We start from the raw sequence: 105,872 nt of genomic DNA on the forward strand, positions 1-105,872 counted from the left end.
TATATGTAATTTTTCGATGTTAAATTTAAAACCTTCCTTTTTAATTAGACAGAAAAGGGCGGATAATTTGGGATGCATTTCTTTATGCCGTGAATATGTTTTATTATCATTGGTTAATAAAGAAGCTGATTTGGCCAATAGCTAGGCACAATAGAACCAGGTGGGAAATCCAAGCAAAGATAAAGGGAAAAGGAAGGTGGAGTCTGGGAGATGCCAGCAGCCTCCAGGGAAGCAAAATGTGGGTTAATGCCACAGCCACGTGGCAACACATAGATTAATAGAATGGGTTAATTTAAGATGTAAGAGTTAATTAATAATCAGCCTGAGATAATAGGCCAAACAGTTTGTAATTAACATTAAGTCTCAGAGTGGTTATTAGTGAACCAGCAGGCAGGAGAGAAACCTTCAGTTACAAAGCACAGCTAGGAGAATTTCAGGGACAGTTGGGTCATCTTGAACCTAATTGGTTAAGCAAGCAGCAGTTAACTTAGTATACTTTTAATTTGCTAGGGTTTTATCCTTGGACATCCTTGGGTAAGTTTCAAGAGGTTGCAGGAAGTGTCCTTGAGACAGTGTAAGGCTGACTCAGGCTTTGTTTGTATACTCTCTCTTGTCCCTGAATGTAAGGTGATCATTGATGAATGGCCCTTTGTTGGGAGAGACACCTGTCTGCTTCTCTCAGAGAACTGAAACCGAAATTCAGTTGTAAAAGTAGGAAAGTTTAAACCTTTCAGTTCATGGCCATTCTCTGAGAATCCCAGGTATGGACCTGTCTAGTGTCCACTGTTCTATCCAGTGTCCATTTTCTTGGCTAGTACTGAATAAAACCTGCTTCAAAATTGGCTCAAAAACTGTGGTAGTGGGCCGGGCGGTGGTGGCGCACGCCTTTAATCCCAGCACTCGGGAGGCAGAGGCAGGCGGATCTCTGTGAGTTCGAGACCAGCCTGGTCTACAAGAGCTAGTTCCAGGACAGGCTCCTAAATCACAGAGAAACCCTGTCTCGAAAAACTAAAAAAAAAAAAAACCAAAACTGTGGTAGTGGTCTTACTCTCACTGGTGGGATTAACACTGCCTCTACCCACCAAGTGCTAGGATAAGGATCAATTAATGCCTTATGATATATGATTTGCAAAAATCTTTCCCATCCCATAGGTTGACATTTCTTTATTAACAGAACCATTTGATACACACAAGTTTTTAATTTTGATGAAATACAACTTATCTTTTTTTCCTTTTATTGCTTGTGCTTTTCTTATTAGATTGCTAAATCCAATGTTAAGTTTTTCTTCTGTGGTCTCTTCTCACAGTTCTGTAATGCCAACTCATTTTTTTTTTCAAGACAGGGTTTAACTTCTTAGTTTTGAACTTGTAATAGTCCTCCGATCTCAGCCTCTGGACTCCTGAGAAGATGAAATAGAGGCACGTGCTCAGGTCCTGGAGTTTCTGTGTTGATGTTTAAGGTGCGGTGTCTGGATGGTGTCCTGATGATTGGTTGTTGAAGTCACCTTCAATTCCTGTACCTGAATTGACTTTCCCCCTTTATGTATAGCAATATTCATTATAGGAGGTTAGAATTTGGTGTGAATTTATTTATGTTGCTTTATATTTTCTCTTAAATTGTTGGTAGTAGCATTGTTGCTTGTGACAGGCCTCATGCCACTAGCCTGGAACTCAGGATGCTACTGATGACCATCTTGAATTCTCAGTCCTCCTGTCTTTGTTTACCAAGTACTGGGATTTCATGCAAGTGCCACCATTCCCAGCACAGATATTATTGTTGTTGTTGTTGTTAATTTGTTTATTTACTTATTTATTTGTTTTGTCAAAATAGGGTTTCCCTATGTAGCTAGCCCTGGCTGTCCTGGAATTCACTTTGTAGATCAGGTTGGTCTTGAACTCACAGAAATCTGCCTGCCTCTGCCTCCCGAGTGCTGAAATTAAAAGTGTTCCCCATCTTTTTGTTTGTTTGTTTGTCTTCAAGACAGAGTTTCTTTGTAGCTTTGGAACCTGTCCTGGAACTCATTTGGTAGACCAGGCCGAACTCACAGAGGTCTGCCTGCCTCTGCCTCCCAAGTGCTGGGATTAAAGAAAGGAGTCACCATGCTTTGCTAGAAAAAAGAGTTGGGTCCTCCATACCTAGAGTTATAGATAGTAGTGAGCCACCCAATGTGGGTGCTAAGATCCAAACTCTGGTCCTCTAGAGAAACAGCAAGAGCTCTTAACCACTGAGCCACCTCTACAGCCTTCCTCTTTTAGTTTTAAAGGATATCTCTTTGCTGCATATAGTAATTTGGATGACAGTTGATTTGTTTGGGGGCTTGAAATACATCAGTTCATGCTTTCCTTGCATGTAGTGCTTTGTAAGTAACTTCAGACTTCTCTTATGTCTCAACATTCTTTCGTTGTCCTGTGCCCTTGGCATATTAGCTATAATATGATGCTTAGAGGTTCTTCTCTTGTCATACAGCCAAGAATGACTTTGTGCTCGTTATCCTACTTCTTCCATCTTTCATGTGCTGGGATTACAACATTCACTGCCATGTCCAGCTTTCCCCTTGGAGAGAGTGTCCTCCCAGATTTGAATGTACATTTCTTCCTCTAGATTTGAAATCTTTGGGGTTATAGAGATGACTCCGTAGTTAAGAGCATATGCTGTTCTTGCTGAGGACTGAGTTTGAATCCTAGCACCCATGTCAGATGACTCACAGCCACCTGCAAATCCAACACCTTCCTCTAGTTTCTACATACACTGTAACACACAAGGTATATAATATCCCAGACATAAACCTGCAAATAATTTTTTTTTGTTTTTTCGAGACAGGATTTCTCTGTAGCTTTGGAGCCTATTCTGGAACTAGCTCTTTTTTTTTTAATTTTATTTATATTTTTTTATTTTTTTTAATTGAGAAAAGGAGAAAAAAAAACAAGTTTCCACCTCCTCCCAGCCTCCCATTTCCCTCCCCCTCCTCCCACCCTTCTCCCCGTCCTCCCACCCTTCTCCCCCTCCCCCCACTCCTTTCCCCCTCCCTCTCCAGTCCAAAGAGCAGTCAGGGTTTTCTGCCCTGTGGTAAGTCCTAGGTCCTCCCCCCTCCGTCCATATCAAGGAAGGTGAACATCCAAACTGGCTAGGCTCCCACCAAGCCAGCACATTAAGCAGGATCAAAACCCCGTGCCATTGTCCTTTGCGTCTCATCAGCCCTCATTGTTCGCCATTGGAACTAGCTCTTTTAGAACATGCTGGCCTCGAACTTACAAAGATCTGCCTGCCTCTGCCTCCAAAGAGTTGCTGGGATTAAAGGCGTGCACCACCACCGCCCGGCTATAAGCCTGCAAATAAAAATATTTTTTAACAAAAGAAAATTTGTGTATATTAAACAACAAAATGTTGTTAGAAACTACTTAAAACCTTATCACCATTTTTTTTTAATCAAAGCTACAAGATAATTTGCACACCAATAGACTGGTTGCAAACTCTGGGAATTTTCATTAAGGAAAGATGGGTTTACTGTAATTTGATCTTTTTTGGAGGAGGGGTTTTGAAACAAGGTTTCTCTGTGTAGCTTTAGAGTCTGACCTGGAACTCTCTTTGTAGACCAGGCTGGCCTCAAAGTCAGAAAGATCTGCCTGCCTCTGCCTCCCAAGAGTGCTGGGATTAAAGGCATGTGCCACCATCACCTACAGCCTAATGACCTGAGTTTGAACCCTAGCACCCACATGGCAAAAAAGAGAAAACCCACTCCCACAAGTTCACAGTCCTTTGGACCCCACTGTGTACATCTCCAATAAATAACTTTAAAGTCATTGACAACATTATTTGGTTTGAAGAGTTACCCCACCCCTCCCCTGGGAGTTGCCTTGGTCTGGACTCCACCTCCGGGAAAGCCCATCAAGCAGTAATTCCTCCCCAGGGAGGGTCAGGACCACTCCCACAGGCTATTTCCAGAAAAGGAACATGTGTTTCCGGGTTTTGCATAGTCTCCCCTTCTCTCTCCCCTTTGCTGCATTAAACGTGGGCATCTTTTATTTGGTCTAATTTGGTCTAATTGGAATTATTTGCATCTGCGGAGAGGCTCATCTTAAGAAATATACCTAACAAACACAATTTCTCTTTTATTATGTATTACTATTATATGAATATGTGTGATGTGGAGGGCATGCATATATATGTGGTAGTCAGATGCCGTGGATTGGAGTCTGCTCTGTCCACTTTTTTGTGTGTTCTGGGGATGAACTAGGTCATCAGGCTTGAGGATCTGCGGCGTATCTAAATTCCCAAAGATAGTTTGGGAAAGCACACTTGAATTTTGATAACCCAATATGTTCTGAAAATAGCCATATCTGATATGTAGAGTTGTGAAAGTCCAGAAGGGAGAATTTTTATACTATTAATTTCATGAGGAAAACAAAATAAAACTAAAAAAAATTACTCCCATTTACCCAATATCTTCGTCTCTCACCCATATTCACTTCCTGAGGGGAGAAGAAAGAGACAAGGGAATGTAGTGAGAAAGACAACAATACAACTCTTAGGAAAGTGGTGGGGTACAACCTGACAATCTCCAAATCCAGGGAGAAAATCCAGTAATTTTAACCTGTGATGGAGTCAGTGGTTTAAAACAACAACAACAACAACAACAACAAGCCCCCATCCGCAGCCAGTCCCCTAACCCCCGACTCTGCTACTCTTCTAGATAATTCTGTAGACAGCTTTGGCCAACAGAAAATCTGAGATGAGGAGGTAAGTAGGGCTGAAGGGCGTAAGAACAAGTATTACATGGCTTGCATCAATTTAAGGGAGAATAACTTCTTTTGGAGGCGACAATCGTGGTAGCATTGACTCTCGACAGTAACGAGCTTATCGCCAATGTAGTCTTAGATCCGCCTCATCTCATCCCCGGTAAGTTTTGACATTATCCCAAAATTGAGGAAAGTAGGCGCTCAGGCTCAATTGTACTGATTAATGATTTTGGTGGCTAATGAATGTAAATCCATTCAGTTGAACCTAGCACTTCTAGGCAGGTTCTGGCCTGGGATTTTTCTGTAACTAACTTATTCCCGAACAGGTCCTCTGTAGCAAACGCACCTTATTCAGGCACCTCCTTGTTCAGGCAAGAAGGGCTGTTTAGTATCCCTTCGCCGCAGGGAAAGAACAGGACTCACAGCGGAACTTTGCTGCGGGTGGCTCGTGTTCCCGTCCGGTGTCTGGGTGAGAGGGACGGGAGGGGAAGCTTTCTGGTGCGGACCGCGAGCGGAGACTGAGAGCGCCGCCGCCGGAGAAGACCGACCCTCGGCCAGAGCCAGCCCGTGGCGCCCGGGCCTGGCTGGCTGCTTCCCGCCTCAGCCGCAGCTCCGGCTCCCGCCGCCGCAGACACCGTCCAGGCGAGCGCGGCGGAACGCGAGGTCCTTCGGCCCAGCCCGGTCCGGTGCGGCCCGGATCCGTGGCACGGGAGGTGAGAGTCCCTACGGTCCGCTTACTCCCTGCCGGGGCCGCTGGGGACCCGCAACAATGGGGACGCGGCTAGGGTCCCCGGCATGCAGAAGCCTGGGGCAGGCAGCTACTCCTGGCGGCTTGGGCCTTGGGGGAGCTGAGTCCAACCTGGGAAACTCCAGTGATTGGAGGCTTGGCGGGGGTCTTGGCATCCACCCGGGGCTTCAGTGGCTTGATATTTGGGGATTTCGTAGTCAGTGAAGGGAGTCGTATTTACCGGGACTTAACTACAGTTGCTGTGCGCTTTTGATGCTTGATACCGGCTTCCTAGAAGCTGACCATATCGTGGCGTGGTTTGAGGAGAGTGGTTGCTATTCGAATTTTAGGGGCCTCTGTGGCTTGATCCCTAAAGCACATAGGGGCGCGTCTCCTCCATACCCCCTCGGGAGGTGTGGGAATTTATTAGACTGGGCTTGGAGAGTTTAGCTTCTCTGAGGTAATTGGTGACTAGTTCCTGGAAAGGCTGGAGCTTAGTTGGGCACAAAAGAGTTGAGCAAAGAGCTGGATGGGGTCCTTTGCGACTCAGATGTACCCAAGTTAAAAGTGGTTCTCTGATAGGAAACTTGTCATAGGAGTAGTGTTGGCTGCCTTGGGTTAGGATGAGGCCGATATGAGTTGTGTTGTGAGCTGGGGAGGGAAGAATACGGCCGGCAACTGCTGGGGTGGAGGACTTGGCTTTATGTGGGTCATGGTGGCGATCTGGGTGTAGAACAAGAGCACTTTGCAGAGTGGGCTTTCTGATAGAGAGGATGACCTCTTACTGCGGGGGAGTGGGTGACTCAGATCTGTTAGAATCCTGCTCTCGCAGGCGGATGTGGCTGACTGTATTGGTGCCTGGACTTTGAGGCTAGAGTGGGTGTTTGGGGGGGGGGGTTAATGAATTTGTTCCAGAGGAGAGGACAGTGTGGACCTTTCCTTCTTACTCCAAAGTCAAAGTGGTGGCTGTCGCTGGCAGTCATTTTAAGTAAGGAATTTCTTAGTGGTATTTGAGTCCAAAGCTTTCTCTGTTCATTTTTCCCCCATTCCCCTCTTTTTTGAATTGTGACTCATATTTTGTTTTTAGCACTGTGGCTATTGTTTGTAATGACAGAGAAACTTAAACCCAATAATAATATTGTAAGTCTTAGAGCTTTCGGTACCATTCTTATAAATCCAAGCTAATTGAAAAGACTTCACTGATTTATTTTCCATTATTTAGTATATGTAACTATAGAGAAGGATGTGAAAAAGTCTTATCGTTTCTGCTGTTCAAAGCTCTTTAGAAATTTCATTATCTTTTACTGCCATGAAGTGATTACATTCAATCTGTTAAAATTTTTTTCAATCTGTTAAATCTTTGTCATCACCATTTCAGCATCCTTGCTAACTCTCACAGGACATTATCTTCACTAAAATGCTATCTGTCTTCAGTGCTTTGGATCTGTGCATTCTGTTTCCATGTTACAGTCTATGTCAGTGTGTAAACCCCAGCTGAGTCTTCCAGCTGTGCACTAGAACTTTGTATGTACTCCTCAGGTAAAAGTTGGAGTGTTGTCTATGTATTTTAAAGGGAAAGCAATATGAACAAAGCCATATCAGAATCAACATGCCATCTCAATTTATCTAGAGTGTACAGGCTAGTATTGTCAAGTGATGAGTGAAGTAGTTGTGTACCTATACTGATAGTTCTAATTCTAGGGACTTTTTTTCTTTAAGAATTTTTTTTTTTTTCCTGGCAGTGGTGGTGCAAGCCTTTAATCACAGCACTCCAGAGGCAGAGACAGGCTGATCTTGTGAGTTCAAGGCCAGCCTGATTTACAAGAACTAGTTACAGGACCGGCACCAAAGCTACACACAGAAACCCTGTCTTGAACCTCTCCGCCAAAAACAAAAAACAAACAAACAAAAAACCACTTAAGTAATTTCTTTTTTTTTTTTTTTTCGAGACAGGGTTTCTCTGTGGCTTTGGAGCCTGTCCTGGAACTAGCTCTGTAGACCAGACTGGTCTCGAACTCACAGAGATCCACCTGCCTCTCTCTGCCTCCCAAGTGATAGGATTAAAGGCGTGCACCACCATCGCCCGGCTTTAAGTAATTTCTTAGTTTTTTTCCTAATAACTTTTGTTGAATAATTTCTGTTGCTTCATTGTGGTAGCACACTATTATATGAATATGTGTGATGTGGAGGGCATGCATGTACATGTGGTAGTCAGATGCTGTGGATTGGAGTCCGCTCTGTCTACTTTTTTGTGTGTTCTGGGAATGAACTAGGTCATCAGGCTTGCACGGCAAGCACTTTAACCATGAAGCCATCTTGCTTGCCTCTTCTTTTACTTTCTAAAGTCTACTTCTAAAAATTTAATTGATACTTCTATTCTTTTGACTCAGGTTCAACCATGGTCACCTTAGGGAATAACCTTGCTTTTTTTTTTTTTTTTTTTTTTTTGGCTTTTCGAGACAGGGTTTCTCTGTGGCTTTGGAGCCTGTCCTGGAACTAGCTCTGTAGACCAGGCTGGTCGCTGGTCTCGAACTCACAGAGATCCACCTGCCTCTGCCTCCCAAGTGATGGGATTAAAGGCGTGCGCCACCATCGCCCGGCTTTAAGTAATTTCTTAGTTTTTTCCTAATAACTTTTGTTGAATAATTTCTGTTGCTTCATTGTGGTAGCACATGCCTTTAATCCCAGAACTTGGAAGGCAGAGGCAGGCAGATCTCTGAGTTTGAGGGCAGCTTGATTACAGAATGAGTTCCAGGACAGCCAGGCTACACAGAGAAATCCTGTCTTGGAAAGAAAAAAGAAGAATTTCTGTTAAAAAGCTTTTTCTCTCTGCTCCCCTCCTTGTCTCTCCCCTCCCCCCCTTTAATTCTCCCTCAAGGTCCCCATGCTCCCAATTCACTCAGGAGTAAAGCTCAATAAATATCAATAAAAAAAAGTTTTTTTCTTTCTCTCTCTCTCTCTCTCTCTCTCTCTCTCTCTCTCTCTCCCTCTCTCTGTCTCCGTCTCTCTCTCTTTCATGAGCCTGGGTTTTGCTGTGTAGCCCTGGCTGTTCTGGAACTTGCTCTGTAGACCAGGCTGGCCTTGAACTCAGAGATTCTGAAAGTTTTTTTCTGTTTTTCTTGCCTCTGCCTCTCAAGTGCTGGGATTAAAGTCACGTGCCACCACTGTCTGGCAAGTTTTTTTTTTTAAATATTTGTTACTATTATTATATTTTATGTATATGTGGGTATGCACATGTATGTATGTCAAGGTGTCTGTGGAGGTTAAGAGGTGTTAGTCAGTCTTCCAGGAGCTAGAGTTATAGGCAGGTGTGAATTGTGATGTGGATGCTAGGAATCAAATTTAGGTCCTCTGCAAGCGCAATACTCTTAATTCCTGAGCTATCTTTCTAACCTGGAATTCTTTTGTTGTTGTTGTTGTTGTTTTTGTTTTGTTTTGGACAAGGTTTCTCTGTGTAGCCCGGGCTATCCTGTAACACTCTGTAGACCAGGCTGGCCTTTGCCTCCCAGGTGCTGGGATTAAAGGTGTGTGCCACCACTGCCTGGCCCAGAATTCCTTTTAAAATTCCTTTTTGAGACAGTGTCTCACTATGTAACTCTGACTGGCTTGGAATTCATTATATATATCAAGGTAATCTCAAATTCATAAAAGTCCACCTGCCTCTGCCTCTATGTGCTGGGATTAAAGGCATGTGCTGTGCCACCATGCCCAGCCATGGGTTGTTTTTGAGACAGAATCTCAAACTCTAGCTCAGCCTAGAACTCACTAGGTAGCCCAGACTTCAGCCCAACCTTGAACTCAGGCAGTCCTCAGCCTCCCAGTGTTGTGTTGGTGTTGATAGGTTCACACTCTGCAAGTTTAATGTATAAACTATGATTTGCTTCCCTATGCCAGTTAATTGTGTTAGGCAGCTCTTAAAGTGGTATCTTTTGACATTCTAATAGTGCTAGTTTATAGTTACGAAGTAGCTGTACATGTATGAAGAAGTGACTCAGGTATAGCAAGGTTTTATTAAGTAGAACAGTTAAGTCTTCCTCGTCCCCCCAGATAGAGTATCTCTATGTAGACTTGGCCACCCTGAAACTTGCTCTGTAGACCAGGCTGGCCTTGAACTCAGAGATCTGCCTGCCTCTGCCTCCCAAGTGCTATGATTAAAGTTGTGTACCACTACGGTCTGACTTAAGTTTTTTTAGTACATTGATTTTGAGTAATAATAATTGCTTGTCTTCATGCAAAAAGATTAGCATATGTTCATACTGGTATGGGATTGTGCTATTTTATTTAAATATACCTGTTAAGAGGAAAAACACAGGGTAAAATATTTTGTTTCTGTGTGCTTGAGCGAGCAATGATTTACAAATAATATGTATGTCTAGGTTTTTGAAGAAATCATCACACTCTCCTTTATACTGTGGTTTTGGGAGAATTAAGGCTTTGCTTAAGGTTTTGGGAGGCAGGCATATATCTGTGAGGTCGAGGCCAGTCTGGTCTCCTAGAACTAGTTCCAGGACAGGGTTCAACGCTACAGAGAAACCTTGTCTTGAAAAACCAATAATAAAAAAGAAAAGAAAAGAAAAATAAATTTAAAATCAAGATACTTAGATTATAAATTATTTTAGATAGCACTGAGATTTTCTTTTTGTCTGGGCTTACTTGGTCAAAGAAAGTGAAACTGGTTCATACATTGCTTTGAAGGCAAAGTGAATACTTGAAGTATTTTTGACTACTTGAGTGACTCAACTTCACTTAAGTTTAGAGATATTTCTTTCTTTTTTGTTGCGTTTGAGACAGGGTCCAGTGTAACCCAGGACTGCCTGTAACTCTGGATGCTTCTGTCTCCACAAGTGCTGGAATATGAGGCATGTGCCACATGTAGACTTTTCAATTTCTTTAGATTGCCTATTACAAGTGGAAAGAACATAGTCTTTAGAGTCATTCTCCTTTGTTGTTTTTGTTGTTTTGAGATAGGCTATCTTATAGCCCAGGTTGGCCAGGGTCTCATGTAACCCAGACTAACCTCAAACTCTTATGTAGTTAATATGATCTTATACTTCTGATCTTCCTATCTTCACCTACTGAGTGCTAAGATTTTAAGTGTGCACAATACCTGGTTTATGATGTACTGGGGATCAAACCCAGAGCATTGTATATGGCAAGCAGTACACTACAAAACCAGGTTGCATTCCTTGTAAAATCATTTCTTTACTGTTTATTAACAAACAAAAATCCGTGGACAAATATTAAAGAATAGGAAACCTGAACTGAGCCACAAGCTACTGCTCATACATCCCCCAACCCTTACTCCCCAGCCCCCCCCCCCACCTCCCCTTGCTGCTCAATCCTCACTCAAAAAGGGCTGCCATGTCTTAGGTTCGTCCATCACCAATGAAAACCCTGAATCTTAGACCAAAATGGTCCTCTCAATTGGTTAGCAGACTGGTGACAGAATTCCTGTAACATTTTTCCTTTTTTGTCTTTCTTATTATTAAGTTTTGTCCAAGTAGAAAGGAAAGGTAATAACAAAAATGAAACCACAACAAGAACAATTATCAAGTAAGAAATACATTCTCAATGTCCAATCCATAAGTAATTGGCAAATTCATAGAGATACTCCATTAGTTGTCCCCTCCTGAAGAGGTCAGAGTTTTGTACCTAATATGGTTTTTGCCAAGATTCGGGAGAAATGTAATTGTAACTGTCTCATCTTCAACCCCATCAAAGACCTGAGAAGGAAGGAAATAATATTACTTGAGTATGTATAAGTGCAAGCAAGTGACTTCCAAAAAATGTGAGAAATGACAGAAACAACTGACTGCCTGGACAGTCACCCAGGGTTCCTCTGAAGCATCGGGGCATCCATACTTGGCCCACAAGCCCAGAATATCTGATAGATTTTTATTTTTTTTTCAGAAGCAGGATTTTGAAGGACTGTCCTACCTTGCCTTGGGAAAGTTCAACAGTTGCCTTTCTTTGTGTCCTGCTTGTCCAGTTTGGGCAACATGCTGTCAGCCGTTGAGGCAAGAGCAGTTTCTTTCCCTAATGGCTAGCTTATGCCACAAAGAAAGAAAACTTTATATGGAGTTTCTTTGATGCCCATCATCCTCTTTAGAAGTAGATTAGTGCTGTCAAGAGCAGACACATCTTATGTTGAGAAAAGTCTAAGTTATTAAAACATTTTAAATTCCATATTTTGTAGATCTTTAAGTGTTTGAAGATTATCTATCTGAAATATATCTCTGTATACCTAGAAAATCTAATTAACATGACTATATGACTATAAGTTTGATAGATACAGGTGACTATTTCTTTCTTTCTTTTCTTTTCTTTTTTTTTTTTTTTTGGTTTTTCGAGACAGGGTTTCTCTGTAGCTTTGGAGCCTGTCCTGGAACTCCCTTTGTAGACCAGGCTGGCCTCGAACTCACAGAGATCCGCCTGCCTCTGCCTCCCGCTTGCTGGGATTAAAGGCGTGCACCACTACCACCCGGCTTAACCGGTATTTCTTTATTATCCAGCATAGCTTTTAAGGACTAAAACTTCACATTGCATAAGTAGACAAGCTATATAGGTATGAGATGTATAGCTAATACCTAAGTAAAACCAGAAACAAATGTGCAGTATAAGGACAATAACCTTAAATTTGTATAAATATACAAGATATCTTAAACAAAAGTAGAAACATACAGTTTAACAAAATAACCTTAGATTTGTATCAATATACAAAAATCCATACCAACATAAAATATTTAAGACTATAGTTGCTTAGTTTGAAAGTAGATTCAATAATCTACGTTTTTATCCTATGAATTTTCAGCCTTTCTTTTGCTTCTTGCTTGCTTTTTTGTTTATTTGTTCTTGAGCTAACCTTGAATTTGCCATTCTCCTGCTTCAGCCTTCTAAGTGCTGGGATTATATGTGTGCACCACCAGACTATTTCTTGCCTTTGACCCTGGGCAAGTTGTGTGTATACATCTATATATGTATGCATGTTCATGTGTGTATGTGTGGGTGTGGAGGTCAGAGGTCCACCTTGTTTTTGGAGAAGGTTTTGACCTTCCTTAAGTAGGATAAATTGGTGGCTAGAAAGTCTTGGTGATCCACTTTTTTCTGCCTCCCCAGTTTTGGGATCATAATCACACGATACCATACCTAGGCTTTATATGTGGGTTCTGGTGATAAAAATCATGTCTTCATGTTTGCACATATATCACTTTACTCTTGACCTTTAGAGGTTGTAGTGAGAAGTGGAGATGTTGCATAAGTGCTTTATAGATGATCAGTGCTGGCTATTAATAAAAGTTAGTGTGTATTACTATATAGGTGCTGCTTCCATCTCACCCCTCCTTCCTCTTCCTCCTCTTCTTTTTGAGGCAGGTTCACACTATAGCCTAGACTGCCTTTGAACTTGTAACAGTTCACTTGTTTCAGCTTCTTGAATGTTGAGTTGCAAGTGTGAGCCCCCACACCTGGACTCAGGAACTGCTATTCAAAGTAATAGTAGGAAAGCGTAGCTAGTTGCTGTGTAGAAGTGAGGGATTCACTTGCCTGGTCTGGTGTGGAAGGCAAGATCTGTCCAGTGTGCATCTGCTGGTGCTCAGGTGAGAGGAACTGTTGAGATTGTCTTTTTCTAGTACTGGTAAGTAAGAATGCATATAGAAAGTCCAAGGTCATTATCAATATCCATAGGTTTTTCTCTCTCGCAATTTCTGTGGCATGTCTTTCTTTGGGAACAGTGAACATTCCCATTGACAGAACACTTTCTTTTGTTGGCCTCAGGGAACCCGGTTTCTGTCTTTCTGTGTGGAAGCCTCCACATGCTGGAGAGATTTGTCATCTAATTGGGGCGCCTTTGAAAGAATCTAGCACTCTGTTCAGACATTTTATTTTGTTTAATTTTAGTCATTACTATTTGTGTGTGTGTGTGTGTGTAGAAGGACAGAGGGGTATCAGGTCATCTGGGGCTGGAGTTACAGGCAGTTGTGAGCTACCTGATGTGAGTGCTCAGCATATGCTCTTAACCACCTAGCTTCTTCCCAGCCCTCGGACATTTTTTTAGCTTTAGCTGTCCTGGAACTCTGTAGATTAGGCTGGTTTTGAACTCATTGCCTGCCTCTGCCTCCCAAGTGCTGGGATTAAAGGTGTGTGCCACCACCACCCAGTCTCAGACCTACAACAAAGGTTGCAGGCTTGCTAGAGAATTATTCAGTTTATTTATTTAATTTTGGTTTTACAAGACAGGGTTTCTTTGTGTAGTTGGCTGTTCCGGAACTCACTCTGTATACCTGACTGGCCTTGAACTCAAAGATCTGCATACCTCTACCTCCCTAGTGAAAAACAAAATTCCACTAATATTCAAGGGAAAATTAGGCATGACCAGAGTGATTTGAAATAAGCAACCCTTAAATCCTTTGCAGTCTTACATTAGTGAAATCGTCCCTTCATTTTAGAGAAGTCTTCAGTTCCAATTAAGAGGAAATAATGTCTTAGTGGCCTGTAAGCATCTCACATGTCTCAGATGCAACCTTTTTTATTTTTTAATTTTTTCTTTTTCTTTTTTTTAATAGTTTTTTTAATATTTATTTATTTATTTATTTATTATGTATACAATATTCTGTCTGTGTGTATGTCTGCAGGCCAGAAGAGGGCACCAGACCTCATTCCAGATGGTTGTGAGCCACCATGTGGTTGCTGGGAATTGAACTCAGGACCTTTGGAAGAGCAGGCAATGCTCTTAACCACTGAGCCATCTCTCCAGCCCCCCCTTTTTTTTTATTTTTCGAGACAGGGTTTCTCTGTAGCTTTTGGTTCCTGTCCTGGAACTAGCTCTTGTAAACCAGGCTGGCCTCGAACTCACAGAGATCCGCCTGCCTCTGCCTCCCGAGTGCTGGGATTAAAGGCGTGCGCCACCACCGCCCGGCTCAGATGCAACCTTTTAAAAGATTTTGACCTACCCCCTTACCTTTTTATTTCTTTTCTTCTGTAATTACTTTGATACATGAGGCCAAGTTATAAGGTTATAAATGGTTTTGGGTCTGACAGACTTTTTAGAGGCCTGACTGAATTCATTCTCACCATAGTCAGGAAATAAGATTATTTGACCAAACTTTATTGGGAACTTGAATTCAGTAATTATGAAGCTATTCATACCAGTTCTCTGCTTGACCTAATATTATACAAATGCTGAAATATTTTAAGTTATAGGTAACTCTGTGAATACTCCAACGTGCTTCATTTTAGTGTGTGGCCTCTCTCCATATACCCACAACTTCTGAGGAGTTGAACTCAGGTTCTCTGCCTGTCAGGACAAATACTCTACCCCTGGATTTCATTCCCAGCCCTGTTTTCATTTTCATTTGTTATTTATTTTCCTATCATCTGCACCTAATGAAAGCTCCCAATAGATGGCTGTCCCTCCTTTGGATATGTTGCTGTTTGGGGTGCTTGACTAGTAGCCATACTGATTTGTTCAGTTTTGGTGTTTATGACTGTCTTCCATGACTAGATTTCAAACTACTCAAGGATAGGACTTATAAAAGAGATTTAATATGTTTTTAAAATTTATGTACATGCGTGTATATTTGTATATATGTGTGTATACCACATGTATGGCTGTTGCCCTCAGAGGCTGGACGGTGGCATCAGATCCCCTGTAACTGGGATTAACAGGTGGTTGTGAGCCATCTGATGTAAGTGTTGGGAACCAAAACTGGGTCCTCTTCGGGAGTAGCAGGTGTTATTAATCACTGAGCCATCTCTTTAGCCCCAGGACAAGATTTTTTTTTTTTTTTTTGGTTTTTCGAGACAGGGTTTCTCTGTGGCTTTGGAGCCTGTCCTGGCACTAGCTCTTGTAGACCAGGCTGGTCTCGAACTCACAGAGATCCGCCTGCCTCTGCCTCCCGAGTGCTGGGATTAAAGGCGTGCGCCACCACCGCCCGGCTTCCAGGACAAGATTTTTAACTTTTATTTCCTTTTTCTCTTTTTAAAAATATGTTTATTATTTTCTCTCTGTGTGTGTATGCACACATGTAGGTCAATTGACATGTGGAAGTCAGTGGACAACTTGTAGGGAACTTGTGATTTTCCTACCTTAGTCTCCCTAGTGCTGGGATTGCAGATGAGTGTCACAACACCTAGTTTTGTTTACCTTTATTTCCCAGTACCTAACCATTCCTGGCAAAGAGTAGCTACTTAGCAAATGTTTGTTGAGTGAGGAGTTAAAAGACCTCTGCTTATGACTGATCTGACATTATTTTATGTAGCGGTATGATGAAGGTCCTGACTTTGAGGATGCACCTGATCTTCATGGACTGCAGCAATGCTTTGCTTTTGTATTCTAGGTTACTAAAGGTATCGCTTCGCTGGGAAAATAGTGTTTATTCCATACCTTCTTCTTTAAGACAGAGTCTTGCTGTGCAGCCCAGGCTATGTTTGAATTTTTTTTTTTTTTTTTGGCAGTCCCCGCTGCTCCAGCCTTACAGGTGCTGGAAATAATGGCATGTGCTATATCAAACCTGACAGCGTTCGTGGGTTTGGCAGCTGGGGACTGTTACTTGCTCTTTTTGGATCTTAGATTTCATTGGTAGCAAATGCAGCAGTTCTTCATTGGTATTGTTTAGCTCTTCCACTGGCTCTTTATTGCTCTAGGCATTTTGCCCTCATGTGTAAAAAGTGAGTCTTGGTGGCGCACGCCTTTAATCCCAGCACTCGGGAGGCAGAGGCAGGCGGATCTCTGTGAGTTCGAGACCAGCCTGGTCTACAAGAGCTAGTTCCAGGACAGGCTCCAAAACCACAGAGAAACCCTGTCTTGAAAAAACAAAACAAAAAAAAAGTGAGTCTTTAGTTTGTACACCAGCTCCAGGCACCTGCTATGAAGCTGAAGTTGCCACCTACTTGGGAGTGGGAAATGAATTCAACAGCAGGATGTTGTGACTTCTGCTAGCTGGTGGGCTTTCTGGAGGCCTCGATAGGCTCTTCGACTCTACACTCAGGAAAGAGGATTATTTTACTAAGCTTTATTTGGGGTTTTGGATTCAGTGACTTTGGAACTATTTGTACCAGTTCTTTGCTCAGATCAGTACTGAAAGTGATATGTTCTGTTTAAGATGTCTTAGTACCTACAAGATACAAAAGTATATTGTGCCTCTACTCTCTTGATTATTAAAAAAGTTATCTATCTCTGTTTCCCTATCATCTGTCTGTCTGTCCGTCCGTCCGTCCATCCATCCATCCATCCATCCATCCATCCATCCATCAATCCATCTATCTACTTATCTGTCTGTCTGTCATGTTCAAGCACACATGTGTGGAGATGAGGAAAACTCAAGGGAGTTAATTTCTTCTTCCACTGTGTTCCAGCATGTGTTTTCTGGGAATCAAACTCAAGTTGTCAGGCTTACCAGTAGAAACTTTACCAGCTGACCCATAGCCCTAGCCTCACTAGTTTGTTTGTTTGTTGGTTTGTTTGTTTGTTTTTGGAGACAGGCTCTCATTATATGTAGCCTTGGGCTGGCCAGGAATCTTTCTCTAGGTAAACTAGGCTAGCCCTTAAACTCACAGAAATCTGCCTACCTCCACCTTCCAAAATACTTTCTGAATGTTGAGATTAAAAGCATGTCTTACTATAAGATACTCTTAGTTCTCAGTAGTGAAATACACAATAGCACTTAAATTACTGTGATTTGCTGGGTGTGGTGGCATGTCTTTAATCCCAGCAGAGGCAGACAGATTTCTGAGTTCAGGGCCAGCCTGATCTATATAGAGAGTTCTAGGACAGCCAGGGCTACACAGAGAAGCCTTGTCTCAAAGAACCCCTCCCCCAAAGAAATGACTGTGATGTAATTTTTTTGAGTGATCATATCATATAGAAATCCTTCAGAAAGGTGTTACTAAGCGTATTGAAGCTTCAGTAATGCAGCTACTGTTTTCATGCAGGTAATAAGCATACCAGATTGAAGAAAAAGAAAACATGAAAAAAAAAATAACTGCAGTTAGGATTAGCCCAGAAATGGATATGATATACAGAGGGAAAGTGAGGCAGAGGAGAAGGTACTCGACAGCAGCTGTTAAACTGAAGGTGTTTTTTTGAGCTACGTTGCAGTTTTGAGAAGCTGTTTTAGTCTAAGTTGGAAGCAATAAAAACATAGAAGAGTTCAGCTCTCACAAACATACTGACAGTGCTGACACTCACTCACGGTTTCATGGAAGCCCTGATAAGTAATTACAGAAAATCCTTGCTTTCCTATGTTAAGTATGGCTCATATATGTGTCCTTTTCGTTTGTTATGTGTTGTCTCATTCTATAGCCAAGGCTATCCTGGAAATCCTCTAGCCTCAACCTTTGTGGTAGTTTGAATGTAATTGGCCTCATAATCCCAAAGGGAATGGCATTATTAGGAAGTGTGGCCTTGTTGAAGAAGTTGTGGCCTTGTTGGAGGAAGTGTGTTACTGTGGGGGCAGGCTGTGAGGTCTCTTTTGCTCAAGCTTTGCTCAGTGTGACAGATAGTTCGCTTCCTGCTGCCTTCTGATCAATATGTGGTCAGTGCCATGTCTGCCTGCATGCTGCAGTGCTCCCTACCATGATAATAATGGATTAAACCTCTGAAACTGTAAACCATCCCCAATTGAATGTTTTCCTTATAGGAGTTACTATGGTCATGGTGTCCCTTCACAGCAATAGAAACCCTAACAAGATACCTCCTAAGAACTGAGATTATAGGCATGAATTACCACATCCAACTATGTTATACTTTAGGGGCCAGTGAGCTGGCTTGCCTGGTAAGGGTTGTTTGCCACTGAGTCTAATGACTTGAATTTGATCCCTGAAACCTACAGGATCTGACCATATATGCATGCCCCAACAAATACATAAGCAAATAAATAATGAATGAATGAATAAGTGTGTGCTGAAATAAATAAATAAATACGGAAAAATTGTATAGCAAGGGATTGTGGCATTCAGAGTTAGAACCAAAACAAAAAATACGTAAAAAACTGCTGTGTGAACTGGGCATGCAAGACCTGCAGAGAGATGACTGCTGAACTTGCCTAAAGGTGAGACCATCCTTCAGGGTTCTTGTTTCATGAAAGAGTCTGCCAGACATTCTGCAGGACACAGAAAAAAGTGACTGACAACTGCCAATGTAGGCAAACTGTCTTTGACATTTCCTGCTTCATGGAAAAGTCTATTGGATACTATGAGCCTGTAGGCTGAAGATAGATGCCCCACGATATAGAAGAACTTTGGGTGACTGTCCAGGCAGCAAGATGTCTCTGTTAATTCTAGAGTTTTGGAAGTTGCTTACAATGTACTTCCTGTTTACTTAGGTAATATTATATCCTTCTGGAGTCTTTGATGGAGTTGAAGGATAGATAGAAAATAGATGTAGTTTTTGTGAATTATGATAAAAGATAAAATAGATATAAATATTGTAACTATAATTCTTGCTTGATACCTGTCTTGTTATATGTAATAGTGGGAGGTGATATAGGATTCCCCTCTGTATGCTGTGAATATCACTGTTTAATAAGGAAACTGTCTTGGGCCTGCACAGAGCAGAATAGAGGTAGGCAGGGAAAACCAAACTGAATGCTGGGAGAAAGGAGGTAGAGTCAGAGAGAAGCCATGGAGCCATCAGAGACAGACATGGTGAAACCTTGCCGGTAGGCCATGAGTCTCATGGTAAAATATAAAATAATGGAGATGGGTTAATTCAAGATGTAAGAGTTAGCAAATAAGAAGCTAGAGCTAGTGGGCCAAGCAGTGATTTAAATGATATGGTTTCTGTGTGATTATTTTGGCAATCTGGACAGCCGGGAAAAGAACAAGCGAACAAGCAGTCTTCTTACTACAAAAAACAATTTTTGTTCATTTATTTTATGTTTTTACTCTATCTTCTCCCAATAACCCAGAGGCAGACATTCCCACTTTACAGATGAAGCAAGAGAAAGATGAAGTAGATTTTTTTACTTCCTTAAATTATTTTATTTTTTAAAGTTTATTTTGTCTCTTTTTGTGGTTTTTCAAGACACGACTTCTCTTTTGTAACAGAGCTGGCTGTCCTGGAACTTGTTCTATAAACCAGGCTGGCCTTGAACTCACAGAAATCCACCAGCCTCTGCCTTCCAAGTGCTGGGATTAAAATCACGTGATACCTCTCTTAGCTCAGAGACCCTTTCTCAATAAGTCGTCTTTATTTCTGTTTCTATCCATATGTTCCTGATCCAGTCCTTTTCTCTGGGACGCATAGTAAGTTCCAACACTGTTGTATTAGTCCGGGTTCTCTGAAAGAAGAGAACTGATAAGAATGAGCGTGTGTGTTTACATATGTATGTGTATGTATAAATTAAAAGAGCATTTGTATGAGTGTCTTATAGGCTGTGGTCCCAGTAGTCCAACAGTGATGGAAGGAAAAGCCAAGGATTCCATAGTTGTCCAGTCTATAAGACTGGATGGTTTAGCAAGTCTGGTGCTGGAATCCCAGGGAAGTCCTAGAGAACTGCTGGTTCTAATCCCAGGGAAGGAATGCCTCCAGAAAAGGGTAGATGTACTTGCCAGCAAGAGCAAACAAAATCCTTCTTCCCTGGCCTTTTATGTAGATTGCTACTGGAAGGCATGACCCAGATTAGGGCCATGATTTCAAATGATCCAGTCAATAAAATCCTTTCTTCCTGTGCCCAGCTGCTTGGGTTTAGCTGATTACAGTTGTTGTCAAGTTGACAACCAAGGTTAGCCATCACAGCTACATAGTGGGACCTTATCTCAAAAAATAAACACAAAACCCCCAAACAAACAAACACCAAAAACATACAGTCAACTTAATCATACACCAATTTTTAAATTTCATCCTCTATAAATCTTTTTTTTTTATTATTTGTATGGGTGTTTTGCTTGCATGTATGTCTGTGCGCCATGTGTATGCCTGGTGCCCCAGGAATACAGAAGGGGCAGTCAGATCCCCAAAGATAATTGCAGCCTTCCACATGGGTTCTGGGAATCAAACCTGGGTCCTCTACAAAAGCAACAAGTGCTCTTCTGAGCCATCTCCCTAGCCCTCTTCATACCCCCCACCCCCAGTCTCTCAGTCTCTCTCTCTCTCTCTCTCTCTCTCTCTCTCTTTCTTTTTGGTTTATCAAGACAGCCTTAGCTGTCCTGGAACTAGCTCTTGTAGACCAGGCTGGCCTTGAACTCACAAAAATTCACCTACCTCTGCCTCCCAAGTGCTGGGATTAATGGTGTGCACCACCACCATCCAGCTCACAATCCTTTTTGTGACATACTTTAGCTTGTATCTAATTTTCTTTTGGAACAATTCTTTAAATTAAAACAATATATTATTACAACATATCCTTCCTAAGAAATCATTAATTGGGGGCTGGAGAGATGATTCAGTGGTTAAGAGCACTGGCTGTTCTTTAGAGGAGCAGAGTTCAATTCCCAGCACCCACCTAACAGCTCACAAGTGTCTGAAACAACAGTTCAAGGGGATCTGACACCCTCACCAATGCACATAAAACAAAATTGAATGAATTATATCTCACCCAAAGCATCTCCTTTCTCCGAGACAGGGTTTCTCTGTAGCTTTGGTGTCTGTCCCGGAACTAGCTCTTGTAGACCAGGCTGGCCTCGAACTCCCAGAGATCCGCCTGCCTCTGCCTCCCGAATGCTGGGATTAAAGGCGTGCGCCACCACCGCCCGGCCTTTTTCAACTTCTTAATCATTTTTTTTTTCCTTTTGGTTTTTTGAGATAGGGTTTCTCAGTGTAACAACTCTGGCTGTCCTGGAACTCGATTTGTAGACCAGGTTGGCCTTGAGATTCCGCCTATTTCTGCCTCTCCAAGTGCTGGGATTAAAGGCAAGTGCCACCACTGCCTGGCCCTAGTACTGGTTTTAGAGGTTTACACTACCACTGCCTGGTTATTTTTTTTAATTTTATGTACATTGATGTTTTGCTTGCATATATGTCTGTATGATGGTACTAGGTCCCCTGGAACTGGGCTTAAAGACAGCTGTGAGCTGCTATGTGGGTGCTGGGAATTGAACCCTGTTCCTCTGGAAGAACATCCAGTGCTCTTAATATCTCTCTAGCCCCTTGTCTTTTATTTTTGTAAAATAATCTACAACTCATGCTGTAGACCAGACTTGCTTTAAACTCAGAGATTTGTCTCCCTCTGCCTCTTGAGTGCTGGGATTAGAGGCGTGCTCCACCCCTCTCCAGCTCTTACAACTGGAAATTTCTAAGCAAATGTCAGCTGTGCTTTGGAAACTTCTTAAGATAATATTTTTTTATAAGTTATATATCAGATAGTGCCCTTCAGTGATGAGGGCAAAGAATACTTTCTGTGTTTACTCAACCTCAGGAAGACTCTTGCATTTTCTTTTAAGATTTATTTATTATGTATACAGTGTTCTGCCCACATGTATTGCTGAATGCCAGAAGAGGGCACCAGGTCTCATTACAGACGGCTGTGGGCCACTGTGTGGTTGCTGGGAATTAAACTCAGAGCCTCTGGGAGAACCCAGTCAGTGCTTTTAATCTTTGAGTCATCTTTTCAGCCCTGACTGACTCCTTTGCATTTTCTGAAGCTTTCCTTTCTGTTTTATTAGTCCAGAGCCACTGCAAGTAACTTAGTGTGAGAGCCTTTAATGGCTGGCAACGAGGACTCTAGTCATATGACACAAAGTGTCTTCAGCAGGAGTGTCTAATAGGAGCTTTTATCAGACAGATGCCCACACAGTGGCATCATTCTGTTCTCTTATATCAGAAAGGGAGTACAAGTACAAAAGAGGAAGCAATAGAAAAGTTCTTAGGTAAGAGAAAGCATGGAATATAAGATTGGATAAGAAGCTTGGGACTTGAAGGCAGGAGAATCAGGAATTCAGGTTTATCTTCCATTGCCTATGAAGTTTTGGGCATCCTAGGCCACATGAAAACTCAGACAGGGCATGTAGATAAACATAACAATACCTAACAGGAACATATATAATACTATGCCCAAATATTGTGGACAGGAGGTTTCTGTGGGATCCTCATGGGGAGGCAAAGAAAAGGGGCTTATTAGAAAGGCTTAGTGTGGTCCAGCTAGTCCAATGATGACTGTAAACTAACAGCAGGTCCAAGAATCCAGTAGTTGTTCAGTCCATGAGGCTGATGTCTCAGCTGGTCTTTAGTATATAACACTGGAATCCCAAAGAAGTAGCTGTAATGTCAGTGAAGGAATGGACTTGCCAGCAAGATTGAGAACAAGCAGGCAGAGAGAGGGCACATTTCCTTCTTCTGGTACCTTTATATAGGCTGGCAGCAGAACGTGTGGCCTGGATTAAAAGTGGATTTTCCCACCTCAGAAGATGAGGATTAAAGTGGGTCTTTGAATGTCAAGTGATTTAATTAAAAAAAAAAATCTCTCACAGGTGTGTCTGGCTGCTTGGGCTTTAGTTCATTCCAGATGTAGTCAAGTTGACAACCGAATGGCCACTACATGTGGTGAGCATCTTCAAACTGAAAGAAGTCCTCACAGTAACTAATAGAAGATGGCCATGATAGCAGTCCTCCCCACCCCCATCCTTCTTCCTTTCCTTTAAAAAATTATTTTGGTCTTTTGAGATAAGGTTTTGCTTTACAAATCTAGGCTTGCCAGACTATCTTCCTTTCTCAGCCTCCTAGATGTTAGGACTATAGGCATGTGTCACCATCCCTGGCTTATTTCTGTGTCAGAGATGAGGAAATAAGCACAAAACAGTTTTTAGTTACTTGGGAGATGTCAGTATCTTAGTTCTGGCTGGTCAAACAAAATGCCATCAGTTAAACACATTTATTCTCAAACTCTGGAGGGTGCTTTTCCAGAGTGGGAATGCTGGGTCCCTGGTAACTGCTCTCACTCTGATGTTCAGGTGCTCCCTTCTTACTGTACCCTTGAGCAGTAGAAGAGAGATCATCCCTCCATGTTTCTTTTAAAGTACCACTTCGTTTCATGAAGGCTTGTACCTTTGTGATCCAGTTACCTCCCAAATGTTCCATCTCCATACACATTTAGATATTAAAGGTTCAATGTAAAAGTGTGGGAGTTGGGCCAGGTGGTGGTGGCGTACGCCTTTAATTCCAGCACTTGGGAGGCAGAGGCACCTCGGCGGATCTCTGTGAGTTCGAGGCCAGCCTGGTCTACAGAGTGAGTTCCAGGATAGGCTCCAAAGCTACAGAGAAACCCTGTCTCGAAAAACAAAACAAAAATACTTGCTACTCTTGCAGAGGACCTGGGTTTATTGTCCAGCACCTTTATCAGGTGGTCCACAATCTCCTGTAACTCCCAATTCCATGAGTATCTGATGCCCTCTGGTTTCTTTGGATGCCTGCATAGAGGGAGTACACTTAAATTCCTGTAGGCACCTATACTTATACATATAAAAATTTTTGAGGGTTGAAGGATACAAAAATAATAGATATAACATTCATTATTAGTAGTAATGGGATCTACGTTTTCAGTGAACCCCAGCCCTGCGTGCTGCCACTTCCAGCGACTCTCCCATCTGACGTGCTCATTTCTGTGGAGTTTGACCCTTTTGTGCGTGCTCAGCTTGCTGACGCCTTCCTTGTAAACACACTCTGGCCCCATTCTCTGCTTTGCTCTGTGACTTTCTGTGCAGACTCCATTTCTTCACTCTTCTTGGGTTAGCTCACTCCTGACTCTTCTTTTCACCATATACCACCCCTTATACAGTGAGAACACCCAAATCTCTGACCCTGGTCTATTTTTAGTTGCTTTTTTGTCATTTCAGTGTCAGCAATATTGTTACCAGATTGTTCAAGTTGGAAGCCAGGGTCACAGAAAAAGCTTAGGTTTTGGAGTTGGGAGTCTATCAGAATTACATTCTACTCTGCCCTATCTGTCTATGTTTGGGGCAAGTCACTTAACCTCTTTAAACCATAGATTCTTTTTCTGTGGAATGACAATAGTACTTCCATGCTGGCATTGTGAACAGTCAGTGGAAGAATGTATGATAAGGCTCTTGACATTTTGATGAGTACTTATGGAACTCTTGCTATGTTCCAGGAATGTAGATGCTGGAATTTAGTGATGAGCAAGACTCGTAAGGCCCCTTACCATTTAGATCTTCTGGTTTCATTTCCTATTAAGTGATAATGCTTTTTGCTCTTCTTGTTGCCATTATTGTAGTTCAAGGTCTCATCACTTAGTGCCCAGATGGCCACACAGCTTTCTGCCTAATTTCCCTGCTTTTGCACAGCCACCAGTTTTGTTTTTAATTGAAAATTCACGTGAAGCCACTTGCCTGTTTGAGATCCTTCTGTGATTTCAGAAGGAGAAAATCATAGGGAGGATTTTGTGTATACAGTTATGGGAGGATACTCTGAGCTTCAGAGCTCAGTGCATAGTGGTTGAACCTGCCAGAGACAGACAGGTGGAACTAAGTGCTGCACATTTGCCAGTCCTTGTTCAAGACAAAGCTCAGACTCCTTAGCAACTGCACAGGATATGTACAGTCGGAATCTTCTGCTGAGTGCTGGGATTACAGGATAAGCCTCCATGATGCCTGGCACTTTATTCTTTTTATCCCTGAAGAATGCAATATTTTCTGTAGATAATCTGCATTTTATTCCTCTATCCCATCAGTTGACAGAAGAACTGTAGTATTTTCTGTTACTGCTGTACTTACATAGCTTATGCTTTCATATCTGTATCAGCTGACTGGGCCATTCTTGGAAGGGCTCCAGTCACTCTGTGGCCAGGATCCACTCATCGGTATATTTTCTGTGTTAACCATTACTAGTTAATAATAGATGTATAATATTTATGTTCTTGAGTAATTTTATCTGCCATTCCAGAAAACTTTGTATTTCCAGCAATTTTCATATCTAAGTGATGGTTTCTATATGGAGTTTTCTCTTTTTCCTGTCACTGTGTAATTTAATTTTTCCCTGCTTTAAAGGTTGTCTCCAAGTCTGTCTCTTCCAGGAATGCTAACCAGTATCAAAACCTCAGATTCTGATGCTTCTTTCACTGAACTCTAGTGCAGATGGGATCTCTATCATTCATTTAAGCACTTAATAAATACAGCCTTGAATTGTTCCCTGAACCAGATTATCATTAAACCCATGGATACCAAGACTTCCTTTTTGTACCCCATAGTACAGAAGTGCCGGTAACTTTTTGGGTGGGGGAAGTAGGGATAGCTTTTCTATGTAGTTCTGGCTGGCTTGGACCTCCCATTGTAGACTAGGCTGGCTTTAGACTCTAAATGATCCACTTGTCTCTGCTTTTGAGAATAGAGGTTGTAGGCTTGAGCCACTATGTGCTCTGATTATATCACATTACATCTCACATTTCAGTTTACTTAGGTTTAGCATGTATTTGACCAAAGAAAAGAGAAGAGGAATGGACAGACAGAAATAATTTAAATATTGAGATTGTAGTCTTTGGTGGCCTTGCTACGTAGGCTGTGCTGGCCTTGAATTTACAGACATCTTCCTGCCTCTGCTTCTCAAGTGCTGAGATTAAAGGTATTGGCCACAATCCTGGCTATTTTTTTGAGACAGGGTCTAGTGTAGCTGAGGCTGGATGCCAATTCAATATATTCATAGCTTTGTCTGGCCTTAAGCTCTTGAATCTCTTGTCTGTACCTCCCAAGTGCTAAGATTATAGGTAAATATAATAAATTCTTGAGTACTGACTGGAAATTGTTTATGTGGCTAGTTCATGGTGTGATTGGTTATTATTCTATAGGAAAAAAATAAAAGAATAATTGAGGGCTATAGAGAATTACTGACTCACAGAGAAATATTGACCTACTAGAAATGATGAAGGGGAGAATCAGTAGGAACAGTTTACAGATTGGAGTGTTCATAAAATTACTGTATTGATCCAAGCAGCAAACAATACCAGTTTAATTTTTGAATACTAAATTCTTCTGGAATTACTTTCTCTTTATATATCTAGAGGAATGTTTATATAAAACTATAATTGTCTTAGGGTTTCTCTTGCTGTGAAGAGACATCATGACCACAGCAAACTCTTAGAGAGGAAAACATTTCATTGTGGTGATTCTCTTACAGTTCAGAGATTTAGTCCCTTATCATCATGGTGGGAAGCAAGGCAGCCTGCGGGCAGACACGATGCGATGCTAGAGAAGGAGCTGAGAGTTCTTACATCATGACTCCCAGGCAACAGGAAGTGGTCAGAGACATTGGGCGTGGCTTGATCATATATGAGACCTCAAAGCTCACCTCCACAGTGACACATTTCCTCCAACAAGGCCACCACTGCCCAACTGGATTTTTTTTAATATTAAAAAATTTATGTGTGTATGTGTGTTCCTGGTGCCCTTGGAGGCCAGAAGAGGCCTCTCTGGGACTGGAGTCACAGGTGTTGTGTGCTGTCATGTGGGAGCTGCGAGCCAAACCTGAGGCTCCTCAGTCAGTGCTCCTAACCATTGCACCATTTCTGCAACCCCTCTAAAATTTTTGTTTCTTGATTGTTGGCTTTTTTAGTAAAAGGAAAAAGAAGGTAATTTATTCTCTGTGGACACGGTGGAAAGAGAGACAAAGAGATCTAACCACCCCTGAAGTTGTTTTTGGAGATAGTGTCTCTCTCCTTAGCCCTGGGGTAGGGGCTCTGAACTCTTTATTTCTGCTAATGGTCATCCTGTCTCTCTCTATGCCCCTAGTGCTGGGATTGAAGACATCTAACAAAAGAATAAAGAAGATATTAACTTTTTTTTAGGTAAAACTACCAACCAGAGATAAAAATGATTTATTTTTGGATGCATTTCCTTCATATCTTTACTCCCTGTTCATATGTATTTTTTTATTTAAGTTGGATTTTAAGTATTAATTCTTATTTTCTGCTGATCCTCATATATGTTATATGTTAAAAATAGTCTTGAAAACCTTAAAGTTTGTACTATTGTATTTTGTATAGTCAGATATACTTTTCCTAAATAAGTCAAATGCCTTTTTGGTAGAGTGATCTGTTTTAGATATTGGTAGTTTTCTTTGTGTGCCTCACAAGGTTTGTCTTGCTTGCTCAGGTTAAAGTGAAGTACGAGTCACTGAATAACCATACCAAATTCTTTTTATTATTTAATTTTTTAAAAGCACGTGTGTGTGCACATGCATATGTGTATATGGACATAATACACATGACACAGATTCTTGGCTTCAGGGGATCAAACTCAGGGTGCCAGGTGGGTGAGTACCTTTACTGGCTGAGCCATTGTGATAGTTACTTTTAAATGTCAATTTGACAGAATCTTTATCAGATCACCTGGGAGAAGGATCTCTGGATGTGCTTATAGAAAATTAGCTTGGTTCTGTTAACTGAGGTGGCAAGGTATGCCAACTGTGGATGATGCCATGCTCAAGACAGAGGATCCAGACCGTGTAAGAGGGGAAAACAGGAAAAATGCATTCATGCATTCATTATTTTCTGCTTCCTGCCAGGGAAAGCAGTGTAGCCAGGAGCTTGGAGCCTGCTGCTAGGATTTCCAGCAATGATGGGCTGTACCCTAGAACTGGGAGCTAAAATCAGCCCATCCTCGCTTCAGTTGCTTTTGTCAGAGGAGTTTCCACAACATTGTGGAAAATAGCCAAGACAGCCGTTGCTGGCCCTGTTTTCTCACTTTAGGGCAGTTTCATGTAGCCCAGTTTTGGTTCTGTTACTATTCCTTAAATGATCTGCAATGAATGCTTTGTGAAGTATACACAGACGCTGTGTTCTTGAGAAACCAGCCTGAAAAGTAGCCAGCATCAACAGAATAATCTATTCAGTTGGAAAGTATTACTCTTTCACATAGATTAGCTTTCTAAATTTTGTCTCAACTGATGCTTTTCCCTAGGTCATATCTCTTCACTTTGCTCATCTATAATGAGGAATCTTGAGTCTTTTTTTTTTTTTTTTTGGTTTTTTGAGACAGGGTTTCTCTCAGTAAGAGCCCTGGAATCTTGGAATCTTGAGTCTTAATGCAAACAAAGCATTTATTCTTGCTGCTTATGTTAGCTTCCCTTGGCTTGACATAAAAACTATTTATGTTTTAGAAGTCTTAAATTTAATAACCTTGGTTACTTGCACTTGATTACTCTTTGCTTCCCATGGATTCAGAGCCAGTTGATATATTCCAGAACCCCACTTGATTTTCTTCTTGACTATGACAAGCCATACAATGTGATTATTGTATGATGTCTCTAATTTTTTTCATCCTACAGTGTTTTATTCAGTCTTTGTAGAATTGGCTTATCTAGTTTTATCTGAGAAGAATTCCTGTTTTCTGTTTTTGAGCCAATTTTTAAATGTAACTTTTGGGTAAAACTGTATTCTAGCTATTGTTCTAGATGAGCACCCTGAAACAAATTTTATTTGTTTAGTAATTAGACAGCACAGATCTTGGAATATGTTATACATATAATTGGAAATGGAATCAGGCTCTTCTTGACTTGAACATTGGCTATCATAAGATAGCCAACATACTGGTGTGTACTACAGGACTTCCAAATGAGCTGGTACTCAGCTTATAATGTTTTTGTTTTGATTTGTTTTTCAAGTCAGGGTTTTTCCTGGAACCTGCTCTGTAGACCAGGCTGTCCTTTAACTTGGAGATTTGCCTGCTTCAGCCTCCTGAGGGCTGGGACTAAAGGTGTGAACCCCCACTGATTATTGGGATTTAGGTGCAAGGCGTGGATTGCAGGAGATTGTGTCTTGCTTGTCCTTTTCCTGTTTGTACTTTTGCTGTTTTCAGGCTGTCATGGACAGTTGTGGTTCACCATGTCCTTCCACCGTGACGTTCTCAGCAGAGAGACCAGTTGACCTTGAACACCTGATTCTCTTGTCTCTACTCTGCCCTCAGACTCGGAGATTACAGTTCCATGCTATCAGACTGTCTATAATAATAACATGCCTATTTTTATGATGCCTATGTTTTATTTACTACAAAAATGGTAAAGTTCAGAAGCTAGGGAGGTAGTTCATGTGGCGAAGTGTTTACTCTGCAAGTATGAGGTTGTGAATTGAGTCCCTTGCACCCTTGTTGAAGAGTTGGGCCTGGTGGTATTTCTCTTGTAGTTGAAGTGATGGGGAGATGCAGCTAGGTGTGTCCTTTGGGCTCTCTGGTTAGCCAGCCTGACCTTTTCCTACCAAGCCATTTTGCTGGTCACTATCCCTGGGTTTCTGCTGTTAGCTGTCACTGTTGACTTAGCTGGACCTTTTGTTCAGCCTCGCTGTTATGTAACTGCGAGTTAGAGTAACTCCTCATTCTTGCATGCTGCGGAGAGCAGGAGTCACCCTGCCCTTCCCCAGCCCTCAGTCCCCTTCTAAGTTTTGGATAAACATTTTCAATTTGACTGCAGTGCTGGGACAACGTATACTTGAGAAGAGGTCACAAGAATGTTTGATGACTGTTTGCTGGCTGAGGACCAGAGATGGTACCTCATTAGCTTCTTGTTCTAAAGCAGGCCTGGAGTCTGTCTTTAGGATTTGGAAGTTGTATCTAGTGTTTCATTTATACTCTTGACTTAAAAAAATTACATTGTGTGTGTGGTTGTTTGTGGGTGCATGTGTGCCTAAGACCAGTTAGGAGTTGGCTCTTTCCTACTGTTTGGGTCTTGGGGGTCAAACTCAGGTCTTCAAACATGGTGGCAGGTGCCTTCACTCACTGAGCCATTTCTTTGGCCTTACTCTTGATTCTTAAACTTCATTGTCTTTTTTTTTTAAAGCATCTTTTTTTTTTTAAAAAAAAATAATTTTTTAACTTTATTTCATGTGCACTGGTATGGAGGTTTCTACCTGAAACTAGAGTTACAGATGGTAGTTAGCTGCCACATAGGTACTGGGAATTGAACCCAGGTCCTCTAGAAGAGCACCCAGTGCTCTTAAACATTGAGACACCTCTCCAGCTCCCTGAACATCTTTCTAAATCATCTCTCTCTCTCTCTCTCTCTCTCTCTGTGTGTGTGTGTGTGTGTGTGTGTGTATGTGTGTGTATGATCTTAAAGAGCTATAGTTACTGCTTTTGGGAAGGGAAGTTTTACTTTTTTTTCTTTTTTTTTTAATATTTATTTATTTATTATGTATACAATATTCTGTCTGTGTGTATGTCTGCAGGCCAGAAGAGGGCACCAGACCCCATTACAGATGGCTGTGAGCCACCATGTGGTTGCTGGGAATTGAACTCAGGACCTTTGGAAGAGCAGGCAGTGCTCTAACCACTGAGCCATCTCTCCAGCCCCTACTTTTTTCTTTTTTAATGTGCATTGATCTTTTGCCATAGGTGTCAGGTCTCCTGGAATTGGAGTTACAGATAGTTGTGAGCTGCCACGTGGATCATGGGAGCTGAAACCCAGTCCTCTGGAAGAGCAGTCAGTGTTCTTAACTACCCAGCCATCTCTCCAGCCCTTGGAGTGTTGTCATATATATGTTGCTAATTGTCGTAGGCTGGTATAGTGAACACTGATAAGTTTGGGATATAATTACAAGGTTTTAATTCAATTCACCCTGAAGCTTCAGGGTACTCTTTCTGTGTTGTTGCTGCTGTTTTACTTGACATAGTCTTTTTGTGTATCTTAGGCTGTCCATCCTCCTGTTTCAGTCATCCCCATGCTAGAATTGTAGGCATGTGCCTTTACTCTCAACCAGATGTTACTGTGGTAGTCTAGGAGTTGAATCTAGGGCTTCAAAGGGCACACACTGTATCGAGGAACTACAACTTTTTTTTTTTTTTTAAAGATAGGGTCTTGCTATGTAGTCTAGGCTAAACTTAAATTTGATTCTACTGCCTTAGCCTCCTAAGTGCTCAGATTGCAGCTTTGTGCCACCATGCCCTGCTAGATGGCCTTTTAAACCGTATGAGGATGGATGTGTATCCTTGGGTACCAGGCACCAGATGAGAGTGTAAGCATATTTGGGCAGGTGTTTAGTCTAAGAGAGAAGAGAGTCAATTGTAAGTCCCCTAGTGAAGCAATAGTATTGTCTTTCATTTTTCTGTTAAGGATATGATTTTATATTATGTGATATTTTATATTAGATGTGATATTTATTATAATGTTGTTGGCTGCTTTACTGGCCCCAATGACATTTTTGTTGATTCCTTCTGCTTTGGAGACGCAGATTCTTTGCTTCTTGTTCTACAAGCAAGTAACTGTACCTATCTCCTAGTGCCCGACACAATCTTTAAACAAAAAGAACTTAGGCTTGAACTGAATAAATTGCTAGCCTTTTTTTCTTTCCTTTTCATCATTCTTTTTCCAAAATAACTGTCAGCCACTTGGCCTTCGTCCTTCCTTTTTCTTTTGGTGTGTATGTGTTGCATGGGTTCATGTGTGTTAATGTATGTGGGGTCGTCAGTGCATGTGATGGAGATAGACATTGGGTGTCTCACTCAATCAGCTTCTTTTTCATCTTAGATATTGACATAGTTTCTCAATGAAACTGGAGCCTGACCATTTGGCTAGATTGGCTGCCAAGCAATCTTTAGAGATTGTCTTGTCTCCACTTCCCCAGTACTGGGATTACAGGTGCGTACTGCTGCACCTGGCTTTTTATGAGGGTGCTAGGGGTCAGACTGCAGTCTCTGGCGCTTGTGTGACAGACAAGTACAGTACTGACTGATCCCATGCTATCCCCCTTTTTAATACAACGTATTTTGATCATATTCATGCCCCATGCCCTCTCTTCTCCCTTCCCTATTCCAGCTGCCCCTCTCCCCTGCTCGTATTTCATGATTTTTTGTTTTCTTTGGATTTTGTGATTTGGTGGGTTTAGGATTGCTTACATGAGCATTGGTTGAGGTTATTTGCTGGAGCATGGGCACCTCACCAGTGGTTAGACCACTGAAGAAAATGATCCCTCCTTCCCAAAAACCATTAACTGCCTGCCAGTAGCTTCCCAGGGAGGGTGGGGCCTCCTGATCTCCTTTCTTATTTGTGATGGAGTGTTGACAGGCTCTCATCTTGTGCAGGTGGCCACAGTTGCTGTGGGTTCCTGAGTGCGATGGTCAGGGCATTTCCAGAAGCCAGCATTGCACAGCTCTCCTCTCCAGCTCACCTATTTCTGTTTCTTCTTCTGTGTCCCCTGAGCCTTGGAGAGGGTGACAGATAATGTTTTTAGAGCTGAGCATTCAAGATTCACCTTTTCAGTGTTGGCCAGGTGTTGGCCTCTGCATTGCCTGATGCCTACTGCAAAGCCTGAGAGCAGCACTTTTTTATGGCTATAAATATAAATATTTAGAAGCAGTTTGGCAACTTGTCTGTTTAGCAAAACAACAGTAGTAGATTATCACCCGTACAGCTTCCCTAGCCATGTTCTTTTTGTTTTGTTTTTTTTCAGGGAAGTGACTCAATCATTAAATTTTTTTTTGTCAAGTTTACTACAGTTAGTACCAAGATTTTTAGTTTTTAATTTTTTGAGGCAGGCTTTCATGTAGCATAGGCTGGCCTTGAATTCTCTGTTGCTGAAGATGACCTGCAGGTGTGTGCTACTGTCCCCCGTTTTATGTGGTGCTAAGATTAAACCCTTGTGTGTGCTAAGCCAGCATTTTGCCAACTTAGCTACATTTCTAGCCCCAGCTACCAGATACCCTTTTCTTCAAAATATTTTCTAAGCCAGGCAGTGGTCCCAGCTCTTGGGAGGCAGAGGCACGGAAATTTCTGTGAGTTCAAGGTCAGCCTGGTCTACAGAGCTAGTTCTAGGGCAGCTAGGGCTATTACCCAGAGAAACTCTGTCTTGAAAAACCAATATGTGTATGAAATATTTTATTTCAGCTTTTGTTCTTTGTTCGTACAACTGTCTTTTGTGAACTGTTTTGAACTTTATTCTTCTCATTTGACCCAGTTACATTTGACTTTCTCTATGTTCTCTACCCAAAGAGAGATGGAATTCACATGACTTGCTTTGTGATTACATACAAAAGATGATTTTTTGATAAATTTCCCTGTAAATTTCTGTCCCGCCCAGTCCTGCAGCTGTTCAGTCTCAAATAAACACACAGAGGCTTATATTAATTATAAACTGGTTGGCCTATTGCTCAGGCTTGTTACTAACTAGCTCTTACAACTTAAATTAACCCATAATTCTTATCTGTGTTTAGCCACATGTCTTGGTACCTTTTCTCAGTAAGGCATTCTCATTTTGCTTCCTGTGCCTCTGGCTAGTGACTGTGTCTCTGCCTTTCCTCCTCTCAGATTTCTCCTTTACCCTGCCTATATTTCCTGCCTGGCTACTGACCAGTTGGCGTTTTATTAAGCCAATACGAGTGACAAATCTTTACAGTGTACAAGAGCATTATCCCACAGCATTCCCCGCACTGCATCTCTCTCTGAGACAGGGTCTTCTTGTGTAGCTCTTACTATCCTGGAGCTATTTAGACCAGGCTGGCCTCGAGCCACAAAGATCTACCTGCCTCTGCCTCCTGAGTGCTGAGATTAAAGGTGTTTGTCCCAACACCTGGCAATGAATGACTCTTTAAAAGAAACGTATTTTTTTTTAAAGGATCACATTATTTATTTATTTAGTATGTGCATACCCAAGTGTGTGTGCCTGTTAGTGAAGGTTGGAAGACAACTTGTGGGAGTTAGTTATCTCTTTTGGCAATGTGAATCCCAAGCATCAAAGTCAGGCTGTTGGGCTTAGTCTTTTATTCACTGAGCTATCTCACTAGACCTGTGGCCTGTCTCCAAACTGAGTCTGCAGCTCCTTTTACTTCTGAAATTTACAGAGTATGTTTTGTTCATCCTGCAGTACTTTCCCGCAGCCTTCTTCCTTCTTTGTTATGTTAACATTAGGCAAAGTCATTTTCTTTCAAACATTTTATAGATAGTCTCTCACTGCTTTCTTCAGTATTTGTGTCTATTATTAGAACAGAGATAGGCTTACAGGACAGGTGTATGTAATTTTGGTTGTATGTTGCTGGGGTAGGCATTAAGAAGGGAGAAGAGAGAGAACAGGTTAATGGATGTAGGAGAGCATGGATTAGAATAAACTTTGGCCATAAAATAATAGTGGAATTTTGTAATCTAGGTAAATTATGTAAGTCTCCTTAGAAGACTACTTAGATCTGGGTCACATCTATACAGAGAAGAGAGGAAGCTGATAAATCCAATTTCTGTCTGCTTGTGGGAAGCCATTTGTTTATGTTGATGATCCTGCCTAGAGCCTTTCGGAGACAGCCCAAGTGAGACTTTTGTCTAATTCCTGCTGGGCTCAGGGGAAGAGAAATAGACCCATCTCTTAGCCAGAGGATAGCCTGTTTATGTTTGGGGACACTGGGAGACTTAACCTTTTTAACCCCCAAGTCATGAAAGTCTGACTCTTTATTTATAGGTTGTAGGGATGGAACTCAGGTGTTAAGACTTGTAAAACAATTGCTTTTACTTACTGAGCCATCTCAAAAGCCTCCATATTGATATTTTATAACTATTTCTTCTAGGTCCAGTATCTAACCCTAGATTCCATACTGTACTTGTTTCCTCTAATTTGAAATAGTTCTTGAGGGAGTCTTTGCCAACATGGTGATGTGTTTGCAGTTAGTCCCTGGACTCTTGTCTTTCAATAATGCATTCCGATCTTGACTTTGTCTTGACATACAAGTCCCTTTCCTTTGGGAGGAAAGGGTTTATGTCTGAATAGAATTTACTCCTTTAATCCCAGCACTTAGGAGTCTGGAGGCTGAAGCAAGAGGATTGCTGTGAATTTAAGGATAGAATGGGGTACATAGTGAATTGTAGGCTATGCTGGACTACAGAGTGATACCCTGCCTTAAAACAAATTTGAAGAAAAAAATGTGGTAGATAACTAAGAAGACAAAAGTTAAGCAGTATAAAACAGTTTAGCTGGAATCGTGACACGTGTCTGTATTCCCAGCTTTTAGGAAGTAGGGGCAAGAGAATCAGTAATTTAAGGCCATCCTCAGCTATATAGTAATCCCGAGATTAGCCTGGAGTACTTGAAACTGTATCACAATATAAAAAATATTAACAGAAACAACTTGTATACTATGTAGATGTAGTGATTATTAAAAATAATTATTCTGGGCAGGGAGGTGGGGATTGTATGGTGACACCTGTCTTTAATCCCAGCACTTGGAAGGCAGACCAAGTGATCTGAATTCAAAGCCAGCCTGGTCTATAAAGTAAGTTTCAGGAGCTCCAGGGCAGCACAGTGAGACTGTTTAAAGAAATTATAAAGCTGGAAGGTAGTGACACACGCCTTTAATCCTTCTGGCTTCTTTTGTAACCAGGCCTTCAAGTAGTGCTCATACGTACATCCAGACTCACATATATCCATACAATAATTTTTAATTAATGTTTTATGTGATTAGCATCAATCAGAAATCAATGATTTTCATTTGTTACTAAAGGATTTGTATAGACTCCCTATTGACAGTCATTTTTAGATTTATTTTATTTTATGGGTGTAGTTGGTAATTTTTTCTTAACTCTTTGTTCTTTGGGGGGTCCGCCACCCAGCTCCCAAATAAATCACACGGAGGCTTATTTTTTCTTATAAATGCCTGGCCTTAGCTTGCCTTTTTTCTAGCCAGCTTTTTTTTTTATTTAAATTATCATCTTTCTTTTGCCTCTGGCTTTTTTTCTTTTCTTACTTCTGTATCTTACTTTCACTCTGACTCTGTGACTGGCTGGGCGGCTGGGCGGCTGGTCCCTAGTGTCCTGATTTTCTTGCTCCTTGATCTCTCTTGGTTTCCCAGTCCCCCTTTTTCTCCTTCTATTTAGTCTCTTTGCCTGTCAGCCCCTCCTATCCTTTTTCCTGCCTTGCTATTGGCCATTTAGCTCTTTATTAGACCAATCAGGTGGTTTAGACAGGCACAGTAGCACAGCTTCACAGAGTTAAACAAATGCAACATAAAAGAATGCAGCACATCTTTGCACCATTACACAAATATTCTACAGCATAAACAAATGTAACACATCATAAATTAATATTCCACAACATATGGGAATTATTACCTGGCCTGTGTGTATCTATGTGCACCATATGCATGTAGGATGCCCATGAAAGCCAAAAGATAGCGTTAGACCTCCTGAAACTGGAGTCACAGGGGGTTGAGGAGGTTTTAAAGACGGAGACTTCCTCCACAACTTAGGCTGGCTTCAAACTCATGTGTATTCTAAGCCATCTTCCTGTGTCAGCCTGCCAAGAGCAGAGGTTATGAGTGTGAGATCTATGCCTGGCTGACCTGGTGTTTTAATGTGTATATACGTATTAAGATTTTGTTTTGAGACAGTGTCTCACTATGTAGCCATGGCTGTTCTGAAACTCACTCTGTAGACCAGGCTGGCTTCAACTCATGAAGATCTCTGTCTCTGCCTCCAGAGTGCTAGAACTCAAGGTGTGTGTCACCACACCCCCAGTGTGAGAAAATTTCAGTCTGGGTTTATATCATCTTCTCACACACACCTCCCCATGCTCGTGCACTCACATTTTCCCTGTGGCCACGATTCTGTGGAGAACAAAATGCGTCTTCAATTGGTTATCCTTGCGGCTTTCCAGAGTTTTATGCTGCTGTTCATTCAAAAATATTTCCAACCCATAAATAACAGTTTAAGTGAAAAGTTACTTTTCAGAAACCAAACAAACAAAAAATTAGAGTATAATCATTTTTTTTTGTTTGTTTTTTTTTTTTTTTTTGTTTTTCAAGACAGGGTTTCTCTGTGGTTTTGGAGCCTGTCCTGGAACTAGCTCTTGTAGACCAGGCTGGTCTCGAACTCACAGAGATCCGCCTGCCTCTGCCTCCCGAGTGCTGGGATTAAAGGCGTGCGCCACCACCACCCGGCAGTATAATCATTCTATACATTTGAAAGTGCCTGGCTAAATAGAGACCACTGAATTCCTAGTTCTTCTGTGTCTAATGCTTTGTTGTTGACATTTGACCTCGGTGAAGTCTAGGCTCCATAGAAACAAACTTGGAGAGGGAGGAGTTTTTTAATAGACTTCTCACATCATTATGTGTATTTTTTTGATACTTTGCCACAATTCTGACAAGTAGTGGTTTCTTTTTTTTATTGATTTTTATTGAGCTCTACATTTTTCTCTGCTCCCCTCCTTGCTTCTCCCCTCCCCCTTCAGTCCTCCCCCAAGGTCCCCAAGATCCCCAAGCTCCCAATTTACTCAGGAGATCTTGTCTTTTTCTACTTCCCATGTAGATTAGATCTATGTAAGTCTCTTAGTGTCCTCATTGTTATCTAAGTTCTCTGGGATTGTGGTTTGTAGGCTGGTTTTCTTTGCTTTATGTTTAAAAACCACCTAGGAGTGAGAACATATGATAATTGTCTTTCTGTGCCTGGGTTACCTCACTCAAAATAATGTTTTCTAGCTCTATCCATTTTCCAGCAAAATTCAAGATGTCATTATTTCTGCTGTGTAGTACTCCATTTTGCAAATATACCACATTTTCCTTATCCATTCTTCAGTTGAGGGGCTTTTAGGTTATTTCCAGGTTCTGGCTATGACAAACAAAGCTGCTATGAACATAGTTAAGTTCATGTCCTTGTGGCACGATTGAGCATCCTTTGGATATATACCCAAAAGTGGTATTACTGGGTCTTGAGGAAGGTTGTTTCCTAATTTTCTGAGAAATCGCCACACTGACATCCAAAGGGGCTGTACAAGTAGTGGTTTCTTAAAAAATAACTACAACATGGTTTTTTCCTAGTTCTATCCATTTGCCTGCAAATTTCAAGATGTTGTTTTTTACTACTGAGTATACTCCATCGTGTAAATGTACCACATTTTCTTTATCTGTTTTTTTGATTGAGGGGCTTCTCGGTTGTTTCCAAGTTATGGCTATTACAAATAATGCTGCTATGAACATAGTTGAGCACATGTCCTTGTGGTATGACTGAGCATCCTTTGGGTTATTGCCCAAGAGTGGTATTGCTGAATCTTGGGGTAGAGTGATTCCCAATTTTCAGAGAAACCACCATACTTGTTTTTGGGATTTCTGTCCTGCCTGGTTCCCACAGTCGTTAGGTCCCAAAGAAATCACACAGAGGTCTACATTAACTATAAACTGATTGGCCCATTAGCTCAGGCTTTGTATTAACTCTTATAATGTATATTAGCCCATTGTTCTTGTCTGTGTTAGCCACATGGCTCAGTACCTTTTTCAGTGAGGCAGTTACATCTTGCTTCTTCTGTGGCCAGGTCAGGACTGCAGAATCTGCTTCCTTCTTCCCAGAAGTTCTCATTGACCCGCCTATACTTCCTGCCTGGCTACTGACCAATCAACGTTTTATTAAAATATAATTGACAGAATACAGACCATTGTCCCACACCAATACTAATTTCCACGGCAGGTATATAAGTTTACAGTCCCACCACTACCTCTCCAGCATAAGTTGTCATAAGTGTTTTTGATCTTATCCATTCTGACAGGTGTAAGATGGTATCTCAGAGTTGTTTTGATTTGCATTTCCCTGATGACTAAGGATGTTGAGCAGTTCCTTAGGTGCCTTTCAGCCATTTGAGCTTCCTCTGTTGAGAATTCTGTTTAGATGTGTACTCCATTTTAAAATTGGATTGATATTTTGATATCTAGTTTTTTGTGTTCTTTGTATATTTTGGAGATCAACCCTCTGTCCAATGTGGGGTTGGTAAAGATCTTTTCCCATTCTTTAGGCTGCCGTTTTGTCTTATTGACCGTGTCCTTTGCCTTACAAAAGCTTCTCAGTTTTAGGAGGTTCCATTTATTAATTGTTCCTCTCAGTGTCTGTGCTACTGGTGTTCTATTCAGGAAGTGGTCTCCAGTGCCAATGTGTTCAAGGTTACTTCCCACTTTCTCTTCTATGAGGTTAGTGTGGCTGGATTTATGTTGAGGTCTTTGATTCATTTAGACTTGTGTTTTGTGCATGGGGATAGATGTGGATCTATTATGTACTCACTCAGAAGTGAGTATTAGACATAAAACATAGGATAACCGGCCTCCAGTCCACAACCCCAGAGAAGACAAGAAACAAAGAGAACCCTAAGAGGGACATACATGGATCCCCTGCCCCCTGGAAGGGAAAATAGACAAGATCTCCTTAATAAAATGGCAGCGTGGGGGGAGGGGACTTGCAGGGGAGTAGAGAGGGCTCCAGAAAAGGGGAGGTGGGAAGGAGAACATGAGGTATAGGAAGGTTCAATTGGGTGAATGAAAGAGAGGGGAAACAATGAAAGATACCTTGAAAGAGGGAACCATTATGGGGTTAGCAAGAAACCAGGCACTAGGGAATCCACAAGGATGACCCCAGCTCAGAATCTAAGCAGTAGTGAAGAGGGCACCTAAACTACCCTTCCCCTGTAATCAGAGTGACCACTGCCTTAATTATCATCAAAGAACCTTCATCCAGTAAAGGATGGAAACAGATGCAGAGATCCACAGCAAAGCACTGGGCTGAACTCCTGGAGTCCAGTCATAGAGAGGGAGGAGCGATATTATGAGCAAAGGGACCAAGACCGTGATGGGGAAACCCACAGAAACAGCTTACAAGCAAGTGGGAGCTCACTGACTCCGGACTGACAGTGGGAGAACCTGCATAAGCCTGAACTAGGCCCACTGAATGTGTGTGACAGTTTGTGGAGCCCCTGTCAGTAGAACCAGTATTTATCCCTAGTGCATGAACTGGCTCTTTGGAGCCCATTCCCTATGAAGGGATACCTTGCTCAGTCTAGATACAGGGGTGAGGGCCTTGATCCTGCTTCAAGTGAGACAGACTTTGTTGACTCCCCATAGGAGGCCTCACCCTCTCTGAGGTGTGGATGGGGAGTGGGGTGGGGAAAAGGTAGGGGAGGCAGGAGGATGGGAGGGAGAGGGAACTGGGGTTGAAATGTAAAATAAAGTTGTTTGGAAAAAAAAAGTTAGCTACAGTATGGAATTTGAAGGGGTCAAGGAATTTTTTGTATTCTATCATGTAAAAATCCACTGGTGTGTTTTACACTTTGAATGACTTTATAAACTATGTGATTTTGACCTTGTGGCTGACTCAAAGGAGACTCAAAAGCCTCTTAGCCACCCTTTAGGAACTGCTGTTTTGAATTAGGAAAAGATCTTGAAAACTGACTTAGGTCCATCTCTTTCCTGGGTTGGAATAAGAAGGATGGTTAAAACCAAAGGAGAACTGACCTCCGTGATGTCATGCAGCGACTTACCTGCAGAGCTGTGGCTACTGGAGTGCAGAATTCTTGACTGATGTGTTTCTGCTGCGGGTGGTGCCAATTCCTCAGGTCCTGTTTCACTGCAGGGCCTTTAGAGAGTTAGCTGTCTGCCACGGCTCCACTGCTGGGAGTCTTGAATGAGGTTATTTGCTCTTCTTTCTTATGTTGTCTTAAGTCCCAAATTGCCCAAAAGTCTCATTCTGTATCTAAGTAAAATATGTCAGGTGTATCAGTTGAGTTTTGTTGCTGCCTTGATTGTATCTTAGTGTACTCTTAAGTAACTGACGTTCTCTCAAAAGGCATTTAAGCTTAGTCGGAGTTTGAAGTCCACATTTGGAGTGATCAGTGTCATTATTCTGTATGGAAAGGTTTTGAAGTAACTTCAGTGATCTCTAGTGGATTTCCAGCCGATTGGACAGCTTACATGTACTAAACTCTTTGAATTATATAAATTCTTTGACTAACGGGTTTTCAGAGGGTATTTATTGCTCAATCTATAAACTGAATGTTTTCATGCTCCCTTGTGAGTTATTAAATTCAGGATTATATTTATATTTTGTGTGTATATGTATTGTATGTATGTGTATGTAGTATTTATATTTTTAATGAAGCCATATGCACTTGTTATGGAATTGCTATAAGGTCATTTGCGAAAATTTAATTATTTAAAAATCTCCAGAGTTAATAAGGTCATGCAGTGAAAAGGATGCGCCTTCTAACTCAGGATTTTGTTGTGTATCCTAGCTGGTTTTGAATTAGCAATTCTTCTGTCTCTTCTTCCTAAATTCTGGTATTACTCCTGTCTAGTAGAAGGATTTCTTTCCCTTAAAGACAGGATCATGCCGGGCGGTGGTGGCGCACACCTTTAATCCCAGCACTGGGAGGCAGAGGCAGCAGATCTCTGGGAGTTCGAGGCCAGCCTGGTCTACAAGAGCTAGTTCCAGGACAGGCACCAAAAAGCTACGGAGAAACCCTGTCTCAAAAAAAAAAAAAAAAAAACATTAAAGATGTGAGCCAACATAGCCCCACAGTTGATATGGTTCTAAAGAGCTAGGAATAATGTTTATCGTGTTATCACTAATATAAATTTAGTGGGCTATGGAAGAATGGATAAAAGAAAAACTTGGTATTCTTTGAGAATTCAGTCACTTTTTATTCCTCTATCCATCTGATGGTCTGAGTACCATTTTTAATTTTTAAAGAGCCATACATAATAATTGTACATACTTATGGGCAATGTGATAATTTGATGTATTTTATAATATGTGATGATCAAATATGGGAGTTAGCGTTTCTCATTCTTTAAAAATTATCTCTTTTGTATTGGGAACCTTTGAAATCCCTTTACTTACTTACTTACTTTTTTTTTTAAATAAAACCTATGCTGAATTGTGAACTTTAATTAGCCTACTGAACTGTGATACTTGTTATCCATCTTTCCTCTCTGCTCCTCCACCTTGGCTCTGTTTTAAAGTGTCCTCTGTTCTTTTGCTGTTGCTGTTCTGTTGCTGGTGATGACGAGGATAATGACAGTGGTGACACAGGGTCTTGACACATAACTTTTACTTTTCTGGAACTTGCTATGTAGATCAGCTGGACTCAAATTTGCAGTGATCCCCCTGTCTCTGCCAGGATTGCAGTTATATGCCACCATGGCTGGCAGTCTCCCGTTTGAAAATGATCTAAGTAGGGTCTGGATTGGTGTCTCATGTCTAAGAGCGTTTGTCGTAGTAGAATATTGTTTCTGTCAGGACCTTGAGGGCTGAGGTTGTGGTGTTTTGTTTTTGTTTTTGTATTTAGACAGTCACTCTATTCTAGGCTTTCCTGGAACTTGCCTAGGTCCATCTGCCTTTGCATGAGTGCTGGGATAAAAGGCATGCACTAACACACCCAGCCTTTTCTTTTTCTTTTAAACTGAGGTTTTGAAGCAGGTTTGTTAACTGAGGATGTGTAGAAGCCTATTCCTTGTTACTGTGATTGTTACTCTAGTGTATAAATCTTACTTCCTAGAATAACAGGCATCTGGGTACCTAAAGATGCTTACTAATTAGAAATTTTCTCTAAAGCCAGTTGTGGTGGTTCATCCTTATAATCCTTGGATTTGGGAAGTGAAGAGGTGAGGATCTGGAGTTCAAGGATAGCTTTGGCTACATAGCTAGTTGAAGGCCAGCCTGAGCTACCAGAGACCCCAATTCAAAAAAGCCACTAGCCACCCTAAACAAAAAAGGAAGAGAAGCCGGGCAGTAGTGGAGCACGCCTTTAATCCCAGCATTCCGGAGGCAGAGGTAGGTGGATATCTGTGAGTTTGAAGCCATCCTGTTCCAGGACAGCCAGGACTACAAAGAGAAACCCTGTCTCCAAAAACAAAAAAACAAAGCGAAATGAAAACATGAGGAGGAGGAGGAGGAGGAAGAGGAGGAAAGAGATATCCTTTATAATTAAAGACTAAGTTATGGGAGACTGGTACGGGCTGGAGAGGGAAGTGGAGAAGAGAGGAATAGGTCTGCTGTATGTATATGATATAGCAGACTGACAGTGAGGCAGGGAGTGTGGACAGATGAATGCCCACAATATAGATGGTTCCCATAGACCCATTTGCATGCCCGCCTGGAGGTTTACTGTGCGTCATGAGGTAGCCTGTGTGAACCCTTCAGTGGAGGCTCACAGTGTTTAGTATGGCTAATGGAATTCAGAAGAGAAGTGTGATTCCAAAAGTTGAGGGCACTTTGCAAAGCTTTTGAAAGATGTGGTTGAAACTAGGCCAATACGTAGAGAAGAGCCTAAGAGCGGGCACGGCCCCTGAGACCTTACACATGAGGCTTCCTACAAGCTTGGGTAAAGCGACAGTATAAACAGTCAACTTCTCACTAGGTCCAGATCTTGATTCAGTTGGAGAGTCAAATGTCTTTCGTGTGGTGTTGCATGGCTGTGTCCTGCCCTATTCCACACAGGGCCTTTTCCTTATCCTCTAAGAATACCCAGTTCCTTTGATTCCGGGTTTGGCCTCTGATGCTCACTCTGCCTGAAATACACTCTTCCAGGTGTCTGCATGGCTTCTGTGAATCCTTTAGTCTCTGCTTAGTGACAACTCCCTTGACACCCGGTGTAAAGTAACAATTCCTTCTGGCACACCCCTGCTCTGCACACTCCCTATATTCTTTTTCCTCCTGCTGTGCCTAGAGTAGTGCCTGGGATTAGAAATAAATACACATGTATGTGTAGATATGCAGGTGTAAGACAGGAGACGGTTTTCGGGAAACTGAAAGGGGTAAAAGGAAGGAGTGATCAAGGGAATTCTAAGACATTCAGTTTTTATTTTGTGGCTGTTACTTTCTTGTCAAAGCAGCCCCTGATGTGCTTGAACTGGGCAAATGCAGCAAAATATGTATCAAGTATCTATATATGTATATATATCTACATATCTATATATGTATCTATGAGTATCAAAATATACTCATAGAGAAGATTTGGATTCAGATTTGGTTAGTTTGCCTTGCTTTAACAAGCCTAGGGGAATTCACCCTCAGTGTCTTTTCTTTGGGATGATTTGTACTTATGAATGAGACCTTGTGATTTTGATTGATGCCTCTTGTTCTCCTCTTAGGACCCCTACAGTGGACCATGAGTCGGTAATGCCCACTGAGGACTTCTGGGAGCCATGTCAGACGAATCCGCCTCAGGGAGCGATCCAGACCTGGACCCGGACGTGGAGCTGGAGGATGCGGAAGAGGAGGAGGAGGAGGAAGTGGCAGTGGAGGAGCATGACAGGGATGACGAGGAAGACCTGCTGGATGGTGAGTACCTCTATTGATAACAAGGACTACCATACCCTTTTCTGTGACTTTTTTTTTTTGTTTTGTTTTGTTTTTTTCTAGATAGGGTTTCTCTGTAGCTTTTTGGAGCCTGTCCTGGAGCTAGCTCTTATAGATGAGGATGGCCTCGAACTCACAGAGATCCGCCTGCCTCTGCCTCCCAAGTGCTGGGATTAAAGGCATGCGCCACCACCGCCCGGCTTCTGTGACATTTTTAATGGGAGAATGTGGTATTTCTAGTTGGTTGTTTTTTTTTTCTTCTTTTTTGGGGGTGGGGCAGGGAGAGAGTGGGAGCTATTGAAACATGATCTTGCTCTGTATAGCTGAGGCTGGCCTGGAACTCACTGTAAGCCAGGCTAACCATGAATTTACTGTAATCTTCTTGTCTCAGACTTCCAAGTGCTGAGATTGTAGGAATATGCTATTATGCCTTGGTTCTAGAAGTCATGGCTGAGATCCCAGCCACAGAACTTCTGTATTTATTCTCAGGAAATGGATGATTGTTCTTCAAAGTAAACCTTATTTAATGGTGGAAAGATGAGAATTTAGTTTGTCATTTTTGTTTGTTTTGTTTTTTTTGTTTGTTTTGTTTTTTGAGGCAGGATTTCTCTGTGTAGCCTTGGCTGTCCCAGAACTCACTATGTAGACCAGGCTGGCCTCGAAATCACAGAGATCCACCTGCCTCTGGCTCCCAAGTACTGAGATTAAAGGTGTGTGCTATCACTGCCCATCTTGACAGAAAGGTAGACTCAAATCCCGAGATTATAGAGTGAGTATACTTGCCCAAGTGATGGAGGAGTCATGGTGGAGTCCTTGTGTGAGTCTGCAACCTGAAGTGTAAACTCTTAGGTATAGTGATAACCACTGGTGATCTGAAACCACAATTAAAATTCTACTTGATGTTCATACATGAAGGAAATTGTCAGGATAGAGATTCTCAGAATAGATTGACATCCCCAGAAGGTTGATCATCTGCAGCACTGGTCACTTGCAACTGTAAATTGCTTCAACTAAAAGATGACTTCATCTCCAAAGCTGATAGGCTCCCTCTAGATTCCTCCTGTTGTTAAGTTCCCTAGTTCCCTGCTTCCTTTGACTCTTATCTCTCTCTCTTTTTCTTTTTTTTTTTTTTTTTGGACAGTCTTACTTTTCAGCTCAGGCTGGCCTCAAACTGGCAATCCTCAGGTGTACCAAGCTAACATCTAATTTTTGAAATAGCATAGAAACTTTTCTTTCCTTTCTTTTTTTTTTTTCTACTTGCACTGGAAACATTTTTATTGACAATTTAGGACAGTTACACACAGACAACAACAAAGAAAAGACAATGAAGGGTAGACAATGCACCACGGGGCTAATATTCTTCACCCTCATCATCTCCTTCAGCACTATCGGCCCCAACCTCTTCATAATCCTTCTCCAGGGCAGCCATGTCTTCATGGGCCTCAGAGAACTCCCCCTCCTCCATGCCCTCACCTACATACCAGTGCACAAAGGCACGCTTGGCATACATCAGATCAAACTTGTAATCTAGACGAGCCCAGGCCTCAGCAATGGCTGTGGTGTTGCTCAGCATGCACACAGCTCTCTGGACCTTGGCCAAGTCTCCACCAGGTACCACAGTGGGAGGCTGGTAATTAATGCCAACCTTGAAGCCAGTGGGGCACCAGTCCACAAACTGGATGGTACGCTTGGTCTTGATGGTGGCTATGGCAGCATTGACATCTTTGGGAACCACATCACCACGGTACAGCAGGCAGCAAGCCATGTATTTACCATGGCAAGGGTCACATTTCACCATCTGGTTGGCTGGCTCAAAGCAGGCATTGGTGATCTCTGCTACTGTAAGCTGCTCATGGTAGGCTTTCTCAGCAGAGAAACTAGGCAGTTTGGATGCTCACCTTACTAGACCTGGATGGAGGTGGGCAGTCCTTGGACTTCCCACAGGTCAGGGAACCCTGATTGCTCTTCGAGCTGATGAGGGAGGGGGACTTGATCGGGGGAGGGGGAGGGAAATGGGAGGTGGTGGCGGGGAGGAGGCAGAAATCCTTAATAAATAAATAAATTAAAAAAAAAAACCTCACTGCTGCTCCCCCGGACTCCTTGGTAGTCTGCTAGTGGGAGGTCCTAATCACCCTCTCCGACTCAGTTCTCGCGGACCACTTCAAGGACTAAATATGCGTAAGTGCATCTCTTTCCTTTTCTTTTGTGGCACTGAAAATTGAACCCAATTGTGCCTGGTAGAAAGTACTCAATCACTGAGCTATATTCCTACCATTTTCCGTATTGTATGTTTCCAGACAAGGTCTCATTAAGTTGCTAGGCTCGCACAGAACTTGGTCTATAGCCCAGGCAGACCTTAAACTTAAATTCTCCCAAGTACATGGAATAACAGGACTGTGCCACCAGACCAGTGAATGAATCTCAAACTCACTCCCCCTTCCTTCCCTCCCTCCCTCCCTCCCTCCCTCCCTCCCTCCCTCTCTTTCTTTCATTCATTCTTTAAGATATATAACCTTTGCAGTTCTAGAACTCACTCTGTAGACCAGGCTCGCCTCCTGAATGGAATTAAAGGTGTGTAGCACCACAACAGCTGGTGAAACTTTTTCTTTTCTTTTCTTTTCTTTTCTTTTTTTTTAGTTTTTCCGAGACAGGCTTTCTCTGTAGCTTTGGAGCCTGTCCTGGCACTAGCTCTTGTAGACCAGGCTGGCCTCGAACTCACAGAGATCCACCTGCCTCTGCCTCCCGAGTGTGGTGAAACTTTTTCAATGTGCGTGTACACCTGTATGTGTGTTTGTGTATACTCATGTGTGTGCACGTGGAAGCTAGAAGTTGACATTGGGTATCTTTAGTTCTCTCCACCTTCTTTCTGAGACAGATCTCTTATTGATTGAGCCAGACAAATTGGCCCATAAGTCCTAGGATCCTACTGTCTCTGCCTGCCCTACCCTGAGATTACAGGTGAATATTGCCAGGTGTGGTCCTGGGCTTCAAATTCAACTCCTCATGCTTGATAAGCAAGCACTGACTCATCTTTTCTAGCTTTCCACAAATTGTTGTCTAAGGTTAGGTTATCTAGCCAGTCCTAGGCCTTCTCAATTATTTCTGGCCTTTTGTGACCTGTAACACCCATTGAGGAAGAGCTTTTGGTGATTACTGATTCACTACTTCATGAAACTGAATAGTACATTCAACTGTCACTAGGTTTTGAATGTGTCTAGGGAAGTGTGCTCTGTCATTCAGATCATGAACAGCAGTCCTCTTTCTGCACCAGTTACATTTTCCCAACCTAATTCTCATCTGTCCTAACTCCTGCTGTATGGTTCAGAATCCATTTTCCCTTCTTTATACAGTCCAAATCTTTTGCTCCAATTTAACGTTAGAATCCCTAGGTATCTGCATCATTTTCTGATTTTCATCATCTGGGTTCCTGATATTTTTAATCATCCTTAGAAATCCTGTCAAGTTTAGATGGATGGACTTCAGATGCTGCTAATAGTGCCATGCATATATACACATTGTTTTCCCTACTAGCTTCATGGTATATTGCAAGGTTCCCCCCCCTCCTTCCCTCCTCTCCCTCCTTCCCTCCCTCTCCTCTCCACTCTCCTCTCCTCTACTCTTCCCTTTCTTCCTTTTGAGGCAAGGTCTCTATGAATTTCAGTCTGGCCTCAAACTTGATATCCTCCTGCTTCAGCTTCCTGAGGGACTGGATTATAGCTGTTTTCCGTTGTACATGACTTTACTATGGCATTTTACACATGAGGCTTGAGTACCTGCTGGTTCTGTTACCTGCAGAGGGTCTTGGAACCAATTTCCCAAAGATATCACAGTTTTTACTAAAAAAAATTGCATGCCTTTGAAGACAGTACAGTTATTTATTTAGAAGTGGCAAGAATTTTACTATGATTTGTTTAAGGGTGGTGTATTTTTTTTAATTTATTTATTTAGTGGCGCCTCCCATTTCCCTCCCCCTCCCCCAACTAAGTCCCCCCCCCAGCCCGAGAAACAATCAGGGTTCCCTGTCCTGTGGGAAGTCCAAGGAACCCCCAAAGGGTGGTGTAATTTTAATGTTGTGATTTTTCCTTTTTTCTTGCTCTGTTTTTCTTGTACCAGGGATGGAATCAGGCCTTGTACTCTTCTAGGCATGTGCTCTGCCATCCATTATTTTGTATAGACTGGGTATTGAGCCCCTGGCATCTGCCTGACTCTGCCTTCTCCTAGCTGGCTACTTTTTCAGAGAACCTGAGCTTGCTTGGTTCCCAGCATCCACATGACAGCTCACAATTATCTAATTCTAGTTACTGTGGAATGTTTCACCCTCTTCTGGCTGGTGTGAGCACTGTATACAACACATGTACACAAAATGAAAAAAAAAGCAGAATTTTTAATTTATCTCTAGTTTTTTTTAATATATCTTTAATTCCAGCACTCAGGAGGCAGAGGCAGAATGATCTGAATTAAAGGCTAGCTAGGGCTACATTATGAAAACCTATTTCTAAAAATATAAAATAATACATTTTTATAAAATTTTGCATCAGGGCTTGTGTGCTTTTTATGTTGCCCTATGATTTCTTACAGAAGAGAATATTTAGTATTTTTTTAGGATTCACTTGGTAGAAAAATTTGAGAAATCTGGGATGCATCTTTTTAGAATATTTTGTTCTGGTTTTTTTGGGGAGAGAATGGGGTGCTAGAGTTTGAACTCAGGACTGTGGCAATACTAGGCAAGTGCTAACTAAACCATATCTTCAGCCTTTTATTTTATTCTTATCCATTTTACATGACATATCAAGATACTGGAATTTATTTATTTATTTATTTATTTATTTATTTTGAGGCAGGGTGAAGTAATAAGGGCGGCGGCGGGGCTGCGTCCCCAACACCCCAGCCGCCTGCCCGGCTGGCTTATGCCCCGAAATAATTACACGGACACTGTATTCTTTTAAACACTGCTTGGCCCATTCTCTTCTAGGCTAATTCTCACATATTAATTGAGCCCATTTCTAATCATCTGTGTGTAGCACCCCAAGGTGCGCTTACCGGGGAGATTCTAGCCTAGTCCATCCTGGGTCAGAGCTTCATCCCGGGAGAGGGGCATGGCGTCTCTCTCAGGCGTCTGCTCCCGAGAGGAAAGCGGTCGAGTCTCTCAGCTCACTTCCTCTTCCTCCCAGCATTTTGTTCTGTTTACTCCTCCCACCTATCCTCTAACCAATAAAATGGGCCAGGGCAGTGCCTTTATTAGCCAATGACCTTCCTCCATCAGCAGGGTTTCTTAGTGTGGTCTTGACTGTCCTGGTACTTCCTGGTCTGGTAGACCAGACTGGCCTTGAACTGAGAGATCCGCCTTCCTCTTGGCCTGGGATTAAAGGCTTGTACCACCACCCGCCCTGCTAAGATATTAAAATTCTATCATTGAACCTAGATATAGCATGCTTAGTTCCTTCTGGAAGCTGCCTCATAGTCAAAATAGTCTTTTAACTTTGGCCTGAGGCTAAGCCTCTTCATTTTAGATTACTGAGTAGAGAAAGTTAATCTCCTCAGCCTTTGGGCTTCTGATCCTCTTTAGGAAGTTTGTGTTTTGCCTTTCCTATGGCTCTTTCTGTTTGTTCTCTTTGAAATTAGAAGCTTCAGGTATGAAGTGTTCTAGGGCAGAGAATCAAGGAAAGGCCTCAGGAATAAATTTGATTTAGAATCTATAACAAAGAGTCCATTGTGGCTAGAGTGTAGTGAGACAGTTACACATCAGAGGACAGAATAGCCTGAGATGAGATGGGCAAGGTGCTCTGGCTGCTGTGATAAAACACTATGACCATAGCAACCAAAAAGGCAGGGAAGGGTTTATTTGGCTTAAACTTCCAATTCACAGTCCATCCGTGAGGGAAGCCAGGCAGACGCTTTATGGAGAAATGCTAGCTTTCTTTCAGGCTTAAGTTTGCCTACTTTTGTTATACAGCCCGGGTGCACCTGCCTGGGGATGGCCTACTTATATTATTTAGTAATCAGAAAATGTCCCAGCCGGACAGTGGTGGCACATGCCTTTTCCCCACAATCAGGAGGCAGAGGCAGGCAGATCTCAGTGAGTTTGAAGCCAGCCTGGTCTGCAAAGCGAGTTTCTGGACAGCTAGTGCTACACAGAGAAACCCTGTCTCCAAAAAACCCAAACCAAACTAAAGCAAAAATATAAAACAAGAAAGAAGAAAAAGTCCCTTAGACATATCCAGAGGCCAGTCTAATGGAGGCAATTCCTCAAATTGAGGTTCTCTCTTCCTAGGTTTATCAAGTTGGCCACTAAGACTCATCATCACACAAGAGCTAGAATCCTGGGTTAATTGAATTTATCCTCCTGCTCCCATTGTGTGTGTGTGTGTGTGTGTGTGTGTGTGTGTGTGTGTGTGTACTTGTGCTACAGATATGTGTACAGGCCAGAGTACTGCTTGTAAGAGTTGGTTCTCCTTTTCTACTGTGTGTGTCCCAGGGATTGGATTCAGGTGGTCAGTTTTGGTAGCAAGCACCTTTATCAGCTAAGCCATCTTGCTAGCCCCCACATGATATAGATATGAATAATTTGCATTGTTATGGATTTTGCTTTATTGATATAAATTTAAGGTCAATCTTGCTATATGTATATTTCTGCTCTTGATTAAGGTATTGTGATTGTGTAGTTCATTTAAAAATGTAATGTATAATTAGGAAATATAGGTTGTTAATGGATAATCATTGATAATAGTCAAGCTTGTAGTCATGTTAGTTAGATTTTCTAGATATATAGAGATATATTTCAGTTAGATAGGCAGGCATTCTTCATATCTTTCAAAGACTACAGAATGTGGCATTTAAAATGTTTTAATAACTTAGGACTTTTCATGACAATGAGACACATCTGCTCCTGGGAGTACCAGCTACTTCAAAAGGAAAATGGGCATTGAAGAGACTCCTTATGGAGTTTGCTAGCCATTTGGGCAAGAAACTGCTCTTGCCTGGACTGGTTCACTGGACATGCAGTTCCCACAGAGAGATGACTGCTGAACTTGCCTAAAGGTGAGATGATCCTTCGGGGTTCCTGCTTCATGAAAGAGTCTGTGAGACATTCTGCAGGATACAGAAGAAAGTGACTGAACTGTCTTTGAAATTTCCTGCTTCATGGAAAAGTCTGCTGGATACTATTGGCCTGTAGGCTGAAGATGGATGCCCCAATAGTAGAGAAGAACTTTGGGTGACTGTACAGACAGAGAGATGTCTTTGTCATTTCTAGAGTTTTGTAAGTTGCTTACTTCTCATTTACTTAGGTAATATTATATCCTTCTGGAGTCTTTGATGGAGTTGAAGAATAGATAGTTATAGTTTTCCTTTGTTATGATAAAAGATAAAATAGATATAAATATTGTAACTAATTCTTGCTTGAATTAATTAGCTGTTTTGTTATATGTAATTTTACTATGTTAAAGTTAAAGCCTTCCTTTCCTTTTTAAACAGAAAAGGAGAAATGGTGTAGGAGGTCCTATTGTTTATGTGTTGCTTTCACTGGTTAATCAATAAAGAAACTGCTTGCCCTGATAGGGCAGAACTTAGGTAGGTAGAGAAGACAGAACTAAATTCTGGGAGGAAGAAAGCAGAGTCAGAGAACCTCCATGGAGCTGCCAGAATCAGACATGCTGAATCTTTCCCGGTAAGCCACGACCTCGTGGTGATACATAAATTAACAGAAATGGGTTAAATCAAGATGTGAGAGTTAGCCAATAAGAGGCTAGAGATAATGGGTCAGGCAGTGTTTAAATGAATATAGTTTCTGTATGATTATTTTGGGTGTAAGCTAGCTGGGCGTCCGGGACCAAAAGCAGGCCCTCTCTCCTTCAACACTCACAGTTTGTTTGGTCTCATGGGTTAGTAATATTAGACTTTTAACTGAATTTTCACCATGTCAATTTACACCAGCAGTCTACAGGAAAGGTCATGCTCACCAAGTAGCTGAGAGCATAAAAGGTATAGGGGACTTCAAGAGTTTTAACCAAAATCAGGATGAGTGGGTTTGGTTTTATTACACGTAATTCCTTCCAATACTAAGGTGTAAGTGGAGACTGTTCTTCCCTGGCCTCCCTGAGTAGAATAATCACACAAAAACTATATTAATTACAACACTATTTGGCCAATAGCTTATGCATATTTCTAGCTAACCTCCATCTTAAATTAACACATTCCTATTATTTTATATTTTACCATGAGGCTCGTGGTTTACTGGTAAGGTTCAAGACATCTGTCTCCTTGGGCAGCTACTTGACATCTGGACTCCACCTACTTTGTCTCTGTATCTCTGTTCAGATTTTCTGCCTGGCTTTATTCTGCCCTGACATAGGCCCCAAGTAGCTTCTTTATTAACCAATGGGTAAGAAAACATCCACAGCATTCAGAGGGGACTCCCACATCACCAAGGAGGCTGATCCTCAAGAATCTGGAGGCCAGCCTGACTAGATAGTGAGACCCTGTGAACTCCTACCTTCACCCTAGGGGGTGCGTGTGCTAGGAAGCTTTACACCTCAAAGGGTGGCTGTAGATGTAGCTCAGCAGTCAAGTGTTTGCCTAGTGCGCATGTGTGGAAGGCTCTGGGTGCTACTAGGGAATGGCAGTTCATATTCCAGAGGGAGGATTGGTATTAGTTTGAAGCCAGCTTGCTCAATGAGAGTCTGTTTCAAAAAACAGTGAACAACGAGAGAGATAAGTATGAGCTCAGTTTTGGAATATTTTGCATGCACAAAGCCTTGACCTCTGGTATTGCCGCCCCCAAAAGTCCTCCAAACAGGACTGGAAAGTTAGCTCTGTGGTTGGTAGTACTTCTTACTCTTGCAGAGGACTGGGGTTTGATTCCTAGCACCCACATGGTACCTCACAACTATTTGTAACTCCAGTTTCAGTATATAATTGACTCCTACCTAGTCTACAGATCACTATAGACTTTGTCAAATATAGTAGTTGATATTAAGTTCTTGTTAGGCAGACACCTAATATTTAGAGTCTGTGAGGATTTCAAAGTTGCTTAAAAACCCCAATAACTAAGCAGTGCCTAGAGTGATGACAGATCTCAAAGGGAGTGGGAGCCATCAGGAAGGCAATAAGGTGTTTAACAACAGCAAGGAAAGGGGAACATTCTTTCAGACATTCAGTAATATTTGTGGAACCCTTTTTCTTTGCTATCCATTGTCATAGGCATTGGGAGTATAGAAGAAAAAAATATCCTTCCCCCCATGGGACTCTTATTCTAATAAGGCAGACATTTATAATAAATACATAAATGTCTGTTTTTTTATTGTTTGTTTTTTGTGACATGTGACTCTGGCTGCCTTGGTACTTACTGTGTAGCCCAGACTAGCCTCAATACATGGGAATCCTCTTGTCTCAGCCTTCTGGGTGCTAAGATTATAGTGTGCATTACCATATTTGGTTTATAAATGATATGTCAGAACATTTTTAAGTCCATAAAGAAATGGAGACTTGATGGAGGAAGGTCATTGGTTAAAAAATAAAGAAACTGCTTGGCCCTGATAGGTTAAAAAATAGGTGGGTGGAGCAAACAGAACAGAATGCTGGGAGGAAGAGGAAGTGAGCTCAGACGCCATGCTCCCCTCTCCCGGGCAGACGCGATGCAGCCAGCCACGAGGTCAGACATGCTGAATCTTTCCTGGTAAGCGCACCTCGTGGTGCTACATAGATTATTAGAAATGGGTTAAGAGGCTGAAACTAATGGGCCAGGCAGTGTTTAAAAGAATACAATTTGTGTGTTGTTATTTCGGGGTATAAGCTAGCCAAGCGGCCAGGAGCTGGTCTGTGAGAAGAGGCCTGCAGCTCCTACAACAGAGACTAGGTAAAGTCTGAGTGAAATATGAGATGAGAACTGCTCCTTTGTGTGGGATGACAAGAATCCAAAACAACCCACAACCAACTAAAGCCACTCTTGAGGAGGTAAATTGAGATCTTAACAGTTAGAAGTTTGCTAGGATGTTGTTGCCCAGTGGAAAGAGCAATCTAGTCAGAAAGCAGGAGATGCTGGAGAGTTTCTAAAGAGCAGTAACAAAATCTGACTTCAATTTTAAAAGGTCCTTTGGCTTATAAGTAGAGAATTTCTCCAAGGAGGGATTAAAGCGGAGAGATCCATTACAAAGATGTCATAAAAATCCAGGCAGAAAGTGATGATGGTGGCTTTGTGGAAGTGATAAAAATACTATGTTTTTAAGATAGGGCAATCTGTATTTATTTTATATATACATGAATGTTATACCTACCTACATGTGTATCTGTGTACCATGTACTTTCCTGGTACCCTAGAAGGCCAGAAGAGGGCACCAGATGCCCCAGAACTGGAGCCACAGACTAATGTGAGCTGCCACGTGGGTGCTGGGAATCAAACGCAGGTCCTTGGAAGAGCACCCAGGACTCTTAACCAACCTTCCTTCCTTCCTTTTTTTCCTCTCTCTCTTTTTTTTATCCAATGGGTGTAGATTTTGTGTATGAAATTAAGATGAATTCCAAAAATTTTGACTGAAAAACTGCTGGAAGATTCCGTGTGTGGTCTTTGGAAACTCTGGAGTGTTGGTAGGGGCAGAAACAAATGAGGGCACAAAGGAGGTTACTTTTATAAACGTTAAATTTAATGTGGCTTGCACCTCTCAGTTGAGATGTCTGGAAAACAGTTAGGTGGTTGAAGTTGGGGGAACTCTAGAGATTAAAGCATGAGTAGTAGCTGAGTTTAGATTACATGTCAAGATGAGTTCATCTGAAGAATACGAGAAATAGTGTGAAAAACCAAGCTTTGGTACATCAACCTTTAGAGGAGGCTAGAGAAAGAACAGCAGGAAGAAATGACTACTAAGGTAAAGGAATCCACAGGAAAGTGCTGTGGAAGCCAAATAACAAATCCTTTCAGAGAAGAGAGTTTGTAGCCAGAAGAGGGCACCAGATACCCTGGAGCCGGAGTTACAGTTATAGTCCACTGTATGAGTGCTAGGAATTGAACCCCAGTCCTCTGGAAGAGCAGCCAGTTCTCTTAACCACCAAGCCATGTCTCCAATCCTCCCCACCCCCCACCCCCGCTTTAAAGTCAGGGTCTCACTTCATAGCCTTGCCAGCTTAGAACCCACTATGGTAGCTAGCCTAAAGATGGCCTTGAAAAATCCTCCTGGTTTGACTTCCCAAGTGCTGAGATGACCCTTAATGTCTTGATAAACAGTCTAGGGCAGTGATAGATGTATAGATACCAGGTGGATAGGAATTGGAGACCCCCTAAAGAACTTTCTTTGTGTCCTTATCTTTGTGTGTTATTGAGGATTGAATTCAGGGCATCTTTGACACTAGGCAAGAACTCTACCACTGAGCTACATCCCTAGTAAAACACGGAACATGCAACAAACCGCTTAGGGGTTTATGGGGACGTGTGCAGGCTTGATAAAGGTCGGTGTGCAGAGAGGGTGGAGGGGAGATGGCACGTCCAGCTTTTAAAAGCTGCCTAGCACATGAGCACAGGGGGTTGACATGACTACATCATACGCAGATGACAGAGTTCACACATGTACACAAGGGCTCACGCAGCTTTGTCATACATAGATGATGCAGCCATGCTACACGTGGGTCATGTGGGGTCTTTTAAGATTCCTGGGGCCACTAGGCACTTCTGCCTGAGGGCTTGTCTGCACATGCATGGCCCTGGAACCCGGAAGTGTCAGCCATGTTGTGTGGCTGAATCATTACATTCTGCCCTTTTGCTTATTATAAAAATTTGGGAGTTTGGGGTCTTTAATGGGTGGAAATGGGGCAAAAATTTGGAGAGTTTGGGGTTTTTAATGGATGGTATTGGGGCATCATAAGGTCTCTCGTGACTGCTTCCTGCTGATTTTGTGGGCGTCGTCGGGTCTCTTGAGACTGCTTTTTGCTGATTTTGTGGGCGTCGGAGAGTTGAGATGCTTGACCATGTCCTGGGGTGGCTGATTACTTTTGTGATTTTTTTCTGGGCTCTGTGGAACTGGCTGCCTGGCAGCTTAGACCTCGCAAGATGCTGGAAAGGCAGAAAATTATGCCTGGAAAAAATTTTAGATCCTGGTGATTAAGGGAGGAGAGTCCCAAGATGGTAGATAGAGTTTTTTTTTTTGTTTGTTTGTTTGTTTTTGTTTTTTGGATGGGGGTGGAGGAGGAAATTTCCCAGGGGTTCCAAGACTAGGAATGATGAGGAAAGAATTCAATGATACTTATTCTAGGCGAGTCTGGTGGTCCATTTAGATAGGTCCATTTGGCTCCTTGGAGCTTATGAAAAAATGTTTGAAAAGAAATAAATTTTAGACATATTAAAAGCTTATGATTATGATGATAAGTGTTGGAATGGAAGACGGTGGGAAGAGGGAGGAAAAGGAGGAATTATTAGAAAGGGGAATTATTAGACCCCTTGAAGCAAATCTTAAGGCATTTCTTCTCTTTAGCATCATGGTATATTACCTTAACATCCAGAAGACACTGCTGCCGTCAGTGATAAACCTGTTATGTTAAAGTCTGTTTTGTGAGTTTTTGGAGTCTGGGGCTGTAAATGTCCCCAAGCTCATTATTTCTTACCACCTGGGCTCTTGGCAATCTTTGTACTTCCAGCTCTTTGTTTAATGATGGTCCCTGTAATAACAGCTGGGTGGTTAATCTGGACATTTAAGTATGACATTGTGGAGATATAGAGAAGTTGGTAAAGCAGATAGGAGGAAGAGGGAGAATATATGAAATTTTTTGGCACAGGAGGGTTGAGGATGATGATGAAATTTTTATTTGTCTGGAACTTAAGAGAACAGGGAGCAGGGCCCTGTTTGAGTAACTGTATATATACTAGGGATATCTTGAGCTGGATGAGTAAACAGTTAAGGGTGAGACAGGTGGATCCAATGAGAGAGCCCCTCGAGCTTGGCAACTGTGGAAGTTACAAGAATTACTTTAAAAGGGCCCTGCCAAGGAACCCCCACCTCCATCTAGGTCTAGTAAGTTGAGCATCCAAACTGCCTAGGCTCCCACAAAGTCAGTGTGTGCAGTAGGATCAGAAACCCATTGCCATTGTTCTTGAGTTCTCAGTAGTCCTCATTGTCCGCTATGTTCAGAGAGTCCGGTTTAGAGACAGAAATCTTTAATAAATAAATAAATTAAAAAATTAAAAAAAAAAAATAAGGGCCCTGCCATTTAGGAGAAAGGGATGAGGGGCGTTGGTCTGGGGAAGAGAATAGTACCCGATCTCCTATTTTAATTGGCAGTGGACATGAATTGGCACATGGTTGAGGTAACCAGTAGTCGGTAAAATCCCATAATAGGGAGTGAAGATGGGATAACAGTGGAGTAAGCAGGTGATCAGGAAGGGGAGAGGTTTGGGGTGAGAGGGGGTTAAAGTCGGCCGCCCACACATGAGTTCAAAGGGCAAGATGGAAAGGGGACTTTTGGGGGAGAGTCCTAAGCCTAAGAAGGGCCAGAGGCAAAAGTTTTACCCAGTCAAGGTGAAGTTCCTGTGACATCTTGACAAGAACATTTTTAAAGGAATGGTTAGTTCATTCTACCTTCCCTAAAGACTGAGGATGGTATGGGATATGAAAATGTCAGGGAATGCTAAGAGCCTTAGATAAAATTTGAGAGATCTGGGAGGTAAATTCTGAGCCATTATCCGACTGAAGAGAGGTTGGGATTCCAAACTTGGGGGCTGATTTCTCAGAGAACATTGGAAACCATCTGGGCCCTCTTGTTAGTGGTGGGAAATGCTTCAGTCCACCCAGACGTGATGTCCACCAAACCCAGGAGATATTCTCATCTGACTGTGGGCATATGAGTAAAATCCAGCTGCCAGTCAGTTCCCGGAAGGGAGCCCCTGGCCTGATGAGTGGGAAAAGGGAAGCTACAATATTTGGTCTTGGGATTTGACTTTTGACAGATTTTACAAGAGGCAGTGATAGCTTTTAAGAACTGTAAGTCTGCCGGGCGGTGGTGGCGCACGCCTTTAATCCCAGCACTCGGGAGGCAGAGGCAGGCGGATCTCTGTGAGTTCGAGGCCAGCCTGGTCTACAAGAGCTAGTTCCAGGACAGGAACCAAAAGCTACGGAGAAACCCTGTCTCGAAAAACCAAAAAAAAAAAAAACAAAAAAAAAGAACTGTAAGTCTTCAGGGGTGCATTGGAGGTGAGTCTTGACAAAATGAAACAGAGCTTTGCTATTAGGATGAAAGAGCTAATGTAGATAGGACAGAATTTGCCAAGTGTCGGGGTGTCTTTGAGAATGTGTGCTGTACTGTATGAACCCCCTGAGGTGACTGAGGTAGGTTTGGGCTCCGGAATGCTGCTGTTCTAGCTGCTTGGTCAGCTCGGTGAAGGCAAAGATATTTTGAGATTGGGAGCTGAGAGGAATAGGGAAAAAAAAATCATCCTTAAGATTTCGAACTGAGGGGCTGGAGAGATGGCTTTAGTGGTTAAGATTACTGGCTGCTCTTTGAGAAGACCAGGGTTCAATTCCCAGCACCCACATGGCAGATTGAACCTGTCTGTAACTCCAGTTTCAGGGGATCTGATATGATACCTTCACACCAATGCACATAAAATAAGATTAAATAAATGATTTTTTAAAAAAAAGATCCAGAACTGAGAAGTGGGAGGTTCCTGGGGGGGATAGTGGAAAGAAGTGTATAAGGATTAGGCACTACAGGATGAAGAGGGACCACTGTGGAGTTAATGAGTCTTGAACCAGGCTCATTAGGTTTTTTTAACAGCAAGTATAGGGGTGTTAAAGGGAGAAAAGGTGAGGCAAAGTAGCTTTTTTCTTAAAAGGTCAGAGACAATAGGCTTAAGTCCCCTAAGGCTCTGGAGAGAGGAGGGGGTACTGAGCTTGGGTAATGTACTTAAGTAGGATCTTGTATTTGGATAATGATGGGGAAATGGTGTTTAGCAACAGAGGAGTTTTGGGTGTCCCAGACTGGGGGTTCACCTGAGAGGCTGGTAGAGGAAAAGACACATTGGAGCTGGGAGGTTGGGAGCCTAGAAAGAGGAGGAGGGGAGCTGTTGGAGAGTCTGGGGTAAGGTGAATGGATGAAGCAAATGAAATGGAAGCTCCTACTTTTCCTAAAAAATGTCTTCCCATAAGAGGTACTGGGAAAGTCGACATGACTAAAAATGAATGAGTGAGATAAATACCCCTAAAAACACAGTTAAGTGGTGGGGTCTGCTGAGGTAGATAGGGCTGTCTCCCTACCCCAATAATAGGGAAACTAGAAGGAGAGGTAGATCCCCAGAATTTCCTCAGTACCGAGTATGTTACTCTGGTGTCCAAGAGAAAGGAGATGGGCCATCCTGATACTGTGATGTTTACCCGTGGCTCCCTGTTACAGATGACAGTTGTGATCGGGTCAAAGGAGCCCAGGCAACCTCACTCATCCATGGCCAGACCTAGGTCAACTTGGGAATTTTCTGGATTTGCTGTCTCCATGCCATGATGTACATGAGGACAATCGACTGCCCAGTGTCTTTCCCTATGGCATCTTGCACAAGGTCTTGCAGGACCAAGATGAGGATTAGGGCATGCTTGGGTCCAGTGACCAGTTCTACCACATTTGAAACATGGGCCTGATGGTTCTTGAGCCCCAGGGGCAAGGGAGCATCATGGACAGCACTGATTGGGTCGGAGGGTCATGGCTAGCACATGACAGTGATGATTGCGGGCCTTCTCATTTCTTGCATGGTACACCTTAAAAGCCAGCTCTAAGACTTCTGCCTGCAGGGTCAAGGTTCTTTTCTCCAAATGTCTAAGTTTAGCCTTAATGTCAGGGTAGCACTGAGAAAAAAAAAAAAAATGAGTCATGAGTAACTGTCTGCCTTCCCTGGTTTCTGGATCTAAGTTAGTATATTGTAACAGAGCTTTAGTGAGGCGTTCCAAAAATGCAGAAGGATTTTCCTTTGTGTCTTGAATGAGCTGAGAGCTTATTATAGTTGACTGGCTTGAGGGCAGCCTTACGGAGACCTGCCAAAAGGCAAGTCAAAAACTGGTCACTAGCAAAAATTCTACTTGGGGTGTTATAATCCCAGCGTGGTTCCTGCTTTGGGACCACCTCTGCCTCAGGAGGTGGGAGAGTGGGAGATGCATGTGTTTGGTGAACCTCGTCTGCGTGTAGTCTGGCCTGCTCCCAAACTCGCCTGTGCTCTTCAGGAAGTAGGTTATTAGATAGGATCATATAGATATCATGAAAGGTGAAATTATAAGACTGGGACTTAGAGCTTAGATAGTAAAAGACTTGGATATGAGGAAACTCCTTCCATTTGCCTGTGCGCTGACAGTAGTAGTTAGAAAGAAAGCTCCTGTAGAATATCGGGACCAAAGGTAGCATTAGGCAGCCACTTTAAATTGTTATCTAAATTGTAGGAAGACCATTTAAAAAAAAAAAAAAAAACAAGATGAACAAGTGTGAGAATCTCTAAGTAGGGCATTAAGACCTGGGATTTTAGGGCCTCTAAAAGGCATCCCAAGGGAGAGGTTGGATTGATGGCCTTGGATGGCTTGCTACCCATAGCTGAAACCGTGAAAATGGTGGCACCAGAAGGCTTATAGGGGGACGTCTCCCCTTTACAGGCAGAGTATGACGGCGGCGAACACCCCAGGGCTTGTAGAAGAGCATCCTCTATCTACAGGTGGGGTGTTAAAGCCTGACTGGCTCCAGTCCAGGCGACTGGGAAGCCAGAGAGGCTAGAGACAGAGGGGTCTCTCACAGCAGGGACCACTGATGAGTGGTCCAAAGGAAAACAAAAGAAAAAGGAACAAAAGAGAAAGAAAAATCCAAGGGACCCCGGGCCCCCAGTCATGGGAGGACTGACCCCGGGTCGTTCAAACACGATTTCAGCTAAGGGAAGCAATCCAGAGATGAATGTCAGCAAAGGGCTCAACCGTAGCCATGAAGGCCGTGGTTGGGGGCTGTTCCCTCGTTGCTAGGAACACCAGACCATTTCCAGGAGCCCAATGGTCAGTCAGTTCCTTGGAATGGGGAAACTCATCAATTGAAGCCCATGGTGTGCGTAGAGGTGGCCCTCAGGCAGATGGAACATGTGGTTGTTGTGGAAAAAAATACCTGGTTCCAGATCCTGGTCCCAGGAGAGGGGCTCAGGGCGGGAGAGCCTCCCAAGTCTCACGGCACTAATGAAATTACCTGGCGCTAGTGAGAAGGAAACACAGAACACGCAATAAACCCGCTTAGGAGTTTATTGGCAGGGGGTATACAGGCCTGGTGAAAGTTGGTGTGCACAAATGGGGGGGATGGCACGTTTTTTAAAAGCTACCTAGTTCATGGTTGACATGGCTACGTTATCCGCAGATGACGGAGCTCATGCATGTGAGCTTGTCCGCAGAAGAATGGTCCTGGAACCCAGAAGTGTCAGCCGTGTTGTGTGGCTGAATCATTACACCCAATACTTTCCTTACTTATAAGAAATTAATTAATTTTTCTTTCTTCTTTTTTTAAAAACCAGCGACAACATCTCACAGTTACCCAGGCTGGCCTTGAACTTTGAATCCTTAGCTTCTCTGATTAACTAGGATTACAGGCTTATGATACCAGTCCCAACTAAGAATGGATAGCTAGGAACTTTTACTGTATAAAAGCACAAAAAACAGGTCAGTAGTGAAGGGAGAGTTATGACTAACAGATTTTTTTCTGGTTTAATGTTTTATTTATATTATTGTTAGTACTTAAATTGGCTCGAAACTCCCTGCCTCTGTAGTGCTAGTGTAGTGTATGGGCCACCATTCCCAACAAGGAAGGTTAGTTTGCTGTTGTTTTTATCCTTTTCAGTTAGTTAAGTTTTATCTTTAGCTTTATGACAATAGAAATGATCGGGGTGGGAAAAAACCTGATGAATCAGCAATGGCTGGGACAGTGGCCTGTGCTGCCTTGATCCCCGGCTGTGTCTATGGCCTTGAATTGCCTTCACTGTAGAATACAGAGGCTGAATGAATAGTAGCAGGAACATGCTTCTGCAAGACAACCATGTTCTAAGTTCCTGTGATCTTGGGCAAGTCCTTGATGAACTTTTTAGTTCCAGACCACAAAATGAAAACTCTGGAACCCAAACTCTAGATCTTTTATTTTGCACCCTCTTCCCACTCACTAGGCAGCTGTACCACTTTTTCTTGGGAATGCTTGACTATTTATTGTTGGACTTATTTTTCAGAATAGCATTAGTCATAACTTCTTAGCCTTTTGGTTTAGATCAAATATAAAATAGCAAAAGTCAGAATTTATGGCAGCCTCCCTGTTTGAGATGAAGCAGTGCCAATTTAGATACCAGTTCCTGTCTTCCCTTCCTTTGCCAGGCTGGAGACACAAAGCGGCAGAGTGTTTGGGGATGCCAGGGGCAAAAGATTGTTTTTCAAAGTTGCATCAGAAAAGTATGCCAGACATTGACCCCATTGTTTAGAATGACTTAGTAGCACCTTTAACACTCTTTCCCAATAATTAGGGAGAGGAAGTTTTAGATTGTGAACTGTATTTACATTTCTCAAATTATTTAAGATGTTGAGCTCCTTTCATGCTATGACCATTTTGACTTTTGAGAACTTTTCCCCCACATTTCCTATTGATTTGTAGATATTTTTTATATGTAGCTATATGTCTTTTCTTTATACATAATATAAATATTCTCTACCACTTTACCACTTGATTCCCCCCCACACACACACACACAGCTACCTGCTCCACCCTTTTCTGTTTTCCTTTTTTTTTTTCTTTTTCTTCTTTTTAATAGGTACTGTCTCATGTGGCCCAGGTTGGCCTTAAAATTGATGTGGAGCAGAGAGGTTGGCCTTGATCTCCTGTGCTTCCCTGCCCCTGCAAGTGCTGGAACTCCAGGCATATACTATCAGTCTTGGTATCTGTTTTTTATGTTTTTGAGACAGTCTTGCTGTGTAGCCCAAGTTAGCAGCTGCTGCAATTCCTCTTCCTCCTTCCTGACGTTTTTCTCCTCTCCTTCTTTTAGAGTTCCATGTAGTTGAGGTTGGCTTTGAACTAGCAGAAGATGATTGCCTTTGTTACTATTCTATTGCTGTAAAGAGACACCATGCTCTTCAAAAAAGCAGCATTTAATTGGGGATTGCTTTCAGTTTCAGACATTAGTCCATGATCATAATGGCAGAAACCATGACAGCAGGCGTGGTAGGCATGGCACGGAAAGTTTATATCCTCATCTTCAGGCAGGCAGAGAGACTGAGCCTGGCTTCAAGGCCTATACCCAGTGACACATTTCCTCCAACAAGGTCACACTTATTTAAAAAGGCCATACCTCCTAATCCTTCCCAAACAGTTACATTAACTGGGAACCAAGCATTCAAACAGGTGAGCCTATAGGGTCCATTCTCATTCAAACCACCAAAATGACCTTGAACTCTTCTAATCCTTCAGCCACTTTCCAAATACTGAGGCAACAGGCATGTGCCTAAGACTTATTTTCTTTTTAATATGACCAGTCTGAAAGAACTTCTGTCTTTCTCTGATTAAAATTTAACTCTGTAGCTCTTTCCATTAACAGAGTCAACATTTAGGCTTTTAAGTAATGAAATAGTTGAAAAAGCTCATGATAATGAGTTTATCATTTTTCAAGGCATATAACTTCAGATATTGCTCTCTTTAGGCTAGAGTATAGAGGCAAATTATTTAGTTTTGCCTTTCAAAGCATTTACTTTTCAATCTGCCTTATTTTCTGTTCCTAAATCAGAAATTCTTAGTATGATTAAGGATGTGAAAGAATCATTTAAACTTTTTAATTACACTTGAATAATTTTCACATAAGAATTTACACCTAGTACTGTACATGTTAATCTGGGGTTTTACAGAACTCTTTTCCTCTTACTGGCCTCCTTTGCTTTCCCAGAATAACGTCTGTCCCCACATCTGCTCCTGGAACTCCAGGCTTTGTCCTCTGCCTTTTCTGGACTACAAAGTTCTTCTAGAAGTTTTGTGAGAGCTTTTGTGCATTTTGTAGCTATGTGCTCCAGTATGTTCACCAGTAGAAGGGGAAGTAAATGGGACTTCTGTTGGTTTTTTCTCCATCTCTTCAGGTTACTAGTTGTGGTAGTTTGAATGTAATTGGCCCCATAAACTCACAGGGAGTGGCACTGTTAGGAGGTGTGGCTCTGTTGGAGTAGGTATATCCTTATTGGAAGAAATGTGTCACTGTGGGGGCGGGCTTTGAGGTTTCCTATGCTCAGGATACTGCTCAGTGTCTCAGTCGACTTCCTGTTGCCTGCAAGATGTAGGGCTTAGCTACTCCTGCAGCACCACTTCTGCTTATATGCCACCAAGCTTCCTATCATAATGATAATGGACTGAACCTCTGAAACTGTAAGTGAGCCTCCTCAATTAAACGTTTTCCTTTATATGAGTTGTCATGGTCATGGTGTCTCTTCACAGCAATAGAGACCCTGACTAAGACATTAGCATAGATCGTTTTACTCTTGCTGTGCTGGTTACACAGGCACACAGGACAGATTTAGAAGTTTAACACTTTTAAAAGAAGTATCTGGTCATCTTTTAAAGGAAGCAGGTGAGCTGTTTGGGTTTCTCCTTGTCCCTTCTCTCTTGAAAGGGCAGTTTTTTTCTGATGTGTTGTGACCACCATTGCATGGGACTTAGTGGCGTTTATATCATGCAAAGATTTGTACCGTTTGTGCCCTGGTCACATTTGACCCTCTCATTGTTGACTCCAGAGTTCACTTGAGGTGCCGGGAGGAGGTCTGTCCTCCATATGTCCCGCCCACCCCAAGGAGGCTACCAACTAGAGTTTTCAAAAGCAGGCAGCCTGAGTGGATTGAGAATTGACATGGCCTTTGCCCCAGATCTAACCCTGATACCTCTCTCTGGCTTTAAAACAACAGGCAACTACAGGGTAGGGAACTATTTTATTAATTATGGTATTTAATGGTAGGTAGACATATATTGATTGACTCTTTAGTGATTATAAAATTTCTAGAAATAATGTATGTAAGTCTTCTGTCTTAGTCACTGTTGTATTGCTGTGAACAGACATCATAACCAAGGCAACTCTTATAAAAGAAAGCATTTAATTGGGGGCTTGCTTACAGTTTCCGAGATTAGTTCATTATCATCATGGCAGGGAGTATGACATCATGAATGACTCTAGTGAAGTAGTTGAGAGATTTGAATCCTGATCTACAGGCTGGCAGAGAATGAGGGGAGAGGGAGAGACTGATGCTGGCATGGGCTTTTGAAACCTCAAAGCCCAGCCCAATGATAACCTCTTCCAATAAGGCCACACCTTTTCCAATATCTTCTAATCCTTCTAATCTTTTCAAACAGTTCCACTTCCTGCTGACTAAGCATTCAAATGTATGATCCTATGTGGGCCATTCTGATTCAAACTCCAACATCTTGCATTTTTTTCTCCTCTATGTTTAGATTGTTCATACTTGTAGAAGTAATCAAAAATATTCTACTGCCTTTGTCTTCCTATTCAGATTCCTAGCCCATTCCTTTCTACAAACCTATCAAAGAGACAAGTGACCCATAGAAGTAAAATTGCTAAGGAAACCATCCTGTTGTTGCTATGTCAGCAAATTAGCATTGCTCATTCAGCAGGTTCTTCTCTTGGTTCTGAATAAGTGGGTGCCCCTTTTAGGGATGACCTGGCACTACAATGTTCTCTGGGCTGTGTAGTTCCCCTTTTGTCATGTGTGATGAGGGTTATGTGTGGCCTTGTAGATGGAAAGGAAGAAATCAAGGTGAATACATATTCTTGTACTGGACTTTCTAGTTAAGGAGAGAAAATTAGTAGGTCTTTTCTGTTTCTTTTGTGGAGGATGTCTCATAGCTCAAGTGGGTCCCCAACTCACTATGGACCTGATGTTGGTCTTGAATTCCTGATATATTAATGAGTTCACCCCTCAAATACTGGGCTTATAAACGTGTTCACCACCATGTTGTGCTTTCCTCTCTGCCCTTGTCTGCCTTTCTCTTTTAGATTTTTTTCAAGATTTATTAATTTTATGTGCGTGAGTTTTATATGTATGTATCATGAGTGTGCCTGGTGCCTACAGAGGTCAGAAGAGAGCATCCTGTCTTCTGGAAACTGGAGTTATGGATAGTTGTATGCCACTATGTGGGTTCTGGTAATTGAATCCAGTTCTTCTTCTAGGGCAAATGCTAATCTTAAACACTGAACCATCTCTCTAGATCTCTCTTTTTTGTTTATGCTTCCACAATTCCTTATGTATATAATATACTTTGATCCTATTCCTCACATTATTCTCTTAAATCTTCTTACCCTGCCACTACCAAGTCCCTTCTTCCCTACATTACTCCCTCATCTTTTCAAGCCTTGTTTGGTGTATGTCCCACTACATTTATGTAGAGTTGATTGCATAAGCATGTTTGGAATTTTTTACTTAGCAAGGATAACTTATTAGTTAGTGGCTATGTCACTAAGAAATATACCCCCTCCCAACCCTCAGCAACAATGAATTATCTATAACTCTACAGGGAGTGGTGGAGCCTTATAAGCCTCTTCTTTATTCATGATGGAAAGTCAATGGGTAAGAAAGACCACAAACTTTAGAGGAGTTGAGCTGGAAATGACCTGAGAAGCAGGTCTCAGAGTATCAGATGCAAGCTGCCAAGGCAAATGGTCAATCTGTTGTCTTGCCCAGCTGCAAAAGCCTATAACCCACAACAAAAACTGGACGAGCACAATATCCACAATAGTGGCACTTTTATCTTGAGGTAACCAACAGCTGTCTAATTAGACAGCTTTAAGGCCCATTCAACAGGAAGGAATTGCCCCCTGCTCCTCCTTCTAACTCTTCCCAGATCTACCCCCATACTGCCACGTTCTCCTAACTTTGTGTTCTTTTTATTTTTTAACACTCCAAGTTCTTTTGTTTTGTTTTGTTTTTTTCAAGAGAGGGTTTCTTTCTTTCTTTTTTTTTTTTTTTTTGGTTTTTTCGAGACAGGGTTTCTCTGTGGTTTTGGAGCCTGTCCTGTAGACCAGGCTGGTCTCGAACTCACAGAGATCCACCTGCCTCTGCCTCCCGAGTGCTGGGATTAAAGGTGTGTGCCACCACCACCCGGCTAAGAGAGGGTTTCTTTGTGTAGCTCTGGTTATCTGGAACTAGCCCTTGTAGACCAGGCTGGCCTCGAACTCATAGAGATCTGCCTGCCTCTGCCTCCCAAGTACTGGGATTAAAGGCACGTGCTGCTACTTCCCAGCTTGACTCAGTTTTTATATGTGGTCTTTATTAAACATTCTGCTTCTTTGTTCTGTGTGTGGATTTCTCAGCATTAGTAATTGAATGATTGTCATTTCCTCATTGAATAGTTTTGAAACCTTTGTAAAAGCAACTTGATTTTTGGTGCAATAATAATCCTCTACTGTGGCATTCTAACCAAGACAAAAAAGTTATAGTTGACTTAGAAATGAGTTGACTCATTCAGTGCATTCATGAATCAATGAGATTACATAATCTCTTTACACACAAAATAGTTTTTAAGGAAATATATACATTTATCTGGATGATATGAGTATTATCTACTTGTTTTAGTAACTGTGACCCAATGTAGATAATTTTAAATGGACATATTTTTGTGTGCTATCTTGCTTAAAATTGCCTATGATTGCTCTCTAAAATGAAATTAAATAAAGCATCAGAAGCTTTGCAAAAAAAAAGCAACTTGATCATATCTTATGAGAGGTTACTTCACTTTTTATTCCATTATTCTACATGTGCGCTTTGTTGCTAGTACCTCATGGTTTGACTGTTGCAGCCTTGTGCTAAGTTTTGAGAAGGTATAAATCTCCAACTTTGCTTCTTTTGCAAATGTTTTTGCTTAAATTTTTTAAGTAAAGTTTTACTGAAACTCTTTCCCTCCTTTGTTTATGTGTGGGGTTTTTTTTTGAGATGCAATGATAAAGTTAAATATCTGTGATGGAGACCTTATTGCTTGTAAAATCTAAAGTATTTATTGTCTGATTGACTACTGAAAATATTTGCAGATCCCTGAACATTAAAGCACTGCTTATTACTCCAGTAGTAATGGATTATGATAAAAATAAATAGATGGAAAAGGGAAACCATACACAGACACTTACACTACTGTAGATGCAAGTAAAAAGTTAGACTATGCCCAGCAGCAGGAAAATAGCATTCTGTTATTTGCTTACAGCATGCCATGCAAATGGCAACTGCATGCTCTCTGTCAACAAAGTGTTTATATATCGGGCCAGTGAGGTGGTCAGTAGAGGAATGTACTTACTGTCAAGCTTGACAGCCAATTTGACCTCCAGAATCCATATGTTGGAAGAAGAGAGCTAACTCCCACAAATTGCCCTGCAACCTCCACACATACATGTGTGCTTGTGCATGAGTACACACACTTACACACACACACACACACACACACACACACACACACACACTTACTCCAAAATTTTAAAAAGAAATATTGCTGGGCGTGGTGGCGAACACCTTTAATCCCAGCACTCAGGAGGCAGAGGCAGACTGATCTCTCTGAGAGATCAGAGGCCTGCCTGGTCTAAGAGCTAGTTCCAGGACAGCCAGGGCTGATACACAGAGAAATCCTGTCTCGAAAAACAAAACACAACACAAAAAGAAATATTTATAGACAGCTAACCCAACACAAAAAGGTGGGGGAAATTGACACATAAGTTGTTTAGAGTTTAGTGTTCATTTAATTGTATTTCTTCTTAAGACTTTAAAATCCACACCTGCTTATAGGTCAGCAACAGAGTACTTGCCTAACATGCCTAGGATTGTAATTTCAACTCCTGGCACTGCAAAAATTAAATATAAAATTTAAAATAAAAATTATTTTTTAATCTATGGAATTTAGAAAGAGACAGTAAACACAGTGATAAGAACTCTGCTTCCATCTCTTTGAGTATCCAGCCACTCTGGCATTTATCTTCAAATCTTCCATCCTTAACATTATAACTTTTTTTGTTTTTTTACCCTGTTGACAAGGGTGAGTATATTCCTCTGACTGACTTGGAATTCACCACGTGGACTAGATTGGCCTGAGATTTGGTACCATGCAAGCCTCTTGCTTCTGCCTTCCACTGCTGGGATTACATATACATAATTCCAGCTTTCAATTTTTTTTTTTTAAATCGTAGCTCCTGGGGCTGGGGAGATGCATTAGTTGGGAGCACTAACTCTCTTGCAGAGGACCTGGGTTTTGTTCCCAGCACACACATCAGGTGGCTCACAACTGCCTGCCACTCTAGGGAACTGACACCTAGCCTCTGCAAGCACCCACACGAATATAGCACACCCTCACACACATAAACACGGGGTTAAAAGTAAAATAAAGTAAGGAAATTTTAGTTTTTACTGTTAGGTATTGGATCCCTGGGTGCTGGGTTCCTCCACCGCCACCGCCACAATAAGCCAAATCAAATCGAATTAATAAATCCAGATTTAATAAACAGGGCAATGCAAAGCAGTGTACCTCAGGTGACTCTCAAGAAGGCAGGAAAAGAGAACTTGAGAGCACACATAGCAGATCTATGGACTGGGTCTTAAATAGCCTGAAGTAGCAGGTATGTGTGGTCCTGGGCCTCTCCCAGAAGGAGCCGCCTATGGCAGACTTTCTGAGATGAAGCAGGGTTTGGAGAGAGAGAGATGGGGAGGGGGATTGAGGTGGAGCTTCCACCAGAACATTCCAGGCTCTTTGGGTATGTATGTATAATTTTTGTTTGTTTCTTGAGGATGGGTCTATGTAGCCCAGGATATCTTCACTTTCTCTCTGTCGTCATGACTCAACCTTCCAAGTGCCGGAATTACATAGTGTGTGCTCCCACAGCAGGCCCTGGTATGTGCAATTTATCATAGGAGGTTATAGAAACATGCTGAGACTTAGAGGCCACTGACCTCTCAGGTGCAGAAGAAGAGCTAGATCAGCTAAAGGGTGGGCCCTGGAAGTATATGTAATTGTGCACTCACCCAACGAAATGTGGTGTGTCCTGTTTTGCCCTCCCCACCCAAGCCATAGGCTTGCCAATTAAATTTGTGGTGGTGGTATTTATAACTCATTCCCAAGCTTATGCAAGTGTTCTTTGTTTATATAACTTGTGATTGCTACTCATAGCTGGCTGGTGTGAAAGGGAAAGTTCAAGGGCATTCAGGTGAAGCAGAAAGTTCAGGGGTATTTATGCCCAGGTCTGAACCTATGATCTTACCCAGGGTGATAATAGCCATTGACTTTTAAGCTATGCAGATAATAATTGCATTTGTTATGTGACAGAACAAAGGGCTCTTTACCTTCTTGTTTGATTATAGATCTCTCACAACTGACTAATGTCTGATCCTTTCAAAATTGCTATTGTTACACTCAGTCCCCTGCCAGACAGTACTACTAGGCCCCATAACTTGGAATGGATATCTGATAGTAAATTTGTTTCTAATTCTGAAAGACTAGCAGTTTGTGCTTTCTCCTCCCCAGAACAGCCCACTCTGTGAGGAAGCAAGACAGCTAGAACAAGGAAATAACAACAGTTGGCACTAAGTTCTCACTGCCCAGCAAGCAGATCAATTTTAGCCCCTGGGCTTGACCTTGCAGACCTGCCCCCTGTGCTGACTCCGTCCTGTCTGCCTACTTTTTAACCTTGCTTCCAACTGTTCCTCCAAGTAGTTACTCAATAAATTTGCTTGTGAAATAGAAACAAAACATGTAAGATTTGAAGAGCAACAAAGGTCATTATCCAGGCTTGCGGTATAGCTCAGTGAGAGAACAACAAGGCCATTGTACAAGCAGGGCCAGTGAACCAGCAAAAACACTAAGTTGAAGTATCCCAGCTCATCTGCAAGTGTAGTAGGCTAAGCTGTTTCTATCTACTCTGTCCCAGTAAGCCACCTCTGTAGCCTCTCTGCAATGGCTATCCTCTTTCTAGGGGATCTGCTATCTAAGCAGCTGTTTATTTGGGGGTTGGGGAAAGAGGTGAGGTTGATGGCACTCTCTTTTAGGAGATAAAAATTTAGGGCAGCAAGTTGGGCAGATTTGAAAATGCTGCGCATCTGTTTTTGAGAGGAAGGGTGCTGAAAGGAAAGTTAGTTAGTTAGTTTGTTTGTTTGGAGACAGTGTCTCTCTCTGTAGCTCTGGCTATCCTTGAATTCACAATGTAGACCAGGCTGGCTTCGAACTTAAGAGATTTGTCTACTTCTGTCTTCTGAGTGCTGGGATTAAAGGTGTGCACCACTATTCCTGGCTGAAAAATAGTTCTTCTAGTAGCAAACAATTGCCTGGCTTTTCTCCTGTGCCGTTTGAAATAGAGGCTGGAGATACAGATTTGGGAGAGCAGCTAAAGGCTTGGTGGTCTGCTTTGACTGCATTCCTCCTCTGAAATAATTCTGCTTATTGTTAAGATTTAAGATGGTAAATTGGCACGGGGTTTACTTTGAGATAGTGTCATGGGTCCAAGGACACAGTTTCAAGCATGAAGGGACACATATGATCTTCTTTGATAAATCTAGCCTCCTAAGCTGTTCTATATAGAACAGCAGGGCAGATTGACACAGTTCTCCTTTGTAAACTACTTCCCATTCTGTTTTATTACTTTCACCAGGAGGTCAAGAATCAGTCTGAGAAACCCTGCATAAGTGTCTTTCAAAACAAAAAACAAAACTTATTTTAGGGCTGGAGAGATTTGCTGGCCTTACATTGAACCTAGTTCAGTTCCTAGCACCCACATGGTGACTTAGCCCTTCTGTAATATTTGGTACATGGTGCTGTGTTGTGACTTGGTATACATGACCCATCTCTTTGTTTGTTTGTTTGTTTGTTTGTTTTCGAGACAGGCTTTCTCTGTAGCCTTGGTGCCTGTCCCGGAACTAGCTCTTGTAGACCAGGCTGCCTCTGCCTCTGCTCGGATTAAAGCACCACCACCCGGCATGACCCATCTCTTAATAGAACACAATATCATTTGAAGAGAAAGAGTCTTTTCAAACTATCTCTTGTATATTTAGCACAGAGCTTGCTATTTGTAAATCTTAACTACGTGGCTGACAAGTTGAACAAGCACTGAAAGAGTAGTAAGTGTGAGTTGCCTCAAACTTTCAAATTCTGGGAGTATAGGCCTGCACTATCATACCCAACATGCTCTGAGCATTTTCAGGCCAGGAGGTCTCTAACTCTATTACATTGCTAAATGGATGTTGTCATTTGTTATGTGCTCCTCTCTGGTCAGGATTAGGTCTAAGTGCACATAGTATCTAGTTCTCATATAGCCCTGGGAATGAGTATCACTGTCTTCATTTTATAGGTACATCTACAGACATTCAGAGAAATTCTGCTTTGGGTTATCTTCTAATAAGTTGCTGGGTTGAAATTTGAACCTGGGGATGACTGGCATCGAAATCATCCACTCTCCCTCCACCTCAAGCCCCAATAAACTATTTCCCCCTTTTTTTCCAGACCCATCCCTGGAAGGCATGTGTGGCACTGAGCATGCCCAGCTGGGGGAAGATGGGCAGCGGCCGCCGCGGTGCACTTCAACTACCTCATCTCAGTCTGAGCCTTCAGAGCAGCTTAGGCACCAAGGCAAGATCCTAGCATCCGAAGACCCCAAAAAGAAGAGAGCTCAGAAGCCCTCTCATATGAGAAGAAACATACGGTGAGCTGTGTTCTGGGTAAGGAAAATGGAAGGGAATAGACTAGAAATAGCAGAAAGACTAACTTGGGCAAGTATGTCCTCTCTCCAGCAGAGACAAGTGTCCAACTGTGAACCTTCATTAAATAGTAAAGATGGCATACCTGGTGACACATGCCTGTCATACCAGCTCTCAAAAGGTTGAAGCAAGAGAATCATGCGTTCCAGACCAGCATAGATTACATAAGGAGACCCTGTCTCAAAACAACCACCATTACCACAAAAACCCAGTAATGAAGGCAAAGTTTAGAACCCACTGTGTTGAACTGCACAGAATGTAGAGAAGATAGGTACCTAGACCATTGAGAGGTCTTGGGTGGTAGCTCAATGATGGTAGGATCATCTTACTTAGACTTTTCTTTCTTTATGTTTCCTATGCCTCAAAACATGAAGTTTAAAACAAATCAATATCTATCAACAACATAAAGCTCTCAACAAAACTGAGCTATTGTCTTTTTAGAATTCAATTTCAGGTGATAGGGGACTGACCAAGAATGGGACTTTTTCCTTGACCTAAAAGATAACCAAAAGTGAACTTTCTTAACTGTGCAAATCTCAACAACCTTTCCTTCTGCCAAATAACAACTTGTTCTACTAAAGGAGATAAATAACATTTCCCCTCTTTTGTTAGTTTTTTTGTTGTTCTTCATTTGTTTGTTTGAGACAGGTTCTAACTCAATAGCTCAGGCTGCCCTGGAACACACTGTGTGGCCCCTAGCTTTGAACTTTTGGTAATTTTGTACAGAAGCCTGTCAAGTGCTGGAATTACAAGTGTGAGCCACCATGCCTGGCATAGCTCCACAGTTTTCAAAGCACATAATGGAAACTTGAAAGTATTATTCTAAGCTCAGAAAATAATGATGCAGAATCCCTGTTAACCCATTTGTCTGTCTGACAACTTTAAATTTGAGTGTTTGTGTGTGCGCACACGCGTGCATGCGTGTGTGTCCCATGTTGTATGTTTATGGCACAGTGCATACACTTGAATGTGTGGAGGCCACAGCAGGACATCAAAGTGTTTTCTTCTTGCTTTCTACCTTATGCCTTAAGACAGGGTTTTTCACTGAATTGGAAGCTCATTTTGTCCAGAAGCTCTTGGGATTACCCTGTCACTGCCCCCAGTAGTAGAATTATAAGCATATTCAGCCATACCTGGTCTTTTACATACATGCTAAGAATTTGAACGCAAATCTTTTTTTTTTCTCACAAGACAGGGTTTCTCTGTATAACAGCTCTGACTGTCCCACAATTCACTTTGTAGGCCAGGCTAACTCACAGAGATCTACTTGCCTCTGCCTCCCCAGTGCTGGGATTAAAGACGTGTACCACCATTGCCCAGCCTTGAACTCAAGTCTTTATGTTTACAGAGCAAGCTCTCCTAATTCCTAGGCTGTACACACACACACACACACACACACACACACACACACACACAGTCTTCTCTGTCTTACCTGGTGTGGGCCAGATTAGCTCCTCACAGAAGATCCACCTGCTTCTGCCTCCTGAGGGCTGGAATTAAAGGCATGTGCCACCATTGTTGACATAACTTTATTTTTAATGCTGGTTCAACTTTGTCAGCCATACTAAAAATAGTATTCTTATTACTCTTGGTCTTTTATTTTCATTTATTTGTGTGTGTGTATGTGTGTGTGTGTGTGTATGTGTGTGTGTGTGTATTTTGTATGTGTGTATGGACCTGTGTGTGAGAGTGTGTATGGGGGGCAGAGGAAGACATTCATTAGCTTCCTCTGTTACTCTCTGTTTTATACCCTTGAGACAGAGTCTCTCACTACACCTGGTGCTTGATGTTTTTCAAACAGTGCAGGAGAAATCCCAGACAATTGTCCAGTAAGCCCAGGAGTCCTATCCCACCTTCTTGTATGTTCTATGCCTTTCTATATCTATGGCCAAACCAGCTTTTTAGGTGGCTGCTGGGAATCCTAACTCAGGTCCTCATGTTTGCACAGTAAGTGTTCTTACCTGCTGAGTCAACTCCCTAGTCCCTTACTCTCAGTCTTTCGTGTGCAGCGTCCTCTGTGAAGAAGTCAAATAATAAGTAACAAGTTAGCACAGGGCCATTTGAAATTAAAGTCTCTCTGGCACCCGTCCTACCCTCCCTCACCTTTAAAAAACTCCTTGTATAAACTTGCTCCTTGTATAAAAAGTGCATAGGTGAGACTTTGCTTCCCTTTTCCTCAGTTCTCTTGTTTGAAGGGAAATCAGGAATGGTATTTCCTTTTTTAGTTTGCCACTACATTGTCCAAATTGTAAGATAACCCTAGGGCCGTCTCTTTCTCATGTTTAGAAAGCTTCTCCGGGAGGATCAATTGGAGCCCGTTACCAAAGCAGCACAACAGGAGGAATTGGAAAGAAGAAAGCGCCTGGAGCAGCAGAGGAAAGAATACGCAGCCCCCATTCCTACTGTCCCTTTGGAGTTCCTACCTGGTAAGCAAGCTTTGTGCTAGAAATGACCATGTGTTCTAGGAGAAAAGGCCTCAGCTTGCAGAGTGGCCAGGCCTGGATTGTGGTCTCTCAGGAATTCTGCAGCCCCTTTGCCTCTTGAGAGTACATAGTAAGAAGAGCTATCATTTAGAAAGTGAAAATAGATTAAAACATACTCAAATTAATTTTATGTAGGCTTCTTGTTTTCCCTATAGCTTTAGATTTTAGCATGCCAAGAGATGAGGATTGGTCACATGGATAGATGGCACAATATGACACCCAACAGAGAAGGGAACTTGGAAAGAAGACTGCGATTTTTTTTTTTTTTTTTTTTTTTAGCTTTCTCTGCTATTGTTAATAGCCAATCTCCATTACAGCAACAGAGGAGGGTGCTTACTGATGATGACTCAGGGAAATATGTTTGAGCTAAATGGGGGGTGTCTGTCTGTCTGTCTGTGTGTGTGTGTGTCTAGAGGCACATTTGTGAGTCATGGCACATGTGTAGAATAGAGCACAACTTGAAAAATCCGTCTTCTCCGTCTATTGGTGGGTCCTGGTGATGACAAGTCTGCAGGATTGGCAGCACCTTTACCTGCTGAACCATCTCAGTGCCCTAAAGGTGTTTCCTTCCATATTTCTTTTCTAGAGGAAATTGTCTTACGAGCAAGTGATGGTCCACAGCTCCCTCCTCGGGTCTTGGCCCAGGAAGTTATTTGTTTGGATAGTAGCAGTGGCAGTGAGGATGAAAAAAGCAGTCGAGATGGTAAGATAGGCCAGACGGGCATCTTGTCTACTTCCTTCTGGCCAATGTTCATCTTTTTCTTTTTCTTGGTGTGTGTGGGCATGTGAGACCAGGTCTTACACTGTAGACTGATCTGAAGCTCATAGTAATCCTTGTGTCTCTTAGCCTTCTGAGTGCTGGGAATAAGTGTACCACTATGCCTGACTTTGACTATACTTTTGAAAAATTCAGTCTTTATTCATTTGGTTTGGCCTTACCTTTAGCGTGTCACCTTAACCTAACTTGTCCTGAAAGAAAAACCTTTAAGAACATTTGTTTTGTAAGTGGTAACAAGTTTTAGCTAAGTCTTTGGCCTTTCGTTCTGACAACCAGCAGTACCCTGTTCCTTGAATTTTTATGTCATTTTTCTGTCTCAGAGGTGATTGAACTGAGTTCTGGAGAGGAGGATACTCTGCACATCGTGGACAGCAGTGAGTCTGTCAGCGAGGAGGATGAGGAAGAGGAGAAGGGTGGCACCCATGTGAATGATGCCTTAAACCAGCATGATGCTCTTGGGCGGGTCCTTGTCAACCTGAATCACCCTCCAGAGGAGGAGAATGTCTTCCTGGCCCCACAGTTGGCACGGGCTGTGAAACCTCATCAGGTACAGCCAGTGTTGATCCTGCTCTCTTTTCTTTGCTGCAAACATTGCCTGCTGTTGGTTATTAGTGTTATAGGCAGTAAAATACTTGTTGGATCCCTAGAGTAGCTGTTGAAAGCCCTTGATCTTTGAATATGAGTACAGTGGGGAGAGGAAAGAGACATGTCTCAGGTTGACCTGTCGTGTAGAAATCACTGGGGGCCAGAGGGATGGTCAGCTGTTAGGAACATGCATTGCTCTTGCAGAGGACTCTAGTTTGGTTCCCAACACTCTCGTACAGGTTCTATAACTCCTGTTCCAAGGGATCTGATGCCTCTTGACATCCATGGGATCCTGTATGCATATGGTACACATACACGTACCTAGGTACACACACAAAATGGAATAAATACTCAAAAAGTTACTTGACCACCATCTTGCTTCTCTTGGATCAGCAAAGAGAAGCTTGGGAGGTATAGATTCAGAAGACACATGAAAGTCAGATATCAGGGAATTTCTGAAAATTGAGAGCATTATTGTTTGTATTGATCTAGTGCCTGCAGTTAGTACCAGTGAGTGAACATCCACACAGTCTTAGACTGACTCATTTTCAGGACTTCCCACAGCAGGAATTATTGGGGTACATAGAGGAGGCACCCTCTCAAGCTCAGAGCAGCTAGGTTGAAAGAAAGATCTTGTTAGTAGTTGATATTGAAGACTCTTTAACTCATACAGAACATTATACAAGGTTAATGCAGTTTTGTGTGTTCTCTAAGACGTCTGTCACCAAAGTGACAGAGAAATTTCTATAGACCAGTCAGGGTACACTTGCATGCTTACTCATACCAAGCATTGTGCTTATTTAGTGACTATTCCCAAGTGAGGAAGACTGTATAGCCATGGTCTCTGGTAATGTTTCTGACATTCATCTGGTTTGTCTCTTGTCAGATTGGTGGGATCCGGTTCCTATATGATAACCTAGTAGAGTCTTTAGAGAGGTTTAAGACCAGTAGTGGCTTTGGCTGTATCCTGGCCCATAGCATGGGTCTTGGGAAAACTCTGCAAGTGATCTCCTTCATTGATGTCCTCTTCCGTCACACGCCAGCCAAAACAGTCCTTGCCATTGTGCCGGTACGTCTCTGGGAACTAACATGCTTGTTGAACTCGCCTTTCAGCTTATTCCTTAAAACTTGGGCGCTTGTGCATAGTGTGTGTGTGTGTGTGTGTGTGTGTGTGTGTGTGTGTGTGTGTGTTTGGGGGGTGAGGAAGCATCTTTGTTTAGTGGGTGAAAGTGAAGATGACCTGAGTTTAATTCTGGGTATCTACATAGTGGCAGGAGAGGATTGACTCCTGCAGGCTGTCCTCTGGCCTCCACATGTACATACAATAAATAAATAAAAGTGTAAAAGATAAAAGCCTACTCTTTTGGGCTTGTCATAGGTTAATACTCTTCAGAATTGGCTGGCAGAGTTCAACATGTGGCTCCCGGCTCCTGAAGCTCTCCCAGCTGACAACAAGCCTGAAGAAGTCCAGCCACGGTTCTTCAAGGTTCATATCTTGAATGATGAGCACAAGTAGGTGGCCTATCCTGTCTTCTCTGTCTTATTCCTTTTACACTTCTCTGGGATTACTAAAATATGTCTCTTGTCTTCCCACATTCTTTATTTTCATTCGTTTGTTCATTCATTCATTGAGACAGGGTTTCTCTGTGTAGTCCTAGCTGTCCTGGAGCTTGCTCTGTAGACCAGGCTGGACTCAAACTTAGAGAGATTCACCTGCCTCTGCCTCCCTAGTGCTGGAATTAAAGGTGTGCACCACCACCACCTGGGTGCACATTCTTTTTGATTCTTGATGTTTACCTTTTCTGTTCTTGCTTACCTCCTTACCTCTAACACACACACACAGCTTTTCTCTAAACTCAGAGTTATATTGCCTGGGAAGTTTGAAGTTTTTCTGTTTTGCTCTGGAACGCTTTTCTGACATAAAATATCTGCAGCCTAGTCACACTTTCTGGTGTGTATTGTAGTAACATTCAACATGATACAGTGAACTTCGGATGCTTTGAAGCACTGGTTTATAGTTGACCTATAATAGCACGACTTCTAAAACTTTAAAAAGCTCACACTTTGGTTTTGTTTTACATTTAAATAGAATTACTATTTCTATTATCTGAAGTTAACTTGATTTCCAAAAATCTCAAGTGACTTTTTGGTCCAAATCAGCTATTCATGCTTTCCTTTCGTCTCACTGGCACAGACGATTTAAATAGGCAGACTTCCCTGTTTTTTGTGATTTGGACATACCCAAGTAAATGAGGAGACTCTGAATGAGCCAACAGGTGCTTGGTCTCCCGCTTTGCTTCCTTGGATTTCAGAACTATTAGTTCAATGTAATTAGTGCAACAGTGAGAGGGCTCAGGTGTTTGAGTGGGGTTACTGGCAAGGGCCTTTGGTTTTCCATTGCCTTTGTACTTTGTACTTCTCTTGTTTTTAATCAATGGAGCCTGGTCAGATTAAGTGAAGTGTTGCCCTTCTTCCTGTGACTTGTGCTTACCATGAGAATTAATGCTCTCTAGAATGTTGCTTTGTGATAGTAGGTATATATGCAGGGATTTAGCATGTTCTTTTGCTTTCTTCTGTTAAATTATTGATTCTTGCTGTTCAGCTATCATCAACGATCCATTCCAGTATGAATTAGTATTTCTGGGATACTAGGAAAGTCCTTGAGTAGCTAGTCCAACTTGTGCTTGCTGCCCGATAAAATCTTTGGCAATAAAGCATTCCAAATATAAGTTAGTTCAGCTTTGGTTAAAGACTTCTTTCTGAATAGCAACAGAAACAGCAGTGCATTCTTTCTGTTCACCTTTCTTGAAAACTAAAAGCCACTTTATGGGACAATTCATAGCTCAGAGTTCTCTCTTCTCACTTCTACAGGACGGTGGCATCCCGTGCTAAAGTGACGGCTGATTGGGTTTCAGAGGGTGGAGTGCTGCTGATGGGGTATGAAATGTACAGGCTGCTCACTCTGAAGAAGTCCTTTGCCACAGGTAGACCCAAGAAAACCAAGAAACGCTCTCACCCTGTCATTATTGATCTGGATGAAGAAGATCGACAGCAGGAGTTCCGCAGAGGTGGGTGGCTTTTCCTGGAAACACTCCTCTGGTATGTCAGGGCAAAATTGGCCGAAAATACCAGTTAGGTGTGAAGTGAGTTGTTTGCATAAACCAGGAAGCACCTCCAGCACCTTTCAGAAAGAGCTACATTTCTGCAAGCCACACTTGGGCTCAGGGGACTCTCCGGTCTTTGTGTCTCTCTTTGACTTGCAAGACAGTTGGGAAAGTAACTACTGCTGTTACCACTTCATAGAGATATTATAGGAAAGTATTAAGAAAACCTAAATGGTTTATATTATTCATTTAAGGGTGGGACATGATGGTGTACATCTTTAAATCCCAGCACTTCAGAGGCAGGGACAGGCACATCTCTGTGAGTTTGAGGCTTTCCTTTCTACATAGTGAGTTCCAGGCCAGCTGGAGCTACACATTGAGACCCTGTCTCAAAACAAATAAAACAAAAGAAACAAACAAAAAATCCTCTAAGGCTAATATAAAGACAGAAGAGTAATATTTATGAATTTATAAAAATGATCTCTGTTGCTACACATAGTTCTATCTTTGACTATTATTATTATTATTATTATTATTATTATTATTATTATTATCATCATCATCATCATCTGTAGAGATGTTTCAGTGGTTAAGAGCAGAGGATCCGGGTTGTTCCCAGCACCCATATGGTGGTTCACAGCCATCTTCAACTCTAGTTCCAGGGGATCAGATCCCCTCTTCTGACCTCTACAGGCCCCAAGTGTGCACATGGTACACAGACAGGCATCCATACAAACACACATAAATAAAATAAAATGAATACATCTAATATAATTAAAACTTAAAAAAACAATTTTTTGCTAATTCTTTGAGAATTTTATACAATGTATTTTGGTCATATTCAGCCTCCTCTAACTCCTCCCAGACCTGCCTTCTCAGCCCTCACATCCCTACCCGGCCTACTTTGAGTTTTCTATCCCAGAAACTCAAATTCAGTTTATGTTGCTCAGCAGCTACTGAATACCAATAGCTCCTCAGCTAGTGTTGGGATTTCTGCCCAAATTTCCTCTCTATGCTGGGATTTTTCCTGGCATGAACTTGCTCAGGTTTTGTGTGTGCTGCTGCGATAACTAGGAATCCTGTGTCCAGCTGCACTGTTGTATCCAGAAAACACTAATTCTTTGAAGTTGTCCACTACCTCTGCCTCTTACAGTCCTTCTGCCCTCTCTTCCACAGAGACCTCTGTGTGTGCATGCAATATGTGCATTCTAATTATGGATGAGCACACTACAGTTTCTTATTCTCTTTGTGCTGACCCATTGTGGGTCCTCATGTTAATTGCCCTCTATAAGGAGAAGCGTCTCTGAGGATGAGCGATGTACTGATAGATGGATATCTATTCAATTTTGTTGTTGTTTTTGTTGTTGTTGTTTTGTTTTTTTGAGACAGGGTTTCTCTGTACCTTTGGAGCCTGTCCTGGATCTATTCTATTTTTTAAGGAGACTTTGCCCATTGAAAAATTTTAAGGATTTTGAAGCCATTTATTTTATAAGTCTTTATTCTGTGAGATTATGTCTGATCTAGGTTTCCTTCTGTAGTAGATAGAGCTGGGGTGAATATGTCATTTAGCAGGGACTGGTGAATAACTGTGAGAAGACTTTGTCCTAGCTCCTGTCATCTAGCCTTTAGAAGGATCCAAAATGTTGGATGGTGAGAGCCCATGACATATTTTTAACCCTAGGCTCACAATTTGTGACAACCCCCTCTCTGTTGTCCAAGAGATTTGAGACCCAGGATTGCAAGTAATTTTTACTTTTAGCTTGAAAAAAAGATTTAAAGTGAATAAATAAAATAAGGAGAAGAATGAGGATAAGGAGATATAAATGCAAGAGTCAGTGGCCAGGTTAGCATCACATTAAACATGTAGGAGCTTGTCTGGCTGGTTCCCTTTTACCAATGGGGGCTGACTCTTGCTTCCCTGCTTCCTTCATTTCTTCTGTCTCTTCCAGGGTTCTCCCCTACTTCTCATATTATTGACTAAGAGCAGACCCTCTCACCCTCTGATTCCGGATCCTCTTCCCTCCTTAGAGTTTGAGAAGGCCTTATGCCGCCCTGGTCCTGATGTGGTGATCTGTGACGAGGGCCACCGCATCAAAAATTGCCAAGCCAGCACCTCACAGGCTCTGAAGAATATACGATCTCGTCGGCGGGTAGTGCTGACTGGGTACCCTCTACAGAACAACCTCATTGAGTACTGGTGCATGGTGGACTTTGTGCGCCCAGATTTCCTTGGTACTCGTCAGGAGTTCAGCAACATGTTTGAACGCCCTATCCTGAACGGGCAATGTATTGACAGCACACCTCAGGATGTCCGCCTCATGCGCTACCGGAGCCATGTTTTGCACAGCCTCCTGGAGGGCTTTGTGCAGAGGTGAGAGTTTGTTTTCTGAATCTTTAGAGGAATAGAGAACATGCCAAAGCTATTATGAAGGGGAAATGTTACCACTGGAGGGCCCTTCGTAGTGGACCAGCAATAAAACTAAATAACTGACAGATGATGGCTATACCATTTCTAGTCTGTGAAAGTTTGGCCTATAAGCACTTCACTCAAAAGTTGTCTTTGTTGAATGAATATCTCCTGGCACTCAGGAAGATGAGGTAGGTGAGTTTGAGGCCAGCCTGGGCTACATAGCAAGCTCATGCCATTGTTATCTAAAGTTGCTAAAAATACCTGTTTTAACCTTATAAATAAATAAATAAGAATGAACCAGCATTCTGCTGACTTTGATAAATGGATAAATATGATTCTAGGGTATTGCTTTACCTGTTTCAGCCTCACAAGTCTATGTAGGGTAGGGCAGCCCTAAAACAGCTAGCTCTTCATTTCCTCCTGGTAGAATGACAGATATGGAAAAAGGTCAGAGAGGCGTCCTTGAGTTGGGGCGTGAATCTGGAGTTCCTTTGGCCTTAATTACCCAGTTAGTTATGACCTGGGATGGGTTACTTTGTCTGAACCACCCTGCTCTAACACAGGGATGCATTGCATGTTGAGAGATTTCTAGAAGATGGTGTGGCAAGAGTGCAAGACTTTGTTTTTATCCTGTGCTGACTCATCCTGGCCACAGTTCTTGGCTATGCCTCCTATAGGCCACTTCTGATCTTTGTGCCTCTGTAGGAGAGGCCATACTGTATTGAAGATTCACCTCCCTGCCAAAGAAGAGAATGTGATCCTGGTGCGGCTTTCTCAGATCCAGCGAGATTTGTACACACAATTCATGGACCGTTTCCGGGACTGTGGTAGCAGTGGCTGGTTGGGGCTGAATCCTCTGAAGGCTTTCTGTGTGTGCTGCAAGGTGAGTGGAGGCCTCAGGGAAGATGGATCAGAGCTAAGTAAGGGTCCACGTGATGCTGAAGATGTTTCTCTGAGGTCAGGTGATGTTTTTAAATCTTATTTGGAGTATCACTACATAGTTAAGGTTATCTTTAAGTTCATATCTTCTGACTCAGCCTCCTGAATTTGGGGATTACTGGTATGTGCCACCATACCTGGCAATGGAGGGGATTTCAAAGTATCTCTTTTGTTTGTTTTTTGAGACAGGGTGTTGCCATATTATCTGATTGACCTTAAACTCTTGGCAATCCTCTTGCCTCAGACTTCCAAGTGTGTGGATTATAAGCAAGTATCATGACACATGGCTTTAAAAATACTGCTTTTGTAGCCGCTGTCCTGACCAAAGCCAAAAAACAAAAGTGAAAGTGCTCTTGTGATAGGGCCATGGCTTATGGCATTCTTTCTCCTTTGCTAGGAATTCTGAACTTTTCCTGGGAACTGTTCCTGAAATCACATATTAGTCAGATACCTTCTTTTTCATAGGGAGGGTTAATTTTGTTTTGTAAAGTAATTGAATATAGCCATACAATGAAAACAAAACATTCTTTCCCTGCTTAAAAATGAAATACTCATGACACAGACTTTTTGATTATACACCAAGCACACTGGCATTTCCTATTCATGTGTCATGGTCCTCAGAGCCAGCAGTGAAATTGCAAGTTCTTTGGGTATGTAATGTGAGTTGTAGCAGCTGTTTATTTGAGCATGTTTCATTACTCCTTGGGATACCCTTGGAATGTTCTCTGGTCTATACTCTTTCTTCCTTTGTTTAACTTTAGATCTGGAACCATCCTGATGTTCTATATGAAGCCCTTCAGAAGGAAAACCTAGCCAATGAGCAGGACCTAGATGTGGAAGAGCTTGGCTCAGCAGGGACCAGTGCTCGTTGCCCACCACAGGGCACAAAAGTCAAGGGAGAAGATAACACCCTGGCTTCCTCCATGGGAGAAACAACCAATAGCAAGTTTCTACAGGGAGTTGGCTTTAACCCTTTTCAGGAGCGAGGCAATAACATTGTTACATATGAATGGGTGAGTCAAGCAGAGTCTTCATAGCCATAAACTGCTTCTGAGGAGGGACGGTCATGACCAATCTGGGGAAAGAATAGTGTGCACAGTGCACTGCACTGCTGTCCTGTGCAGAAAATGCTGAAGGTAGTCAGTGGCCACTGCCTTACAGGGGGACTTTTATTCTACTCATCCAGTCTCAGACCTGCTCCAATTCTCTCTTTTGTAGGCCAAGGATCTTCTGACTAATTACCAGACTGGAGTCTTAGAAAACTCTCCCAAGATGGTACTGCTTTTCCACCTGATTGAAGAAAGTGTGAAGCTTGGGGACAAGATCCTTGTGTTTAGGTAAGAAGAGAATTGAGGCTTGGTGTCTACAGGAAGGATGAATACAGCATCTATGCAGTGAAACCATCTAGCCTCATAGCTGCACCTTGCCTTTTCCAGTGCTCTGTAACCAAGCACTTGGAGGTAGAGCTTTCTTGCATCTCAGCACCCAGGTTTTTGTTTGTTTGTTTTACGTTAACATTAGAAATCATATTCTGGATATTCTAGTCCTTCAGACTGTGTCCCAGACCAAACCTGGCTAGTTTTTATTTATTTTTTTAACATTTATTTGTGTATTTGTTTATTCATTTATGTTTAAAATTTTTATTTTACTTTAAATTTGTGGTGCTGGGAGTTGAACCTGGGACCTCATGCATATTAGGCAAGCACTCTAGCATTGAGATTAGACTTGACAACAAACACCTTTACCCACTGAACTGTCTATCGGCTCTGTTTAGGTTTTTGAGACAGGGCTCATAAAGCCAGGCTGGCTTGAATGTTGGATTCCTTGCTGAGTGGTGGAGCTATAGGGTTGTGTCACCCCTGACTTTACTTTTTAAAATTTTGATACAGAGTCTTTTTACTGAGGTCCCTGGACTGGGCTGGAATTTACTCCAAAGCTTAGGCTGGCCTTGAATTTGTGTTCCTTCCTTGAAGGTGAGATTACCAAGCCCAACTAGTTTTTACACTTCAGTCTATAGAAAGAAATACAAAAAATAATGAGTATATTTGGTTAGTCGGGTGTGGTGGCTTTTAATCCCAGCACCTAGGAGACAAGAGCTAGGTGGATCTCTGTGAGTTCCAGGACAACCAGGGCTATGCGAGAAACCCTGTCTAAAACAAAACAAAACAAAAGGCAAACCTGCTAAAAGGCTAGATGTGTCTACAAAACCTAAAATGTTTGCTGTTTTGCCCTTTGTAGAGCACACTTGCTGACCCTTTTATTCCCCTCCCTCCTTTTTAAAATAAGGTTTTTACATTGAAGGCCAAGTAAGTGATGTGATATGCACTATAGTCACATTCTAGGTTTGGCTGGGGCTTTGAGTCTCATCAAAACCTGACTATATATCAGGAAACAGGCATACAGTGGATTGTTTCTGACCACATTGTGACCCTAGAACCTGATTTGGGAGCCAGTTGAGGGCTTCCACTGTGACAGTCGGTTTCAGACTTGTTCCCTGATTTTACATACTGCATTTCAAGAACCCAGCTCTCTGAAGGTTTTGAAAACAGTCAAATGGATCCATCTTCATAGTAAGATGCTTAAGGTTGCCTGTGACCCACAGTTAGACTAATTTGTATCTCATGTGGTGTTGGATTTGCACTACCAAATACGGCTGAACCCCAGAATTTTCAATGGAGAGATTAAGATATCAGAGAAATAATGGTTTTGTTTGTTTGGTTGGTTGGTTTTCTGTTTTGTTTTGTTTTTATGGGTTGGTGGTAATAAGTATATAGATAACGGCTCCCATTATGAGTTGAGGATAGTATCCTTGGTTGTTCTTGGTGCAGCTTCATCTTACAGAGAATAGGTTGTGGGAGCTCCACTTAGAAGGTTGCACGCGAGTGTTAAGAGCAAGAGTCCTTGGTTTTGGGAGCCATCTGAATGACTTTTTCTCTTTCAGCCAGAGCCTTTCTACCTTGGCTCTCATCGAGGAGTTCCTAGGGAAACGAGACGTGCCCTGTCTGCCTGGTGCTGAAGGGCAAGGAACACAGAAGTGGGTTCGAAATGTCAGCTACTTCCGTGAGTATACTGTTGCATTGTTTCTGGAGTCTTACCAAGATCTATTTAAGGGCTTCCTCTTTCTCTCTTTTTTTCTCTTGTCCAACTCCATTCTTTTTCAAGTGTATAGAAATATGTGATTAGCCAAGAAATAGGGCGTTACTGAAAGGTAGCTTCTAAGAAAGAACCACTACTGGGCTGGAGAGATGGCTCAACTGCTTGGATTACAGACATGTGTGACCATGCCTGTCTCAAAACTGGGTTCTATAAAGGGCAGAGTCACTGTGTGGGGGTGGCTAGAGGAGCCTTAGGTGGAAAATGGGAAGAGTTTGAAAGTTTAGAACTACTTGGCCTAGTGACTATCCAGGTCAGAGTGAGCACAAACCTAGATCACACTTTCTCTGTGGGGGAGCTAAATACCCCAAGGGGATGAAAAGTTTGGGAGTTTGTATGTGGGAGAAAAAAAACTTTTTTCAGATGTGTAATTTATAGGTACACATAACCATGTTTACCTTCTATCTGTAATTTTAATATTTCATGAAAGATATGGTATGGTTGAGAAAAAGTGTCTAAAAGTAAGTAGTAATAAAAAATGAAAGTTGAGAAATATTGCGCTACCTTGTTAGCATTTGACCTAGACTTTGGCTATAGGTGTCTAACCTGTGTGTTGTAGGATATTCAGTAATATCTGTATTTTTTTCCAACTAGATGTCAGTAGCATCTTCAATTTTGAGAACTAAAAATGCCTCCAGTCATTGCCAGACTGTTCCCTGGGGGTAGGAGAGTGGAGGAATAACCCTTTGAGAACCACTGGCCTAAGAAATGATTTAGAGAAATGAAGGTTCATAGCTTGTGTTTTCTATAGGATTGTCCAATGAGACAGTGGTCAGCTGTGCTTCAGTATTACAAAACTCAGGTTGGAAAGTAAGTTGGGGTCCTGATTGGAGACACTAATACTAGGCAACTAAAATGTCTGTTTCCTATAACAGTAGTAATTCAGTTCCCTGGCTGGTATCTGAGATCCTTGATTTGTCCTTTCCCCAATTTAACAAATGTTGCCACCTTTTCTTTTATGCTGCTTTCTAAGTGACAGTGATTTCTTCCACTTGTGAACTTTTGTCTTTTTATTCTTAATGAGTGGCATTGCTTCAAGTCTTTTTCTTTCTCCTTTCCTTTCCCTCCCTCCCTCCCTCCCTCCCTCCCTTCCTCCCTTCCTTCTGTTTGCAAGTTCTTAACATCAAGAGCTTAAAAATAAAAAAAAAATGAAAAGCTGGTGTCTTTTTGTGTCTGGTAGCACATAACCTATAAACACAGCATTTAGAGGCTGAGGTAAGATGGTCGTGAGGTGAAAGCTAGCCTGGACTATTTAAAAAGTGTTTAAAAAGAACAAAACTCTCAAGGAAGAGAGTGGTGGAAGAATGTTGTCCTTATTAAAATACAAAATTCTTGGTGTTCCTGCACGCACTGGGTGAGTCAGTCTTTTCTAAGTTCCTAGATGAGTCTTGTGCACACTTAAGTCTGGAGACGCTATTCTTAGAATTCACTAGAGGAGAAAAACATGCTTTATAGGTTTCTTGTTGTTGTTGTTGTTTTGGTTTTTTGTTTTTGTTTGGTTGTTTTTTTTGTTTGTTTTTGAGATAGGGTTTCTCTATGTAGACAGGCAGGCTGACCTTAAACTCAGAGATCCACCTGCTTCCGCCTCCCAAATGCTGGTATTAAAGGCACGCGCCACCACCACCCAGCTGTATTTTATAGTTTTGTGTTACATGTGAGAGTTACTTGATTATACTTTCACAGTGCTGATGTCTAGGCTTCATCATAGACCCATGGTTTGCCCAGTGGGTAGATGTTTTGTTTTGTTTTAAAAACATTTACAGGGTTGCAGAGATGGCTGAGTGGCTAAGAGCTCATGCTGCTTGCTCTTACAGAGGACCAGAATTCAGATCTTACCGTCCATGTTAAGCAGGTCACAAATATCTATAGCTCCAGCTCCTAGGGAATCTAATGCCTGTGGCCTCTTCAGGCACCTGTACCTGTGCGCATGCACACACGGGCACACACGCATACCTACACACAGAAACATATATAATTAAAAATAAAATACATAATTAAAAAAACAAACATTCGCCGGGCGGTGGTGGCGCACGCCTTTAATCCCAGCACTTGGGAGGCAGAGGCAGGCGGATCTCTGTGAGTTCGAGACCAGCCTGGTCTACAAGAGCTAGTTCCAGGACAGGCACCAAAACCACAGAGAAACCCTGTCTCAAAAAAAAAAAAAAAAAAAAAAAAACATTCGTGCAGTGGCTTTGCTGAATTTCTCTGCTCTCATCTATTCATTTTTGTTTGTTTTTTTTTCTTTCTAGGGCTAGATGGTAGCACCCCTGCCTTTGAGAGAGAGCGGCTCATTAATCAGTTCAATGATCCCAGCAACCTCACCACCTGGCTGTTTCTTCTTTCCACAAGGTGAGTGGAGTCTGTAAGGGGGTGATTGTGTAATTTGCCACCTGGGCAGGTACCTCAAAGTCTCATCTAAATCAGAGAAGAAATCTGCTCGGTCTTTAATTTGTTTCTGAGGTCAGAAGGGGATCCCAGGAAAAGTTGTTGTGAAGGTAGTCATGAGGGTGTTGTACAGCTCTCTGAGATCTTCATAAGTGGTTGTCCTGATTTGATTTTCTCTCAGGAGTGTTTTATGGTAAGGAGTGCTTTGTTACATTAGATAATGTATAATGTAAATAAAAATGCTTTTAAAAGTGCCCAATCTCAGCAACCAGGAGGCAGAAGGCTTATGAGTCAGGCCAGCCTGACTTCTGTCAGTGAGTGCTGCTTCAAAACAAAACAAACCAAAATAACTTGAAAGTGTAGTGTGACTGTAAAAGGTTGATGTTTTTGGTTCAGGACTAGTATGCTAATGGTTCTGTTGATTTCTGCTAACAGTGTTTAACAGCATATAGGTTCTTTTTCATTTGAAATAAGATCTCATGTAGCCCTGCTGGTCTTCTTTAGCTCCTGATCTTCCTGCCTGTGGTGCCATGTATTGGAATTCCCAGTCAATATGAGTCTTTCATCCCCCTTGGGTATTAAAGTAAAAACACTGGAAACATTTTGTGTATAGACATTTCTTCCTACTAAGGGACAGCGCTCTGGAGCTACTTTGTGGTTCTTTACCTTTTACAGAGGGATGGAGAGCTATAGACACTGTTGTATTGGGCTGAAGGGCACACTTTTCAACACTTGAGGAACAAGCATAGTGTTTGTCAGGTCAACAAAATTCTTGTATTTATTTTGCTTAAGAGGAATGCTGGGGTAGGGGTCACAGAAGGCTAAGCTTACTAGAAAACCACCTTTAAGACTATGGTTGTTGGCTTATGTCTTCAAGGGCCGGATGCTTGGGTGTGAATCTGATTGGTGCCAACAGAGTGGTGGTATTTGATGCTTCCTGGAACCCTTGCCACGATGCTCAGGCAGTATGTCGGGTATACCGTTATGGCCAGAAAAAGCCCTGTCACATCTATCGCCTTGTGGCTGATTATACTCTTGAAAAGAAGATCTATGACCGGCAGATTTCCAAGCAGGGCATGTCAGGTGGGCGATTTTCCAGGCTATTCCAGATATGTTTCTATACCAGCTGCTATCCTATAAGCGATCAAGGGTGTGGGGGAGGGTCAGGGCATGGGAATACAAATAGACTTTAGATCATAGAATGCCAGAAGACCCTCCCGTATCATTCTAGTTCAGGTCACTAAGGAGATTGTCCTCATATTGGGAAAAGTAAGTTTAATAAGAGGAGTCAGTAGTTTTCTCTTCTGTGATTTGTCCATTTCACCAGGGCCCTCAGCCTGTTTGACTTTTGTGTGTGAAAGACTTCCTTATTGTCAGTTGAGCCACTTTCTCTCTGCTGACCTATGTAGCTAGTGGTGTGTTCAGTCTTCTTTGACGTGTGCTGACTTTGTTCTTACCTTTTTCTTCTAGACCGGGTAGTGGATGACCTAAACCCAATGCTGAACTTCACCAGGAAGGAAGTGGAAAACCTGCTGCACTTTGTTGAGAAAGAGCCAGCTCCCCAGACGTCTTTGGATATAAAGGGGATCAAGGAGTCAGTCTTGCAGCTTGCCTGTCTGAAGTACCCTCACCTCATCACCAAGGTAAGTACCTGATATACATGACATCCTTGGTATGGCGGACTCAGTCAGTGAAGACTTGTTTGGCAAACCTGCTTCCTTCTGAAGTAGTGGTTCATGCACACACTGTACTAAAGTGATTCTTTTGCTGACCCCACCTACCTCCACACCTTGTCTAGTCTTTGGAGTGTTGAGCTTAGTCAGTCATTCCAATAATCTGATCACTGTGAATCTCCCTGACAGAAGGAGGAGGAAGTTCTGAATGCAGATGAATTCTCTGAACTCTCTATTCTTTTGGTAGGGAGTATGAACTTGGGCATTTGCAACTGATACTAGGTTAGAGCTGTGGACTATACTTATTTTTTATTTATGTATCTGTGTATTTATCTTTAAATTATTTATTGATTTTATTTCATGTGTATTGGTGTTTTTGTCTACATGTATGTCTGTGTGAGGGTATTGGGTTCCCTGGAACTGGAGTTACAGACAACTGTGAGCTGCTATGTAGGTGCTGGGAATTAAACCTGGGTCCTCTGGAAGAGCAGTTAATATTCTTAACTGCTGAGCCTTCTCTCCAGCCCCTATTTGTTTATTTTTTAAGATTTATTTTTACTTTAGTTGTGTATATGTGTATATCTTTGTGAGTATGTGCATGTGAGTGCAGGTGCCTGTGGAGCCCAGAGGTGTTGAATCTCCTGGATGGAGCTAGAGTTAGAGGAGGTTGTGAGCTGCCCAACATGGGTACTGGGTACTGGATTTGTGTCCTCTGCAAGAGTAGTGTGTGCTCTTACTCTTAACCACGAGTCATCTCTCCTCCTTTTGAATTTTGAAAAGTGTGTGTGTGTGTGTGTGTGTGTGTGTATTTACATATGCGTGTGGAAGAGAACAATTTTGTAAATTTTGTAGAGTTTATTCTCTTTCTCCCTTTATGTGTATTCTGAAAATTGAAATCATGTCACCAGGATATAGCTCACTAGTCCATGAACTAGACTCTTGACAGAACCTGCTTGCCTATATATAACGCTTTTTGCCAGTGTTGGAGACAGCCAACTTCTTTTTGGCTCCAAAATAAGACTCACTGTACATCAGTTGTATTTGCACAAAGGCTGGTAATTGGAGGGCTGGAGAGATGGCTCAGCGGTTAAGAGCATTGCCTGCTCTTCCAAAGGTCCTGAGTTCAATTCCCAGCAACCACATGGTGGCTCACAACCATCTGAAATGAGATCTGATGCCCTCTTCTGGCCTACAGGCAGACACACAGACAGAATATTGTATACATAATAAATAAATAAATAAATAAATAAATAAATAAATAAATAAATATTTTTTAAATAAAAACCAAAGACTGGTAATTAAACCCAATCGTTCTCTGTCTCCAGGAGCCTTTTGAGCACGAATCATTGCTCCTCAACCGAAAGGATCACAAGCTGACCAAAGCTGAGAAGAAAGCAGCAAAGAAAAGCTATGAGGAGGACAAGCGTACATCAGTACCATATACTCGCCCATCGTATGCGCAGTATTACCCTGCCAGTGACCAGAGCCTGACCAGCATCCCTGCCTTCAGTCAGAGGAACTGGTGAGTTGCTGAAGGAAGAGAGTCTGGCTGGTCTAGACCCAATTCCTTTCATTCAGTTCCTGTTCACCTAAAGGGAGAACGTACAGCTTGCTCTTGGGCTGCTATGCAAAGAAGGTCCTGCTCTAGTGTCAGGTGTCAAAGCCACTCAGCAGCCCACATGTTCTAAATGACTCTAGTTTTGATGACCTTGGCTGGAGAAATGAGCTACTGATTTTGCCACTCAGCAGAACCCTTCTGGTAGAATGGTATAAAACGGTTGTTTTATGGGGCAAACTTTAAGTCACATGGGAATGTATATGCCAACCCTAGAGGGTGTCTTCCTCATACATCAAGACCAAAGCTTATTGACAAGTAGGGTTGGTGAGATGTTCAGCAGAGAGAATACTCTCTTTGCAAGCCTGAGGACCTGAGTTCAATTCCTAGAACCTACACGTAAGAGGAGGAGAAAATTGATTCTACATAGAGCTGTCCTCTGACTTCCACACACATGCCTTGGCAAGATTGCATCCACACACACCAAATACATACATGCTCAATAATTTTTTCCTTCATTGTTTATTGGCAATTTACTATGTGCAAAGCATTCACACATGGCCTGGCAGAGTGCATTTAAGTTAAAAGAATCAATAGACCCATTCCAAATCAAGTGTAGGAAAAAGCACACGATGATCAAATGTCTTTAGATAGGAATTTCAACAAGTATAATGAATTTTTAAAAGCTTAGCAAAAGGAAATTTCTTCACATGCTATCAGAAAAGCAAATGCAAAGGTGCATGCCTGTAATCCCAGCACTCAGAATGTAGAGGCAGGAGGAGAAATTTAAGGTTATCCTTGGTGAGTTTAAGGCTAGCCAGGAGTATATTAAGTGGTGGCAATGGGAAGAAGACAAGGGGTGGGGCACACGGCAGCAGGGGGCAACAGGCATACATGCAGGTGTAGAGAGGGAAATCTTGATCTCAAATCAGGAGTAATAACTTTGTCACGTACCATCCAGGTGAAAGGTGAACTAGGAAGAACATACTAGTGACCTTAGGTGGTATTATAGTACCATCATATAGAAGTCTGGCTTTGGGCAAGGGCTTTGGTTGCTACTGCTTTTGTGTGGTGGTCATAACCAGAGAGACATTATGGAGACTGACACAGCTAGGAGCCAGGAGGAGCATCATGAAAAGTAATTTGTAGTAGAGAGAGGCATCTGCATAACTTACTGAAGTTTGAGGTTTGAGAGAGAATCAGAGAGTGAGAAATGATGCCTAAAGTGGGGATAGGTGATCCCTGATGATCACTTGAACATACGGCATCACACAGGTGAGTGAGTCAGGATAAATTTTGCCCTTCAGATTTCAACTTAAATGGTATCATGAACCTGTCTTTGCTTTTTATATTTTTGTAACATCTCATCTTCCCTTTAGATCTAGTTCCCGATGTAGATAGTCCAATTTCTAGAAAAGCAGATATACCTTCTATTTCTGAAAGGCTTCACTCCACTAACATCTGACTACTTATCTCTGGAAATGACCTCTTCTTTCTCTGCTATGGTATCTCAGTCATGCCTCTAGGCTTCTTTAGAATTGATTAGAGTCTGCATGTTCTTCTGATGCTGTTCTCAGCAATAGTTAAGGGTGAAGGGCTTGGCAGTTTATAGTAGCTCAGTGGCTGTTCTGTCCAACTCTGAAAATGTGCCTTTTTTTTTTTCCTGCAGGCAACCAACACTGAAGGGTGATGAAAAGCCTGTGGCCAGTGTTCGTCCTGTACAGTCCACCCCCATCCCCATGATGCCCCGGCATGTCCCACTCGGTGGCAGTGTAAGCTCTGCCGCCAGCACAAATCCATCTATGAACTTTCCCATCAACTACTTGCAGCGGGCAGGAGTTCTTGTGCAGAAAGTGGTCACCACGACAGGTTGGGAATTTCTACTTTCTGTTCTGGGGATATTGTGTCTGTCTGTCTGTCTGTCTGTCTGTCTGTCTATCTTCTGTCTTTTTAAATTAGCTCTTCTTTTTTTCTGAATATTAAAGTTTTATTTATGTGTATGGGTATTTTGCTTGTGTGTATGTAAATGTACCCCATGTGCACCTGGTGCCTGCAGAGATCAGAAGAGAATGTTGAATCCCCTGGAACTGAGATTACAGACAGTTATGAGTTCTGTGTGGGCGGCTAGGAATCAAATCTGGGTCCTCTACAATAGTAGCAGGTGCTTATAGCCATTTATTTTGTGTTCTTGTGTGTGCCACAATGTTCATGTGGGTTCTAAGGGTCAAGTTCAGGTTGTCAGGTTTAATGATAAAGCACTTTTATTCATTGAGCAATCTACTGGCTCAGTGTTGTCTTTTGTAACTTGATGCTGTTATCCAGGAGGTATTCAATAAACACTTTTTTTTAAAATATTTATTTATTTATTTATTATTTATTTATTTATTTATTATATATATTATGTGTATAGCATTCCTTCCACGTGTACCTGCAAGCCAGAAGGGGGCGCCAGGTCTCATTATAGATGGCTGTAAGCCACCATGTGGTTGCTGGGAATTGAACTCAGGACCTCTGGAAGAGCAGTCAGTGCTCTTAACCTCTGAGCCATCTCTCCAGCCCCTCAATAAACACTTTTTGTATAGACCTTACCATATTTGGCATTATAGGTAAAAATGAAGGTCCCTGATCTTGAAGATTTTGTATTCTGGTTAAATACCTTAATATAAGGTTTGGGTTTTTGTTGTTGTTGCTTTGTTGTTTTAGAATGGTAGTGAGTAAAATTCTATGGATACACAGGGACTCTTGAAATGTTACTGGAATATCATTTTGGGTTTCAAAGGCTTTCAGAGATATGAGTGTGCTGAGCCCTGCCTAAACGCAGGGCCAAATGGGTATAAAGGGCACAGCTTACAGTGTTAGGAGAACTGGACTGTTAGGATGCGTCTTTTCTGTGTCAGTTTGCTGTAGATTGGGCATGGTGGGCCAAGGAGCAATGGAGGGAACTGTGTGTTTCAGCCAAGCCCCAATGTCAGTTCTGAGATTGAGAGTGACTGGGAAGGAAAGCATTTCATGATTTTCCTCTTCACTTATTATTTATGAAGTATCCATGTTATACACATTTTGATAAAAACATTTTGGTTTTTCTGAGAATAAAACCAATATATGACATTTATTAACAATTGTGAAATAAACTGAATAAAACCCCTGTTAATCTTATTTCTCAATTCAATCTTGAAAATACTCTTTTCCAGTTGTGGAGTAATGCCAGCAAGAAAGAGCAGACAGAGCACTTTTGGAGCCTAAAAATGAAGTGGGACAAATATGCACAAATAGTTCAGAATCAAGAAAAATAGAAACAGCCGTTCAAACTGATTTTTTTTCTAAACTAAAAATCCTATGAATTTTTAGTTAAAACGAAGGAAATTGGTCAGAAGGACGACCAGCTTTCTAAGGAGTTTTGGTTTTCAATAGTATTCTTTGATGAGATAGTTGTGAAAGGTTCTACTTGCTTAACCTTCCTGATTCTAGCGCTGTAGAAAGGCTGTAGGACACTGCTAGTTTGGACTTGGGATGGATGTGAGACTTTAGTTTCCTTTCTTTTCTTCAGTCAAGCCCTGTGTCCTCTAAATGCAAGGTCTGTTTTTCACTAGATATTGTTATTCCTGGACTCAACAGCTCTACAGATGTACAAGCAAGAATCAATGCTGGTGAGAGCATCCATATCATCCGGGGGACGAAAGGTGAGAGCCTAGTCAAGGGCCTTTGTCTGAGAGTACTAAGCTGAGAATCAGAATAAACACGGTTTAATCTAGAGAGGGCATAGGAATCATCCCATAAGAGCATCGCAGTTGGGAGAAACGTGAGAACGTGGCATTTCTATGAGCTGACATTGAACTTCGAGGGTGTCTGTCAGTAACTTAAAAGAAGAAATTGGGGTTCCCATGTTTCTGTATCTTTTGTTTTTATGGGAAATCTTGGAGTGAATGTGCATAGCTATAAAGAGAGCAAACCGAGGGAAAGAATTATAGAGCAGGTTGTAGGCAGCATGTGCCGCTGTGTCATTTATATACCATTTCTTTGAGCCAGGGTGCTGGTTCCAAGCTAGGAAATATATGCTGCACATGAATTAGTGCAGATACTAATTGTGCATTGCACAACAGAATTTTTAGTGTGATAATTTTAAAAAGTCCAATATGATGATGGGCGCACACCTTCAATCCCAGCACCCTGGAGGCAGAGGCAGGCAGATCTCTGTGAGTTCGAGACCAGCCTGGTCTATATAGTGAATTCAAGGAAAGCCAGAGCTATGTAGTGAGACCCCATGTCAAAAAAACAAAACAAAACAAAACAAACAAAAAACAATCAAGATCTTGAATTAACCCAACCAAGCAATAGAGGATACTGAAGCATAACAGTCCATTTTCCAGACCAGGAAGAGAATCTGGGCTAGAGTGCCCGAGAGCACAAAGCTTGCTTTTCACAGGTCCTGTGCACGTCTCCCATTGATTGTTACTTTCTGGAGTGATTACCCGTATTCTTCTCTAGATGTTAATGTGGTAGATTTAGCAATCAATATCTACAGGAAAAAAAAAATGAGTCGTTTTGAATCTAGACTTTAATCCTGTCCTTATTGTGGGTGTCTTGTGGGATAGGATTGAGATCTAATTTTATAGGCACTTCCCAGCCCATGATGCCTGGAGTTTCTCAGGGTTGGCTATAGTTAATGCAGGATCCTAACAGTTTGTCTCATATCTCTTAGGGACATACATCCGCACCAGTGATGGACGGATCTTTGCTGTCCGGGCAACTGGCAAACCAAAGGCCCCTGAAGATGGTCGGATGGCTGCCTCAGGTGTGGTGGCCTTTTACTTTCTATTGACCTATGCAGCATTTATTTGGTGTATTTATAATTAATGTACTTCCTAAATAAATAACATATACGATTTGTAATTTAGAACATGAAAAGGGGATAGGCGATGAAAACTAAGTTTTTCTTTCCTCTTCCCAATCCTCCTTTTCGATACATGGTAAAGTTGTGTGTGCATACAAATATAACTGTGCATTTTAAAACAGATGTTAATATACCACCTTTATTGCTTTCACTCACCGGTGATAGCTCATTTCTTATCTTTTGTTCTAGACATGCCTTGGTGAAGTTTACTGCTGATTTACACTTAGGTTATTAGTACTGGCTTGTGGGTGTATTTATGGGACACGCTCCTAGAAGTAGAATTTTTGGTCAAGGGTGTATCCATGGCATATGAACAATGTTGAGGACTCTTGCCAAGTTCTCCTAAACAGAAGTGGTTTTCTTGTATCAAACTACCACTGAGATAGGAGAGCTAGACTGTCCCTAGCTTCTGTTCTAGGCTTCACTTGTGGACTAGAAGAAGGGAGCGTCTGTATTCCCTGCACCAAGACCCAAGGATTATTAATTTCCCATTAATTCCTGTCTTTCCTTGCCTTCCTATTATATAAATTATTTGTAAGTTGAATATACCATGCTATTTTATCCATAAATACTTCAATATACATCTCTTAAGATTAAGAACATTCTCTGGTGCCGGGCGGTGGTGGCGCACGCCTTTAATCCCAGCACTTGGGAGGCAGAGGCAGGCGGATCTCTGTGAGTTCGAGACCAGCCTGGTCTACAAGAGCTAGTTCCAGGACAGGTTCCAAAACCACAGAGAAACCCTGTCTCGAAAAACCAGAAAAAAAAAAAAAAAAAACATTCTCTGGGTGGTGGTGCTGCGCACCTTTAATCCCAGCACTTGGGAGGTAGAGGCAGGTGGATCTCTATGAGTTCGAGGCCAGCCTGATCTACAAAGTGAGTTCCAGGACAGCCAGGCTGTTACACAGACAAACCCTGTCTCAAAAATTTAAAAAAAAAAAAAAAAAAAAGATTAAGGGCATTTACATCCTAGCTACAACATCATAAAAGAACTAAAAAATTAACACTAATTCATAATCTTATATAACATTCAACTTTTATCCAAGTTTCCTAGTTTTCCAAATTGCTCTTCATGGCTAGATTTTTGTTCTGTCTTAAATTGGATAGGCTGTATTTTAACTTAATTTATATCTTTTTATCCCTTGGTCAATAACTGTTGCTCCCAGAAAAAAATCTGACTAGTTAGTTTTAAGAGAAATTTGTAGCTGGGAATGGTGGTTCACATCTTTAAACCCAGCATTCAGAAGCAGAGGCAGGAAGATCTCTGTGAGTTTGAGACCAGCCTGGTCTACATAGTAAGTTACAGGTCAGGCAGCTATACACAATGAGACCTGGTCTCCAAAAAGGGGAAGATTTTCCCAGTATTTCATAGGATTCATTTGTAGAATTGTTCAGACAGAGGAAGGTGCAGGAAGGTTACATGTCCTTTCGTGGGTAGACTTGCACATTAATTTTGTTGTTGTTGTTGTTGTTGTTGTTGCTATGAGAGAATACTTGGCAAGAAGAAACTTAAAGGAGGAAAGGTTTAGTTTGGCTAAAGTTCAAGGGAATACAGTTCAGAAGGAAGTCATGGCCGCAGAAGTTGAGGCAGCTTCTCACCTATGTGCACAGTCAGGACACAATAACAAACAGGAGTGCTCAGCTCACTTCCTCCTCCTTCTCTCACATCCTATCCCATGGAGTGACGCTGCTGCTCACTTAAGATGGGTCTCCCTGACTCAGTTAGCTTAATCTAGAAACTCTCACAGACATGCCCAGAAATCTGTCTCCTAGGTTTTTCTTGATTGTGGTCAAGTTGATCATCAGTATTAACCATCACAACTTGTTTCTGGAATCAAAAGATTTCTGTCTTTGAGACTAGAGAAAGTTGACTGGATGACATTTAAATATCAAACAGTGAGAATTTGGGGACCGCATTACAAGATTTATTCTTCATAGAATTGTTTTTCCCTTTCCATTCTGGTTTCATTTACCTGTGTTTTCTCTCCAGGTTCGCAGGGGCCTTCTCTTGCATCCACAAGCAATGGCAGACACAGTGCCTCATCACCCAAAGCCCCTGACCCTGAGGGGCTGGCCAGGCCCGTCTCTCCTGACAGCCCAGAAATCATCAGTGAGCTTCAGCAGTATGCAGATGTGGCCGCTGCTCGGGAATCCCGCCAGAACTCCCCCAGCATCAGTACCACCCTGCCTGGCCCCCCAGCCCAACTTATGGACAGTAGCACCATTCCTGGGACAGCTCTTGGAACTGAGCCATGCCTTGGGGGTCATTGCCTCAATAGTTCCCTCTTGGTGACTGGCCAGCCCAGTGGTGGCAGGCACCCAGTGCTGGACTTAAGGGGCCACAAGCGAAAGTTGGCCACTCCATCTGCCACCCAGGAGTCAGTCCGTCGGCGGTCCAGGAAGGGCCATCTGCCAGCCCCCGTGCAGCCCTATGAACACGGGTATCCAGTCTCTGGCGGGTTTGCCATGCCACCCGTCTCCTTAAATCATAACCTCACCACCCCCTTCACCTCCCAGGCTGGGGAGAATTCCCTATTTATGGGCAATACCCCCTCCTACTACCAGCTGTCCAATTTGCTGGCAGATGCCCGCCTGGTGTTTCCAGTGACTACTGACCCTCTGGTGCCAGCAGGCCCTGTCAGTTCCTCTTCCACGGCTACCTCAGTCACTGCCAGCAACCCCTCCTTCATGCTCAACCCCTCTGTGCCAGGGATACTACCCAGCTATTCACTCCCATTCTCACAGCCACTCCTGTCCGAGCCGAGGATGTTTGCGCCTTTTCCTTCCCCTGTCTTGCCCAGCAACCTTTCTCGGGGCATGTCTGTCTACCCAGGATATATGTCCCCACATGCAGGCTACCCAGCTGGTGGCCTTCTCCGGTCCCAGGTGCCTCCATTTGACTCCCATGAGGTTGCCGAGGTGGGGTTCAGCTCCAATGATGATGAGGATAAAGATGATGATGTGATAGAGGTCACTGGGAAATAGCTAGGAAGCCCTTTCCCACCTCACTTGGGGCCCCTAGCAGGTTGCCCACCAAACTGGAAGGCAGTGAACCGGTCTTTCTAAAAATAGGGCACTTGGCAGGAGGGAAAGAAGACAAAGAAGAGTGGCTGACCGTTATGGCGGGGCTCTATTGCTGTTTATTAGAAGATGAAAAAGAAAAAAAAAAACCCAGAAACCCCAGCAGAGCTGCAATAGTGGGAGATCAGGGACCGAAAACAGGGATGGAGGGGTAGAGCAACCTGCCTCTTCCTTCCTGCCTTGCTTATGCTGTCTGCTCATTTGCCCATCTGAGTGTAGAAGAGCTCATATCCCTTTTTGCCTTTGGGAACATCTCTCCCAAGAGAGCTAGCTGCCTTACTGAGTGTCTTAGTTTGGCCTGGGGATGGGAGAAGAGAGAGGGGGAATGAAGAAGATGAGGGCGGGCATGGGAAACAGACTGAGATTCCATGTGAAGTGGTATCTTTTTAGGAGGTAGGAAGGAAGCAGAACAGGTGTGTGTGTGTGTGTGTGTGTGTGTGTGTGTGTGTGTGAGAGAGAGAGAGAGAGAGAGAGAGAGAGAGAGAGAGAGAGGAGAGAGACTACACACATATGTATGTAGCAGAATGGATCAAGGTGGGAGGGGAGGGAGGGGAAAAGTAAGGTAAAGTAAAAAAATGAACTTTTTTTAAGTGTAGATCAGAGTGTGGTGGTTTATGGCTACTCACTTGAACATCACTTGAGTCCGGGAGAAGCGCCGTGGGCATCATTTCCTTCCAGACAGGCAAAGAAGGCCACGCTAACTCGAGGCCCTAGTTTTCAGAGTCACATGTGTTTAAGTTGAGGGGCAATCATGAGAAAGGGAGCATTTCCAGTCTCCTACTCTCCCCAGTGGTCATCTCTGAGTAGATGTCTCTTTCTATACAGGCTAGACACGCACTGCAGTGAGGTTGAGTTATGTTGTGGTTAGAAAAGACATGCTTCACCAGGGCAGATCCAAGCCCTTCTCTCTCCCTTCCTGTTAGAGAGCTCCATGTTAATTTATTTCTTACGGGCAATTATTTATTATTTTCATTTGGGGGCAAGGGTGGTAGGGGGAGGTTATAAGAAAGATAGGAGATAGTAAAGGAAGTTCTAAGATATTCCAGACCTGCTGGTGGATTTAAAAAAAAAAGGGTTTCAGATGGTGAATTAATTAACCAGGGGATGAGAATTAGAATTAACCAAGAGTTAAAGCAACTGTGTTGTGGGGAAGTAGCCTCTCAGGAAAATCAGGGTGCCCTGAGACTGGCTAGTTGGGGGTGGTGAGACTCATTCCACAGAAATTAAAACTTGGGATCATGGACTTTGCTACTGGGAAGTAAGTAACCTCCACGTTTGAACTGTTATCTTCTATGATGATTTTACAGGCCAGTTCTCTCTGCTGAATAGTGAAACTGGATAGGTAGCTGCCGGGTTGAGGTAATGGACTATTGGTTTCCAGCTGGGAATTGTCTTGGCTTCCCCAGCATATCAGGTGGTCAGTGTGGGCCTGATTTCTGTTGCCTCCATCTTCTCTGAAGGGTCATGTGGAAACCCTTCCATTGTCTGGCTTTTGTTTTAAAAGAACACATGACTTATTCTGGTCTCCCTCCCTGTTCTGAATGCGAGGGCAGGAGTTTCTAGTGCTTAAACATAAACACTGGCTGTTTCTTAGTGTGTACTGTGTCCTATAGCTCCCCTGCCCCCGAATATTTCCAGGCAGTTCTTTGTGATGAATAGCACACATGGTGGTGCCTGACTTTCCCACCTTTCCTTGGCTCCAACCTGATTGGGCAACTGCTAAATCTGCCTCTTAGTCCAATATGCATCTTAACCTGCAACTCTTGATTAGGCTTCCATTGTTGGGGGAGAAGGGAGCTTTAAGGCAGATACTGGGGTTTTCTCAGAGAGACAGGGAGATGCTGATGGGGTATGTTGTATGTTGTGTGTGTACTGTCCAGAACACCAAAAGTGGACCTTTCTGTTTTCATACGCACCCTGTCAGACACTGAACTCTTCTACTCATAGAAGCCTTAGATCTACAATTTAGCTATGCAAATTATTTTAATAACTTAAAATAGCTGTTCCAATCAGTGCTTTCTCTGAAATGTAGCCCAAAAATAGGTAGTTGAGGCATTTTAATTGGAGTGGGCTCTTAGGTTGAAGCTGGCGCAGTGGGAGCGAGCTAGTCCTGATCTCTATAATTTGAAGAACACACACAGAACTTGGGTTACATCAATGCCTCTGGAACACTGAGCTCCCAGAGTTGTGTGTGTTAACTTTGTCTGTGTTTATGTCTTTGTGTGTGTATTACATAGATGCCTCTCAGACCTTGGAACACTGAGCTCCCAGAGGGGCTGTGTGTGTGTGTGTGTGTGTGTGTGTGTGTGTGTGTGAAGTGTGTCTGTGTTTATGTCTTTGTGTGGGTACATGGATGCCTCTCAGACCTTGGAACATTGAGCTCCCAGAGGTTGCATGTGTCTGTGTCAAGTGTGTCTGTGTTTGTTACATGGGTGCCTCTCAAACCTTGGAACACTGAGCTCCCAGACTTGTAAGTCTGTGTGTATTCCTTGCCAGCCAGGGAAGTGGGTGTTTCTGTGTTCACAAATAGGAAATCACTAGAAATCATTTCAGTAGGGAACTGAAACCAGTCAGTTTTTAAGCTGCCAGGAAGTAAATGGGTATTCTGAGAGATGGCATGTGTCTGTCCTACACGCTGTCATTCCAGGACTTGGAACTCACTTCAGATTAGCAGAGGCCATAACTCTAGGCAAGGTTTCTGGTTAAAAAAGGCTTTTTGTGATCATGTGCAGCTTCTGCTGCATAGCGGTGGAGTGAGAGCATGGGAGATTGAATTGCCTATTGATTCCATGGACTTTGGCACCTGTACCTCCCATCCAATAAGTCTAAAATATTTGGCTTTTCCTGTGGGCTAGTGGGGAAATGTGCATGCACAGCAAACATGAGCATGTGATGAGGGGGTAGGGAATGTACAGTTAGTACTGTACTTAGATTGGAAACACTTGATAAGTGGACATGTTGGCCTATGCTTGGAATCCTAGCCCTCAAGAAGCTGAGGAAGGAAGATCAGCCTGGTCTACGTACACAGTGATACCCTGGGCAAAGGCACACAAAGATCAAACTCATGCATTTTCTCTTCACTAGTTCTATTTATCTTTCATGGAATGTTTTGAAAGTTCTCTCAAGTCCAGTCATTCTGGTGTATTCTAAATTCTGATTCTAGGGAACACTACTAAATGATGCAGGATGACACTTGAGATACTTGATTCCCTTTTCTTAGTCTGTGTCCCCTCTGGTAAGAATGGAGTAGCTATTCAAGAAAGGAAGTACATGAACCCTGTTGGGTCAGATTCTCTTGATAAGCATCTTTGAAGTCCTTGCCCCTTTGAGTTATGCTACTTAAGTATTGTTTCCTGGCTTAAAGATAATTCTGTCTGGTCCTTGGAACTCTTTTCTAGGAGTTTATGTGTATGTTATATATTTGTGACTTACAGCTAAAAATGAAGTTCTTCACTCTGGGAGCATGAAGCAAAGAGCTGATTAGTTGAAACAAAGCATGAACCATATAGATGAGACTGCTGGTAGCAAGCAGTCAGTATCATTAAGCCTGACATTTGTTGCTCTGGAACTGAATACTCCCACGGGGGAAGATTTTCTGGAGGCTTTACATTCCTTGTTCTTAGACAGACTCTTGGCATCCCCCTTCCCTTTGGTTTCTACATGGCCAGACCTGAGACATGGCTTTCTGTGCATTCAACTAGGTTGCTCTCTCCCCACCACAGATGCTGAGAGAAGTCACCCTTCCTCCAAAGGATGACTGTGGCTCCTCTGCTGACTAATTCCCAGGAAATCAGCACCTCCAGGCTGAGCTGAAAGTGCTGTGCTGCCCATTGCTCACCATCAGATTCCGTTTCTTTTCCACTGACCATTGCCCCTGTGTCTTCGAGTTGCTGTGATCCTCAGTGTCTGTTCTGTGCCACTAGCTTGGCTCTAGGCCTTTTTTACGAATACCTGAGTCCTATAATGATGAACTAAGCAGGCAGTGTCCACCCTCTTTGCTTTTCAGGGACCCAAGTCTGCGCCTTTCCCCTGCCACGAGTCTGTTTGCTATAGTCACCTAGTGTGCTGGGGAGAGATAGCCAGGCAGACTGCATAATCTACAATGTAGAGGGCTGAGGGAGGTTTGGGCACTCTCTGCTACCACTACTAGGATGATGTTCAGATGAGAGGGGACCTCATACTGTGACCTGACCCAGGACCCTCCCTGGAAGAGAGTTCAGCCCAGCTGTGTTTGAGTGTGTGTGTGTGTATGTGTCTGCATGTGTGTGTGCTCATGTGCACTGTGGTGTAAAATGACTGTTATCTGGTTGTGTAACTCAGGGTAGGCTGGGGACTCACCAGAAGAATCCCTCCAGCCTGCCCAAGACAGGTTTTTTCCTTGTACCCTCTTCAGAGGGATCAGAGAGAGGGTCCAGGTGGGTTGAAGGGGTTGTAATGGATAACCACTAAGGCCACATTGCTGCCAGAGGAGTTGGGGGAGGTGGGAGGAGATGGGTTGCCCCAAGGCCCTGGTACCTGGCTTTAGTTTTCTGTCTTCTTTCCTCAGGACGCCCCTGAGGCCCGGGACCCATGCCTGGCTTAGAGGACCATCTGTGGCTGGTGATCCAGCTGCTAGTGTGATCATGGGCTTCCCTCTCTCTCAGCAGGGCAGGCACTTCTGCCCCAGAGACTGGGCAACTGGCTGTTTCTATGACGTATTTATTTTTACTTGTGTTTCATGTCACTTTTTTAAAAAAGCAAACAGAACAATTGTAAGTCAGTATAACTGCCTATCAGTTTTCTTTATTTCTCTTTTTGTAAAATAAAATTTAAACTCGAGACATTGTTTGATCAAGCAATTGTCTGGCCAGCAGCTTAGCTGGGTGGTGACGAAAGGACGATCACAGAACAATGGGCACGTGGGCAGCACATGGAGATAGCACAGGCTGCTAACAGGTCCTGTAGGCAGTGTCACTCACTGGACTTTTCCTATTTTTGCACACCCGAAAATGGTTGAGTGCTCCTGCATTTCCAGGCTCCTGGTAGGACAATGGAGCAGATTTGGAGTTGCTAAAGCTAGTTTGTCCTCAGCTGTGGAGGCAGCCCTTTTCTAGGCCGAGTGGCTCAGGACTGAACTAGCTTCAATCCTTCAGATGGTGGGGCTGGCAGACGTGGGTAACGTTTCAACTGTGTGTGTATTCTCTGACGGAGTTAGACTGGCTATAACAGGTTTTGGAAAGCAAGAGGTGGGGAGGAAAGGGACAATTCCATCTACCTCCATAAATTTAATTATTTTAAGATAAGGAGCCCTAGGAGGATATTCTCAGGCAATTTACACAGAATGAAAGAGCCTCAGTTGGTGATTCCTGGGAAAGAGGAAGGGCAGGTCTAGGTTTGGGGTAGGGTAGGATAGGTTGCTACTTGAGAGGAGGTGAGCTGATCTGAGACCTGTCAGAAGTGTAGAAAGGGCCGTGCAAAGGCGTCTGCTTCCCCCTAGTGGCCACCCAATAGCTGGCATTGTTGGAAACACTGGGAGATGAAGCTTGATGGGCTGATCACCAGTTGCAGACCAACTCTCCCACAGAACTCCTGGGACACTGGGTTCCAGAACTCCCAACCAGGCTAGAGGAAGTGAGCAGAGAGAACAAGATGAGGAAAGGGTATCTTCTGGCAATGGTTTCCTGAGAGCCTAATCAACCTCTGAGAAACAGAATTAACCATGGGCCC

The 105,872-nt window shown here is 42.5% G+C and overlaps 2 protein-coding genes across 2 annotated transcripts; one reads left to right on the top strand and one right to left on the bottom strand.

The window, feature by feature from the left end:
* The first annotated feature begins 5,261 nt into the window (after nt 1-5,261).
* On the top strand, nt 5,262-100,626 carry Rad54l2 (RAD54 like 2). Its single transcript, XM_041677497.1, has 22 exons — nt 5,262-5,450; nt 44,210-44,399; nt 72,876-73,074; nt 75,416-75,555; nt 76,199-76,315; nt 76,711-76,937; nt 77,862-78,044; nt 78,354-78,487; nt 79,847-80,043; nt 82,108-82,450; nt 83,195-83,372; nt 84,190-84,441; nt 84,647-84,765; nt 86,370-86,488; nt 88,831-88,930; nt 89,844-90,049; nt 90,437-90,609; nt 91,965-92,161; nt 93,864-94,063; nt 95,785-95,874; nt 96,894-96,986; nt 99,076-100,626. Exons 2-22 carry the CDS (start codon nt 44,264-44,266, stop codon nt 100,068-100,070), a joined length of 4,398 nt encoding a protein of 1,465 aa, XP_041533431.1. The 5' UTR covers nt 5,262-5,450; nt 44,210-44,263; the 3' UTR covers nt 100,071-100,626.
* LOC121464509 (tubulin alpha chain) lies at nt 45,551-47,447 on the bottom strand. Its single transcript, XM_041677541.1, has 2 exons — nt 47,374-47,447; nt 45,551-46,294 (listed from the first exon to the last, which is right to left on the bottom strand). Exons 1-2 carry the CDS (start codon nt 47,445-47,447, stop codon nt 45,769-45,771), a joined length of 600 nt encoding a protein of 199 aa, XP_041533475.1. The 3' UTR covers nt 45,551-45,768.
* Nucleotides 100,627-105,872: the final 5,246 nt, after the last annotated feature.

This window comes from Microtus oregoni, unplaced genomic scaffold, assembly GCF_018167655.1.
Source record: "Microtus oregoni isolate MIOR12 unplaced genomic scaffold, Mior012 000028F_ref0000031, whole genome shotgun sequence".
Taxonomy (NCBI): Eukaryota; Metazoa; Chordata; class Mammalia; order Rodentia; family Cricetidae; genus Microtus; species Microtus oregoni.

Excerpts from the sequence above, each read along its gene's own strand:
- Rad54l2 (XM_041677497.1), top strand. The coding sequence starts at position 44,264 with ATGTCAGACGAATCCGCCTCAGGGAGCGATCCAGACCTGGACCCGGAC. Across the intron at positions 78,045-78,353 it reads CAGTCCTTGCCATTGTGCCG|GTTAATACTCTTCAGAATTG; the intron begins GTACGTCTCTGG and ends GGCTTGTCATAG. Across the intron at positions 82,451-83,194 it reads CTGGAGGGCTTTGTGCAGAG|GAGAGGCCATACTGTATTGA; the intron begins GTGAGAGTTTGT and ends GTGCCTCTGTAG.
- LOC121464509 (XM_041677541.1), bottom strand. The coding sequence starts at position 47,447 with ATGAGTCAGTGCTTGCTTATCAAGCATGAGGAGTTGAATTTGAAGCCC. Across the intron at positions 46,295-47,373 it reads ACACCTGGCAATATTCACCT|TTTCTCTGCTGAGAAAGCCT; the intron begins GTAATCTCAGGG and ends CAAACTGCCTAG.